This window comes from Chlamydotis macqueenii, chromosome 4 (assembly GCF_036417535.1).
Source record: "Chlamydotis macqueenii isolate bChlMac1 chromosome 4, bChlMac1.mat, whole genome shotgun sequence".
NCBI lineage: Eukaryota > Metazoa > Chordata > Aves > Otidiformes > Otididae > Chlamydotis > Chlamydotis macqueenii.
The window spans coordinates 15,090,152-15,195,495 of NC_141559.1; the positions used below are offsets into that span (position 1 = coordinate 15,090,152).

At 37.6% G+C, this 105,344-nt stretch overlaps 2 protein-coding genes across 4 annotated transcripts; one reads left to right on the forward strand and one right to left on the reverse strand.

Annotated features, from left to right (window-relative positions):
- Positions 1–48,191: 48,191 nt before the first annotated feature.
- ANAPC10 (anaphase promoting complex subunit 10) lies at positions 48,192–87,590 on the reverse strand. Of its 2 annotated transcripts, none has more exons than XM_086747884.1 (5): positions 87,274–87,590; positions 81,005–81,121; positions 79,374–79,464; positions 78,501–78,621; positions 48,192–48,576 (listed from the first exon to the last, which is right to left on the reverse strand). In XM_086747884.1, the coding sequence occupies exons 2-5, from the start codon at positions 81,117–81,119 to the stop codon at positions 48,346–48,348; spliced, it is 558 nt and encodes a 185-aa protein (XP_086604010.1). In that variant the 5' UTR covers positions 81,120–81,121; positions 87,274–87,590; the 3' UTR covers positions 48,192–48,345. The 2 variants fall into 2 exon arrangements, with proteins under 2 accessions (XP_086604010.1, XP_086604009.1); XM_086747883.1 differs by lacking the exon at positions 87,274–87,590 and adding an exon at positions 87,138–87,263.
- A 162-nt stretch (positions 87,591–87,752) lies between these two features.
- On the forward strand, positions 87,753–103,641 carry ABCE1 (ATP binding cassette subfamily E member 1). Of its 2 annotated transcripts, XM_086747882.1 has the most exons (19): positions 87,766–87,900; positions 90,040–90,122; positions 92,344–92,509; positions 92,826–92,911; positions 93,439–93,536; positions 93,934–94,051; positions 96,007–96,144; positions 96,310–96,379; positions 97,481–97,577; positions 98,542–98,631; positions 99,224–99,345; positions 100,029–100,250; positions 100,671–100,730; positions 100,815–100,873; positions 101,043–101,153; positions 101,252–101,394; positions 101,490–101,612; positions 102,772–102,883; positions 103,111–103,641. In XM_086747882.1, exons 3-19 carry the CDS (start codon positions 92,407–92,409, stop codon positions 103,156–103,158), a joined length of 1,800 nt encoding a protein of 599 aa, XP_086604008.1. In that variant the 5' UTR covers positions 87,766–87,900; positions 90,040–90,122; positions 92,344–92,406; the 3' UTR covers positions 103,159–103,641. The 2 variants fall into 2 exon arrangements, with proteins under 2 accessions (XP_086604007.1, XP_086604008.1); XM_086747881.1 differs by lacking the exon at positions 90,040–90,122 and having other exon boundaries at positions 87,753–87,900.
- The last annotated feature ends 1,703 nt before the right edge of the window (positions 103,642–105,344 follow it).

Consider the following 105,344-nt stretch of genomic DNA (forward strand, 5'->3'; position numbering starts at 1 on the left):
GCTCTCTGCAAATCATAACCAAGTTGGCTATTGCAGCAGCACAAAACTGATTGATTTTTACAGATTACTTGATTTCAGCAATTTTATCCAGCTACAAATGACAGCTTTTGAGTACGATGAACATAGTTCCTACACTACATCCAACCTGGGAACAAAAGACAGCTCTTCTTGGAAAAATAGGGTTTCGGTAACCTTTGTCCTATCTTCCGAAATTTCCAGGAAAGAATGCAGAGCAAGACCAGCTTTTGCATTTTCTTCTGACCATGGAGAAGTTACAAGGAGAAGGCTCCTCTTTTTAACTTCTCTTTCTTTTTTTTTTTTTTAATTGTTGCTGTTGTTATTATTATATTAAAATGTCTCCTATTTATCCCAGAGAAGAGTACTGCTAGTTCGTCCTGAGCTCCTCATCCATGGACAGAGTGAAAAAGACAAGATACAATACTAAGAAGACTGTGGAACTGGAAGCAGACAGGCTGATGGGAAAAGATTAGGACTCTGAAAAACGGCCAAGAGAATTTAAATGAAATGAAGGATTATAAAGAAGGAAGGATTGGTAGGATAATGAGCCCTGAGGAGAAAGTTAGGGATATGAACAATAACAGTCTTCCATGTATTTTGTTGCTGTGAATTATTTGTGAATATGATAAATGTAAATACATTTAATACCTATCTCTACCCAACCATCTTACAGATTTGCTTTGCTGCTATCAGTACTGGACATGGCATTGGGTAGCACCAGTAGCAGAACAGCAGTCAGGACCATTTGCAGTGGCAGTTTCCACCTCTGTGTTAAATTATGTACCACTCAAAGACTCTTTGTACACTACTGTTACAGCAGCAGCAACTGTGAGTCCCTTACCTAGTTCGCACAGAGCTATCCAGGCCCTTAGAGAAGCCCATCTATTCCGTCTTCTCAGAGTTGAAATCTTGGTAAAATATGATTCTTCAATTATTAGAATGTATGCCTTCATCTCGAAACTCTTTCCCTCCTACCATGCATGCTATCTTTACAAGAGAAATTACATAAGTAAACAGATATGAATACACTGGAATTAGTCTGCAGACGAATATTATACCTAAAATTTTAAATGTCTAATGAATTTACTGTATCTGTGCTCAGGGCTTTGAACTCTTCTCTGCAAATACTCTGGCATTTTACTTGCAGAAGTGGTTTAGAGAAAAAAAAAAACATTCCCAGAAACTGAATTATACATTTAATAAGAAACTAGATTCTCAGAATTGTATCCATTAGATTAGAAATTTCTCTTATTGGCTTTGTTATCTATCAGAACTAAGTTTGAATATGATATCAAGTACATACCACACCGATTTGTTGGTTGATTATCTTTAATTTAACTACATATCTCTTATGTAACTATATTAATTGAATTAAATGTATAAAAATATTAAATTACTCACTTCAACCACTGAGCTTCAGAATATCTTAAATCTTAAGAATTACTTTGAAACCATGCACAAATAGACAAAAAGATAATGTATATCAAATACAGTATCTCCTAATAAGAAATCACTCAGCAATGGCCAAGGTACTGTTGCAACTTCCCGAGTTACCATCCCATTCTTGCCCTAAGTTAACATTACATCCATTCTGGACCAGTTCCTGACCTGTAAGTTAAAATGGCAGAGTTCTTGCTTTTGCTAAGGTGTACCACTTGTGTGCAGTTATCTCACAACACGTTATGCAGAGCCATCTCAGTCTTTCACCAGAGTGCTTTCTATGACAGAAAAGGCATTTGGCAAAGATAGAAATATTTCTTGTTAGCTAAATATTTGAGAAAGCATTAATTGTGTAATAAAAGTACTCCAAAACTGACAGAGTATTCACCATCTTTTGACATATTCTTTTTTTTTTTTTTCAGCATTAGCCAGATTTATCACACTTCAAGACTAAGGATAAAATTTAAATTCTCTTGATGCCTAGCCAACAATTTCCATTAAACAACTGAACCTTGTAGACCTTGGTCTATACTAATGCTACATTCATTAAAAAACTCATTAGACCAAAGGAGAACAATAAATATGTGGTCAATGATCTCAGGTAAAGGTGGACCCAAACCCATTAATGAATTAGTTAATTAACCCCAGGCACTGTAGAAACTTGGATCCAGCATGAAAATAACTGGCAGAACAAATCTTTCGATTCAAAGATACATACTCATACTGTCCATCAGGAAAATATTAAACTGAAAATTTTGTCCATGAGAATGAAAACTATAGAAACTGTCTATAGCCTTAGTTGCAATGACCAGGAACCACTTATTCCATTTCATTAGGTTTTATTTGATAGCCTGGAGATTTTTTTAAGAAAATATGAGTCTGTTGCGCTTCAAATATTAACCTAATTTCCAATAAAATGATATCAGAAGCCTATGAAGTTCATATTAATTGCACATAAGGGTTTTTTTTAATTGTGCATAGACACTCATATCTATTAGAAGGGATTTAGTACAATTCCATTTATTTTAAATCAGCATTATCAAATGATACAGCAGGAATTTGAAAGTGTAGATATTACCATTTGAAGTCTCTTTAATATATTTAAAACATCAAGATTTATTTGAGTTTTTAAGACACTCATTGAATATCAAATTGCACATGTAAGAAATAATGCAAGAGTTATTCTGAGCCAAGCTTTACACTCAAAAGTTTTTATAGTAAAAGAAATCTACCTCTTGTATTCTTGTCTTATGTATTTCCACAGTCTTTATGCTTCCCCTGTAGCAAAAAGATATTCTGATTATTGTGTATTTATCATCAACTCTCTAAAAATAAAGCATTAGGCACTAACTCAGAATACAACAGATTACCGTAACAATTTATGCTAGTAGTCAGAAAGGGGATTCACTCTTGCTGCTCTCGAAGACCATAAATACTCTTCCTCTCTTAATGTGACTGCTGCCCCAGATCCCAGACGGAAAAAGACAAAACCTCTATGAATTCCAGGTCTCTTGCAATTGTGAGTGACAGAGCTGTGTCAAAATCTTTTCAAGGCTACAGTGTTTTCAGTATCGTTGGCCAACAATCCCAAATCTCAGCCACAGGCAGAAATTAAGATTTAAGTAATTACCTTTCAACAGCTACTACATCTATTGGACAGATGCTTTACTCAGATAAATTAATAGCAAGTCAACACTGCCTCCTGCACATAAACCCTACTGTTAATACCAGAAATAAACAATATTCCTCAAGAGTACGGCCATTAAGACTAGGCTGTCTCTCTTCTATTTCTCCTTTGCACTTGGGTACCTAAAAAGTTCTGGCTCAATTTTTATGTTCTAAAATTAAATAGTCACACTCATAACTTGTACCTCTATATCACCTTCCACCAAAAGTTTCAGATAACTTTGAAACGGCTAATTACTCTCTAATAATATAGTATTAGTCACATCTTTCAGAAAAGGAACAAAAAGGAAAGCTGGCACAACAAATTTGAAGCTGATTTTCAATGTTGACTATTCTAACCTCTCAAAACATACCATTTCTGTTACTGGAAGAATATGAATATAGATACTGAACAAAAACCTCTAAGTTTGAAAAAGATACACTAAAATGGTGCTAAATAGACCTAGAAAGAACATGATTGGCATTATCAAGTAACTTTTTCTTTCTCTGTGTTCTCTTAATCTTTACTCTGAACTCAAATCTGTATGAGCTTCCATGACTCACACAGAGATTTTGTGGGACAACTTCTCTTTATCTGAAAAGAATCAGGTTTTCTTTTCTGTAGAAGCCTGTCCCGCTCTGCTCTGTAAGATTCTGCAGAGCACAGCTGCAAGATTTATGGAAAAAGGTTTGAGATATTTATTCATCTGTGCTTGCACTCCTCACTACTCTTCACAATCAGTTTAATATGAAACCTCAGGTGAACCAGAAGGCTTTTCTAAACATCTGTGGAAGTTTGTCATACCTATGCCCACAAACTATTTACCTGTTGAGATATCCAAAAGCTGTCACGGTTTTAAAAAAGCTAGCTTCTACTGAAACAGAATACTTCTCTAAACAGAGTGGGAGGTTAACCAGTTTCATTCTATCTGCTTCCATTCTTTGATTTTATCTTTTAATATTAATATTCCTAAGACCACCCATCAGCTAACCTATTTAACAAAACTTACTCTCCGATTATCTGATCAACAATTGCAGTGAGGCATAACTTCCTAAAAAGATGCATATGTTTAAAGGTAATTATTTAATTACATTCTTATATCAGGGGTCATTATACGTGACTTTTTAAATCTCAAAACAATATAGTGGATATAAGTTCATGTTTAAGATGGTGTGACACTTTAGCACGGAGACTTGGTTCAACAAGATACTTAATACCAAATAGTTCTATTCAGACTAATTTGCAAATAGTAATCCCCAAATTTCTTACCTTTAGAGCTAATTTTTTTTAAATCCTCTCTAAAATTTGAAAATCTAACTTGAAATTATTAAAAAAGTAATTCCTATGCAATATACAAGATGTACTGAATTATCTAAACTGAAGGGGTGTGAGAGGACTATTTGTGGTGGACTTGGTAGTGTTAGGTTAATGGTTGAACTCGATGACCTTAGGGATCTTTTCCAACCTAAGTGATTCTATGATTCTACTTTTTAAAATTCCGAGGGCTAAAAAAGAAAAGAACAAGTGCTGTATTTCTTTATCTTACATTGCATATGCTATTTTTTTTCAAATACATTCCAAATGAAGGAAAGCTAAAATGGAGCATTGCTGATGTTGTATGGAGCCTCAGAAGATTTTAAAGAAAAGGGTGTTCACATTAAAAATCAGGTATTAAAATAGCTAATGTTTCCATTTGGATAGCGTACCACAGTCTAAAGCATACAAACACATTCTGAACGTATTACTGCTCTGAAAACATGGCCTCCATTGCACGAAAGGAAATACAGGATTTATAATGTTAACTCCAGAGCAAAATGTACAAATTTTAAAGCATACAAGGCATGCTATACATTGATTAAGGAAAAAATTTTCTATACAATGTTATTGATGTATTGCCACCACCATGTCAGCAAGTCTCCTAAAACGTGCCACCTAGTGGAGCTTATGAATTAATTCTACATTTTAGGAGCAGCCAGCTCTGTACCAGCACAGGTTTTGCCGTCTGGTAAAGCCTCCTGCTAACCTTGCAGCTCTTGTCTTGTCTTTGTACTTACCATTTCTCACACTGCACATCACCCGTTCTCCTTAGCCCAACCTGCAAACTTTGCTCTGCTTAGAATTAGAATTTAACGGAAAGACTTCTAAAATATCTAGTACTCATTTTTAAAAACATGTACCCTAACCCAAGACCAAAATTGGCTGAGCAGGTAAATGTGCAAACAGGTAAAATTAAACGCAGCACTTTCTCTGCTGTCTAGCTAGGAATGGAATCTGCAGAAGATGTTATTCCAATACAGATATTCCTGATTTCCGCCCCCCCCCAACCAGAAGTATACAATTGAGAAGATGCAAAAAGAGCTAAACAACAAGACAGACACACGCATAACTCATAAGCCTTAGAAAACAGCTGGGAAAATTAATCTGGAGACTGAAGAAGAGAGATGACACCAAGTAACATCGAATTTCAGCTATCTAGAAACTTAGAACTAGAACTTCTGAGTCTTAAAACTACTTTAACGTGCAATTTTCCAAAGGATTACTTTATTTAAAAAAAAAACAAAACCAAACAACAGCATTTCAGACAGCAGCACTAGCTAACTGCTCCTATAAATTTACATCACAAACCCAATCACCTTCACCTTTCATCAAAAACTATTTTATTTTTTCCTTGTATTTGAATATCAAAATATATGAATTATTTAAATCTTACATTATAATTTCAGAGTGGATTTTTTTTATAAAGTGTAATTGTATTAAGTTATAGGAATAGTCCAGCAGAGAAGGCACTATAGGAACAAACAAAAGTTACATGACTTCCAAAAAACGCAAGTTATAAGTTGTATACAATATTCAGTTAGAAGTATTAAGTTCTCATTTGTGACTCTCTCCTAGAAGCACACATGTAAGGCACATTCATAGATCCTACAAGACTCTGAAAGTTATTATGTGCCCTTACCTGTTTTTTAAGTGCAACAGAACTAAAGGGTGCTAAAAATAACTGATGGTGAGGTGTAATTTCACCGTATTTTCTTTCACATAAAATTTTCTGAGTTTAAGAATCTTTACTTTGCGCAGTGGAAGGTACAGTACACAATAAGCCTAAGAAATTTCAAATATAAAATACAGCTACATACTGAGATTCTCCAACAGCTGCACCAACACATTTTTAACAAGACAAGACCCATATAGACCCTAGAAGAATCACTTATACACCATTTTCCTCCTCTTCTTCAAAATTAGATGTAAGTAAAAGTAACAGCAAAGGAACACAACCTACCCTCCACAAAGCACTGCATGACACCATTTGGGACTCTAGTTCAGCACATTACTACTACAATTATGTCTTTTCAGAAGATGTGTAGGTATGTATAGTATGTGTAAATATGCATTCTCACATGCATCTATGCATTTACGTAAGTACAGACATTTGCTTTACCAGGCAGAGATTTATGGCAGCACACAGGTTTTTAACACAGATCCAAGACAGGCCCCGTCAGTGCTCTGTTAAACTCGTCTTGTTTATGCTTCCAGAAGTAGTAGTTTGTCCAGAGAAAACAGACGAGGTTTAATGGTAACAGGGAAAACCAGGCATTTGAGAAAACATCCATGTGTTAGGATCACAGGGATGGATATTAAGCATCTGCTGACGAAAATTAACGTAAGTTAGATTTTTATCATTTTGCCATCTATTCTCTGGTAAAGCCCAAACACGTCATTTGATTTGCAGCTGCATTATTCCAAACAAGGAGGAAAAAAAAATCCTTGCCACGCAGCCAGATAGTCTAAAAGACTCCATTGGGTAAAAAGCCAGGGAATACTTTCACACTCTGAAGTATAAAGAAAACCCCTGCAAAAGAAGGTTGGTTTTGTTTGGTGACCCTCCCTCAAGACACAGCATGTTCCAGGGAACAAAAATAGGCTATGTTTGTAATTTCTTGTAAAAAATAAACTCAGGTGTTTGTTTTTTTTTTTCCCTCCTGTCTTTAAAAGCCTATGCACTTTTGTTGCCAGGACCCTAACTTGTAGATTGAAAAAGTGAAATGCTTTCACCTTAGGCAGATGCAAATATGAATAAAGTATTCTACTATAGAATATGGCAACTGCAAAATTACCCAAGTAGTCTCATAAAGGTTAATTTCCTCCGCTTCCGGGGTGTCAAATGGCGATTTCCTCTTCTTATAAGAATATTCAGTGTTCTGATAAGTACAAGCAGATCCAGAGTATTGTGGAACTTCATGCATCTCATTTTTCTCCCAAGAGAAGTGACAAATTCCTCAAGTTTGTGAGAGTTGGAAAAGACTTCTAATCTAAAATGAAGAGTCAGTTTTAATGAGAATCACTAAATTAATCATCACATGGTGAATGGTTTCCTCATACGCATTTGCCCTGAGTTGTGCAGTACCGTCAATCCCCACAGTCAGCATGTGCATCGCTGTAACCATGGACCAGAGCATCCATCAGTAATTAATGGGGGATGAGCAAAGCAACTGGCAACAGTTAAAGCAAGTGTTCGCAAACCACTTTGAATGGGTCACTCTGCATTCTTTTACAATGAAGAGGGAAAGCTGTGATTGGCTCCATATGACTGGCAAAGGTGATGATAACATGACTTATGAGCAACCTGCCGAAAAAAGTATTTATCTAGCAATATATTACATGTACACAATCAAAGATGCTCCTCTAGAGGCACATCACATGGTAGTTAAACACACAGCTTAGTAAGGTGATTATAAAATCACCTCAATACTCATGTAAGGAAAGAACTTTTAGAGCCACAAGGCAATCGCAGATAGCAGAACTGTGAAGAAAGTAGTGGAGTTTACTCACTTGCCACCTTTGAAAACAAATCTCTATTAATCTCAGACCTCACAACCAGTGCAACATGCCAAACTAATTATGCAGGTATCACACTTAAAGAAAGTGACAGAACTTTCCAAGTCAAAAGGAACAATCATGTTCGCGTCCTGCTGCATGCCACATTACCACAAAGCTCTCCTCTTGCCTGCTTCTGATCTTTTCCAATCTATTGTAGTCTGGATTCTCTCTTACTAGTTGCACTTTTGGTTGTTTCCTCTTTCAAGTCAGTTTCCAGATGTTGTTGCTTACCCATTTTTTCCCCTGCCACACTGCATCCTTTCCCTGAACTTCTACACCATTCCCTTCTGTGTTTCCCCCCACTATTCAACTCAGAACATAAGTCAAGATTTTGAAACCTGTTGTAAATTACATTAATTGGCAGTTCTTTCCTGCAGCTGTGTGCATTTCTTAAGACCACATACTTACAGGGCTTGGTGGGGGGGTGTCTTTTTTACCTTCTTTGGTCAAATTTTATACTGAACCAAATTGCATCAGGTTCCAACACCAGCTGAAGAGTTATGGTGGTACCTTTCAGGGATCCTAGCAGGGTCAGGTTTATAATTATTTTGTACAGTATTCAAGTGGAAGATAGATCCACTGGAAACTTAAAAGGAAAACTTGTTTATGCATAACATGCTCGAATACTTCATGCTATCATGGGTAGCTCACCAATTACTTCCTACTTGCTAAATGCAAAAATATATTAATGAATAAAGAGCTTTAAAAATATGAGTCATGAGGTTGTCTGGAAAAAAAGTAAGGGTGCATGAGCACGGGCAGAGAGTTTTATTAGCCCTGCAGGAAAGTTTCTCTTTTCATTTAGAACCCATTCAACCTACATAGTTTAGAAAATAATTATTTAGAAAATAATTTAGATTACCTTAAAATTACAGTGTTAATTTCCACAGTTCCCTTTTTAATATGGCCTCATAAATTATAAACAAAATACTGAAAATAGTCAAAGAAAAAATAACTAAAACCTAGAAGTTAGACCACGGCATTGTAGCAGGCCAAAATAAAATCTCAAATCTGTCCAATATCTTCATGTTCTAACAAAATCTTTCAAGAAAAGATACTCTGTTTCATTATAGTTGCCCTACATAATCAGTAAGAAAGCAACTGGGAAGAGAAAATTAGAGGATAACACTTTTCAGCTTAGATATTATAGTGTCATTTTCCATTTAAAACTAGAAAAAAAAAATCCTAGCTTTGTTGGAAAATTATAAAGTGGCATCAAAAGATTTTAATTTATACATATACCTGAACCAGAAAGCTCAAATCACTGTGGCAGGATGTCTGTAACTAGTAAGGTTGACTGTAGAAGGCACGTTTACTCTGACCTCCAATTCATTTTCCCCAGTAAAGTTCACCAGTCTAAAATCTAGATTGCAAGTCCAAGAGACATCTATAGTCATGCAGGGAAACTAGAATTGCCTCCACGTGCTCTTTAAGTCCCACATATTTTCCAAGAATGCCTTCCCAGAGTAAAAAAGCAGCCTTCTCCTGTCCTATATCCCCAAACCTGAAATAGCTGAAGACAAGGAAGTAAAAGATACGGAGAAGCTAAGGGTCATACAGATAGAAGCAGAGAATAAACACCAGACACATCTGAGGTCCCAGTCCCAATGTAGCCTATGGTATTCAGTGATCAGTGACGCAAACAAAGCCTTGCCCTCTGTCCCTGCTTCCCTTCCCCTCCCCTGTGTCGTACTCTGGGTCTCTCCTATACACTTTCTTCTCCTTCATTCATCACCTTTCCTCTTCTGATCTCTTCCCTGAATTTCTTATTCTCCTAAACGTTTCAGAACATTTTTCATAGCATTTTTTAAATTTTCGCTCCTATCCCTCTCACCCACGTAACTGCAGATACATCATACCTCCCATGCCACCTTCCGTCAGTAGCTGGCTGAACAGCAGCACACGCTATGGCTGGCTCGGAGGTACAGATGTGCTGCCTGGCCAGTCAGTACGTGTTTGCTGACTGAACAACTGCTGGAACCAAATACAAATGACTGTTAAGCTCAAATAAATGCTTTTCCTTCAATGAGAGCACTAACAGTGGTCTCCATCCAGCCACCGATTTACATAAAGACTGTAGGAATATAGGCTCCTTCAAATCTCCAGCCGACTGCCAAATTGATTTTAAATTAATTAGTGTTTTTTAAAAAAAATCCCATTTGTTAAACTGTGGAAAATAGAAAAATATAGTATGTACAAATGGTTGTCTCCATGCATAGAAAAATATGTTTCATGTACACTCTGGCTGCACTTTGCACTCTCTTGGTCTTTCCTATACACTTGAAGGTAAACAGGCTAACAAGAAACTTTCTTTTCACGCCCGGTAGAAGAATGATGTCACTTACTCCAATTCTGACATCTCTTTGAGCTGTGAGACTCTATTGGCAACCTTTCATAACTTTTAAATGACAGTTTAGTTGAACACTACAACTCATCCAAAATAAAAATAAATTAATCTCAATTGTTTTCATCTGTTTTAACAACAGATTTTATTCACATTTCCTCCAAGAATAGATATTACAAAATTAGGCCAACCTATGAACTATCAAAATGCGTACATATGTCATTGATTTATATTTTCCTACACAGTTTTTCTTTCACTTGCTCTGTCACCAGGTTTCTAAAACAAAGTTCCTGAAAACAAGGAGCTTGGTCAGGGTCTTCAGTTTAAATTGATGAATGCTTGAATGCAATGAAGCTCCGCTATTTTACATCAGCAGATCTAAGAGATGTGCACAAAATATTGTGCTTTAAAAAGTAAAGTTGTTACAATGAAATCAATATGTAATAATACAGAAATGGTATGCATTTTTTAGGATTACATACAAAACCTTGACAAGCACAAGTTATCTGAGGCTTCTCATTGCCCCAACGTGGCCTTACAGTGATTTACCAGCCTGCTAGCCAATCTAGAACGAATCAGAGTGCTTCGGTTGCATCCAGTGTTCAAAAATGCTTGGGTTCAATTATAGTCAAATCAACTAATAAAATATAAATATTTTTATTTTTTAAAAGAACTTGCATTATTGATCAGACTGTGTGGTTTAAATTAGCCTTGGAATTTGGACAAACAAATAAGAAGCGTTTTACATAGCCAGCTGCACATCAAAAGTAATTTTGCAACACAAAAATTTTCTGGCCAGACCTGCCTTTCAGACAGTTATAGATCCCAGTGGAGGCATGGGAAGACCAGAGTTCAAATTCAGTTTACTATGGCAGTTCTCCCAGCTCTGAATCTTAGCCATGTGACTGGCAATGCTTACTGTCACCACAGGGGAGTCTTAAAAGGGAAAAGTGGTAGCTCCGACATTCACAGAAAAAGCAAATACTACCATACATAACTCTCATAAGAGCAGAATGTTTCTCACTACGATTTCAAGCTATTTCTCAGCATTGTGCAGGTATCTCATCGCTGCTTGAGAAAGATAGCAGGCATAGAATAAATACTATTACACAGGAAAGTGCATTTGTCAGCTCATCTGCCTCACTGACCGTACTCTGAGTAAGAGTAGGTACACCATGAGGAAAAGGTAAGAGATACTACAACTACGTCTGCATTAGCAAGCAGTGTGCTACAATAGAAGTGGGTCTACTGAAATAACTACGATTGAAGTACCTACTGAATCATAGAATCATAGAATGGTTAGGGTTGGAAGGGACCTTCAAAGGTCATCTAGTCCAACCCCCCTGCAAGGAGCAGGGACATCCCTGACTAGATCAGGTTGCTCAGAGCCTCATCCAGCCTGGCCTTGAACGTTTCCAGGGATGGGGCCTCCACCACCTTTCTGGGCAACCTGTTCCAGTGTTCTATAACTCGCATCGTAAAAAATTTTTTCCTAATTTCTAATCTAAATCTACCCCCCTCTATTTTAAAACCATTACCTCTCGTCCTATCGCAACAGGCCCTACTAAACAGCCTTTCCCCATCTTTCTTGTAGGCCCCCTTGAGGTACTGGAAGACCGCTATCAGGTCTCCCCGGAGCCTCCTCTTCTCCAGGATGAACAGCCCCAACTCTCTCAGCCTGTCCTCATAAGAGAGGTGCTCCAGCCCTTTTATCATCTTCATGGCCCTCGTCTGGACCTTCTCCAACTGGTCCGTGTCCTTCTTGTGTTGGGGGCTCCAGAACTGGACACAGTACTCCAGGTGGGGTCTCACCAGGGCAGAGTAGAGGGGGAGAATCACCTCCCTCGACCTGCTGGCCACGCTCCTCTTGATGCAGCCCAGGATGCGGTGAAGTAGCAGTTACGATACTGACAGCATCAAGGACCTCGCATCCCTGCACACATATGCCTTTTGAGGCTTTCTGTTTCAGAATTACTCTAGTTCGGGGTTGTGGATGGAACACCAGTAGAGTCTGGAGTGTATTAGGTGAAATCCTGGAGCACAAGTTTCTCTTGAAAGGAATCCAGGCTTTGTCCCCTGGGACTTCACTGTGCCAAAAACCAAAAATACAGCAAGTGGAGACTACTGTGAGCTTTGTTTCAAAAGCACACTTGTGATCTGAACTGTAATATACATGTACCTGAGGCTGAAAAGCATGAAAAAGTGTCCAGGGTAAACAAACCGGCACCTGTTATGATAATTCTCAAATCACAGATGTATATCGTCACAGCAACGTATCCATGCAATTAGTTGAATATTTCTGTGCCTATCTTAATGTCAATGCAATATCTGGCATTTGCTTGAATATGCGGCACTTTAAATTTTTTCAGTGAACTTTTCAAGTCCTTTTTTCCCAAATTCAACATTATTCAACCAGTTCTACCAATTGCTATTCTTTTGTATTTTTTACATTAGTTATAATTTAGGGAGACTTCTTTCTTCTGTTACCTTCTTTGAGTAAATTATTTATACTGTATTCAGCATCATGAACTTAAACATCCAGATTACATGTTTATATCAATACAATTGGAATATTGTTAACCAATCTGGAGTCAAGAAAAGGCAGCCCTAGCATTGCAACCTACCATTGGTCAGATTTACCCCTAGAATACATTTCTTACATACCTATACTCCAATAAGCAACCATAATACAGAGGTTAGCTTTAAAGAATTTTAAGGGACCTGTCAAAGACATAGTACCTCTCCATAACTGGGGAGTATCACAGATGAAGAGTGACAATAAATCTAAATTCAGGATACTGCCATTACACTGTGCTGGCTCTTTGTGAGATCAGCCAGTCTATACCAAATAGAGCAAGAGTGTCTAAATCTGACCAGTGCACAATAAAAGCCAAGATAACTATAAATGCTATTTCCATAGAAGCTTGTTGACAAATCAAAATACAGTATAATAATGCAAATCAGGTAGTGTGATTTGTGAGGAAAAACTGTGCAATTCCCTAGTTGATTTCTATTTCAATTTTTGAGAGAGCTAAGTATACAGCTTCCTATGCCAAAAACACACCAAAGATAAGCAGACTGACAAGATACTTATTTTGTAGCAGTGTTTGGGAGCAGTCACCAGTACCTGCCCAGTACTGACCCAAACAATCTCTGTTTAGATTCCTTGGTTTTACTTATTCATACAACTGGCAGTGATGACCTCTTCTCAGGTTTAGCACAATGCTGGTTAAGCATTTAATCTGAACCTCTGGCAAGCTAGTAAGCATAGCTAATCATAAATTGGAGGAACTGATGTATTCATGGGCTGACCCTGCAATAAGAAACAGCATATACAACCTCTTCTGTCACTTTTGAAACTCTACAAACTCTTAAATGCAAAATGATAAACTATAATAGAAGATTACTGTTAATGAACAGACAGATACTGCCCATCCAACAAAATATTGAGATCTTGTACAGGTCTTTTAATAGTCAAATTTATCTAGACACTTTAAAAACAAACAGAAATCATATTATCATACGGCAGCTAATTTGTACAGCATAGGAATAGACTTGGAAAACTCTCCCTGCAACACTCTTCAGCTTTGCAAATTTTTAATAATTCACCATCCTTCTCACCAACGATACAAATGCTATTGACACATCACCTTGTAAAAAAGTGTCTCTGACTCTGTATTGTAAAGTCACTGACAGCTATGACAATAAGGCTTTAGTATTTAAAGGTGGTTTCGCTATCAAGTGAAAAAAAGTGTTAAGCTGAAAAGAATGTTTCAAAAGTTTCAGAGAATCCAGGAATTTTTCATCATTAGGTCGCTCTTCACCTAGCCAGGCCATGGCTAGCTGGTGTGACAGTGACTCTCATAGAACCGATTGGTGGTTTAACAGTAACAAGCAGACAATTGACCATGTCAATTAAATTATTGCTGTAGTTGCCAGCATTTGTGAAAAAGCCAGCCAAGAGTTCAAAGACCACATAGGCATAAAAAAATCCCCAGAGATTATATTTCTTCAAATGACTTTTATAATATATTTTAAATCTACACTGCTGACGGCACTATAGGTTAAGAATATTTAAACTTGTTTCAACAAGCAGGACGAGAAACAATTCTGCTGAGGTATCAGCAAGCATGGTATTTGGTTAATTATCCTGCTTTTGACTAACCTAGCTAAGTGCCAAATATGGGGAACATTGTACAAACACTGCTATGTGTATTGAACCTGTTCTGTCTAATCACCATATTACAGGGCTGTCAGTCTGCTACGTGCAGAACCTGAATTCATACGAAAAATGATGGAAAAGCTGGTCTACACAAGATACGTGCACAGAATAAAATTATGAATTTTGGCAGGACATAATTGTAATTGCTGAGTCAAAACTGTAGTCTTATTTCTTAAAACAATTTAAGAGACATATTTCTGACATATAACTTAAACATAAAATCATAATTAGGCTATTGCTCCCTATGCACTACTGTCGCTTATTTTTAAAACCGTTGCAAATTTCTTTTCAAAGAGAAAAGTAGTGTGCCATTTTCACCCTTTAGATGGAGAAAGTTCACAAATTGTGAAGTTCTGAAAAAAAATTATACATATTTCGAATGTTTTTTCATCTACATGAAATTTTCAACAATCCCAAACTGTAAAAGTTAGAAGACAGTAGCTTCGTAAGCAAGTCTTCTTCAAGTGCTTCACAGCTCTAGCTATTTGGGTTCCATGCAGTACAAAATTTTATCTGTGGCGAGATTGTATTTCAGTGATACAGCTTGACAACTGGACTAGAAAAAGCTATAAAGATGAGAAGGTACGTTACAAGATCATAGTCCTCAGAAAGAATAGGACTATTACACTACTACAGGTAGTCACCCACCAATCTGATGGCAAAATAAAGCACTTCTATTATTTTTAACAAATTTAAAGAAATGTTCTGTTAAGGAAAATGTAACTAATTTTTTTTTTCCTTTCTTGTTAAGGTATTTTCTATGAAGAAAACATCACTGACAGAGAAATCAATTTTTTTCATTCAGAAGACATAAAAATAAAAGTAGGGCATTCTCCACATACTTTAAATTCCACTGTCAGTGGGCAAAATACAGCTTACATATAGTGTACTTAATATTCTTTCAGATTAGGGAAATCCCTACTTGGAGTCAACTCTTCATAGTTCAATTGCAACAGTCAAACCAAGCCTCCATGCGAGCAGACAGGCTCACCGAGTTATTCATAAATGAAGGAAAGACAAACTTGTTAAAAAGTTAACAAAGTTAAAAGGAGGAGAACATATTCTGATTCATTCCCCTGGTGGCACCACAGCCAAAGGGACTGCTGTCCTCATGGGGAGAGTGAAAAGACACCGGTTTTATAAAAGTCCAGAGGGCTAGAAGTGGATAACAACAAAAAGTGATGGCTTGAAGCCATCAGTACATTTCCTTCATTTACAAAAAGAACTTCAATATGTGCTTGAAATGCTTTGTTTTAATTTGTTAGCTGTTCTGCAAAGATCTCTTGATAATACAGAATGTTTCCACAATAAATGTTGGCCAGAACAAGTTTACTCTAGAGTTTTACTCTATCATTGAGCATTTACAAAATAAAATAAATTTAAATAAGGTTGGCCAAATTCAAACCACAAATCAGAAAACCACCGAGTAGGACCATGCTCCCTGCCAAAGCTTAATGTGACCTAATGGGAGAGCTGTAAGAGGTTAGAGTTGGTTTTTATGTAGCTTCATGTAATATTTGGCAAACCGAAGGGGCTGGGCCAGGACTCCTGATCCTTAAACAAACATTTGATGTAATTTTTTTCACTTTTTCATCATAATAATACTCTGCATTCTGCCCTCCTATGACCTCAGCCCCTTTTCCCCAGGGTGGGTCAGATTTAGAACCTCCTTCTTCGCTTACGAGTGCCATTTGAATCGGTCCCTTCCAGATGTGTTTCACCTCCACCCACAACAGGCCCTGCAGGTCCAGCAAAGTGCAGAGAGGGAAAAGGACCGCAGGGAGAAGGAGCCGTGCCCTGGCAGCACATCAGTTGGCTTGCAACTTCTCACTGAGTTTATTATTCATAGCACTGGTGGGAGGGCAGGGGGCAGGGTGACTCACACAACATCTTGTCTAAATTGAAAACCAATACCAATCCACACCCCCGCAAGCGAGCAGCAGAGCTGCGGTGGGTCACTGTGGTCAGTTTTGCTTCCAGTGGATGTCTGAGCCCCAGGGACTTGCTGCTCCAGGCTAAGCAGGTCACTCGCTATCATTAAAGCAAGAGAGAATGGCAAGTTTATCTTTCCCTCCAGTCCTTTCATTCAGAGAAGCTATATCCGCTGCCTGTTCTCTCAGAAAGAAGCTACATTAATGTTTGTGACAAAAGCGAGAGTCAATGTGAAGTCTCTCAAATTATTTAATTTGTATGAAACTTATAGAGAACCACATAAAAAACCCCAGCATTCCAATACAGTGCTACTCTAATAACATGTGAAATTAAATAACCACCTTACCAGCATTCATCCAACTGGAAAAAGGAATGTTATTTAGCCTGAACTCCACAATATTTCAAATGCAAGTAAACAAGAAAATTATGGTCCTAACTACAGACTGAAAGAGTAATGCAGTAAAGCAGAAATAAAGTGGTACTTTCGCTCAGGTACTGCTATAGAAAAAACAATAGTTTAACTGTATTGAATTCAATAGTATTTGCCTAACAAAGTAGGAGTTAAAATGCTGTTCCAATCATATTTTAAACTAAAAAGTCCAGTGTTTTTGCTCCCATCAGAGCAGCACTTTACTACCTCAAGACACACGTATATCTTGAATGGCAATTATATGACCTTTTAAGCTCGTCCCGCTGTCCTGGCTTTCTCTCACTGTTTAACAATTCTGTATAATCTTGTCTTCAGTGCGTCCCTCATGTTATTTCTGACGACCAAATACCCGATCTTGTCAGCACATCCTACCCTGAAGAGGGTTAAGAGCAAAGTAAAGAACTACACAACCCCAGCACCTGAAATAGGTGCTCGCAGCTCAATGGGGAACTGGGATGGGGATCCATCAGTGCTAGGCCAGGGCTGCCATGGAACTTACTTAGTTGAGGAGTGACAGGAAGTTCCTAGGACGCTCAAGGTTGCTTCAGTCACCTGGAGTGAAGCAAGAGCGATGAGGACAACAGGAAATGGCCCTGCCTATATGCTGCTGCAACTTCTACCTCCCAAGAACTTCTTCCTGCCTGGGATCCAACAGGGAGATGCTCCATGTTTCCTACTCAAGAGTGCCACAGTGGCCCCAAGTGGTAAACAAGGAAAACTTCAAGCAGAAACCTGCAAGTCTTCCTGCAGCAGAGCCAAATCCTAAATTAAAGGAATGTGTGACAAAGCTCCCAAAAGTGTGACACTTGGCAGCTCTCCCAGCTGCCTTCTACTACTTCCCTTCTATCCCCCAAAGTATCTGTGATGTGAGTAAGGGGCACTCTTAAGTAGCTGCTGGCCCTTCCCACTGCAACTGCTTGGAAGAGGACTCTTGGCTTCTTCAGGCATCACTGGCTTAAGGTAGAGAATGTGGCTCCTGGGCCCTCTGCCCAATTCCTATTCAGATGGTGAAAAGCAGCATAGGAGATGGCTGGCTCTTTCTGAATTGAGGAAAGCTTCTAATAAAATTAGGCTCCTTTCTTCACAAAGCTACACAGAAGAAAATAAAGTATCAGCCAAAAATCTCTGCCCTTGCTTTCCCTCAGCCCTTAAGTCAGTTGGAGTTAACTCCCACTGAACTATTATCAGCTAAGGACAGGGATATCTCACCTCCTTCACATCTGTTTCACAAACGAGAGTCTGCCCAGAGGTACTGGCTGTGCCTTCTCAACCTTCTTTCAGTACCTTCAATCCCGACACCTTGGAAGTAAGATATGTAGGCGTTAGCTGTTTTCCCTGTAGGTAGCACACTCGCTCTTCACCCAAGTCACAAAAGCCATAATTAGAGAAAAATCTCTCCCACCTGACCCTTGCCTATAAACTGTTTCCATCTGGGTAAAATTAAGTTAAAATTCTTTCTTCTCAGCTTAGATGGATATTTCTAATATTTCATTTCCAGAGGAGGGAAAAAACAGCAAATTACCGAAGTGTTTCATATTATATTACACTCTCCGTTGAACTGAACATCTCACTGACTCCTTTCCACCTAAGGATAACTGTGTTTTATCCACTAAGATTAAAAAAGTTTAAGTATATGCCATCTTTTACCCCAAAAGTTGAGCACCGTACAAATATGCAGGTATTCAATCAACACAGCTAGCTACAAACCAATGGAAAAAGCCTATTTACAAACGCAAAAGGCACCTCAGAGAGGAGCAGAATAAAAATGGAAAGATATCATACCTAAGTTATCAAAAGGATAATATAATTATTCAAAATATTATTTTAGTTGGCATAGATACACAATATTTATAAAATGTTTAAAATGTGTGGGCAGTGCTTTCATACTTTACTCATACCATGAGGGGCACAGGCACGTGATTATTGATCCAGAGGAAAAAGCAGCACTGTGTTATTTTACATTAACTTGCAGTTCCTTGGAACATCCCATCCTGCTACTGATCTGACATTACTCTGCTGAATTTGAGATATCTGACATAGGAAAAAGCACACCATAACAAATGGTAGCTCTTTACTTTGTGATTTTTTTATGGACCAGAACACAGAGCTTGGTCTAGGGATTTAGGTTCTTATCCCTACTCAGTCATTGTCTAATTGTATGAAATCAGCAAAGTCTGTTAATCCCTGTAGTAATTCCTACTAGTAAAAAAACTACCTTTTGTGACCTCTGAATGAAATGTAAGGTATTGTCATTGCTGAGGTGACCTGAGGAATTTACAAATAAGAAGAGCTATGTTAGGGAAACAACTTTTATTTTTCTAAACAACAGGCAGAAAGACAGATATTTATATAAAAGATACAGATCTATTGAGACCAAAATCCATTCTTTGAGTAGCCTGTTATTACAAAGACCATTCAGAAAGCCGTAGGCCAAAGTCAGATCATTTGTTTTACACGTCAGATGTCTTTGACATTTGGGCATTTCACAAATATAATTTAAATGTGTTTCAGTATGGAATTTTTAATTGCATCTTGTCAACATATTTTTAATAGAAGTTATCTTAACAGGGAAATGTACAGAATCTAGTTTAGTAAGGAAGGGAGTAATTTATCTGCTGGAAAGTCCATTGAAGAGTAACTATGTAAAACCACACATCTTTCCTTTTCTAGAATTTTGAGTCTCCATTTGGGTCTGAATGGCAGAAACTAAAGGTTTCTATTCCTACCTGCCATCCCTAAAGAAGTAATCATACAAAGAAATTGTACAGAATTTTCATATTCCTTACAGTTCTGTAAATGTAGCCACTTTCCATTTTCCTAAATTCAGAGACTTCACATAAAAGTTAAGGCTGCTATTTTCCAACAGTCTGTCTCCCACTTAGCGACACAAGTTCAATAGCAGCATAACTCTGCTGAAATACTCAAGCTCTATTTGCCTGCTTCTATATCTCAAGAGCCGTTCCTTTTCGAGAGGGATTTCAAAATGGAAAACTGGCCTTCTCAATCAAGAACTGACCATTGGCCCTCCATACAGTGTTCACAGCCTAGCAGAAAGCTGCCTCACTGGAACTAGAAATTGGAAACTGGAAAGAAGGAATCACTTTCCTTATGCATATATTTCTTTGCTTAGTATTCTTCGAAATACTTAGTTAAAAATTACCACCTGCTCATAAATTAAGTATATCTTTTTTACGCATAGGATTTTTTTTTTTCTTTCAGGACTTGCATTTCCTCCCTTTTATAAAAAAAAAAATTAAAATTTTTGAGGGGATGGGATACTGAGGAGTAATGCTCCAATATAAAGTGAAGACTACACCAGCCTGTACTCAGGTCTCTCATGAATTGGTGTTTAATGTTCAGTGCCCTCCAATGTAAACTTTACCAAATGGGTGAAAAGCAGCACATCAGCATACAGTAGAGATGCTTGCCAGGAATTCAGTTTGTTTCACAACCTTGAAAAACACCATAGCTGAGATTGCTACTTACCCCACAAATCACCTAGGCACAGTAACCCCAAAAGAGTATGAAAGCACTGGTTATCGTTACAGTCTGCTGTTCTATCACAGCACATGAAAGAAAGGGACAAAGACTAATTTTTTACAAGTGGACAGAACATTCAAATGTGCTCAAATATAGGGATTTTGTAGAACAAGATCAGAGAATTAAAACTGCTATTCTACAGATCCCAAACAAAAGTAGCTCAGCGACACAGTGGTACCGTAATCGCATTGGGGGCCCTGTCAGAAAATTATTGAATAGCTGAAGCATTAGGTATTTCAAAATTTATTATATTTTGTGACCAAACTGGCAAGTGCAGAGGGGTTGGGACTATATTACAGTGTAATAAAAACCTCATAAAACATTTAAACAAACTCACACATCTGCAGAGAGATGGGAGGTATTATGTAATGTAAGTCATTGCTAAAGTCACCTCTCACCCTACTAGCTGCTGCAGGAGCTATGTTCAGTATAAAGTGCCTCTGTGGTTTCTCACTCTTTCTCACTGACCCCCCACCCCCAATACACACACACTTTCATGCATGGGTGTTATTTACTTACAAAAGTGACACTCTGGTTTTGGGGGTGGTTGGGTGCTTTTTTTTTTTTTTTTTTTTTTTTTTAAAAAAGGTCAAAAATAAAAAAGGAACAAATTTGGAATTGTTTTCATTTCAAACAAACAAGTGTAGAGGCAAAGGAGATGCAAACTTCATTTTATCTTACTCCCCACAGTACGGAAGTCTTGGATACAGGTCTTTCCTTTAACTCATATCTAACAACTTCCAGAGGATTTAACTGGATTTAATAAAGAATATTCCGTGGACAAATTCTTGACCTACATCCCAGGCTGGCATTCCTATTGTGTTTGTTCTTAGAAAATTTAACAACAGCTCTACAGCATTCCTTTTGCAGATTGCCAGAAAGCTTATGTCTCAATTATATGCAAATGTAGATGATAATGTGTGAGGTAGGATCCACAATTTCACTTAAGGGACTACCTCAAAACCAGTCCAACAATCAACAATCCTCCATCCAAGCCACAAAAGACAATGAGAGATGAGTGCTTGGAATGTTTTAAAAAATTATGGTCGCCAAATTGTTTGAAGGCAGTCAGGAATGTATACTAAGGACTCATTACAGTTCCTCCCTGGCTGCTCTCTTCACTGCAGCACATTCAGATCAGCTCCCAGAAGGCTCTTGATGAAATATTAAATTACTGAGCTGGAAAAAACAAATATCTTCAAAGTTTCATTTCTTTCATTCTTGATTTCATACTGACCTACTCCGAGACATGACACAACATGGGACATGGAACACTCTGCAATGCAAAACAGCATAACCACCACCTTTCCTACTATTGAAAATATGGTTATTTTTGCCAGCTGGAAGCTGAGCAGAAGCTTTGTAAAACTCTGAAATCCTTTGTAGCCTGGTGGTTTATGTGAACAGATATTATCTTAGAATACTGAAAACTTCCATGCACTTTGTTGTTAATTCATTTCTTTTCTCTCTAGCTTTTATCTTCTAACTTAACAATCACATTTTCACTTATAAAGGTGCAGACCAACAGCACCAATAGCCCAAACTCTGTAAGTAGCACAGCCAGAACAAGATGCTGCTAGGAGAGGAGGAATAAGTGGCGTTACATACTTATTCCTCCTCTCCTAGCAGCATCTTGTTAGTAAGAGTTTCTAGCACAGGATAAAGAGAAGGGGGTAAATGCCTGAATAATTCTATGTGTAATCGTGATTTCTAGGCTGCTAACATGAAGAACAATTCAAACACAACAACCTCTTCCCACCTTTGCAAACTTTTTTCAGAACTATCATGAGATAAAACAAGCCATGTACTAAAAAAGCTGCAGAAGATATCCAAATAGCTTACCTATGTCTCTCCCAGCTACCAGATCAATTTGAATAATATATAACAGGATAAACTTACACAGTATCTATTGTTTACCAATGTACTGTAAAATCATTTTGTGATCATGGATTGAAGGAATCGTGAACGTTTTAATGACATTTTGAAAGAGACCTTGAAAGAGAAGTTCCAGCTTTATCAGTTTATCTAATGAAACCAGATCAGCTCTTCTTTCAGACTCTTCCTCTCAAATCCCCAAAGGTTTGTTCTTTGCAAAGTCAGGCGAGCTCTGTGCTTCACTGAACAGCTCTCCAGTTCACCATCTAGTGTAATGAAGACACCTGGATGCATAGTGTTTGAGTATGAGGGGCATTGACAACATCTTTTGGGAATTCTGACAGAAGACTTTTCAATGCCTGTGGTTGGTAAAGCAACTTCTCCTTCAGTGCTTTTCAAAGATCAATGTAAACTTCAAAATTACAGTATAAGAACACATAAAATAAGCTCCTGCTCTTACAATTTTGAGAGCCCAGCTGGACTCTGTAGGGAATGTGTTATCTCTGCTCAGTCCTTCAGGCAGATCATTGCCAGTACAACTCCCATGAGAATTTAAAATAGGTCTGGACTAGTAATAGCTTCACCAGTTTATAAAGGCATTCAAGGAACCAGTATGCTGGTTTGGAAGTACAAAAGCTTAGCAAGTACTGTTATCATCGTGCCTTCTTTTCCAATCACCTCTTGGTTCGGCTGCTAAGAGAGTGATTTAAGTCAATATTTTATGATTGTCTCTGAGCAGTCCAATAGTTCCAAATTAAGCTTCTGTCCAAGATGAAGGCTACATATACAAAAACAATATCTTTAAATGACCTTTGTTGACATTAAAAGACTTGCAATGTTAGCGATGAATTAGATACTTTCTAGGGTCTATGTCATTCTTTTGTACTGAATATTTTAAATACGTCATTGTTAGTCTTCTAATGTACGGAACAAAACAAGTCATATAGACATATACACACATTGATATATACAGCCCAGTACTCTACCTGAAAGCAATCATGGTGAATGTTTATGAAAAAAAAAAAATCAGGCAACCATAAGTGATACTTCTCTGGCACACTCTCCCACGTCTAGTCATGTGTGACTTGGAGAGTTTATGAGCTATTCATGTCATCCTCCTTCACTTTCTAAAGGACCATTAAAAACAATTTGCAGCTTGTATGCTACTTATAGTTCTACAGAACAACTTACAGTGATCAGTTAATGTCGTGGTTTTGTTTAGTGAGGGGGGGCCTAAGGTGGTACCTACCCCCTACCCCCTTAGGCCACTCCTCACTAAACAAAACCACGACACTTCCCTGACTGGAAATAGGAGATTTACAGTTCATTATTACACGCATAAAATCAAGGTCAACAGATAACACAATACAAAATTTCCCCTAGAATTAAATGGAGATCACTAATGTATTATGCTCCTGTAAATGAGAGAGGTTTGAATTAAATAAATACAAAACAATTATGAGAAGTATAGTCCAAAACTATTCACTCACAGCAACTTAATTTAAAATCTGATGTCAGCTGAGAAGTCTTATGTTAGCTTCAGTGTGAGACAGATCAGGCTGTAAAGATTTGGGTAGATGATGCACAACACAACTATTACATCTGAATTAACTCTATAGTAATGTATGTTCATGTTATCTCAAAGAATTGCTAACATTCGTAATAGACAACAATCACAGTGCTATCTGTGGATAAACTGTTGGTTTTTATTTCATTAAAATTCAGTCAAAGTAATTAGCCACTGACTTCCACTTTCTGCTGGAAAGGCCACTTTTTTTAAACTTACAGTGCAAGTTTAGTAACTTCTTCACATCCTGCATAAGTAAAATAGCATCTTTAGTAAAGTCTCTAATGGAACTGTTTATACATTTTTATAATGTAAAAAGAAGCTCCTTAGACAATTTTTTCTTTTTATTATCGTTCCATGTTTTATCCCACTTCCTGGCTCAGACCTGAATACTCAGTTTAAAAATCATTCTCACAAGATGCCAGTTAGAGTACACTTCAAAATGTTTGCAGGATTTTTTCTACCTGCTGTCAAGTACTACTTAGAGGCATATGCCCAGTCATCAGAGAGATGCATCAAATGCCATCAAAAATAAACTTGTTTTCAGCTCTAACTTAGCATTTGCTCAGGAGTGCAAAAGTACAAATAATTTTATGCTCAAGTATATTCTAAAATATTATTAACGCATGTTCATCAACACATGTGCTCGTTTTTCTAAGACATAATATCCATGAGTTGCATCTTAGAGCAATACATACTCCAATGTTTCATAGTAACGCAGTATACACTGTTACCGTTTGTGTATTGAAAAACGTATAAATAGCATTTGTAACACTAAACCTAGTCATGAAACACCCCCAGAGCTGCCAGAAAAAAAAAAACCTGAAAAGTAATGTGACATCAAAGATAAAAACGAATAGATAGATATTCAAGGAAAATACATCTTGCCTTAAAGGGTTTAATCTCCTTTAAGTAAGAGATTTTGCACCCTATTAAGACTGCAGAACTCCTAACTTCAGAGCATAGACTATGTATAAATTTCTTTCAAACTAAATAATATGAGCTACATATAAAAAATTAGTCAGCAACGTTTTTTGTTGTGCACTCAAGAGCAAAGAGAAACTATGCACAAATATTGATGTCTTACTATGAAAGTAAATGCCATTTACAAAACTATATTTTGCTACTTATAGAAATACAACAACCCAGATTAAAAGACATTTTACAGTATTATTGGAGGAAATAAACCACTGTTCTCAGTAAATGGTCTTGTTCACTGATGTGCAATAAGTAGCACAACAACGTATGACTGTTGTACCTGATCTCCACGGCTGCTGCAAATTATTGTAATTCAATGAAGCCACTTCAACAAATATAGTTATACCAGTGTAAACCTGGTATCAACAGTGAGAAGATTAGTCTAGCTTAATACTCCTTCAAGAATGGAGAATTTGATATTATCTAGATTAGTATACATAATACTAAGGTACATCTATGGATATATACAAGATAGAAGGGAGGACTGGAGTTAATGACCTAAAAGGTGTCTTCAATCCTGTATCTCTATCATTACAAAAAAAGAAAACCAGAGAGCCCATGACTATGATTGTCAAATGAAATTCTAAACTAATATTTAATAATGTTGGTTTGTTTGTGAGTTAGCAGTAATGACAAGCAATCGGAACAAAATTAATTATGAATTCTAATTTAGCACCTGTCCACTCAGTTGACAACCAGACACTTAGAAGGATTATACAAAAATATCTTTGAAATGATATTTAAAATGGAGAATGCTATTCCTCCACAGAGTATGGAAGAAGGATAAGTACCCCATAGAATAACATATTAGTCTATTAAATTTTACAACTTGAAAAAAAAGTGATAGAATATTAGATATTTCTACTAAAGTTGGGGGGTTTTAAAACCTCTTTCTGCCTTCTTATTTTTAAAGAGTAGAAACATTAAAAATTTTAGACTTAACGGCAGTATGTCAGCTTATATTAGTTGAGGACATGCTCTCTTGGGAGAAAATGAATTCTGGTAGCATCACTAGCTCAGTCTTCCCGTTTCAACAACTGGTCATTATTCCAATTAATCCAGATCCTAAATTCTGAACTGTTAGAGAACAGCTCTTCATACAACTGAAGAAAAGAAGCAAATCTAGTTTTAAATAGAAGGTATTCAATCTCACTCCACCTACCACCAGCAATTGGAGCTCTTTCGGCAGCTGGTGACCGCTGTGCCTGAATGCCACACCATCTCATTTTTCACCAGCAACAAATCTTACCAGAATTTGAGAAGAGGTGATTGTCCTGGTTTTATTTAGTGAGGGGGGGCTACGCTGGCAGCTTCTGCAAGAAGGTGCTAGAAGTTGTTTCCCCTTTGTCCAGTGGACTCGGCTGGGCCTAGGGTGGACCTGCTGCTGGCCAGGGCCGAGCCAATTCGTAGCAGAACGTTCCCTTACAACACCTCTGTGGTAGTGTATTTAAGAAGGGAAAAAAAAAAAACAGGAAAAAAAGAAAGGGAAAAAAAAAAAAAAGAGGAGAAGATGTGAAGAAGCTGAAGCGGGGGCAGAGAGGGGGAGGCACAAGCCTGGTGGGCCCTGTGGTCCCCACCCTCTGGCCTCCCGCTGGGCGGCCGACTGGGCCCGACTCAGCCTGGCTCGGCTGCAAGAAGTGGAGAGGAGAGGAGATGTGAAGAGAACCTGAGAGGCGTCTGCCTGAGCCAGTTGTGAAGAATTTTTCTGGTGAGAGCAACGGCTGCAGACGTTAAGGTCAGTGAAGAAGGAGGGGGAGGAGTAATGCGGCTGCAGGCCAAGATTCCCCTGCAGCCTGTGGTGAAGACCATGGTGGAGCAGGTTGTCCCCCTGCAGCCCATGGAGGCCCACGGAGGAGCAGAGATCCACCTGCAGCCCATGGAGGACCCCACACCAGGGCGGGTGGATGCCTGAAGGAGGTTGTGGCAGCCGTTCTGGAGGGACTGCACCCCGTGGAAAAACAACCCACACTGGAGCAGTTCATGAAGGACTGTCGCCCGTGGGTGGGACCCCACTCTGAAGCAGGGGAGGAATGTGAGGAGTTCTTCCTTTCGAGGAGGAAGGAGCGGTGTAAAGCAACATGTGATGACCTGACCATAACCCCCATTCCCTCTTTCGCCCTGTGCCGCTTGGGGAGAGGGGAAAGGGGTAGAGATAATGTTAAGCCCTGGAAGAGGGAGGGGTAGGGGGAAGTTCTCTTATTCTCTGTCTCATTATCCTGCTTTGATTTTAGAAACAAATGAATAGTTTTCCCCAAGTTGAGTCTGTTTTGCCCATAACAGTAACTTTAAGGATCTCTCCCTGTTCTTATCTCAGACCTCGAGCCTTTTTTTCTTATATTATCTCCCCCTGTTCTCTCAGAGGGTGGGGGGAGTGAGAGAGAGACTGCGTAATCTGGTCCCAATTGGGCCTGAACTACAACAGTGATGCAGGGGTCACTCTGGTACACACATAGGAGAATATCTGTTTAGTTTTTATACTTTTATAAAGTGTGCCAAAGCAGTGTCCAGCAGATTATCAGCAGGCCTAATGTCTACTGAGTATGTAAGCAAGTTAATATTTAAAAATTCTCCAGCTATTATTAATCTTACTCCTCTGCAAGATGAGAGTCTGAGTAGTGATTTGGAACACCTGTGTTGAAAGTAGGAATGAAAAAAGTCTACAACTACAGAAGTTCATCCAAACACCAGTTATGCTTAAAACTTTATTGATATTAAATAAATTTGTGAATGAATAAAATGTAAGTCTATGTTTTGAATTCTTCACTCATATCAATTAGACAAGGTAGTATTGACGCACCAAATTCTGTATGAGTGATGTAGCTATATCCTCACTGATTCAAGCATATAATCTTAGTGTGGGTTTTTTTAATTACTGAGAAACTTGTTCTATTTGTACAAAAAACAGCCAGGATAGATGATAGGTTGGCAAGTTCAAGCTTATTTAGCCCACATGATCCAAGAAAAAAACCTATCTGCATCAAAAACTCATGTAGCAAGGGACTTAAAAGACTTCTACTTGGTGATTAAATGGCTAACTGTATTCCCACTGCTCTTTAGAAGCATGAGAAATCCAGGAAAAGAGGGTGGAGTAAGCTGAAAAGAAGTTGTAAGATGCTCAAGAAGACTTTATGCCAATTCAAAAGAAAAATCAGCATTCTTTCCAAAAAAAAAAAAAAAAAAAAAAAAAAAAAGGGGAGCATAAGTGAAAGTCACAGTCTGTGCTTAATCCATTTGCGTGGGATTTCATATTGAGGAATGTATTGTTTACCTTTCAGGAGAAGCAGCCATCAGGAGATGCAGCCATCAGTACAGTAATCTCAGAAATATATGATCTCAGAAATATATGAACTCTATTAAAACACATTTTAATAGTGTGGCCTATAAATTACCACTCCAATTCACAGCACAGTTTTGTACAGAGCCACATTCTGATGGAGCTTTCCTTCTTCCCTTTTAACATATCTTTCTCCTACAAACAGGCTTGTGGGGACCATCCTCAGGATCCATCCTTGAGAAGGATCCTCTGTGTTTAGTCTTCTGCTTATTTATAGATGAGGTCTTACCTGCTGCTTTAGTAACATCACCTTTCCTCAGGGCTCTAACCCAAAAAAAGGTCAAGAAAATCCAAATTGTTCTCCCTTTCCCAGCTTACCAGAGCTTGCAAGATAACGACATTGAGCCTGAGTCACAATAAACATGAAAATACAACATCACAGAGCTTTTGAGAGAAACAGAGCTATATCACAGAAGGTACTCACTGAAACAGCTCCCAAAACTTTGTTATTTTGCCGCGCAGTGAAAACTACAGTCCCAAGATGGCTACCTCAGCTCCCTTGGCAATGTTTCGTGAGAGACAAGCGCTTCAGAAAAGAGTCCTTGAAGGGAGCATGTTGAGCTTGGAGCTGTGTAAGACTTGTCTACAGCAAATGCCTTGGAGATGGATATGCTTTTCTCCTGGAACTAGAGTATATTTACACAATGCTAACAGAATTCCGGCTAGGAAATCTCCACCACCACTATCTGCGCTGTGGTTTCCAGTTGGTGTGCAGGCAGAGCCAGCCCAGAGTCTGAGACAGTTGTGTAGATACGCTCTTAAACACCTAACTCTGGGCTACAGGAAGAAGGACTCCTTAAAAAGGACTCTGCCCTGGGGTTTGACCGGACAGTGGAATTCTATCTCCTTTTATCCTCACCCACCAGTAATGCATAAGGCAAGAGTTCACTAACTTTTCTGATCCAGAGTGATTTGAATCCTCATCTATCACTTGCATGGCAGGTCAGAGAGGATGCAAGAATGAGGAAAGCAAAAGAATAAAAATAGTCCATTGTTTTTTCATGTTAAACTGACCCACTGGAAGGAGACATTTATGAGGCTAGCACCGAGAAGAGAACGCTATTTTTCCCCATTCCTAGAGGCATGCCCAAGCAAGCAGACTAGAATATTTTCCTCTGCCCTTTTTCACAAACACACACCTGTGACTCATAATAAACACTAATTAAAATCAGATGTGGGTGATCCCATAGATATCCAGAGGAAATGAACCAGTGAAAATACAGGTCCTCTGGTTTTTTGATACAGCCAGATAACAGAGTGGGTGTTCTGGAGATCAAAAAAGCGTATTAGGAAACAGAAGATGGCTCTTAGATAGCATTTAAGCCTCTAAATTCACTTTGTGATCTAGGCCAAAGCTTTCACATAGATATGGGAATAACTTAAGTTCCTGGGGCTTTACAGGGCTCAGATCTGCCCAGTAAAAAATTGTTGCAGGTTTTCCGGTACATGTATCACTTGGAATTTTGCTCACTTAAACTACATTTCAAAAGACAGGGAAATTGATCCATTATTGTTATATCTACTTTATATAGCATTTCTTCCAAGTTCTAAATTATCACAGAATAAGAGAGAGCTTTAACTAAAGCATCTGAAGGGCCATCAGAAATCTAGCAAAACAGAGCACTTTTCTGGCATTCTTAGGTTCACCACCCATGCATGATAAGCACACTGAGACAAGATGCTTTGATCAACTGAGCAAAACTGATTTGCCGTTAACAGAAACTCTGTTTCTTCCTATCTTCTGAAGCCAAAAGAGCATTGTCTCCTCTTCTCAAAAAAGACTGTTGTAAACCATATGGTAATAGCCTGGTCTTCAGAGTATCTTACATTAAATATGTTAATATTGCTTTTCATACTACTTTTATAATTATTTATATTTTTGTATTGTATAAATTATTTTTATCTTGGCCTCTTATTTCCCATTTGTAACTTTCTATAAGTGATATATAGCTTCATATGCACTATGCACATTCATCTAAGGGAACAATAGGTGACTCACTCTTTTTCTATATCCAGACTAAAACTGATTAGGCATTTCATGTCAGGAAAGGAGTTGATATGGTGCAATTTACCACCATCAATCCCTTTTCTTAGTCAAAGTTTCCCATCATAGTCCCTTCCTCACCTTACATCAGGACCAGGGAGACAGCAGGTAAAAAAGACAGCAGACTTTGTTAGCTTTCTGCCACGTAGGAAATATTTTTCCCATGAAAACTCCTGCCCTTAAGTGTTCTTGGTATTGTCAGCTTCCTCAGCAGAACAGAGAATATAGCCTTTGGTTTTGGTACACATTGGTTTCTGCACATTTTGACAAGATTGTCCATAAATGTCAATGCTAAGCACCTATAATGTTCTGCGCATTCTATACTCTCTGAACGTTTTGACTTCAGAAAATCCGATGCCATTCTATAACCTGTACTCCTTATTTCCAGAGCAATAAAAAGACTCTTCTACTGAATAGCCATCTCTGCCACATGAAGTCTTGAGAGAAGGCTAGAAATTAGGTCTCTGATATGTCTACAATATATTAAATACAGATTAATGAGATTGATCTTAAAGTGAAATAATTGATGCACTTGCAACAGTCCTTTGAGACTGTTCTGACAAATACTATGTGCATTATTTAATGCTCATTTTAGTTGTACTACTGACTTCCATGAGACTGATTCTGCTAAACATGTATGAGTAACAAAAAGAGCAAACTATTATTTAGATCATTATGCCAAGACCACAAAACTTTAAGCAAAAGCTGAAGCACTCAGTATCACAAGGCCTTCTGCACAGTCCTGCAAAGTTATTCAGAAGAATGAGACACAAAATAATTGCACAAATCCTGAAACTGTAATTTGTAATTAGAAGTGAAGTTCTACAGAAAAAGGAGTCTGCTTGATTTCCCCAACCTATAAAAACAAGATAAAACAGTAAGTGTGTGTTTAGGGAAGATTAAAAAACAAAAGTCTGCTAGTTTCTTTATCAGTCACAAATTTACTTCAAGTTTTACTTTCTATTATTTTATATTACAATATAAATAACGCCCAAAATGCTATGTTTGGACACTTAATGAATAAACCACTGTAGAAAGCGCAGTTCATCATCAAATATAATTTTCATCATGCACATCTTTTGCATATCCGCCAGGACATCCTTTTATTATTATTTACACATAATTCTTTGAGAATGGTACAGCATGATATCATGTTGTCTGATCCACTCACAGAGTTACTAAAAATGTTTACATTACAGCAGCTTACAAAAAACCAAGTTTTGGTCCTAACCCTTTGAGTGGAAGTGTCCTCAAGCACACTATCACTGACAAAAACCTCTGATTTTGAAAGCTATGTTTTCAGTATTAGCGAAGTGTAGCCTAACAGTGCCTTTACTGTAGTCTTGCATGAAAGTAATCACTTTTCTGTACTTTTCCTATGACAAATTTATTTTTCCTATATGCTTTTATTGGCTGGTGCAGTTGGCATGGCTTGACTGACAATTAGCCAGAAAGATGTGAGTGTAGGGAGAACTCACAGCTCGCTCAGCTGTTGGCACAGTGGAAGGTAAGAGCATAGCAGAAGTGATGCATTCAAGCGCAGCCCTGTGAGTTAGTATTACCTGCCTGCCAGCTTGCGAACACTACTTGCAGTGCATGTAAATACAGATTATTCACACCCTTGTAAACTAAGACAAGGTGTTGGAAATGAATTGCATAGAAAAATGTAACAAAATGTTGTGAGCATTCATCAACTGTAGGAGCAAGAGAGCACTGTTACTTGATCCCAAAATATTAAGAGGTGAAGTAAGTCAATTTGCAAACTAAAATGCATCCTGAACCATGCTTAAAACAAAAACTTTTGTTATGGATGTTAATAGTACATCTAATGTCTTACTATGTATTGTTACCAGAATAGAATCATAGCCCTATTAGGACACCGATCTCATGTATTCATATCATTTGGGAGATCATTTTCAAATCATGATGCTATCACTGAGTCTTACGGAGAGCACCTTAATAATTCAATCTACCTACTCTGAAGGAAATACCAAAGTTGGTGGTACTGAAGAATAAATTCATATGACAACAACTCATCCTAAACCTCCAGAGTCCCAGTTCACTACTTGCTGGGCATTAGTGATTTGAAGGTGTCACTACCTACATTTTTCAGTTTTAAGATGACATTCAAAGAAATAGTGAATTTTCATTTATGTATATGAAGCAGAAATCACGAAATATTTCTCTACTAAACCAGTTCCTCTGCTTTCTAAACAAATCCCAGTTATGTACTTGCCTTCATAAAAGCAACTTAGAAAAACCTCTGGAGTACTGAAAACACACATTAAAGAATTATTCTCGTACTTTGTAAAAAAGAGGGGGAAATCCCATTGTCAGATGAAACAAAAAGTAGTTCTGAATCAAGGAAGTCGAATAAGAATACATCCATGATTTTTATGATTTAAGAAAACCCAGTAGATGTGAATGATACAGGGCCACATTATAGGAGATAGCACAAACGTACAAGCAAGATAAGCCAATTATCCAGTTTAGCAAATGCCCATAAAGTTTAAGTCTCTTTACTTCAGTGGAGCTCAGTAAGCTACAAAATCCAGGAAAAAAAGAAAAAACATATAGTAACCAGAAGATACAATTTAAGAAAAATTTATCTCACAAAATGCTAAAGTAGACATGGACAGAAGAATACATACATTAAGATCAAAAGCACTGTCTTTCTGGAATCAGTGATGGCAGAAACCAAGATGAATATGACTCTATCTGACTAGCCTAGGTTTAGCTGTAAGCAGCACTTATCAAAAACTGCACTTACTGTAGTACATTTAAGCTCCAGTAATGTATATGGCCAAAAAGGAATGGTACGGAGGAAAATAAAAGGATCTCCTGCAAATACAGTCAAGTAGATACCAAAGCTAGAAGTGGAAAAGCTTTAGAAACTACATTACTTGTGATATTTTTGAGAAGTGGGAAATGACAAGGAAATTCTGTGGCAAGGAGTTTATTTTAATGGAACAGCAGTAAAAGAAATGACACAGTGGAAGCATTTTGTGTGGTCCTGTTCATATTTTCACTGAATGGACAGAGTGCCGATTCCACCATAAGCTTTTATTAACAGCCAAATCTGACAAAATGTGATTTTAAGCTAAAATATATACATACATAAATTGTTTATTATTTAAATTTCAAAACAAGCATAGCATTCAGACTAAGAACTAAGCCCTTGCCAATTTTATAGAACATAACACTACAAAGGTTATATATCAGTCTAAACATTTTTTCAGTGTACTGTGATTAGAAAACAGTTAGGCTCTTTCCCCTCCCCTTTCTTAAACATACTCCCCCCTCAAAAGTTCGCTTTTTGAAGCTAGAGAAATGCAACGCTTAGTTCTCAAATCAAAATGTTTCTACTCTCAGTTGGCTTCACATTCTAAGTAAATTTTGCCAACAGCCACATGTTCAAGAACTTAAACCGCTGAAGAATGTACAAATGGCAGCATCAAGTAAAACCACAAGGTCCATTTAGTTCAACAACCTGTCCCCAACAGGAGCCTCTGGGAAGTATTTTCAAGCTCTTTTTGGTGCTTCTGAACAGCATCCCCTCCACATGTTTTTCTGTCTTTGACACTTTGAACGTAACAGCCCTTCCTTTTATCAGATTTGTTGTTCCCTGTAGTCACTTTGTTTCTCCAGGCTTTCCTTTCCCTTGTCCCTTCCTCCTTTTCCAAGCAAAAGTTGTTCGGCCTTGCTAGCGCTTGACACCATCCTGTTCCTAAAAATGAACAGGTACAGACCAATAACAGCAAGCAAACGCTTAGAGAAGATAAGCATGTAATGGTGTTTCACCCAGTACTACAGAAATCTCCATCAATTTATGGTCTCTGTCTTCTGTATTTCATAATCTTCAATAGATTTTTCTCCTATTAATTTGTTCAGTCATGTTTAGAAGCCATGTGAGCTTTAAATGTCTACAACCTGCTGCAGTCAGGAGCTACGCAGCTTAAATACAGCTTTGAGAACAATATTCTTTTATTTATTTTAAACTTCTCATCTGCTGACATAACTTGATATCCTCTTATTCTTGTACTGGAAAAGATATTGGGGGGAAAAAAATAAAATCAATCCCTCCTCACTCCATAGTATTCATGACTTTAATCAGTTAATTTGACAGTGCTGAGTTTTTAGCAGACTGCTTTTTAACAGGTGTGTGGAACAAGAATTACATTCAATGGAAAGATTGGCTTGAGGTAGCACTCCTCTCTCCCAACTCACCCACCCAGGTGGTAATACAAGCTAACATGAAATAGATGGGGAAAGACTTTCTATGCCTTAATTATCTTCCAGGGTGAACTGATCTCTCTTTTATTTATTTTTTTTCAAGCTGCTTTAGTTTTGATTTGAGTGCTCCAGGACCACCAGAGTGCAAAAAGAGTCTATATGATCAGATCTGTCTTTGTCAAGTACTTCCCTGCCATCAGCAGAGCTTTTGGGTTTAGAAGATTCAGAGTTTAGAAACTCCTCATAGCCCTAATGTGCAGTATTAAGTCTTGTGTTTGAAGGCCAGATAGATAAAGTATGTGAGGTTTGTACTTTGAGACAATAAAGATGGTTGGAACATCTGGCTGGCAAAGAGAACCTTGCATGACAGAAGAGACTGGCTTTTTAACAGTTTTGAGTAGATTGGGCAGGTCACAGCCATACACCAGGAATCAAGAACATCAATTAGCCCAAAAAGGCGTGCAGTAATAAAGGTAAGCCTGGGTTGAAACCCAGTGAAAAGCTGGGGAGCTAAGACCAAAGAAAGAAAAGTTTAATAATGACAGATCTTGAAAAATGAGAGTGTGAGTAAGTCTGGCTCACACAAGTAGTTAAGGAGAACTGGGAAGGAGGAGTGTACTTTGCTTCTTTTATTACCACACAGCCAGCACACTAGGGCAGCAGATTCACTGCATGGCACTACAGACAGTGGTAGGTTAAAACTCTCAGAGCTCGCTCTGTAACAGTGCTACTCTAGCACAAATCCCTGGTATAAACTATAAACAAGTATAAAAGAACAGAGATATTTCCAGTACAAATGCCCTTACAGACTATACCTATATAGAAAGCTACTTCAACTAGTCTGGGGAAGCAAATAAATTATTTTTAAAACTTTTCGACTCTATAAACCCCAAATAAAAATAAGTCATCTACTATACTGAAGCTTAGCTAGTTATTATAGAGAACAAATTTTAAACCAAATGGGAAGGTCCACACAAAGTGACAAAGCATATTGCCCAGACAACGATATTTGGTGAAACGTGGAACATTACCCAGGCTTAATTCCCTCACAAATCTCTTCTGAGTTTCTCAAAACTTAGCCAAATTGCAACTCTTTTAGTTGAAATTTCCCATACCAGCTGTCTGCCTCAGGCTGAATTTATTTCGGAAAACTCCAGCCAAAACTATTCAGCCATTTCAGAAAAATACTCTCACAATCTTTTATTTGGAAACTTTTAGCACTGTAATGCTTTACAGTAGTTTCTGAAATTAGATGAGGAAGGAGAATAGAAGATATACCTATAATCATTTATGAAAATCTGCCAAATTTTGGCCAAGCCTAAAAACGTGCACACCCCACAGAACAATCCTGAACATCATGTGGTGTGAAGCTACAGGGCAAAGTCAACCTTTTGCTGTAACAGCTGCTTCCAGGTATTGTATCCTTGGGCTAGGTCAACCATTATAACCAAAAGCAGAAACCTCTCTCCCCTGTGCTCTCAATAACCTCCTCACCTTGCTACTTCAGCAGGATGGGAAGAGAGCTGACAGGCAGAATACGTATTATGCAATACGTGGAGTGAGGGAGAAGCCAGAGAAACAGACTAAGTGAATGCAAGTTTTTGTCCCCAATATATGAATGACATTGGTTTTAATTAAGTTTGTTTTGGTTTTGTTCTTTTTTTTTTTTTTTTTTAAACAGGCCAACCCTTGAGTGGAACAGAATGAATAATGCAAGCAAACATCTGCCTTCAGCAACATCTGAGAATACCAAACACTTTAGAAAATCTGAACTAGGGGTTTCAGAGTAAATCCTCCAAGAAACAGACAATTAGTGATCACCTATGAAAACAATCAAGTGACTTTGCTAGTGTCATTGCGTCAGAAGCTAAAGATGGAGTCCAACTTTTCAAAACAGCAATCTGTCTTAAAAATCCATGTCCTCCCTTTCTGCAAGACTTCACCTCATTCACTCTATCCTTTTCAAATTTCCAGATGAGTCAGACGTAACAGACTCCTTTCACTATGATATTTTGATTCAATCCTAAAACAAGGTGGGGAAAAAAGAATACATAATTATATAAAGACTACATCATAATTTATGAGAACAAGAGAATTGCACAAACAATGAGGATAATCCTAATTTTCAACAACATAGATAAACTTAATTGTCATTGCAAGAAGGTGTGGTATATGTGCTTCCACTGAGGTTTACACAGCTACATACTAGAAAGATGTAGAATAACTTCAAGACTTAGTTGAGAAGCAACACAAAATAAGGACACTCTCCTGTTTTTTTAGTACATTCAAGGATAGAAAAATCAAACATAATGAAGGTATACACAACTCATATTGATAGATTAGCTAGCTCTGTTACAAGATTAACAGTAGCCCATAAGCATTTCCACAGACTAAGATTTTAGTTTAAATCTTTGCCCCTTTAAACTATCACTCACATTGGTAGTTTTCTAATGGAAAACGTACCTTTAGAAAGTGCTGTAATTCTCCACTGTCATCTGCCTAATAATAGGAAACAATATCTGCAATGGACAGAAGAGATAAAGCATAATATTTGAAATATTTAAGCCTACTCAATTAAAAGCATGAGAATAAGCTTTGATGCTGAATACAAGCTATCACAAGACCCTGGCCTAGCAGTAGGTATTATATTAAACATGACATTGGGTTTAAAGATTCAAAAAATTTCAAAAATAAAAAAAAATATAAAAAAAAATCACACCAAAAAATATGAGGATTAATTTAAATATGATTAAAGGATGAGATTGGGTGGGCTTATTTGTTCCTAACAGTAGAAATTCTCTTCAGAGATACATGGACCAAGATTAAAGATTCTACCCTGAAGCACTAGAATGAACACGTATTTATTTTACAACTGATTTTCAACGGCTGCAGGATAGCAACCTGAAGCAGTTGTATAGAAAAACAGACAAATAACACCTTTGTGAAAGAGTAGTAAAAGTTTATAGTTCACCTTTTACTTGAAATTTCTGATTAGTTTAAACAAAGTGCAAAAGACATTCTTAAAGGAAATGCACAAATGCAGAAAACAAGACAATTCCTTTCATGAGGTGTTTTCCAATTCAAATTGCTAGACATTACTTTTTCACAAGTTCACTGCTTGTCATGATAGTGACAGAGTGAATAGTGTTCTAGAGTGAATAAGAAACAGTTTTGCAGATTGCTTTCTCCTCTGCTGCTTCAGATTACAGATTATATGAAACTCCAGTACAAAAATATGGTAAATGAAACAGCCATTAGCTATTTCGTTTGGTCAATTCTGTAAGCTAGATATTGTTCCTCAGGCAATATACTTATTACTATCTTATACTCAAGAAACCTAAGTAATTCCTTTTGTGAAATATTCCTTTTAGTTTAGTAGCACCTTTAATTAGAAGGACATGATTTTTTCATTACAAATCCCATCTTACTTGAATTAATTAATTAGCTAAATTTATATTAGCTTTAATTTTTTTTTACTCAAATTATAAACATTATTTCTTTTGGAAGCTATTTCCCTTAATTAATAAAGAATAAATTAATGAAAACTAGAGAATTAAATTGTTCTTACTAGCTTGGTTTCAGTAACCAAAATCAATTCAAGGAATTGCATGAAATTGCATATAGTTCTCTCAAATGAGCTTTTTTTTACTGACGTGTAATATCAGGCTCTCTGCAGAGCCCAAACCCAGGGCTTTTCTTTCTCAACTTGCATTAGTTCAACTGCCAAACTTCAATTCAAACAAGCAGCAGTGAAAAGTTTAAGCCCTATTAATGTCAAAAACACACCTCCTGGCTCTATATGCAGCAACAGCAATAGATACATTCCCACCCTCACCTGTAAGCTAAGTCGCTCCTCACAACCCATCCCACCAGCAGTTACTGCCCTTTCAGGTACGCCAGTTACATGAGTGAATCATCCCATACCTTGGAGATCAATCCCTAACTCAATCAAAACCAAGTGATAGCTTCCAGCCTGCCAGTACCTAAAGGGGGCCTAGAAGAAAGCTGTGGAGGGACTTTTGGCAAGGGCACGTAGTGACAGGACAAGGGGTAACGGCTCTAAACTGAAAGAGTAGATGTAGAACAGATACAAGGAAGAAATTCTTCCCTCTGACAGCAGTGAGGCACTGGAACAGGTTGCTCAGAGAAGCTGTGGATGCCCCATCCCTGGAAGTGTTCAAGGCCAGGCTGGATGGGACTTTGAGCGACATGGTCTAGTGGAAGGTGACCCTGCTCCTTGCAGGGCGGTTTGAATGATCTTTAAGGTCCCTTCCAATCCAAACCATTTTATGACTCCATGATAGTTTATATACATTGTGTTTGTAAGTCAGCCTGTCTTGCCTGAGGGGGGCAGTGGGGGGAAATCACACTGTTAGCTCAGTTGCCAGATCTAAGTAATCACTGGGCTTTCCTGAAGATGGGGGAAGATAACCAGTCAACAGTGTGATGATGGTAGGCACCTTCAGTCAACACTAGAACTAAATCTATAGCCATAAACTGTCTCTAAAACGTTGCAGAGCTCTGATGCTCTCATCTTACAAAATGATGAGAGCTTCCAATGCTAAAAGATTTCAACAAATTACATATTCAATGCTACATTGCATGTGTCTGCAATTTACTCCTAAAGGAGTTTTGTATATTTAAAGAAGCATTTGAGAAAGAAATTAAAAAAAAAATGCTCCAGGTTGGCCTGTTTTTGTCTGCATAACTGGGAAGTCACTGATCCTATTTAATTTACTTGAATTAAAGTATTAAGTATCGGCATAACTGTTCCCTACTATAATTAAGAGTAGTAATTCACTTCAGTGGGATCAGAGTGCAGATATTTAATGCTTTCAGTGATCCCAAAGTTACTTTCCTCATTTCATATATAATTATGTCTGGATTATATCCTCTAGCAGCATCCAGTATTAGCATCATTTTCATTAATTGGGTTTTTTTTTTTTCTCCTCTTCCACTAAACTAAACCACGCTAATACTGTTGACTGCCTGCAAGAAATATTTATTCTCTGGTGCAAATGGAGAAACTGTCACAGGTAATTGTTAGGCTGACGTAAAACAGCTTGTTGAAATGTCAGCCTGGAACTACAGCAAATATGTCACGTGACGGATTACTTAAAATTTACTTCAATGAACAATGTTTAATGATGGTTTACACAGTTTTATAAAAGCACCTTAACACCTTTCTGATCTAAACCAGAACACTTAAGTATTCCAAACCAACAGCAGACCACCCAATACCTTTGCCTGGAAGCTTCAGCAATCCCGTCTTTGGAGGGCAGTGTGCATACTCTTAATACTATGAACAGTTTAATTGCATTTAGATTATCATCTCATGCTCCGGGAAAAACCTATTGCATTTAATTAATAAAGTAAAATAATGTAGTAATTAAATATTAAATAAACAGCTATTTTTGTGTATACATGCAAAGGAATGCAAAGCATTCTTGTAATCAATTGATCAGTGTTTAACAACCATTTACATATAACGACAAAATTTAGGAATAGGAGCCCAAAGGTTACCACTGATTAAACAAGTCACACTCTCAAAGCATAGCATTCTACTGCATGTTATAACCACATACTCTTCAGAGTCCCAAACCCGCGTTTCCCCCATATAGGCAAGCATGTGCTGATGTCAGTCTGGGGTCACTCCAGTGATCCCAAAGAACTCAGATGCATTCTGATTAAGCTACAAGGCTGGATGATAAATTGAAGAAAAATATCCACTAAAAATGACCTCCATAATTCATTCACATACCAAAACACAGTAACAGCAATGATAACCAACTATTCTTTCAGTTAGACCTGCCATAGCAATGAATGCTCATTTTTTGTACTACTAATCTAGATCCATCCTGAAAACTGGAGTTATAGGAAAACCCACTGGTCATTTTGAAACAAAGACACATATTTATGGTTGACAATGTCTAAAGCCCTCGGGATTTTCTGAGAAGTTCACTACGCTAGCTTCTGACTCTCCTTCTTTCTTCATAGGACACAATGTGATTCAACTGTAATTACTAGGTCCAGTCTTGTCACCCTGACTTACTGCAAGTGGCACTCTGCTCTGTAGCTAGCCCAAATTACTTCACAACGTGGAGGTATGAATTGCCTGAGCCCCTGTTTCACTTGCAGTTCTTGACTCAAGATAATTACAATTATTGCTAGCTATTGCTCTGTGAGAGCTGTGAATTTTTAAAGCAACGGCCTGCTGCCTAGAGACGCAGCTCACTTCGTAGCAGGTGAAGCGATGATTTGCCTTCCCAGTAACCAGTAGCTCTCCATGGTCCTTCCGCCTCTGCAGTCACTTCACTTATTATACACACGTTAAAGCAGTTTTGCTGATCAGTGCTGGTGATCAGGACATCTGCCTCTCTCTGTATAAACAGATTTCAAACCTAAGTTACATTTCAGTTACTTCCCTTAAATTATTATAACACAGGTGAAGAAAAACAAGTCTCAAGAGTACGACTCACTTCCATTCTTGATCTCTCATACTTCATTCATGTCAGATGAAGCCTTTGATTCTCAGAAAACTACCTACACGCCAACTGTTCAGTAAACACCTAGTCTGATAGTCTTCATGGTAGGTTATCAATAACTTGAGCTTGAATTCGAGCTCCAAGCATGCCACAGCTAGTAGCCTGCCTATTTGTGGAGACTAAGGCAACGATAGAATTAGGCAGCAAGTGATGCTTTAAGCAGGTCATTCATGTTTAAGTAACTGAGGGTCTGAGCGAGAGCCATCTGAAGTCTAATCTACAGAGTAACCATACCAAAAAAAAAAAAAGTCAATAGAAATCCAGTATTTTATGTTTACACCAAACTAAGCGTGGAAAATGGCATGTACACAGATCTTTTGAGCCAGCCTGCAAGCTACTATCGATCTCATGTCAAGCATCCCGTACAAAACCATAGAATCATAGAATAGTTTGGGTTGGAAGGGACCTTTAAAGGTCATCTAGTCCAACCCCCCCAGCAAGGAGCAGGGACATCTCCAACCAGATCAGGTTGCTCAGAGCAACCTGGCTCTGAATGTTTCCAGGGATGGGGCATCCACCACCTCTCTGAGCAACCTGTTCCAGTGTTCCATCACCCTCATCGTTAATTTTTTTTTCCTTATGCCCAGTCTGAATGTACTTCCTTCTATTTTAAAACCATTACCCCTCGTCATATCACAACAGGCCCTAATAAAGAGTTTCTCCTCATCTTTCCTAATAGCCCCCTTTAGGTACTGGAAGACTGCTGTAAGGTCTCCCTGGAGCCTTTTCTTCTCCAGAAGGTGGTAAGGTAAGTTTATCCCTCTTTAACTAAATAGTATGCTATGCCTTTTTAGTAAAATAAGAGCAAGCACCAAGGCAACAACTGAAGAACTTCAGTTGTGCACCTATAGACACAGTGTTGGCAAAGCATTTTCCCTACAGATTGAGCTAGAACAGCAAAACCCAAAACATAGTTTAAACTTTAAAATGGAATTACATACAGAAATTGCACTACTGCAAAATTTGTCTTTAAAACAGTATAATTATCTGAAAATCTGCTTCACAGTGAAAGAGAAGATAGATAAAGGAGATATGGCTTCAACTTCCATCTCTGCCAGAGATTCCCTATGCAAGCTTAAGCAAAACATAAATGTTTTGCTGTTCTTCATTTTAGAAACCAGGAGCAGCAAATACCGCTTTTCTCTCTCTCCTGCCATCTGCCTTTTTTGTTTACACTGTAGTACTGAGAAGACACACACACACAACTTAGTCAAAACACAGTTATTCCCAGTCATTTCAACAGGAGTTCCTCAAGATCCTGGTCACTCAGTTACCTCCCTATTCTTAATGTCTACAAAGAGAATTAAGCTAAGGTTTAATTTAAAGAAAAGCTTTTTCACTTATGCCAGGAATCAAATTTCTGTTCTGCGAGGCAGAAAGGCCTAGCGTGGTATCTTCCAAAAAAGGTTTAAAAACCCTAAATTGCTACTATTTGAAGTGATTATTCAGATCACTGCCAAGTCGTTATTTCTTAGAACAAACACATCTTCCATTTTGTCTCTCATTTTCAATATCACCTTAATCTTATACTACTCAATATTTATCGGATGTTTCTCATACAAGAGAAAAAGAGAAAGTCTACTTTGCAATGACGTCTTAGATGACAAAACAAAAGGCATGGAAAACACAAGCAATATTTGCTATATCATACAGCTAATCATAGCAATTCACATGTAATATACTAATAATATGTTATGGTTCCATTTTTATGGTACTCTATTTTTCCTTGCATCTATTTAGGATTATAAACTGCTGCCTGCTTGGACAATGAGGGACAATGCTCCAGCTACGGGGAGGGATGGGGGGGTGGAGGGGGTGGGGTTGGGGTAGAAAAAATCCACACTGCACAAGTTAAAACAAGATGAATCCTACCTTTCATTTCTCATCTACCCTATAATTCTGCTTTTGATACTGCAATTAAACATAAAAGTTGAGGCTATACTTTTATACCTTGCCTGAAGTTAGAAAACTGCCAACTCTTCAACCATGGTGCAACTTGCAATTCTCTTTTTAATATTAGCAAATGAAGAAAATGCAAGAAATGCAAAATGTAAAAGGTTGAGGTAAAGTCAAAATGAGAGAACACTACTAGTCAGATTACAGAAAAAATTTGAAAACCTAAGACTTAAAAGTAACTGTAATCTAATATGCAAAAGGACCTAACCCAATACTCTGCTGAAATTAATAAGCACTATTCCATCAACTTTTACAGAAAATAAGTAAATGAAGTCCTCATCCACTTACCAGAGTGTGTTTTCAAAAAAGTAAAGCAGGTTTAGAGACACTGTTCTGAGTCTTAACTTGGAATTTTTCTAGAATTCATTGTTAAACAAAAGAGAAAGTTCATGCCTTACTAGCTTTTATTAATATCTCTGTAGTTCTGTTCATTTTTCATGGTAGTCACAAGGGACTATAAATTATCAAGTATTTTAAGGCCACAATAGGCCATCACAGAATAAAGGTGGCCTCCTCGCTACCTTTCCTCTCCCTGATAGCGTTACTCTCAGCGTACAGCTCTGAAGAGTTCTATAATGCTTGATAAACAAACAGCTCTGAACAACTCTTGGTTCAGTTTCTTGGATAGTTGCTACTTGATAAACCAGCTGACTTTGATACTGCTACAGTAATAACACAAAATCATCCACTATGATCTTAGTCTCCAGCTGGTGAAGAGCACCAGTGTAAAGAAGGTATCTGTCTTTATAGACAAGCTTTGTAAAAACAAATTGGGAAATTACTTATGGGTCTGCTGGGGTAGGAGAAATCTTGTCATTTGGGGTAAAGGAAAACAGCCAAAGCCTCTGAAACATCTTTCACGCAGGGATGTACCCATAATACACTGCTCAGAGCACTGTTTTAGTAAAAAGTTACTCAGGAAGCACTTAACCTTTATTAGCCTAAAGTATTGGCAATTATGGAATACAAATATACATTCCCTCTCTAAAACCTTTAGATCAGACATGTCACCAATTTGAGTTAAATTCTAAAATTTTACTATCTTCAGTTAGCAGTCAGCTTGCTAAAAACAGTGGTAAGATTGTATGTTTCTATTCGACAAATAGCAAAAAAGTATTTTCTGAGTATATACCTTGCACATTTTTTTAAGTTTTATAAAATTCTCTTTTTTTTTCCATGGATCAAAATTATTTAAGATCAGTTGTCCTTGTAACCAGTATACCTTACTCTTTCATCATTGGAAAAGCAAGCCAAAATACTAACGTAAGCATCCTAAGGTTTAGGCACAGAGTTATAATTCTTAGCAAGCCACATTTGTGAATATCTGATTATTTTTAACTCACCACTTTGAAGAAGCAGTTTTATTTGATTATTCTTTTTAAAAGTATGCTTTAAGCTGGCAACAACCTGTCTGTTAGCATCCCCTGAAGTTAACATCTGTAAAATCACTTTGTAGGGTAAATAGGTCTGTTGTTGACTTTAGGCTTTTTAGAGATAGAGCTCTGTATTCATTTTACGGAGGAGCTGACAACTTGGGCATACTAACAACTACAGATTCACAGGACTTGTCTCCTTCCAAACAGCAGCCAAAGTGTGCATGAGGGGAAAAATAAACAAAATAGTTATGAATGTAAGATATTGTTAAAGGATGCAAAGGAAATTTCTTTTTCAGACTGAGCCGGAAATGACCATGAGAGACAAGTACATCGAGCTAAAATGTTATTCCCATTTTCGCTAAAAACCTGCAAATTCATGATCAACATCAAAATGGTTCTAGTATTTATATACTAGTCTAAGAATGTTTATTTTTGTGAATTTTCACTGCAAAGGTAACTCATTCTGGCACACATTAGCAGTTAACTGTAATTTACAGCACTTGTTGACACCTTTCAAAGAAGCATATGGCTAGGCAATACATAAGCTTTAACTAAATTAACATTACAAAAACTTTCTGTTCTCAAGCTTAGCCTTTGGAAAAAAATCTGTACGCTCAACAATTTTGGCGCTTAGGCAAATAAAATTGCTCTTTCAAGTGATAAGATCCCAGATAACTGTGTGTCTGAAAAAAAAAGAGCAAGAAAAAAAAAGTAGCAGCTAAACACAACTTATGCATAGTAACTTCCTGCAATAGATTAGCAGACCAGTTTGCTCATCCCAATTCAAATATCAAGCACTATATTAATACATAAAGGCAGTAACTTGCTTTATTTTCAGACACAATCTCCTAGGATCTCATCACTTAAAAATCGGCAGCTTTATGTGGCTAAGCACCAAAAATGTTAAAAACCAAACATAATTATACAGATGTTAAATACTAATGCAATGTATCTACAATTGTTATGAAACAGCATAGAAAAGATTTAAGCTGGATTTAGAATGGGCACTGCACTTGTTTTCAAGTAACACTGAATATCAAAGAGCAAGTCACAAACTGAGTAAGGAGTTTGCATTTTTATACTGTCTTTTGGGCACGGTCACATACTATTTCATCAGCAGCAGCTGAAGGAGTTACTAGTTGCACTCTCCCTTTTAATCTGCTCCCACTCTCACCATCATGACTCATTGTTCGCTTACACTGTCTTACCACAGATTACTTGATTCTACCCAGTACTAAGAATACACTTATTTTAAAGGGCCAATGAAGGACCAAGGATCTAATTGTTCCACAGATGCTGTTTAGTGAACAGCCATGGAAGCATCTGAAAAGGCTCAACCACGGAGATTACAATTTCTGGCAATAAAGTAGAAACAAAATATTGGGATGTGCATCTTCAGGCTGAATCCGCTGTCAATACAAGAATAAAGTGTAACTACAGCCTTAATCTTTAAAAAGCCTTATGCACTTTAACATCTACTAAAAGATTGCATTAAATTTAATTTGTAAGCACAGTTTCCCTCCCCAACAGTAAAGCTTAACATCATCCAGTTTAATGTAGGTATCCTAGGTTCTTAAACCCACTTAAACACCATCTGTCATTTCAGAGTAGCAACATAAGTAGTCAAGCTTAAGGTTTCAGTTTATTCAATTAGTGTCAGGAATAACAATTTCAGACTTTGGAGACAAATACTGGCACCTATACTGCATGGACATAGGAGCCCTGAAAAATCAATCAAAGCAGGAATAGCTCTCTAAAAATCCAAAAATTATGCCTACTGAGGCAGGCAGAAATAAGCAGAACAAGACTGTGCTCACAGGCCTGTTCCCAGTCTTGGACTATGTTTGTCATAGAGCAATATTACTTCGACTTCATTAGCATAAAGGTAACAGGTGCTGCTTTCAAATATGTAGCAATAACCTGGACACATTTAATTGTTTGTGCAACCCTTGAACTCCTACCTGAACCATTCTTGGGGATGGTTCATGCAGAATGTATTCATGTCCATTTCAAGGACTGGTCTTCTCTGAACTGATCAGAAAAGAAAAGCATACATTATTGAAGTATGTAATAAATAATGTAGAGTGACATGTAAGAGAAAAGAATACCTCAAAGTTTCTTTGACTCAAAATATTTTAAGTGTTACTGACCAGAGTTCAGAATTACCACAGAATTATCTGTGGTAGAATCATTAAGTAGGGAACAGTGGCTTGACAATTACAAAGCTAGAATGGATAACTGCAATCTTACTTTCTTGGAGAAAAGCGAGAAAACTGCATGCCTAATAATCTCCTTTCTTAAAAATCTATCAATAACTTACTAACAAAATAATTGGGTAAATGCAGGAGTTTTGTGGGGGCTTTTTGCTTTTTGGGTTTGTTGTCTGGGGGTTTTTTTGGACAGAAAAAATGAAGTGGTACACCAAAAGTACAACCTCTGCTTCAAATAAGTGAATAGGAATGTACAATTCCTCAACATTAGATCATAAAATCCACTGAACTTACAGACTTGGTGAAAAGCACGAGTTCCACCAGGTTCTGCTGAACAGGAATTCTGCTGTTGATATATTCTTTACATAGAAAAGTGATGTACCAGTAAGATCCTCCTGAAATGACTGAATCCACAACTAAACAGAGAACTCACCATTGTTTGATGAGCTTCCACTATTATTAGCCTTTCCTTGCTCACAATTAAGAAGTGTCAGAAGTTTTCTTTGGCTGAGATTAGTCTGGATTTACCATCAACTTTCATGATGCTAGAAGGAAGAACGGGTTTGATCAGTACTGAACATTTTAAAAGAAACTCTTGTACTTCAACAGCCTCTCTTTCTAAAATTACTTAATTTTTAAAAGGTGAAATAACTAGTAATTACATTATGAGACATTAGTAGAGGTGTTGAGTATTCTTACTTATATTAAGTAGATGAAGCATACATTTTCCTTGCAACGTTCTTTACTTTAAAACACATGTTAAAGAAATGCCATGCTATGAGTATGAGATTACCTTGTGTTATACACTTGAGTTCTTGGGACATTAGAAGGTGCATTGGACCTTCAGATTCATTCCTACTGTTATTTTATAATGTTGGAGCATTCCTAGCTCTCCTACTGTCTTGAATAGCTAACACATTTAGATAGGCTATACTTAGTATATCTATATTACTGTGTATATTCTATATTGAGTAATTTGGAAAGGTTCCGGTTTTTTCATCTCAGTGTCATTTTCATTGCATTATCAGTCACTGGAGTAGGCTTCCCAGGGAAGAGATCATGGCACCAAGCCTGTCAAGAGTTCAAGGAACACCTGGACAATGCTCTTAGTCATATGGTTTACTTTTATGTAGTCCTGCAAGGAACAGGGAGTTGGACTCAATGATGCTTATGGGTCCCTTCCAACTTGAGATATTCTATGACTCTATGATCTACTTCATAGTTACAAAGAAGTTTAAATCCATGCAATCATTAACCAGGAAAAAAATAAACACAGAAAAGGGTACAATGCATTAGCATAAGCAATGATGGGAAAATACTACTGATAATGTCTTTAAACCATGTTTGTTCAAGAAGAATGCTCTTTAAAAAGAGCAACTTTTCGGTAAAGGAATGAACAGTAACACTATAGGACAAACTGTTTCCATGCACGATCATTAGGGGAAGAAATCACCTGAAAAAAATCCTGTGTTATATCAAATCAGTTATTGACTCCCACTCACAAATACGTGCTTTTAAAGTGTCCTGGTTTTTTTCATCTCAGATAGTACAAGAGCACACAAAGACTCCAAGCAAAAGTAATGCAAAATTACAGACTACAACGTTTTGTGACACAAGATTATCTTTATTTCAAAATAATACAAAAGTATAAACACAAACGTATAAATTACAATGAAGTAAACCCCACTCTAAGTATTTGAATATTTAAGCAGTGATAACTGCCATCAAAAAATGCCTTTATTATTTCTCATTAAGAATTTCTACCTTATGGAGCGATACATCATGAAATCAATTGTCGTACATCTAGGAAATTTACCAATAGAGCTCTCTTCCACCGGAGTGTACACTTTTATTTGCCTCATGTGAGTGTCTCTTCCATTTTGGTGGTTAGCTAGAACAGCAATCTGAATCATAAAGGTGCGAATAGGCTTCTTATGAGTGTCTGTTAAAGGAACATGAATCCAGCCGCTTGGTTCCACTAATTCAAGTTGCTGCCAAAAACAAGACAAAAAAGCAAAACATTCAGAAATAGTTAACATACCTAATATAAATGATCACATATTAAACCTGTTTAACAGAGCAGAGTCTTGTAAATCAGATTTTAGTTACTTTTTCAAATGAATTTGAAATAGTACAGTTAAATACACAGAGCTAATTTACTGCTAGTGTAATTGGATATAAATTAATTTGGTTGACTACAGTCATGTTTGCTTTTGCCTTTCAGAATCTACCCTTCATTTTGCGCCTTAACCTTAAAATAAAAAATAATATTAAGAAAACAGACTTGACTATAAATTTAAGAAAGTCAAAGTAGTGCTATTTGGATCTTGTTACTGAAGTACACTGCTCAAAGACGAAAGAAAATATGCATCTTAAAGTTAAACTGTTTTATCTAGACACTCTGAATGAAAACATGCTAGAATGACTTACGTAGGAAACTAAATGCACACAAAGTTTGAGTTTTCAGAAATTCTTACATTATTAGAGGGACTGAGGAAGAGAAAGAGGAAGGTGACAGAGGGAAAAATACCGGGTAACTCACAGACTTCATCTCAGCTATGTGTCAAGACAGATGCCTGGCCAATTAATAATTGCTGCACAGCAATGCACAGAATCATATTCTAAGGTCCATTTTGACTTGGCTTTTATACAACAAACCAAGTCTAATATGATTATTGTTTTCTTTTTTAATTTTAATTCTACAGCAACCAATCTCAAAGCAAAGAATTGCATTTCATTAACTCTAAACCACATCACTGACACATCAGCATGCCGAAATCAAACTCGATGCTATGCAGAAATGTGGTAACAGCTTTTGTTTAAAGCTAGTTGCCCAACTTCAAAGCACAGCTCAAAACACATATGGAAGAGCACAAAAGTACACAGAAGTCTTTGCCGGGGGGGGGAACCAACCCCAAAACAGTTGTCCATGAGCAAGTGGATTTCACACTGCTAAGCAAATAAGACTGCTGTTCTTAGGAGCTCAGTTCCTCTAAGGAAGATCTATGCTTTGAGTTCCTCTAAGGAAGATCTATGCTTTGAGCAGCACAAAACTCCCATCTTTCTCCTGAAAATACCACATGACAGACATCCTGTCAAATGCCTTGCCTTTGCTGAAGCTTTCAAAAGACCCATCTGAGATCTGTTTCAGAGGCAGCAAACAACCTGAGGGAATGACCCAAGAAAGAAGTAACAAGAAAAAAGTTTGACGACAACTTTAAACTTAAAGAAACAACAACAAAAAAAAAAAACAAAACCAAAAAAACCTCTCACACCTCCACCTTAAAAAAAAAAAGAAAGGAAAAAAAAAACCTCACAACCCAAAACTCTCTATTGCTGCAGGCTCTCCACCAAATAATTTCCAAAGCATTAAATTCACTAAAACTTAGCGGCAAATCTTTTCACTCCAGAAGCTAGACACTTCCACAAACACACATTCACTTATCTGTTGTGACCCTGTCCCTTTCAAAAAACCCACCAAACCTCTTAGTGCATCAGGTAACTTCAGGTAAGGTTGGCTTTACAAAGTGATAAAAATTATGTACTGTTGAAGCGGCTTTACAAAGGGGAAGTAGTAGTCAATGGTTTGAGCAAGTATGCTTTCCATCTCCACAGTGAGCAGAAAGGATGAAGATTCCAGTAATATTTAATTCAACCAGTACAAAGGTAAAGTGGCTATGATTTAGAAGAATGAAAAGGCTAGTGCAAATTAAGCTTGCATCTTAATATTATTCTCATAGTTTACAGATTTTGACTGCTGATTCAAAGAGGAAAATGTAAGTTCCAGAGCTATGATATTGGGAGGAAAGGGAAAAAAAGAAGAAAACAGAGGAAAGGGGGGGGGGGGGGAGGAGAGAGAGAAGGGGGAGAGAGGGAGGGAGAGAGAAGGGGGAGAGAGGGAGGGAGAGAGAAGGGGGAGAGAGGGAGGGAGAGAGAAGGGGGAGAGAGGGAGGGAGAGAGAAGGGGGAGAGAGGGAGGGAGAGAGAAGGGGGAGAGAGGGAGGGAGAGAGAAGGGGGAGAGAGGGAGGGAGAGAGAAGGGGGAGAGAGGGAGGGAGAGAGAAGGGGGAGAGAGGGAGGGAGAGAGAAGGGGGAGAGAGGGAGGGAGAGAGAAGGGGGAGAGAGGGAGGGAGAGAGAAGGGGGAGAGAGGGAGGGAGAGAGAAGGGGGAAGAGGGAGAGAGAGAGAAGGGGGAAGAGGGAGAGAGAGAGAAGGGGGAAGAGGGAGAGAGAGAGAAGGGGGAAGAGGGAGAGAGAGAGAAGGGGGAAGAGGGAGAGAGAGAGAAGGGGGAAGAGGGAGAGAGAGAGAAGGGGGAAGAGGGAGAGAGAGAAGGGGGAAGAGGGAGAGAGAGAGAAGGGGAAGGGGGAAGGGGGAGAGAGAGAAGGGGGAAGGGGGAGAGAGAGAAGGGGGAAGAGGGAGAGAGAGAGAAGGGGGAAGAGGGAGAGAGAGAAGGGGGAAGAGGGAGAGAGAGAGAAGGGGAAGGGGGAAGGGGGAGAGAGAGAAGGGGGAAGGGGGAGAGAGAGAAGGGGGAAGGGGGAGAGAGAGAAGGGGGAAGGGGGAGAGAGAGAAGGGGGAAGGGGGAGAGAGAGAAGGGGGAAGGGGGAGAGAGAGAAGGGGGAAGGGGGAGAGAGAGAAGGGGGAAGGGGGAGAGAGAGAAGGGGGAAGGGGGAGAGAGAGAAGGGGGAAGGGGGAGAGAGAGAAGGGGGAAGGGGGAGAGAGAGAAGGGGGAAGGGGGAGAGAGAAGGGGGAAGGGGGAGAGAGAGAAGGGGGAAGGGGGAGAGAGAGAAGGGGGAAGGGGGAGAGAGAGAAGGGGAAGGGGGAGAGAGAGAAGGGGGAAGAGGGAGAGAGAGAAGGGGGAAGAGGGAGAGAGAGAAGGGGGAAGAGGGAGAGAGAGAGAGAAGGGGGAAGAGAGAGGGGGAGAGAGAAGGGGGAAGAGAGAGGGGGAGAGAGAAGGGGGAAGAGAGAGGGAGAGAGAGAAGGGGGAAGAGAGAGGGAGAGAGAGAAGGGGGAAGAGAGAGGGAGAGAGAGAAGGGGGAAGAGAGAGGGAGAGAGAGAAGGGGGAAGAGAGAGGGAGAGAGAGAAGGGGGAAGAGAGAGAAGGGGGAAGAGAGAGGGCGAGGAAAGCGGGGAAAAAAGAGGGGCGAGGAAAGGGGGGAAAAAAGAGGGGCGAGGAAAGGGGGGAAAAAAGAGGGGCGAGGAAAGGGGGGAAAAAAGAGGGGCGAGGAAAGGGGGGAAAAAAGAGGGGCGAGGAAAGGGGGGAAAAAAGAGGGGCGAGGAAAGGGGAGAAAAAAGAGGGGCGAGGAAAGGGGGGAAAAAAGAGGGGCGAGGAAAGGGGGGAAAAAAGAGGGGCGAGGAAAGAGGGGAAAAAAGGAGCGAGGAAAGGAAAAAAAGGAAGAAAAAAGAAGAAGAATAAAGGAGTGATACAATGACTCCACCTTCACAACCAAGAGAGCTACCAAGGGATTGGCAAAGTTGGACTATTGTACGAAAGGAAGTTGGATGCTTATTAAATCTACAGAGAAAAATCACACCTTTTATTTTAAGAGAATTGTTATTGTCATAAATGTAAGCACTGGAAAGTCAAGAGTTGCAAAGGTAATTTTACTAATGAAATAATACACTTGCATCTTATTACATAAATAAACTTTTGATTACATAGTTATCAATGCTTTGTTTCATCCTTGATCAATGAGAGGTGGTTGTATGCTTTATTTATAGCATGTTATTTCAGTCGCGCTACAAAGGCAAACAATTTCTTCACGACCCTTTCTAGAGAGGTGAGACAATTCCTACATCTGTGAAATAGGCAACTAAGGCATTAGGCTAATTAGATTAAAATATTCCCTACTTCCAGATGTCAAGTTTTACATACTTTGAAGCTGAGTTTTACTGTCTTTAGTAACATACAGTATTTTACAGGAGGTTTAGCTCCCACTGAGTTCACTGGTAGTTAATAAGTGTCTGCATTTCTGCAAATTGGTAAGAGTTCTCAACCCAGCCACTAGAACACACAGTATAAGCAGCCACCTAGGAACAGTTATTTGAGTGCATCATGGTGCAAAACCACCATGACTAAGCACAGATTGCACACAATTCATCAAGCAGCATTCAACTGTCTCAGCCACAAAGCCTTTTTTTAATTCCTGAAAGCTCTGCTTCACTTAGTCCACATGTTCCAACTTCTGTAACAGATGAATACACATGCTTTACTATACAAATCTTGGACTCATGCTCAGAATAGACCCCTTTCCCTATTCCAATCAAATAGTTATAAAGTATGTGACACTTGTGATGAAACAGAAGCTGCACTACAGCGTATTACGTGCAAGAGGTCTAAGTTAGACTTAAGCGTTTGAAAACGGTGACCTCCGGATCACATTTTTTGAGTCTTTTTTTTTTAAATTGATGCCTACATAGTTCAGTAAAATGATTTTTCAGTTAAAAAAAAAAACTTTGAGACCCACTCAACTACTGAAGTTCAAATACAACAAAACCCAAGGATGATTATCTGAACATCCACTAGAAAAGGAAGTAGTACTTTGCCAGTATGATATACACATTTTCTGTGACCAAAGGAACGGTACAAACGAGACACACATACATGCTCTTAAATTTTCCCTCACATCTGTCATGCTTTTTCAGATGAGTGACAGAGCTTCTTTTTCCAGAGGGCCCACGTCCTTCACCAGGGAGAAGGAGTAGGACATGGGAATAGGCGGTGGTGGTACAAGACAAAACACTGCCCACTCTTAGTTCAATGTCAGCACCCAGATCCAGCCATTACAATCCCTAGCAGAAGTGGGATGAAATATGCAGCTCTACTCTGCCTGGAGCATTCCCAGTGTGAACAGAATCTAAAGGAAACTTACTGTGAAGTTTTAAGAAATTCCTATTAAGCCCATGCAAATGGCAATCTTTCAAAGGCTTGTAAACCGGTCTGGAAATTTGGGTGGATTTTTACAGGGAGGCAAAAGGCACATCCTCAACACAAAGGCTGAATTATTGCCAAATTTCAAACCCTTGCTTCAGAGCTTGGGGGCACTGGAGCATCAAAGGAGGACACCAGAATATTCTCACACAAGCAAAACAGCATACTTTTCACTAGCCTTATTCTTGGAACAGAACTGCTTTGGCTGAAACTTTAAAAAATTAAAAAACCTAAAAAAATTCAACCCAAAGCAGACATCTGGCATGGAAAAATCTGTCTGAACTGAACTTTGGCAAAAGTTACAAAGTAACTAAGAGTTAAGCCTCAAAATGGAAAGGGTCACGCAACCTTAAATACAGGTGGCACTAGCAGCTCTACCTATAGTGAATATTATACTTCAAATCCATTTCAGTTGACTTTGCTGTCAACCCTGTTCTTTAAAAGCACTAGCCACTGTATATACATACATATATATTTATTTATATATATATATACATACATATATATATGTGTGTGTGTGTCTGTCTGTGTGTGTTTCATCCCAACTCTACAGCATAAACCCATTATGAGAAAATATCAGATTAAATTTTCTCCTGTATTTTTCCCTCCTATGTAGGTCATTAAGAATCAGTCACAGTTAATTGGCTTCCAGGAAAGTTTTAAAAATCAGCTATATTATTAATTACCTGAGTGAAATTAAAAATTGGAAGTTTCTTTTCGCTATGTGTTTTACCAGAAAAGGTTTAAAAAAGGGAAACAAAGAAAAGAATCAACACAAGTTCAATATTACTAACTCAGTTCCTGCAGCTCTAGACTAATCTTACATACAATGTATTAAAAGCCTAGAGCTTTTTTTTTCTCTTTCTAAATTTGCTTCTAATGCTATGAATTTTGTGACAACTGGTAAACAAGAGCATGAAAATAAAAATAAAGGAACAAAGAGAAAAATTGAAATTGAAAAATCACTCACCTGTCCTTTGCTGCAGTTACATACTCTTATCTATCTCTTCTCCTGCTTTCTCTCCATTGCTTTCTTATTTTTCCTGTCCTCTGCGTGCTACACTTTTACCTATGGACATATACTCTCACTCCATGTTATTTTGAAAGCCAAAGTAGAAATAATGTTCTCAATGAAAATCTCCTCCCCAGCCAATGTAATAGCTGTTTCTTCACTTTATTGTATAGCCCAGAGGTTCTACAGAATTCCATACACATTTGGCAAAGCTTCTATTGCAACTAATGGGTGTTCTACCATAGAGAATGCAAATCACACAACAAAGTAAAAATAAAAATAATTAAAGAAAAAAAAAATCAAGGTCAAAGCAACTTGAAGCTACACTTCAGAAAGACGACTGAACACAAGACCGGAGCTTTTAAGAGGAAGCTTGTTCTACACTGGATTGAGGGCCTCCTTATAGGCTAGGAATTTATTTATCCAAAGAAGGCTTTTCTATTGTACTTAATCCTACTTAAACTGAATATTGACCTCTTCACCATACTCAGTGATATTCTGTTTAAGTTCTGTGGTGTCTTCAAAATGGCATATAACTCCAACTGCTACTTCTACTAGGCTTATAAACCCAAAGTTGCTCACTGTGTTTACAATAGGCTAACATCCTTGAAACAATACATGATTTTTGTTGCCCTAAGAAGATATCTTTTTTTAAGATATAGAAAGGAAAAAAAACACTGTAAGTAGTTTCATATTCAGGGTCATTACAAACACATACCAGAATGTATGCTAGACAAAGCTCCCAGATTTCAAGGGAGTAATTTTTTTCTGTGCATATATAGGAAGAAAAAGTAGCCTGTTTTCTTCTCCTGGAGAAAAAAAATCCTCTTCTGCACACATGTACCGACAGAAATCTGAGAATTACTGCTGCCATCACAGCTTCAGCATGATACAACACGATTCCGAGACGCTGGTACCTCATCACATTTCCATTTAATGATCTGTACTACTGATCCAAATGGTAACACACATTTCTAGCGGCTGCCTCTAAAACAGGCTGTGAAACTAAACAGCATTTGATTTTACTCCTTCTACTTTTATCATAAAACTGTTAAAGCTGCTTCTTTTTATTTTAATGCCTTAGTCACCTGTGAAATGAAAAGTAGTGGCTAGTGTCTTCTTCACAAATACAATTTCGCCTATGTGCTTTGGTAGTTCTTACCATATCATTATATATATATATAAAAAAAAAAAACCTTAAGCTTTTCAAAGCAAATGTTCTCAATAAATAATGTATTCTTTGAAACAGAATAAGACTATAAAACCACGTTTCAGAGGAAACAAATGCTATTTTCAGAAATGAAGTATTTATCAATACATAGGCCTTCTCGGAGTTGAGTGATCAAATACGGGAAAGGCTTCTCCCCGTTTAGCCGTTGTTTTTTTACAGCTATCCAAATATGTTTTCACAACAACTGGCAAGGAGAAAGAATGCTGGCTAAATTTCCAAATTTCTTTTTCCATAACTGCCATGTCCTACCATATAGCTACCAAAATTCAGAATCAGTAGACTTCTGCATAATTCCAAGTATTGGAACTGTCAACACAAGTAGCAGAGCTTGGCCTTCAGCCATCACTTCACTTAGGAAGGAAGAGAACCAGTTAATAGCAGGGATGCACCAGTTCCAGCAGAAAAATGAAGGGTGTCCAAAAGAAACTTTGCAAGTTCCAAGTGAGTCAAAGGAGGGACACCACATTAGCAGCTCAACAAGAAACACAGAAACACGGTCAAAGGACCCACTGTGAAAAGCACACTTCTTTGCTCTAACGAAGCAACGACCACCTAAGGAGGAGGCTCTGTGGTCTTAATCAATCACCTCCTTAAATGGTCAAGAAATCTAACTTCAGTCCATTAGGTAAGAGAAGTTTTCCATTCTTCTAAATAGCAGTTCCTGAAGAGTCTAGAGGAGCACAGTCCATCCTTCAGGAAGATTCAACTACGGATTTAGGCAGACAGGACACTAGTTGCAGAATAAGCTGTATTAAGCAGGGAAACCTGCAAATATTAAAAATTCCTATCATATATAAGCTTTTTCTTCAAATGAGCCGAAAGAAATAACTTTCGGGAAGACTGGGAAGGTTGAAAAAGAGTAAGGTCAAAAAGATCTTTGCAAAAAGTTCTACAGAACCTCCTTCTTCAGACTATTCTGCTCCAGATTAACAGAGTAAAAATTAACTAATGCCCAGGTGTTAGAAAGTTGTATCTAATCAAAACAAAGACACAAGCCAACCTAGAAAAAGTAAGTAAAGTTTACGGATGTAAGTCACAGAATATATATTTGAGCCTAGAAGTAGCACGAAAGTCAATTAGACCACAGAAATGCTGAAAATATACTAGAGAAGTGCTCAATCAGCTCAACATAACAGAGAAACACTATGAAAAGTAACAAAATACATTAGGCCAAATTTTCACACATGCACTAAATTTTATATAATTTTGCACAGATCAGTTTTCAACACATCTTGTTGTGTTTCTCTCTGTATCATTTGTACGCATATACATAAACAAATGCATCAGGTGTGCCAATTGAGATTATGCAATTAAGCTGTTTGTCAGTGACAGTGCATATATGTCTAAAATCACCCATAGCTTGTCTTCATTTCACTCATTTCTGAACCGTTGAATGAAGTAGTAAGAAGTCTTGCAAAAATTAAATATTCTTTAGAAAACACTCTATAAAGGGACACTTCTGCTTTATTATGTCAAGGAAAAGAAGCTCATCATCATCTTGAAGATCTTTGACTGGGAACTCCTGGTAAAAGGTAGGCATTTAAAAAATGGAGTTAGAGCCTCTGATGCTCTGATCAGCTAAGACAATGTTATCCCACTAGGAGGATCTCATCCTTTAAAATATGATCACACAAGTTTTAAATATATTTGACAAGTTGTTAAAGAGCAACAGATTGAGGTGCAAAAAGGATTCAAACCACAGAATGTTTTTTTTTAAAAAAAAAAAAACAATAGTTGGTAAACAGTATAAAATCATTAAATTGGAGGCTAGTGTAATGCTTGGAACTAAAAATACAGTGCTTGGAACTAAAAATATAATGCTTCTACATAAGTAGCACTGAAAACTTAACTTTCAGGTAGTTCTTACAAATAAGACATACAACTGGGTGGATGGAGATCTGCAGAGAGATCACTGATACAATGCAAAAAACCAAAACAACAACAACAACAACAACAAAAAAAACCCACAAAACCAAACAACCACTCCCAAAAAAAAGTATTGACCTGAGTACCAGTATGAGTTTGTCATGGCTATCCAACAGGAACTGTGATACAGAATTACCAGTGGGACACCTCAGGGACACAAAAAAAAACTTTGAAGAACTGGAATTCCTCAAAACAGTGTCATGTATAAGTCCTATATTGCCTAGTGGTTCCCCACATTAAAAAAACCCAAACAAACAAAAAAACCAACCAAACAAACAAAAAAAACACCCAACTACAATTTTGATCCATTCGCCTTTCCTTATGATTTAACACTGAAATTCCTATGGTTTCTTAAAACAATGCAGGTCAAATCATAGCAGCTGAACTACACCACCTCCAAGAATCACTGTACTGTAAGTAAATAGGTACCCTACAAAAATGCACTGATAGTGTGGGTAACCAGCAAACCACATCCTCCATGCATAGTGGGCCAAGGATTAGCATCTATGATGCTCAAATAGAGCATCTTATACTGCCTTCCCAAATTCCATGTTTGGACTACATAAGCAGCACAACACATGTTGGACAATGTCTGTGGGTTTTATCCCATTGCCACTTTGTACATCACAAAAACAGGTATGTTTCTGAAGTAAGCAGATGATGTCAATTGCGCTATGATGTAATATAAATTTCATTTAGCAGAAGTGATTGATCAGCCAACTCATGAAATGGTCTCATTGACTGGTCCATTTTTATATTCTTTAGAATTAAGTGTCCTGATTAGAATTTCCCCATATGGTAAAAGGCAAGGAACCTGGAAGGAATTTGATTTGATTCTGCTGATAAAACAATGCAGTCTCTTCCCAGATGTACTTCATTGGTTCAGACAGAATTTCAACACCGCAACAGGAATAAACTTAGGAAGAATACAGCAGGAAATTTGATTCAGGAGAGTAACGTTTTGCATTATTATTGCCTCCACAGTTTGTCTTTGAAATCTGAAATCAGATGAGGAGCATGTAAGAGGACAACAATTAAGTCTTAGACATGAAGGGAATCTCTGGTTAGTAAGCATGCACATAAAACTACCATCAAATAGGAGAAAACGGGGTACAATTGCACATGTTACGGAACACCACACATTTTATGATGTGGACTCAGAGGAAAAACAGTTGTTTCAAAATTATCAAGTGATAAAGAATCGTAAGTACTGATGTCTGCAAAAGGGTCAAAGCTGTGCTGAACTGCCCATGTAAAAAACTCCCGACAGACGAAGTCTCTTTGGTAGAAGCCCCACAGGTTGATAGATGGTCTGGAGACGTGGAGGGGCCCCTGTCCGTGGTACTTAAGCAACCACCACCCTCCCACTACCGCATCTGCTCCCAGTACTCACCGGTAACACTCGTATGATCAGGTACACCCAGACTGAGGGACAAATCAGTAGTCTGTCAAGTGCGCTGTTACTGTGGATTTATCAGCCAAAACAGTCTTATTCAATTATACTTTCAGAAAATATTTTCTGCGTAACTCTGGGTGGCAGAAAAGGAGCAAGCAAGAGGAAAGAAAAAAAAAGAAAAAAAAAAAACCTGACAACAATCTTTGAATACTTCATCCTGTAGAATTTGGTCAAAACCAACTTTTCATTCTAGAAACTGTATCTGCAGAAAACTATTAGGAATTTGTCACAGATTGTTTGCTAGGAAAGTCTCTCTGGAAAGAAAGGACCACTATTTTCACATTAGTTGTGCCATATACTTTTTTTTTAATATGTTCTGTGAGGGATGATGCATAGGCAAATCAAAATTCATTACACAAATGTGCATCTCAAGTTGTATATAACGTTTCAGAGGAGACCAAAAACGTTAATAAGGCTTGGACAGTTTGCTCTTAAGTCCCATATCTTTAAAGTCTTTTTTTTTGTTGTTGTTGTTGAGTGAGGTTACTTGGACTTTTCCATAATAGAGTTTATGCTTGACACATACATAAATTAAATCTCATTAGAGAAGATGATGCAGCCATCCTATCTGCTAGAACTTAAGAAAAACACAACAATTTTCTCCCTGTCCCTCGGGAAAGCGCAGTGATCAAAAATCAGCAGATATAGAGTGACAACACAGTCAGTCTAGCATGGAGTTTCACATGTGCATGTAAGAAATAAGGCCTAAAACGTCAAAGCAAACTTTCAACCCACAGCAGGAAGTCATCTAAGTTTAGTTTGGTTGCAGCTAAAACAGATTCCATCTTAACAGGAACACATTGCTCCAGAAGAAATACGTTCTCCAACTGAAATCAGCCATAGCAGCTGTGAAATTTTGGATCTCTGGTTTAATAAAAAATTGTTTTCATAATTCATTTAAGGATCAGTCAAGACTGGAGCAAGGGAAGGCAAACATTTCCTAAGCTCATTAGCATTCTTCTGCTAGGATCTACATCTCATTAACCAGCTGTCACAATAGACAGGAATGCCATGCCTTTGCAGGTGCACTGCTATTCAACTGAGAAGACTCCTGGTATCAGGGGAAATCCTTCAGACCTACAGGGACTTGGCTCCAATGTGAACCTCAGTTACTTCCCTTGAGCTTGGCAGATAGTACGTTGAAGCTGAAAAAACAACAACAAAAAATTCTTGATCTTATGCTTCAGAGTGGTGCCCTGGCTGACAGTGTCAAAAATAGGTAACACAGCCCAAAACAAACTTTCTGCTTCAGTTTCCCTGCCCCTAGTACTGAAGTCCTTTAAAGTCTAAGTTGCAGACATACTTGCAGACATTTAGGAACAGACTGCATCTGGACAGTCTGGTCCTAAAAATGAACAGTAGAAAATCTATGGTTTGCTGCAAGTCTTTAAACTTTCCAAAATTTCAGCATGCTGAAAGAGGGATGAGGGATTTTTTTTTTTTTTAAAAACAGGGTACCATCCAACTAAAATTATCAGTAGCTCAGAGTATTATAGATGCAGATGGTAGAAATAGTACATTACAAAAAAAAAAACAAAAACAAAAACACAAAAAATTACTACAAAATACATAGCCAACATTGTACATCTCGAAAGAAGTCCAAACCTCATTTAGTTAAATCAACCATTTTGTACCTTTTGGGTAAAAGCTTATCTCACTGTAATGTGTTTTCATTTTATGTACAAGTAACTAACGACGAGGCCTCATATATGCAAGGTAACAGGTAAGTATCTCACTGAGTAGGAGTATCAGTTGCTCACCATCTGCTAGACAACTCATTTTTGGTATGCTGTGTGATGATAGAGAATAGAACCGGAATATTCTCTAACAACTACATGTTTAAAGGATCAATTGTTATAAAAATGGAACAAATAAAAGTATAGACATGGCAAATGTGTTTCATAGACTTGTTTCTTTAAAAACTCTTCCAGTAACTTTTATCTGATCAGAAGACAGACAACAACTAGGGAGACTGCTTTATTTTAAAATAATACTAACATTTTTTAAAAGCATCAAATATTACAAAACAAAAAACCCCATGATTTCCCAGATTCATTCCAACAAATGACACTACCTGCATTCAAACTTTCTAGTCACAACACAAAATACGAAATAGTGACAGAACTATTTAAAAAAACGTCTGGTTAAGTATGTGGACTAAGGCTTTCCTAACAAAGGAAACAGGGCACAAAGTTCTTAAAAATGACTTAAGAGGACACATTACTAGCTCTTTTATTTAAATTATTATCTTAGTTGTGAATTTGAATTCCTTCCTCCACCTCCAAAAAATGCTGAAAAGCCCAAAGATCTAAAACTTTAGTCCCTCTTCAAAGCAGCATCCAACCAAAATAAGGACATCATCTAAAATTTCCAGGTGAGTCAGGTTCCTCTCGGGGAATAGAGTAGCACTTCAACCATCTACTGAAGAGAGGTAGGGGAAACTAGGAAGTAGGATAGCAGAAAGTGAAAGAGCAGACAGCTAAACAAAGACAACAGAACACAGATTGTACAAGAGCAGTGGAACACGCTATGGCAAAGAAGTCTGAAAATATATTCAAAAAGCCTCTGAAGTTCACGTGAATTTACATTACAAATAGGACTGCTGACCAAAGAACAGGACAAGATGTTAATAACGGCAGCTGTCTTTTGTGGAAGGTAATAGAACACCACTGAATTCTACAAGAAAGGAGAGAATAAGCAGAATTTCCTGTAAGCAAAGAAACAAGTGCTTTAAAATAAAATCATACAATATTTACTTGCTAAGTTATGGCCTTATATAAGATGACTTTAAGACAAATAGAATTAAGACATCAGAAACCAGGAGATAGAAGAGCATAAAGGAACAGGTCCTATCAATTTTTTCCCAACCAGAACTGCTGGGTACAAGCAGAAGCAATATAAGTGAACTGTATGGATGCACTGCACAAATTTATTGCAAACGGAAGTTAAGTGATTGAAAACACTACTGGGAAATAACTAATCTTACAAAGGTGCAGACGTTTACAAAACGGATGAAAGCTGTACTCCTGATGTCTGCAGTTCCCATTTGTTCTAACACCTATAATGGAATTATATTATGTTTGTGTGAAAGTGCAAAAAAAAAAAAAATTAGCCCATAATTTACCTTCAAAATTGTTTAGCTGTATCCAGGAAATATGTCTAGACATAGCTACAGTTAAATTATACAAAGAAAGTATGTGAAAAAAATCAGATTATGCAATGAATATTAAAGATTGAAGTGTCTGAAAACTAGCCACGCTGAGTTAATCCTATATCAAATAATCTTGAATAACTTAGCGGAGATAACCTAGTGATTACACTTCATGCTTTGTACTGTGCATTCCAGAGAATGCTGGAAAAAATTAATATGGGGAATGAATAAATGTAAGAAAATGGGAATATCATGAGATTTTTTAAAAAATTTTTTAAAAAGGTCAACAGCAGTAGTAGCATACAGCTGCTAGCTCTCAAGCACCCTTTATAGGTGAGGGGAAGAAAGTACATCTGCAACAAAAGAAAAACATGCCCCTCTTTGAAAATGGCTCTGAGGAAGCAGAGAATGAAAGGGCATTTCCTCTCCTAAAATTAAAGGCCCTAAACCTATGTAAATAATCCCCAAATCCTGCAGAAGTACAGTATACAAACAAGTAAAACATTTTTGCATCTGGATGACTTTGTGGGTGCAGATACTCAGTAAAGGCAAGTGGGGCAACACCTGATAAACTGTAACATTACCCAAGTGCGTTACAGCATGCCAGATTCCAATAAGCAAATGCAGGGTAACATTTCACAGGACCCTGAGCAAATGCAATGCTCAACTCACGGAATACTTATTCACTAGAAACAAATGCAGGAGACTGTTGTGAAAACTATTTGTGTAGATTTAAAATGCAATGCAATGTGTCATCTGAGAAAGATCCTAAATTCATAAACATGTCTCACTGGAAACATATTTTAGTACGAATGAAACTTAAAAGAGAAGAAATAGGAGTATATCTGTTAGAGGTTCAGTTGGGTAGTTTTATATGAGCCAGAATATACTTTCATAAATTTGCAAAGCTGGAATCAGGACTGTTGCCCAATGGAAGTATTTAATTTTACATCTACACACTACTGGAAAAAGTGCAGTAGAGTTTTTGCCTTTTGCTTGTGCTTTCTTACAAATCAATCTGTAAGTGTGTACAGAAAAATGCAAGGCTATCTTTCATTGTTTAATGTGGAGGTCAGGCTCTGGACTCTGCTTCTCTCAATCTAGATCAATTCTATTTCTTGACTTCTTTCTAGGAGTCAAAGATTCCTCAAGTTACTATTCGCTCAAAGAATGTACAGTTGGAAAAGATATCAGATGGAGCTATAAAGTGTTGGGCTAATGCCTACCTTACTGCAACAGCATGTCTACTACAAACAGCAGTCCGCAATAGTCTTAATGCTACATTCAACAGATGTAAGAATATCAGATCTTCAGCATAAACTGTACAAGAATCGCACTAAAACTACATTGTGTACTCTCCCGAAGAATGACGGGGCAGTGGAAAAAAACAAAACACAAGAATGACATAATAGAAAACTTGCTTACCAATAGGCCTACTAAGTCCTAAATCTAGAGCTACTGTTGGATATCATTTTACTGCTTAGAGATGTGAAGTCAGTAACAAGCTGATGGAACTTGACTACAAACGTATGTGACTAACTGTATATCCTAAGGTCCTGTGGGTATATATGCTCCTCTGCTTAATTTCATTCTGCTATGCAAGTATCATATCTTTATCTCCTCATGACAGACAGTATAAATAAAAAGAAGAAAGTCTAAAAATTCCACAATAGAAGTTCTTACCCCAGCAGTGCTGGATTTACCCAAAGCCAATTTATGAAAACCTCTCCATTAAACATGGTGACTGCCATAATCACAACAGAGACCTGCTCAAACGGACAGAAGCCTACTAGAACATTTTACTAAATGACTTCTGATACGGAACTGCAACTCTTTTTGCCACAATGGAAAAACAAAATATTATTTGATTTAACCTTACTAATTATCCTCAGTAACATAATCTTGCTAAAAAGTAACAAATAAATCTCAATATATGAGAAACAAATTAGTATTTTCTGCATTTGCTAGTAGAAATTATCAAAAAAAAACCTGAATTTGACCTCTGACAGATACAGAGCAGGAAAAAAAAAAAACAAAACCATCAAACAAACAAAAAAAAAAACCCACAAAAAACAAAACCAACCAACCAAAAATAAAAAATGAGCATAACAAGTATTAGAGGCTAGACTTCATGGTTCACCCAGAGACTGTGACTGAGAATAGCATTTATTAAAAGCCTCAATAAAAATTATATTTGTTAACATTCCTTTAACATGAGACATAAAACATTTCAGAATTCATTCTGAAATAAAATACGAGTGTGAGATAAACTAGTTTAGGAATTGGACGAAGAAGGCTAGAGAGCACAGGCCCTCAAGCCAGATACATATGCTACATTATTACTCTCCTTCCACCCTCTCCTGTGTGTTCCTGCAGAAAATGGGAAAATCATGGGAAAGGTTTTTCTGATTCAAATGCATTATCTCAGTTATCTTATGGCAGAATAGGACAGAGAAAAGTCCTTAGAAAGAAATAAATCATACTTCAGATCTAGAGAAACATTTCCATGCACTACTTGAGATAAAGAACAGGATAAAACCACATTTGATTTCCTTCCCCGTCTCCTGAAAACTTATCAAAGAAAACCATATAGACACTGTCTAGCAGTTCTCATCAAAGCTCCTAGCAGACAGGTGATGGCTAAAAGAACATTTCATCAAAGGAACAAGACCTAACTCTAAAAAGGATTGTCATGATGATAGCTCTGAAGAAACGGAATTTTTCTTCAAGAACTCTGTATTTGTTCTAGATTTGGCAGGCAGCATTTTATACTCAACCTTAAGGATTGCTCTTAAGTTGTCATGTGAACAGCATTCCTTTCTGTACCTACTTTCTTAATAACACTGTGAATAATCTCAGTTTTCCACTAAAATGTTAAGATTCAGAAATAAAAAAAAGCAACTATTTCAATGATAAAAACTCCCTCATACACCTACATAAAATACATTTGTTCATCTACTTTTACCTGAAGAAAAAGGCTGTCTTTTCATTTTTAGAGATACAGAATAATATATTCTTACTGCTGTTTATACATGCTAACACTAGCGGTGAATTTATGGAAATCTTTGGTTGTTTGTTTTGGTGCTGGCCTGACATAAAGCACGGCACATCCAATACATTTTATGGATTTGTTTTGGGGTAACCTTACTTAGTATCAGCACCTGATAACTTTGCCACAAGGCAGTACCTACTACAAACAGTTACATCTCATTGAATTTGTACAGATGCAAATAAAGATACTTACCACATTGAAGCCACACGTAGGTCAGAAAATAGAAACTGGTGGATCAATTGGCTCCTAATTTCTTCTACACTGGGGCCACCTCCTCCCCCCATCCCATTGATAAATTGTTAAACAAGTGGTTAAGATAGTTACAGGATGCTCCCAGCTGCTGTTGCCTACGAGACTTTTTTAAAGTGAAACAGAAAATAAGGTGTGGTGCACACCAGTTGACCAGCACCAGTTGAGGTGATAGCACAAGACTTCCTTAGTTTTTAGGTATCCTAGAAAGTTCCCATTCCTTTTATATCTTATTTTCTTATGCTTAACCCAAATTAAATGTCAACTGCTAGCTTTCCTCTTTGAAAGATTTTAATACTGTGCTACTAGTAGCACCAAGAGGGATCAGAATCAATCTTTGATTCGACCTTTCTGCATGTATTTAGCACTTCTCGTTGTTTGAAATTATCCACTACTCCCTCTAAGGATTACTTTCCACAATTAAGTCTGTGAAGACAATCAGGTAAATCAAAGCTGATTATTTATAATTCACTGACTTTATCCTCCCAATCCTGATCCACAGTTTGTGGAAAAAAAAAAATAGCTCAAATGCCACTGCAAGATATTTCCAATTGGCTAGCAACCTCTCCAGAAAGAATAAAGCAAGAGTGAGTGTTAAATGTCTTAATATTATCTTGACAAAGAAGAACTCGATTTTAAATCTTTAAAGGAAGATGCTGGCATTCTTCTGGACTCCCACAATGTTCTTCTACATATAAGATCCAAAACTAGAGCAGATAACTTTGGATTTCTCAGGTCTGGGGAACTTCAAGGATAGGAAGGAACATGGTTGCAGAATGTGGTAGCAGGGAAGAAAAAGAAGAGGAGATAGCTAAACAGCTCCTTATTTAACAAATTCCATAGAGTGTGCAGGGCCCTTTACTACAGAAAAACATGATTTCCCTTTCAAATATAGGTCTGCTGATATCAGAAAGCACTTCTCCAAGATCTCCTCCCTAGTGTGCTGCTCCCTAGAGATTAAAGATGAGTCCCTTGTTCCAGACATTTTCTTCAATGGTACCTACCTTCTTGCTCTGCTAAATAACTGGTAAAGTCAGGTGTCTGGATGCCTCCCAGAACGCTCATAATTCCCCTCCACACTTCCCTAAAAGCCAATAAATGATATAGCAGACAAACAAAGAAAGTAAAGATTTCCAGCTTTCTTCCTTAGCTCAAACCTTGAAGCCTTATGTGACCAGGAGCGTCTTCAAACATTCAAGAAAAAAAACCTAACAGACAATCCACACAGCAATTTCCCCTTGGGGACACACAAAATTAAAATTGTTACCAGAAGCTTCCCTTCAAGTCTTTACAAGCAAGGAAAACGAAAAGAGATGCATGATGTTGTTACAGCAATTAACACTGTATGGAAATTCTGAGTACAGGCATTCCTCTTGTCAACGATCAAAAAAATCCAATTCTGAGCCCAAACAATCTGTTGATCTAATTTCTGCAATGAATTGTAGCACATTTATTCACACGAAGTTATAAAAACCGTAATATAAACTCGTAAGTAATTTGCTGTTTAACTTAGAAGACCACATCTGGGTGGAAAACCATTATGCTTTAATCTGAAAAAGAAATTAAGATAACCTATACCCAGGAACTAGCCTATTACCATATTTATAACAGTAAAAAGGAAAGACATACACTTTTGCAATTACTTCACTGAAGGAAAAAGACACACATGTATGTAGTTCTGTGGTCATATGACATTATCTTAACCACTGTTGAAGGGGGCAGAAACCAATAAAAGAAAAAACAAAACAAAAACAAAAAACCTCACAAGTGAAGTCAGTCTAATTTTTTTTAGATAGATAACCAAAAGCATAATTTCTCTACTGGCAAGTGCATACTGACATCATTAGCCACTGGTAATTATACTAGTAGAAGGACTTTAGCAGTGCTCATCCAGTCAGATAAATAGATAATTATCTTGAGCATCAAGGTAAACTATCAGACTTTACCTAGCTTGAACCTTATAATCTAGTTTAGAATCACTTCCTTTTCTCTTTAACTTTTATGAATCTAGCAAAAGACTAGAAACTGTAATCATCTGTCCCTGCGTTAAACAGTTTGCCTACTAGGGTATGCAACAACATGCTCCAGTACAGAGAGATTAAAAACAAATGAGAAAACAGATGTTGCTACACACTACAGTTTTCAAGTGAATAGTATTACACATGTTTTATAAACTACAGTTAAAATGAATTGTGAGCAACTGAGGGGGGATATCTGATTGGGCACTGTGAAGACATTCTAGATGAGCCTGCAAGCTGAAACCGAGCATAAGCTGTAAGGCTGGATGCACTTGTACTGTTTTAAAATGTCAACTAGACAACATGCTTGCATTAAAAAGGGAGAGGGGGCATGGCGAGGGGAGAGGAAGGGAAGGAGTTAAAATACTGAAGCAGGGAAACCAAGTAGTCTCTTCTGTCATGCTATCATCTCTGCCTTCACCTACCCACCTTACTCCTCACTCCCATGTTCAGTCTTCAAATAGAATGCTTAAACGAAGGAAAAAGGATAGAGCTCTTTCTTGATATGGTTATGTCGCCAAAAGGAAATCTCTGCTTGCTTCTCTTACTTGTGAAGCATTAATTATTATCTGCAAGAAGTATCTACTGAGCCTACATCAGTAAACTGTAATTAGAAATCCCTACAAACTTTGAAAACCATTGACCAACAAATATCCCAGTGCACTCTCCAAACACAGAACCTTTATTCCAACAGGAACTTTCAGTAAAAAAATGATGTGTGAACAGCAGACACTGATGTTCACACAAGCATACTGCATACAACCCAGCAGGCGAGTTTTCTGTTTTTTCTGGATTATGCCCTGGAGGTGCTGGCACAATGGAATTTCAATACCATAATTGCTTATTTCTCTGTGTGCCAGCCTCTGAAATAACAGGTAAAAAGAAAAAAAAATACATAAAACAAACATTCTCTTTTTTAAAAAAATTACAGGAATCACAAAATAAAATGTTTTTAATTCTCTAGTTCAAACGATTTAATTTATAACCATGACACAAATAGAGAAGAAGCACAAAAGAAGAGAAAATACAGAAATAACATAACGTTCCCAAGGTTCAGTTTACAAGGACCTCACACAAAGTTTTTTTTTTGCAACTCTTACTAGAAACAGTATTATTTGCTAAAAATGCAGTAGCTGCCAAAAGCTATGATCCATCTAAAGCAAACATGTTTAAGATGGAAATAGAGTGTTAATGCTGAAGAAAGACAGAATTGAGTATACAAGTTTTCTTTTAAAAGTGTTGAAGCAACTGCAGTACAGTGTTAAGTTTGTTTTTCATCTTTCTGAGCAAAAATTGATCGCATTTGCAGATAAGCACCTAAATTAGAGAGAAGTACATTAAGACAATAACAGAAGTATTCAAATTTCAAACTTTCTAATTAAACCTCTTTTTCCTGCAGAAGGTTATTGGGAATTCAACACTAGCCTTGGTTCACATGATAGAACAATGGGAAAATTTTCCGAATGGTTGAACGCTAACCCTGACAAGTGTGGAGAGCCAACTACAATACATTATATGGTAGCATAACCTGCCACCCACGTTGCTGAGAGAACAGCTTTCAAACACATGCACCGAGCTGTAAAACCACAAAATCCCTTATTACACATTGTCCCTTACTTAAGGTGAAATACACTATCCCCCGCCTGTTACAAATCTTGGTGCTTTTTTTAAACCTTCATCTCCAAAGTTTATTTAGCAGTTAACTAGACTCTTTTTCAGACTTTTTTTTTCCAAATGACATTTTTCCTGTTTTGTTTTCTAACCAAAATAAAAGCATGTTTTTATAGTACATAGTGAAGCCTGTTATGTCTTTCACTGTTGCTTTTTTTTTTTTTTAAATACTACTTCCACCTGTGTGACATTATCCAACTTTTTAAAAGGAAATGACTGATATATGACTAATCCATTTGTGAAGACTTATTTCGGGAGTGAAATATTTCCCTTTTTTTAATAAGAAGATACATGACTCATCACTGGTAAAGTAAGAAACTGTTCCATCATGCTTTTGATTGGAAGATCAGATATTCTGTTCTTTACTGTGATTCTTTTCCATTGTTACGTAATTTAAATACATTTTAAAAGATAAACTGCCACAGTATGTGTGGTTATAGACACTGGCATTCATGTAAGTCAACCACTGCTGGAGAATGACAAACATACTCCACCCTCATTACAACATGCTGTGCTTACTAGCCAAACATCTTGGCCTTTTCTGAAAAGGGTACGTTATAATAAAAGGAGACCAATGAAACAAATAACACAAAGGGACCTGAAATATGGTAAAATTAATAGCAATTGTTAGAAAACGTAACTCTGAATACGGAAAGTGAACTACTTAATGATTTTAGGAACGCATATAACCTCACACTGCGAAAAAAAAAGATCACTGAAAAATAGTAGTACATAAAACTTTCTTAGTTAATGATTCCCCCCTTCTTCCCCCGCATCGCACATGTCTGCTGCTTGAATCACTGCATTCCAAGATAGTTAGAGGATATACACAGTTTCTTCAGGGGTTTTCAGTTGCAACTTTGCTGGCAACGGGAATTTTATTTGCAAGTGTTTCTATTCTACTGACAAGGTCAATTAGTCCAACAAACTATTGGTTGTTCTGTCTGATAGCTCAGTGTATTTATTCAAGCAAGCACTTTTATAACCCACAATTGAATGCAGACAGTTACCCTTGTAAACACGGCTGTCCACAGGGATTTTCACTACATTTTGGGCATGTAAAAGAAAAACATACTTTTCTTCCCTCAGCCTGATAGCACATAAGTTTGATTACAACTCGAATTTCAGGGAGCGAAGGGCGGGGGGGGGGGGGGGGGGAGCTACTGTTTTAAATATATATATGATCTATTGTACCTAAATATACATATTTGGACCAACTCCTAGGAGCTTAAGAACACAGACATTTGACTGATCTCTCTAGGAGCTCCAAAAATTTGGTAATGCTATGAAAGACAGACAGACCAGCATCTCTGCTCTATCCAGACATTAAAAACGAAAAAAAAGCCGTGGTTTAAAAGAAACAAAGAGATGGTATATGTAGCACTAAGGGTTAAATGCTACATAAAATGCTTTCACAAAAGCCAGAAGCACAAGGGGGTGGGGGGAGGAAGTGAAAATCAGCTGCATAAGTTGGTAGAGTTTAAGGACTACTCCACAGCTCTAGCTGGATTTTTTGTAGGTCAGCGGTACAGCCATGCCACTGACAAAATGTGCAAAGAGGACCCTAGTCCCACAGAACTTCTATTAACACATACCTGTACTCCCCTTCACCCTTCCTACAAAATCTTTTTGCAAAGATTCTTCATTTTCACTAATTTGGAATGGTAAAGGGGCTAGTCTATTAGTACACTGCTCTTCATTATTCAAGTCTTCACTGATCAAATCCTTCGGGGATATTAAGAAGGTAATAAACTATCATGGAAAACCAGCAATCTTTCATGGCTCTACTCTACCACTTCAGGTATTATACAGATATTACAAAAACTGAAAAGCCTACCAAAACCATCTGGGAAGTCTGTAGTACAGGAGACAATCACAGATATAATCAATAAGGAAATATAGATTCCATAAAACAATCAACTTTGTATACCTCTGTGTTTTTCACTCAGTATATTAAATCTCTAATGGCTATTTAACCAGTATTAAAGCACCATTGAAAACTAATAGCTTTGAAAAATGTTACCAAGAAAAGTCAAGTCAATAGAACAAATTGATGAACAAATGGGAACAATAGGTTTTAAGGACTGGAAGGGGGAGTGCTTTATTTTGGCTTAAATGAAGAAGGAACTTTATGTTGCTTTACCTTGGTTTTGTGGGGTTTTCTTAAGATAAATGTAAATTATACCAGTGCAAACCAGGGAATTCTAGACAGAACTAATTCATTCGAACAAAAGTGTCCAGCACTCACAATCTGGTACCAATGAACAACACAATTACAAGATTGAATCAGTCAGATATAAACTGAAATACTAATATAAAAAGTTCAAGTATGTGGTGCTCTCCTTCTACACACAGAGCACTACCTGCAACCTGCTCCTGTATGCCAGAGAAAGGACTGGAATTTGTTTGTAGTATTCTAATTAGAATACACTAGTAGAGGCTTGCATTAAAGCCTATGAAAAATTCCCCCATCATATTAGAGGACAGCTTCCCTGCATTGACACATTGACATCATGTTTTTTAACTGAAATTTTTAGCCATCTATACCAAAAAAGATTTTTACAGAAGTAAAATATATAATAAACAAGCTTTTTAAGAAATCTCTTCAAGTCCTCCTACTAAAACTTCATGCACAGAAAAGAGATGAAACTATGTAACCAAACACTTGCTACAAAACAGGTATTATACAGCATAACACAAATGAGTAATGTCAAATTGATTAGTAAGTTATCTTGCCTTTTCTCAATGGCAATGAAGAGAGAAGCTCTTTCACTTTTACATGAAAAAAAAAAAAAAAATCAATCATACACATTGTCCAATTCCTTTTCCATGGTGGAACTCAGATCAAATAATCGTGAAAAAGGTTATAATTCCAGCAAGGCTTTCACATATATGTAAAATTTTGTGCTTCGATCAGTTCGTAGCCTCTATATACTTGAGTTCCCTTGAGGAAAGCTCTGTACTTCATCAAGTTCCTGCCTTCCATGGAGCTGTGGCCACTTTTTTTATACATGGCTTTTTCTCTGCTTCAGAAGGTAAAGTCAGACTGACAGTATCAAAAATACAGGGCCTCTTTAGTGTACCCTTGCCTAATTGACTCCCTCTGCGGTTCCTTCATAGAATTGTTTTTGAATGCTGGGATACAAAACAAGAAAAAAGTGTCTTTCTACATGCAACACATGCCACAGCATAAAAACAATGTTTAGTTTTCCGCTTTTTTTCTCTAAGATCCAACATAAGAGATGTTTATTTCTCTTAAACTACCATTTCAGAGCAAGGTAACGTAACAATGTTTAACAATTTTATGATGTGTGGACCAAAATAATCTTGCATTCTTCAGAATTCTTCTAGATCTAATGCAGATCTTGCTATTTGCACACACACACCTCATATACACAAAGGCTATTTCAATAACTGCATTTCTCATTATTGCATAGTAAGCTCCATTCCAAGGTATTACTACTCCAGGGTATAAAAAGCAGGAAAACTGCAATCTTGTTCACCCTTTCCACAGTTTGAAGCATATATTAGTTGATTTCCATAAGCACAGGAATGATAAGCAGGTCATGTCATCTACCGCAATGATGACATTGGCAGGGAACAGTGATGTTTTGTCATTAAATTAGCCTTTCTTTTGTAAAGAGGCGTGCATGTGAACATCCCAGTTGGTGACTCTCAAAATATCCTCTCTGCTGAAAGGTGGAAATATGTAGTATCAACCACATCAAACGGAAAGAACCCTACTTCCTAAACTTGAACCTTCCCCTTGACATCAATCACAAGGTTCAATAACTAACCAACACCAGTGGATCATTCTACTCCCCTGCTTTGCAGATTTCCAGTGCTGGTAAATTTCAGATGTAAGGAACAGGTACTGTCTGCATCCCAATTAATTAAATCCATACCGAAGTAGCATAACAGCAAGATAACAATCAAAATGAACAAGCTGATGCGACGACCTCATCTGCAGAGCATTCTAGAGACACACAACAAAGACTATAGTTTGAAATTCTATAAAACTAAAGCTTAGTCTTTTCTTAGCATCAGATGTAGTTTGCAGAAAGCAGACTGAATATTTTTAACTGATATTCTGAACCCAATGAATAATTAGGGTTCAGAAATGCATCTTTTCTTATATGGAAGATAGACCACAGAGGAATGGTTTCTAACCCAAAGTATTTGAAGCCTAGTCAGGAATCTAAATAAGGCAATAACTCAGTACTCCATCTTCAGAGGAAAACAGTTTAAAATGCACCTTAGCAATGTCTGATCAGAAACTCAGAAGCAGTACATTTTCTTGATTCATTAGCTTGCAACAGTCCTATGACATCTCCTTGTTTCTCAGTATCTAAGCTGATTTCACATACAGAAAACAGGTTGAGATTGCTAGCTGTTGGATTTCAGAAAATGTCTAGAAAAGTCCAGCCTCTGCCCTACTATCACTGGACACTGCAGGAGTAAAGAGATTAAAATAGGGTCAGACTTCCTTAACCACCTCTCAGAAAAGCTCCCCAGTTTAAGCGTTCCTCTGGCTGATAACCCCCTGCGCTAGTGCAGAATCTCTTAAATCAGTAAAGAAGTGGCCTTGTCCGTGGTGCTCGGTCACAACACCACACCACCGGGGAGCCTGCTGTCCTCGCAACAGCTCCGGAGCACCTGGTTACAAAACGCCAAGACCAAAGGGGCTAGAAAACAAACTGAAAACAAAATAGACAGGAATTCAACAAAAAGAAAACAGAAGTTGAAACAAAGGACTCACACTGTTGCCAGCAAAGACCTATTAAGATAACAGGGCTTTCACCTGAGTCTTCAGTCACCTTCAGAACCAAGTCCTGTTGAAAAGGTGAGGTAGGCTTTTGTTCCAGGCAGGAAACAAATAGCAACTGAGCGAAAGCATGCATCTTCCAGAGCAATGTTTAATACTTAGTATCATTCCTTGATGCAAAGGCTACTACATAGGACCACCAGTAACAAAGTGTCTTTTTCCTACACAAGGGCCACCCATGGCTGCCCAGTGACAGGCACTGCGTGCCTATGAAGGTTGTTAACCAGGAAGTTACCTTGTTCCAGCAGCACTGCTTCAGACTCTTGGCTTCTGAAAGAAGCAAAGAGCAAACACCTTCCTTACCTAGCTTACACAAAGCCACAATATAATCTGTTTGCAGATTTGCCCTACTGCATAGAAAGCATATTCACTGACAGTGGCTTCCTGTACCCCCTCCAACCGAGTATGGGGGTTGGACTAGATGACCTTTGAAGGTCCCTTCCAACCCTAGCCATTCTATGATTCTGTGATTCTATTTCTGATCATTTCCTTTTAGGTCTGAACACTAATACATCTTCTCTGCCATGTGGATTATTACTACCCTTAAGCAATTTGAAAAGCAAAGTACACATAACAATGTCATGCACTAGCAATGGTTTGGTCCTATCACAAGGCTTGGCAGTTTCTCTGAACTACACAAACAACTAAATGAAAAACATGTCCTACTCCAAATCAAAAATCAAGGAAAAGTCAAAAATGTGTGCTGGAAGAACTAACTCCTACTGGAATAGGAAGCAAATTATACCTGTATCTTACCTAGCCATGATATGTATGCCACATTCTGTTACTGAGTCCTCTACAAGGCACAGCAGAATAGAAGACTTTGTCTCTTTCAGGAGGGGGTTCTGCCTCTTAAAGCAACTTTAATTTTGAGATTAAACACCAATGGCTTCTCAGATATGAACTAATGCAAGAAGTGAGCTACTGTTTTCAGAAAGTCTGACCCACACCTTCCCAGAGTGTCTTTTATATCCAAAGATGTAGAACTGGCTAATACAAGAGTTTACAGGTGCCTTGCTTTGCTGTGTAAAGTCCCTGCATTATAGGCTGACAGCAGAAGCCATTGAAACTACTAGGTGAATATAACCTGAAATCTTACATACATGTAGCATCGTAACACTTAATCTTTTTACGGCAAGATGAACTGCCGATGACCTAAATGTCTTGGAGAGGTACAAAGGCAACAAGCAGGTAAGCATTATTAGAAGAGATCAGAGATGTCTTGTATTGTAGCCAACATTTCACTCATGTGCTTTGTGGTGGGTTATTTTCATATTGTGAGAAAGTGTAATAACATAAATCACATACTGAAGGGTCTGGATGCTGTTCCAAAAATGCCTCTTTAGGCTATCTTGTCCATCCAGACTGCACCATTATGTGGGAGAACTCTGAGACTGGAAATGAGAAAATATTTGCTCTCCAAGCTTAGCTGTGATAAAAAGGCACTTAAGTCAGAGGAGGTGGCTTACTGCATACACCTTAACCCTAGCTGAGCAAGGGAATAATACTGCCAGATTATGATGGCTGTTCTCACCCATAGGATGTGGTATAAATGACTTGTTTCTCAGAGGGGGAAAAAAAAAAAAAAATTCAGAAAATAATTTCATCTTAGGTTCCAAAAAGGACATGCCTACATACTAGACCACAAACTAAAGCTAATCTTTTATTAGTGATAAAACCTAGCCTAACAGCACACTGCATTGTTTTGAAAATTAGACCATTAGGAAGAAAGCACTTGGAGGCATCACAGGACTTTCATTAGACACCATGAGCTGGGCAAGCATCCATGGAAAAATATAAAATGATTTAGCTGGATTTTCCACCCAGTTAATCAGTCCTGAAGCTAATGGAATCATTGTATAATTAAGCAGATTTCTCTGAAAAGCTCATAACTGTTCACATTGCTTTAATAACCTGCCTGTGTGTCAGGGAAGCTGAAGAAAAGAGAAGGCTTCAAGACTGAAGGAAAATTTAAGAAACACATTCTGAGTATCAAACAGTTTAGAACATATGGAAATTGATATCAACATGTAACAGTACAGTGGCGACAAAGTTAGTCACCAGTATTTTAAGGCACTGAAGTACTGTACCTCATTAGTAAGCAGCTTGACCATATTTTCATCTTGGTTTTGAAGTAAAAAAGCATATGAGCATGTGGTATGCATAAAAATTACTGCTCTCATGTAACATATTACAATCTACTAATATACTACAACAGAGACTAGTAACTTGTTTCATTTAGAAGTGCCTTCTTTAAGTAAATACATTATGTATAGAAGCCTGCATTTAGCAAGAAAAAAGGTAAAGAAACATTGCCTGAGAAACTGCGGAAGACTAATACGCTTATTATACATTTTATTGTTTCTATACATCTTTAATAACACATATACCCTCAAAAGTGAAAGTTTACCACTGTATAAGAAACTTACGTTATTGTAGTTATATGTATAATGTACTAAACATTATTATAAAAGGGTAATTATTCGGTTATTGGAGGAGCAGACCATAAGCACAAAATCAAACTGCTATTTAAGGACAACAATGACATCTAGTGGACACTCGGAAAACAGACCCGTAGCCTACCAAGGAAAATATCCAGCTGCTGTTACTTTTACACAACGTGCAACTCCCAAATCACCACAATGCAATTAAGATTAAGGCAGAATTTGCAGCTGATGGAAGTCAAAGTAATGTGATGTGATGATTCATTTCTTTCAAAAGAACATTTAATTTTTAAAAAATAGTCAAGATCATTCCATTTAAGATTTAGAATAAAAGTATAATTCAAATCTTGAGAGAACATCACAAATTACGGAAAGGGTATCGATAGATAGATAGCACCAACATAATAGAGGCATACGTGTTTACTACACTTTCTATTCCTACTACATCTCCAACCTTCTGCTTCTAAGTTGCTCCTGTTGGTAACTTAAACCTGAAAAAAAAAACAATTAAAATCCCAAAAGCAAAATTCAAACCATTATTTAGCACCTTCCTTATCTCATCATTCTGATCTGTCTGTTATTTTAACACCTGCCATATAAGAAAGGCAGGTTAAACCTTCCCAATATATCAGCCAGTAGCTGCTGAACTCCAGAGAAGAGGAATCTGAAATATGAGGCTACCGTAACTCAAAATTAGCAAAAATACCTGCTCATGAGTAAACTCATTAGTTTACAAGGTGGACTTCTACAAAGATCATGGATTATTTCAAATCTGCCTTTACTATTTACCAAAAGTCTAGCAAAAATAAGCAGTTAAAGCAACTCAAATCTGATCTCAATTGTTCAATCAAATAAACTTCTTCTGGCTATAAGTGTCACCACAAAAAAATAACGGTTTTGACAACTACACTTTTGTAAATAAAAACATTAACAAAACACTACAAATCTATGTCCCATTCAAAGTCTTCAGCATCAAATGTCATATCTACAGAAATGGAAATTGGATTTTGCATCATCTTTTTAAAAGCAAAAATATTGCACCCCTTCCAAAATTTCTACATCTCAGTACAAAAAAAAGCACCGCAAAAGCTTAGAAACTATACTCAAAAGCAAAACATTATTTATTAATGTAAATTACAATCAGATGTGTTAGACTTACAACTTAAACTGGTATCTTGCTTGCTTTATGTATGATTTTGGAAAAGCTGGTGTTGCAATTCCCCTAGCTCTCATCATCATTAGTGGCTAGTCAGCTATTAGCAAATATGTAACAGATTCTCATTTACATGAGGATCCTCTAACCAGTAGAACACAAAGAAACCTTTGCGTAACTGATGATCAGGCCTTGTGTCCCGATTTCTTTTTTGCCAGGGTCTCAAAGTGAACTTTCAATCAGATGCTACCAGTTAATAAGAGTACATGTAGCCTCCCAAAAATGAAATCCGGACTCCAAAGATATTTATGTACCATACACAGCCATAACTAAAACCTGTCATTTTAAATTCTGATTTCTAGTGAGATTCAATAGCTGAGCAACCCATTCACGAAAACTTGAATTCATGCCTTTTTTTTTTTAAAAGTCTAAAAATGCAACTATTTAAGAGCTAAGTCTCCCTTTTGATGTACGTAATGCATAGGGCTTGCAGGTATTTTAAGGAGATCAAAGCTTAACCAATTCTAAACAGCCCTGCTCTGGAAAATTCCACTCTTTATTCCATTACAGGATCTATATATCAAGTCTGGTATAACCATGTTGGTAACGGAGCCTGATAAAAACAGAAACCAGTCTAATAAATTCACAAGATAAAAAATAAAAGTAAACATAAAAATAAACCCAGTCACTTTCCCCCTCCAAGCACAATGCCATATTTTACCTCCAAAGACAATTTTACTACATCAGATGTCCTAATGAGAGAGGATTATTTTAAGACAGAAAGCAAAGCATCATTGACCTACCCGGATTTCCTGGAGATTATGAAAATTATTTCCTACTCTGACAGAGATTTTGCTCGGAGTGTAACTTTCATCAGATTTGTAGTCTGCATAAATACATAATGTCTTCACTGTTGTTTTTCTTCTGCAAGAAGCAACAAAAGTTATGTAAGCATGGTGAAGAAAAATATTAAGGATGAGTTTACTGCTAGTTTGTAATAACCAAGAACTTAATACAAGTGTGTCTACTGATTTATAAGAACCTCACTGTTAAAGCAACTAGGTGTTTTTCCACATTAAGTTAAGCACATAGAGTTGATTTTCACTGTTCTCTTTTGTCTGCCTTCAGAAGTGTCAGTATTCCAAAAAATACAAAAAAAGGCCAAGATGTCAAACAAGCACTTGTACGTGATGAAGCATATGCTTAGCTCACCAAATACAGGCTCTATTACTATACCAGACTTCTCCAGAAATAAAATTTCAGAAGGTGACAAACATCTAACCTCATCTTAAGAGTCTGGTCAAAGAAAAAGGACTGAAAACATCCTACACACAGAATAGGAAAAGGTTTCTCCAATAATCATTTGTTAAGTCATACAGGACTACTTCAAAAACCTACCCTTCAAATTACACTCAGACAGAAAAACAGGACAAAAATGTGACACTGTTACAAATTACATACTATTCAACATTCCTTTTTGTTGCTTATTTAGACATTTAGTAACCATAACATTTGGAAATCTAATTTTTATAAATGCTATCTAATTGGCTTCTTACCAGTTGGGTAACAGGATTAACCCAGGAGTCTTTGCACTTCAAAAATTCCTACCTTGGTGAACAGTAATCAATACAAAGTTATACAAAACACCCTAACCCATCCAGAGTAATTTTTAATACCTAAACTGGATGTTCACCAAATGAGGCTGTGATCCATCTGACTGCCAGTAAGTTTCTAGATTATCATCTCGTAACTGATCCACTCCAAATCCTAAGAAAAAGAAAATGCGATAGTCTTGAGTACCCCATTTCCATAATGCAGACATCACAGACATAACTTTCCTTCAGCTGTTACAAACTAAAGTATGTATCCTAAGTTATAACATAAGGAAGTATTTCTAGATATCCAAGTTGTGTCTATGTGATGCAAAACTGAAACAGGGAAATCTGTCAATCAAAGCTCAGTACTTTCTTATCTCCTACTGAAGTCTGTAGGGTTTGAAACTATTTACCATATCCTGGAATTTCAAATAGTTAAGTAGTAATTCATACTAACTGCAAGAACAGTACTTCAATGGTTACGCTTTTCCACCTATTCTATAATATAGCTGCTGAACTAAAGGAAAGCCATTAGCAGAGATCACTCATTTATTATAAAACTTTAGCTAAATATTTTATTTTCAAGTAGTCTCCTGAAACATTTTTACTTTTTCAAGTTAGTAGCTAGAATAAGCAATAGATGCCAAAAACAGTATTCCTGAAAGTTAATGCTGCCACATTTAAAGAGACAACTCCAAATCTTAATTTTTCCATTCCCTCATTATCTACCCTTTTACTAGTCACACCCTTTTATTGGTTGCCCACGCTAGCTGCAATTTCAATTCAGCAGTTGAAGTTTAATCTGCAATAAAATATTATCTTCACTCGGTTTGAAGTAACTAAACCATATGATATTTTTCTCCAAGTAAGATACTACGATATCAGAGTAAGGACATTCAGGCTGAGCACAATATTGTGACATAAAGGGATCATTGATTCTAGGCTGCAGCAAGATAACAGATCCATTCGGAACAGAGGTTTCTGAAATAGTAACTCAGCCATCTCAAACAAAAAGAACACAGATTTTAAGGTATTTTGAGCAGGTATAAGTTATCTTTAACTGCACCTCAGGACCATTTATGATAGTTTCATTTTACTTGCAGGATTTCAGGAAGCTACACTATAATGGCTGAATCCACACAAAGTTTGGACAGAACACTTACAACGCCCAGCTGCAGGATTTTTCTAAGTTAAAAACCAAAGATACCTAGCCCCATCCCTGGAAACATTCAAGGCCAGGCTGGATGAGGCTCTGAGCAACCTGATCCAGTCGGGGATGTCCCTGCTCCTTGCAGGGGGGTTGGACTAGATGACCTTTGAAGGTCCCTTCCAACCCTAACCATTCTATGATTCTATGAAAATGACAAAGCATAGACACAATCACACAGTGCTGGGTGTGTTTTTGCTCACACGGCTAAGTCTGTTCAGTGTGTAAGTAAAAAGACCAACTTAGTATAAAATCAGTAAAAGATCTGTTTTGTTAAAATGAGATATTTCTTCATTGTAGTATTTCTGACATAGCTATAACTTTCATATTGCATCAAATACGTATCAGGCCAAAATTATTTGTAGCGGCTACCCATACAGCTTACACTACAGCAGTTTTACTGCTACACTCTGTATCTACGTCTTCTTATCAAAACATAAAGTAATATACATTCTAAGAAGAAAAATATACATTCAGCTTTTTACACCATTTGTTGTAATTTTACCTGGCTTACAGGATGAAAGTGACCAAACTGCTTGTGAGCCTATTTCTCTAACAGTACCAGTCCTCTCTAACTGCTTTGGATCAGCACCGGGTGGTGTCTTGTTTGGGGTAGTCATTTCTAGTAAAATAAAACAAGTGAGTTAGTCGATACATTCTTAGCTTGATGGGAAAGTTAAAGGGTTGTGTTTGTTCATACAGATGCTTTGATTATTTGGCCTCACACTTATGTAACAGTCTACAGAATGTGGTTTATACATATATACATACACTTATATGTATACATTTTTGCATGTCTGCAGAAACTTTTGTTTATATACATAATAAAATTATATATGTAAAGTAAAAAATAAATATATATTTAAATAAAAGGTTCCACATACACGTAAATTTTGTGTCCTTAAAAATTCAATACATACTTGGAACATTCATAAGATATATTTTACTTGTATCATTCTAACTCACACATACCGAGTTAGTCAGGGTTTCAGGATTTGTTTTTTTCACAGGTTAGTTTGTTTTTAAGAAATTAAAACAGACCCTGTCGATTTAAAGGCTACAACTTAATTTCCCTCCCCCACATACACTTAAGAGTTTTATCAATCTGCAAGTTCAGAAGCCTATTCAAGAGCTAGAGCAAGCCCATCCTCCTCGAGATACTTCTGCCTAAAAATATGAAATGAGAGTTTAAACAGACCATACAGTCTCTAATTTGGTAGGGATTGGTTATTGCCACATTTATCCATGGTCCATTTCCTTAACTTCACAGCCTCATCTGGAATCATTAACCTGGGACTTGCGCTGCTAGGTAATCCCCTTCAGTGCCAACACCTAGACTACTACCATATATACTGCAACATAATCATGTTGGGTTTCCTATAGTATAGAGCACCTTACTACTCCCTAGCAAGCAAGTTAAAAGACTTTTCTGGGGAAAAATAAAAAATAAAAAAGAAAACCACAAACCTCCAAACAAACAAACAAACTAAAACTCCAAAGAAACATAAGTTCCTTGCATGGAACTACATGAAAGCTTAAAATTAAACATAAAACACTCAAGAGTCAGGAAATTGGGTTGACTTCTAATCCTTCTCTTACATACATGACATAGTGTTGTTCTCTGCTAATCTCAGAAAAAGTCTTCCAGTACCTCGCCTAGACAGCAAACGGGGCGGTGAACTAGGCTGGTATCCGCAGGATCCGGACCTTACCCACAGAAGTGATACAAGGTAGCGACAAGATTTTCTACGTAAAAGCAACTCTGCAGCTAAAACTCTTTGTCAGACACAGAAAATCTGAATTGCTGTCCACACCACTTTCTATAGGCCCTTGGCTATTTTTTTTTTTTTCCATTTTGCAAACACAGACTTGAGACAGACTTCTAGGGGTTTTTTACTGCTTTCTCATATACAAGACTGCAGCCCTGACTATCACCAAAAAATCTGAAGAAATGATTACATGTGCAGTAAAATCTAAGTACTGACAACAGCAAGGCCAGAAACAGAAAGCTTTGCTCAAACATCATTCTCAGACAAGTGCGTTGCACACTACACAGCTAATCTTACAGATAGCAAATATATTCTCATATAATTCACAGCTACACTAATCCTAATGCCGTGTGATTAAAAAATTCATGCAATAAGATGTTTTAAATTCTTGCCCATACAGAAAAGGTTTTTTTCAAAACAAATATCAAGCTATTAAAAAAATTAAACAGGTAACCCATTTAGCCATTCCTATAACAAGAACCTAGCAAACAAATCTTCCCTAGTCACTGTATTTAAATATTGAATTATCCTCCTTAAAACTTTTATCAGGTATTTACAATAGTTCAATAAAAAACAGCTGTGTTTTAAAGAGCCTGTCTACACCATAAAGCTGTGTATCTGCAGCATAGATTTTAGACTAGAAGAGAAAATAAATAACTTACTCTAGTGGCTACCTAATACAACTCTAAATTTACTGATAGCAATTTCAATAAAACATGATGTCACAAATATTCTAGTCTTCTAAGTGTTTAAAACAGTATTGGAAAAAAAATACAAAACGCTTAGTTCACCGCTACCTGAAAATCAAACATTTTCACAGAATTGGATTGGTGGAAGGGACCTTCAAAAATCACCTACTGAGCTCAAATCACCTAGTAGTCCAAACTCTGCGCTGTTTTGTTACTTTTGTGACAACGAATCAACTAAGAGAGGTTGAGTTGCATTCATTTTAATTCTCAGATCTATACAGTAACTAATAATGTTGTTGTTCTCATCTCTAAAAGTACACATAGAAAAATTCAACTTCAAAAATCAAAGCTAAATTATTCATTGGATACAAAACATCTCTTGAATATCATAATCAGCAAGCCTTCACACTTCTTTATTATTTTGACTTCAAGAGAAAATCAACAAAAAACTCCAAATTCGACACTCACATCTTCATTCCCAGAAATAGCTATTGTCAGATCAACGAAAAACCCTACCTTAAGACATAAGGAGTATGCAAACATCCCATCAAAATCCACCAAAATAAGGTGAATCACAGAAGTTACATTGTACACTCAGATTACCCCAGAAAATTCATTACACATGCTTTTTAGAAAAATTACTAGAATTTTAACATACAAAGACTCCCTTAAGACAATGATGTTGAGATTGCATGCAGGGTGGTTTTAAACAACTTATCACTGACAAGATTTGTATTGCACTGGTTCACAAAAGAGGGGTTCTGAAATACACAGCAAGAAACGCCATCCAAGTTTCCTACTGTCTTAAACTGAGCTTGTTTCCTTCTATTTAATAGGCAAAGCTACTCAAGATCCAGATTTCAGCTCCAAACCATTGCTGGCAAATAAGCCAACCAAAAATCGTGCATTTGCAATGTGAAAGACTGAAAATCTTCAAGATTTGAACTCATGAGTTGAACTAATCAAGTCAGTTTTTCATTACAATTTCTGTTTAACCAGCTTAGTAACAATATATTCTGGATAGCTTTGCTGAAGCTTCCCACTACTCTAAGCAGAAAACTGACAGAAGTACTAAGGAAAAATAATACAACAACAGGTCAGCTCACCCAAGTAACGCTTTTGGACATTTTACTAGCAGAAATACAAGTATCTCATTTTGGACAAGACACAAATACTTAACATTAAAAGTAATTTAAGTCACCAAATAAAAATGAAACAAAACATTTTCTTAACCCAAGAAGATAATGGAATTAGAATTTTTTTTTCTTAATTTTTTCAGGCTGTGTAAAAACAAGTATTCTGTCTAGAAGCTCTTCTCCTTGACATGTGCTGAAAAATGGAAAGACACACTGAATCTATGGAAGTATTGTCTGGAAACATCTCCACTTTTCCAAGTCAGTTATTCCGAAAGATCATTAATAGGCTGCTGTTTCCTCATTAACAACATTAATACATTAATGTCTTAATGACATGATCAACATCACACTTCCATTTTGCCACTTTCTACTATATGGTATTAACATCCTTTGATCAAAACAAGATGCTGGCCAAGCTTTTTTTTTTCCCCTCATCCTTGAATTCTTTATATCTCAGCATCTTCAGCATTCTTGCTCTTTTCCAGAGAACATCCCTGTGAAGTGGCAGCCATTAAAGATATTTTAACAAACATACAGTTTATAAACAGAGTGAAGTAGATTAAAACGGTTCAACAGCCTACATTTCACAATCAAAACAGACAGGTCATTTTCAGTATACCAGTGGAAGACACTTCTAAAAGGTGCATACTTGAAAGCAAACCCTTCACTAAGCACACACATACTCTTCCGCAACACACCGAAGAGGAGATAGAAAAGGATACGTCATGGTCCTTTCCTAAAAATCCAGGCTCAAGGAAACTTTTGCAGATTCCAAAGCAGTCTTCTCCAACTAAAATTTCTAATTCATGGTGTTAGTACACATAGAACTGTTTAAACACACACGTGTAAGGACCTTTGAGAAACCAGACTGTCCTCAACAGATGGCTGTCCAGCCATTTACTTCTCCAACAAAAGAGATTTCACAATCTTTGTGGACAGCTAGCTTCACTGTTTTGTCAACTTAAAAGCCAAACGTTTTGCTTTAACATCCAACCCAAGTACTACCTTCTAAAAACAAGCATGATTTCTTCTCTTGTTCTCTCAAGACTCGTTAATCACTAACCTTCATGTAACAACCTTTTATAGATGAGGGAGCACTCACCAAGTCCACTCTTAGTTTCCTCTTTTCTAGCGTGCCTATGCCTTTCCAAGTTTCCCTCACAAACCAAGTTTTATAAACCTAATATTCTTGCAGAGTCAAGAGATCTACATACAACGGTTAAAAAAAAAAGCCATACCATTTTAGCTAATGCCCTTACTCAACAGAGGACACTCATCATTTTGCTTGTCTTACATTTAATCACATCTGTTAACATGCCAGAATATCATTTGTCTAGTTGAAAGGATATCATATTAATGATTAATATTTAACTTACTATGCGCTACAGTGCTCAAATGCTTTTTTGGAATACTGTTTGCTGTTCAGTATTACCCTTTCCACTAATTATGCCTTTGATTTTTCCTTCCTGGGTTCTCTTCCTCCCTCAGGTCTGTTAACCGAGCTTAATTACACTAATTTCCAATCTGCTATCAACCTTCTCAAAATCATTTTGAACTTGGACCCCGAGCTGTACAGTGTTTGCAATTCCTCCACCTTGGCAACATACCCATTTTTTTTTTCACCATTACAAAAACCAGTGAAAATACATTCAAAACAGAACTCCCTAGGAGGACACTTTGTGACATCCCTGTTTAAAAGTAACTTATTTACGAGTCAGCTTCAAAAGCAATTTTTCAACCAGCTGTACAACTTCTCACAAAAATTATTTTTAGGTGACATTTCAGTAGTTTGTTTTTAAAACCAACCCAGACAATGGCAGAAACCCTGTAAAACTCAAGACAAACCACTTATATTCCTTCCTCATAACTGCATTGGCTACTGAAAAAAAAAAAAAAGTTTAACCCAGACCGTTCTTACAAAACCAACTAGCCCATTTTCTGTTTGCACATTATTTTTAATTGTCTTCTACTTACTGACAAATTCTCTTCCCAAACAATCTCCTCAGGATCTTTCAGGGGATCAGAGCTCAGCAAAGCTCAGCTAGCTTTGCCTTTTTTTTTTTTTAATTATTCTGATTGAATTCCCATCATGTAACTTCATTCAGTTTTACCAACTATCTGACTACAACTTTCCCAGCAAAATCGAACAAAAGCTGCACTGACTACTCCAGCATTTTTCAACACCCATGATTTATAAGACTGTTTTTCCTGTTGTTCCTAGCAGAAAGGGATTTCATACCTTAGATTTTCTGATTTTCGTACTTGCAGTATTCTTTTTACCTGACAATTTCTTTTCCCTGCTCTCATTTTCCTCGGATGGACCCTTTTGGTTTAAGGCCTTTAAAGATCTCAAGATAGATCCAGAAACTAGTCTCTCGCTACGCCTCCTATTTTTTATTCAGATTGAAGATTAAACAGTGAACATTCAAATTAATAACGTTTAATTAATATTTAATAATGATGCTCAGTAACGACCTATTTCAACAACTAGCTCACCTGCACATTTGATCCCTCTGATTATTCTCTCAACACTATTTTAAACACCTATTATTTTCACTCTGTCTTCAGTACATTGCTTCAAGCCTCTTAGTGAAAATGTTAAGTCTTTCATTGTCACAAACAGAAACATATTTCATTAAAAATAAGGTAATTACAGCAACTACACAAGATAATTACATTAGCAATTTTTATACATGTGTCCCAAATCAATCTAAATAAATACATTTTTCTAAAATGTATTTCGATACAAGCCCAGGCTTCCAAAATCACTGATTAAGGACATAAGCCGTTCTTTAAAGGATGCTACCAGCTCTTTACAAATGCTCACATTAGGTGAAAGCAGTCTTTATAAAACACAGTAGCCAGAGAATAAAGCCAGTCTGACAAATGCTTTCACTCAGGCCTCCTTGATAGCCCCTCCCCTCACTTCTTTGCAGATCTTCTAATTACGATTTTAAGTATAATTACTTAGTTTTACAGTATTGCATTGCGTCCCCCAGGCCTACAAAATACTTCAATATCGGAAATAAAGCACCAACACCTACTCACGAAACGCATCGCCTGCGCTTAAGCACCCGTTCATGCTCCCCTCTCCCAGCTGAGGGGCGGGGGGAGGTCACCACAAACACGCAAGGAACCCGGTGCCCCCCTCGTCCTCCCAGCACGGAGCAGCGTCCCCACCTGCTCCCGGGAGCCGCTGCAGCCGGTCAGGGGCGCCGAGGGGGCGGGCGAAGGGGGAGCAGGGCCGGCTCCCGCCGCGCGCACGCGCAGAGCCCCGCGCGAGCCCAGTTTAAAAGACAACGGTGGGAATTGCGGGGGGGGGGGGAAAGGGGGTGCAGCCCGCCCCGGAGCTCGATGCGCGCTGGGGTTCCCCTCAGCCGGTGCGGGCCGTCACGGCCCGGTGTTCCCCTTCACCGAGTTGTCCCAGGGCTGAGGGCGGGGAGCCGGCACAGCGGACACACCTCGCCGCCTGACGCGCCTCTGCGGCGGCGGCGGCGTAACCCGGAGATGGCGTCACCAACCGTCGCGTCCTCAGGGCGCCCACTGGCACCACCCCGCCTCTCTCCGTGCCGGGCGGCGCCGCTCTCTCTCTGAATGGACGCGCTTGCTCTATGGTTGAGCCTCCCTTCCTTCCCCTCCTCTCTATGGTGCGCGCCCAGGCCCCTCCCAGCGGGGGCGGCGGCCATCTTGGCCGGGTGGCGGCGGCGGGAGCACGTTGCGTGCCGGGCCCGCCGGAGAGGGGACGCGGTTCCCCGCTGCGACCCGGCCGGGGGGCGGGCGCGCCTCGCTCTCTGCCCCTGTCTCCCGGTAAGCGGCCTAATGACGGGGCGGGTGAAGGGATGCCGGCGTTCTTGCACGGGGTGGGGGCAGGGAAGGAGCCCCCTCCTGCTGCCCGGAGCCGCCGCCGGTTTCTGTGCTGCCGGCCCTGCCCCCGCTGCGGGGCTCGGCCTCGGGGGCGGCCACCTCCTCCCGCGGCGCCGGGGCCTGGAGCTCGCCCCTAGTCACTACGGGAGCGGGGCCGGCCGACGGCTTCTCGCCGGGGCCTCAAGGCCGGCTGCTCCCGGCCTGGCCCGGCCGGTGGGCCGGCTGCACGGCAGCGCCGAGCCGCCCTGAAGTCGTTGTGGCCCTGGCTCAAAGGGAGCCGGGCCTAACGCTCCATTGATTCAGGGCCTTGTTCCCGGCGTGGGCACTGCCCGGGCAGACCGATGGGCCCGTGTGGGGCGGGAGGTCGACCCTTCCTTGGCTGGCTCTGCTCGCACATGAAGCTCATCGTCGTCTCTGGCGGGCATCTGCCAGTGCTTTGCTTTTCTGTCAGCTGTCCGGTGCCGTGCAGCGGGGTGAGGAGAAAACGTTTCCTTCTACTGCTGGATTCAGCCGCAGTAATCGCTTTGGTGTGGGCAGGCTGGTCAGGCTCCTTGCGTTGGGATGGCCAGGGTCTGGGGAAGGGAAAGCCGGTATTTTTCTCCTGGAAAAGCAGGAGACTTACTCTGCTGGAGGAAAAAAAAAAAACAACAACCCATGGTTTGCCTTATTTTGGGGAAAGTTAATACCAGTGTGCGTGCTTGTGTGGTGAGGAGATCAAGACTTCTTGCAGGATTGACAAGGTGATAGGATAAGGCTAGTTTTTACAAGGTATGCATAAAACAAAAGGAAAACTCAGCAGGGCTTTTCTTTAGGACCGTGGTAGTGTTTCTTCTCTGGAATGCGTTTAGTTATTTCTCCTGCAAGTTTTTGTGACGGTTTTCAAGTTCTAATTTAATTCTCTCTACTATGGTTTCCTAAACCCTTAATCCTGAACAAGTGGTCGTGAAATACTTCTGTAGTTTTCATGTGGTAGATTGCGAATTTACGGGTTTCTTCTCATGCGTTTCTCTTCATGTTAAAAGGAAGCATTAAAGGTTGAGTGATAATTAATACTGTTCAGCACCAGCTAAACACACCCGCTCGTTATGCTGTGTCAGTACATTTGACCATATGCTTTTCATGTTAACATTGTATTTATTTTCATATTCATGTTGTGCCTTATGAGTAATATAATGAGTTAAATACAGCAGGAAGACTTGGGACTTGTTTAAACTACTTCTTGTACATTGTCTCAGTTTCTAAAACAAATGTCAAAACCTTAGTAGAATTTGTTTGTTCTTGTAGCACTTACTATTATTTCTGCTTTGACACTTACAAATCTAGTGATCTCCCATATGCAGTTTGAAAATCTCTTCTTTGTATTTAATTTAAATTTTCTTTGGGTATTCTAGTTCTTAATGTTCTTGTTATGGAGTGACTGTATAGATTGAGGGATAATTCTTGAGGTTTATTATTTTCAGAAAAAGGTGGAAATGCTACTCATCCTCACTTCTTTCCACAATGTTTATCTTTGAGGTCTGATGCAATGTAATTTAATAAAATGTTAACTGTTTTTCTGCAGAGTAAATTAAATGTGGCTTAGTTCTGAACACAGATCTTGCCTTGACATCATTTAATTGAATTGTCTCTAGTTGTGTTTTAGTCTCCTTTAACTTTTTAAAAAATGTTTCTTTTTTTAAGTCTGAATAATTCAATACAATTACGAATCCTTCTTGGTCGTAGTTTACTTGATTTAGTGAATTCTAATATAATTGTGAAAGAAATAAATATTCTTAGTGCAAGTACGTTGCATTTCTTCTACAGATTGTACATTCCTGATGCCTTTTGTGACAGGTAGCAGGATCTGCTTACATGTTTTTGTGGGGTTTATTTGGGGTTTATTTCTTTTTTTTCTTTTTTTTTTGGCCAGCAGTTACTCCTCTCATTCTTTCACCTGTGTCGTCAGTCCATCACTCTGGAAACACTTTCTGTTGTTGCCCCATCATACTTCACTAATTCAAAGCAACACTTTACTCTTGTAGTTAGTAACAATGTAATGTTTTCATACTTCATTTTTTGTTCTGTTCTTTTTTATTTGGAAAGGAGAAATACAGACATGAACTCAGATGCTTCTGAATACCAGTTTCTCCTGCCCTTAAACTGCTGACTATACTTAGCAATTACTGGTATGCTGTGTTGTGGCGTATGCATACTGTGTGTGTTGCTGACCTGTGTTCAGTGTATTGAGAGTTCTGCTGTCTGCACCTTGAAATCAGGTGATCCTGTTCGATCTCTTAAGTTAAATGCCACCAAAGTAACTGCATATAAATATGTAATTTGAGTTCAGTCTAGTTTTGGACAGTGTTGCTTAATTTGCTCTAAACTGTCAGTTCTAGGTAGAAATCAGTATTTTATTTTGTGGACAGTTATCACTGTAGCCATCAGGACAGTCCTGGAAATACTGCAGAAGTGACAGAAGTCACAAATATTTTTGTCCTGAAAATGGTTTAAGATCACTACAGAGTTTTGGATAAACTGACAGTTCCATCATGTAGATGGGAGCAGAGAGGCACAAGTTTCTGTGCCAGTTCATTAGTTTTGTTCCCTCCCCAACAAGTACTTTATAAATGCTTCGTGTACTTGCTTCTGTGGCCCCTTCAAAACTCTTCACCACAAATAAGCGTTTTCCCATGCAAATTAAGGAGAAAAAACAATCTTGAGCTGTTTTATTACTTACTAACCAGGGTCTGATTCAACAGTGAGTAGTAGTGTAAACTTCAGTCTCATTATTGTGCCAAGTCTAGGTGGAAAGCTTGCTGATGTAGGTGGCAAAACATAATTGTTTTGAGCCATATTTTACTTGGTCTTTTTGAGCAAACCCCACCCCATTCTCTTGCTTTCATGCTTTAAGCTGAATACCAGACTGGAAGAGTGGATGGCTGAGGGGAGAATTTGTCCAGTCTGCTATCTGTACTGCTCAGGCAGTCAGGCAGTAACCTCGACGAGAGGTTTGGGAGGCTGGATAGGGGAGGCAAGCTCCTGAAGTACAGCAGCTTTGTCTTCTAGTACTTGCTTTTGCAACCCATAGAAAGAGTTTACGTGCCAGTTAGAGCCAAGATAACTAGCAGGGAAAGCCCTGCCCGTAAGGTAGGCAGTGTGGTCTGTTTGCTCAGGGTGCTCAGCCACACAGGCATCGCTGGAGAAAGGACTGACCCAGATTAGACACTTCCCTTGGGAAACCGGAGTGAGTGATTAGCTCCTAAATGCTCTGTACACTGCGAACTACAAGACTCTTATGGAAAGCACTGGGATATATTACCAAACAATGTATCTGTATTTGAAGCACTGACAAAATCCGGTATCTATCTCCTAGAAAGTTACCCTGACTCAAATATCCTTATAGTTTTTAAGAATAAGACTTTCTTATTTTCTTATATAAGGAAAATGTATTAAAGTGAGAGTTGCAAACCCGTTATTCCATGCCTGTTGGCCTGGTCTATGGATGTAATTGCAATGTTCATCCCTATTTTCTCAGTCTGGTCTGACGATACAGAACTGTAAAATCACTTGTAATTTTTTTTTTTTTTTTTTGATATTCAGTCATTTGTTTGAAAACATCAACTATGTTATTAGGACTTTTTGCCTTAGGAAATGTTAAAAGATTAAGAAAAAAATCAAAATAGTAAAAGTAGAAACTGCCACAGTAAGGTTGGCGGCATGACTAATAATTACAGTAATTTATACCTGATTAAGAATATCTTTAGACATTAATTTAAAAATACTTTGGAAATTGAAAAGGGGAATAAGACTACTGCTTTTAAAAGGAACAATTTAAAATATTCATAACTACGATAATAGTGGGTTTGAAGACACAGTAACATCTTCGTTTTCTGATCTTTACTCCCTATTAGATGGCAGTCTCTTCCTTTCTTTTGTATTACAGTAGTATCTGTAGGGTTCCTTCCAACTGAAGTTCACACGTGGGTTTAGGAAAGGATGGAGTTTTAATGTGATAAATGTGCCATGCATCTATTTTATTCTTGCCTCTTTCAGGAGCTTGGAAGTCACAACCTTTCTTCATGTAATAGCTGTATGTAGTAAATAGTCTCTAAACCACTGCATGGTACTTTAGTTTGGTGGAGCAAAGATGAGCTGGACATCCAACAGAAAGTACTTTCTTTAATAAGAAATGTTGGAATCCTTTTCTTGTAAGGAAGTGCACGTGCGGACTGTCTGGAAACTTGTTTGCCATTTTGCTTAAAAGAGGGAAAAATCAAATTATTTTACTTTTTTCATCTCTGAACTCTGCTAGTAATAACTTTAGATATGTATGCTCTTCTTTGTGCTGTCAGTAAATATGTTTTCTTTCTGATGTGTTGGTTTGGTTTTTTTTTTCCCTCCCTAAAGATTTGGAAGACTCCCCACTACTCCTCATAATTGGTGTGTGTGTTTAACCCCAAATTGTGCATTATGGCAGACAAATTAACAAGAATTGCTATTGTCAACCATGACAAGTGTAAGCCAAAGAAATGCCGACAAGAATGCAAGAAGAGTTGTCCTGTTGTTCGAATGGGTAAGAGATGTAATTTAATAAAGTATTTAAGTAACTGGAGAGGTTTTGTATAATGTTCTACTAGAAGGAACTAGTTCTTTATAAGTGCTAGGTTTTTGTTTATCATTCATGCTTGGTTTCATGAAGCCTTTAGAAGTATCACTGAAAGGATGAACGGTTCATAGTAATAATAATGCTACTTTTCAGGTCTTTGGATGATCTGAAGCTTCAGTGAATGTTCATTTGTTACATGTTTCTCTGCAGAATTTCATAGTACTGGCAAGAATTCTGATTGATAAGAAACTTTCTTGAGTTAATCTTATTCTTTTTTCACCAGGAAAACTTTGCATAGAAGTCACATCACAGAACAAAATAGCATGGATCTCAGAAACACTTTGTATTGGTTGTGGTATTTGCATCAAGGTAAAAGTTAGGCTGCTTTATTTAAACTGATAAAACTTCCTTATTATGTTATAATACTTAATAATGCATACTGTAACTTCAAAAAGCAATTTTGTTTGCCTGAATAATCAGGCCTTGCTCACTGTTATTGTTTGCAGAAAGCGACATACTGTGTCAGTTTACTGAACTGTTTCGGTTGCAGAGTGTGTGCTTTAATTTCTTTTTTGTGGCTTCGGTTTTGTTTGGTTTTGTTTATGGCTGTAGGCATCTAGCAGTAGAAAGATCTTTTTGTAGAAGAGCTAGGGAATATATGCAGTGTGCCTTATCGGGGTTGGTTGTAGACTGACAGTCTAAATTGCTAACTATTTAATTTGAAAAATGTGGTATAGAACTTCCTTGGAAAATTGACTATGTAACTGAAAGAGAAGTAATTTGGTAAAACTTCTAAAAATATTTTAAGTGCACAGCTGGGTGCAGTGCAGAACATAACATTTTGTTAATAAGTTGTTTGTGTGCACTAGTAATCTATAAATTTGTTTCAATTACAGAAATGTCCTTTTGGAGCCTTGTCAATTGTTAACTTACCTAGCAACCTGGAGAAAGAAACAACACACAGATATTGTGCCAATGCCTTCAAACTTCACAGGTATTTTATTTTTCAATGTAAAAGACAAAAAAAAAAAAAAGAACACCAAGTGTTTTTTATAGTCTAAACATAGTGCATATTGAAGTGTTCTTGGTTAATGCCTCAGTAGCTTACTTTTTGAATGTTACTTACTGTTGTTAAAATGTATTACAATGAAATAAAACTTTAGTGCTCGTTTTACAGAGCTCCTGCTTAAAGAACAGACTGCTCTTAAATCTTTCTTGTGATCTTCTATTTTTAAGGAATAATGATTTAATTTGAATTGTATATTGGCAAGTTAACCAAGTAGGCTGAAATAATCAGAATGTCTGAAAACAGGTTGTGACACTTCCTTTACCACCAAATATTGGTGTCTGATGACTTTAATATAATCCCATGTTATCCATGTTGTGTACAGGTTGCCTATCCCTCGTCCAGGTGAAGTACTGGGATTGGTTGGAACCAATGGTATTGGAAAATCAACTGCCTTGAAAATTTTAGCAGGAAAACAGAAGCCAAATCTTGGAAAATATGATGTATGTATCAGCAATAAAATAGCATTATAGATAGCTGTGGCTGTATTTTTTCATTGAATTTTCGTATCTGTGAACACAGCAGGATTTGTGAGGACGTTGGCACTTTGCCTGTTAAAGGCCAGTGACCTGCTCCACAGAGAAACAGTAGCAGAAGGATGTTAATAAATAGATTTTTTTTTTTTTTTTGCAAATTCTGTGTATCTTTCAAGAAAGATAAGGATACTAATTGTAACTCATTAAAAATAAGTATCAGAGGTAGGTTTATGTCTTCGTCACACTTAGGGTTTTGGGTTTCTTGTTTTTGTTTGTTTGGTTTGGTTTGGTTTTTTTATACTAGTCTTTAAAAATGTCAGGTTTTTTTCCCCTGCATAATGTAGCTGTTCCCCATCAAGGGATTTAGGTAGCTCAAGTTTTGGAGCTTCTTCTAAGTTCAATATTGGTTTTATCTGAACAGCTCTAGTGTCTGTGAGCACTTACCACGTATCCTTGTGATCTCCTAGGCTTTTTTATCTTTGATTCTTTTGAAGATGATCATAAATTGTTGTTCAAGATGTTTCCCACTGTACACTTTAATATTGAATTCTGAAAATCCTTAGTTTCTTTGTCTTGCTAGATTTTGATATCTCTCTTTTTTTTTTTTTTTTTTTTTTTTCAGAAGCAGACTTAGAACAGCTTGTAATCTACTCGTAATCGTGGGAGATCATAATCTGTTTTCCTATATATTTACACTAAGTCAAACTGCAGCCACTAAGCAAAATAATTTGCAGGGGCTTTTTTACCTAGCACTACTGCAAAGAGTAATATTACTAGAGAAAAGACATAAGTGTTGTGACTCTTATCAGACAATATTTCAGTTATTATCTTCTCACCTCAAATTACATGGTGACAATTGAATTCTGATACTTTTTTTTTGTCCTTAAAGAAGGACTTGTAGGAACAAGTATATTCAAACTTTCTTTACCTGATAGAGTAACTTTTTAATAAATTATTCCTTTCATGGCTGCCACTTAAAACAGCGAAGAAGTAATAATTTCCCAGCTACATTTTCCATTCTCTTTCAAGTTTGGTTTATATTATTTTATGGACTTTTAGTTTTGCAATTTCTGCAATACTACCACCTGAAACTTTTGACTTTCTGAATGTGTACTTAATTGAATTACCATGCTTCCAAAAACAGACTTTCCTGTGAAGAGCCAAATCATTATGACCACAGAACATGTGGTATAAATTGAATCTTCCATGTTGCTTCTGCTCTAAAACTTAGGAAACATTTCCTCTGTGTATTTGCTTGGTTTGGAAATACGGCTGTGTTGCTCTGTTTCTGTACTGTTTACCTAAAATAATTAACTCGGCACCATTCAGAGCAGTACACTGTGTAAAGCAAAAGTCCCGACTTGTACAGTTTTTCCTGGGTGATTGCTTTAAATAGTTCCTTTTTTTTCTGGTCATTTTTTTGTTTGTCTTCTCTTTCTGTTTCTCTGGAAATGTTCGGTAGAAGCAGAGAAAATGATCAAATTTGAGTCTTTTGTATAAGTTGATTTTTATCAGCCCAACTCTTTTCCTTTGGATTAGCTGGATCTGATAGCTAATAAGTGCAGTTACATTAATCCATGCTTTTGTTTACCGCATTAAGTAGTTTCACTCGTAGCTTTTTAACTGTCTAAGGACAGTTTTGCATGTCCTAGGTGCAAATTTTAAATGCTTTTTCTTGAAAGAAAAAAAAAAATAAAATCTGAACTTCTGCCCTCCATTTTGCAATTTTATAATTTTTCTATATTTTTAATGGAAATTTTGCAGAGGAAAAATAACAACTTGGTAACTAGCTTTTATCCAGGCTTTCTTTAAAATATTGCAAGCATATTCTACTTGCTGTATTGATTAGAATTTTAAAATCAGATTTTTTAAAATTATGTCTTTAGAATGGTATAAGTAAATGCAGGCTTTAATTTTGTTAGGATCCACCTGACTGGCAAGAAATTTTGACTTATTTCCGAGGATCTGAATTACAAAATTATTTTACCAAGATCCTGGAAGATGACCTGAAAGCTATCATTAAACCCCAGTATGTGGACCAGATACCTAAAGCTGCAAAGGTGAGGAATTTCATGAGCTGGGAGAAAGCTGGGAGTTTCTCCTGTAATACTTCTCTTGTGTTTAAAGATTTTTATTTAGCACCATAATTCCATGTCAAAAATCCACTACTGTCTGAAATTTTTAATGTTGAAATAATGTGAGGTTTTTTGTTATTTATCATGTAGGGAACAGTGGGATCAATTCTGGATAGGAAGGATGAAACTAAGACACAAACTGTTGTATGTCAGCAGCTTGGTAAGTAGTTTTGTAAAGTCAAACTCCAAAGCATTTGAGAAATTCATTTTTACTGAAAAAAAAAAAGTTACTACTGATGTGATAGTAGATTTAAATCATACCAATTAAAAAAAAAAAGTAAAGATGCTTCAGTTTAAAGCCTAGAGCTTGGTGTAATCGTATCTGAACCAATGCAAATAACACTTTCTAGTGGCAAAGACAAACTAATTGATAAATGCTAGTTAACAGAATCTAATGCAGTTTCTGTTTCATGGTAGAAAGTGTTTATTTTTAAATTCGGAAAAATTCCACTTGCCATCTGCTGCTCTTGCTTGCTTACAATTCTCTGGCAAAGTCTCAGTATCCCCTCTTGTGAGAGCCAGAGCATGCAGAAAATATTACCCAAGTACAGAAAAGGAGTCCCCCCCCTAAACAAACCTGTGTATAGCTAATTGTAATGGGAGTAGTACTGACTTCTGGGAAGAATGCAATTAATAAGAACAACATCTGCATAGTCCAGCTCTGGTAACTTTTTGTAGGTGTTTTGAATTAAGTTGTTATTAAATTTACGTGTTGGTAAATTAACAACAGAGTTCTTTTTGATACATCTGGGTGGTAAAGATGGGGCTGCATTGGGCCACCAAGAGTGTGGTCTTTGAGTCCCACTTCTTAGTGAAGCAGTATATTCTTGAAATTTGCTGTTCATAAAGCTGATGAGAAAATATTGGCTGTAACATCTGGGGGACTTGATTTTCCTGAAAATCAGGGCTCTTCAGCCAGGTCTAACAAGAAACACTTATAAAACTGGTACAGTTTCTTTTTAGGGCTGGAAATCTTTACAAAGTATCTGGTGGAAAAACAAATAGAAGTTTAGTCCTTCTGCCTGATAAAAAGCAGCCGTACAAGTTAATCAGCTAATGCTGCAGAGCAGCCATACCTTGCTGTGACTTAAAAATAACATTATGATGCTTCTATATAAACTGGACACTTATTTTACTTCTTTCTGTTTTTTTTTTTCCTCTGTGTAGGATGTCTGCTGTGATTAGACATGTTTCTATAGGTAATAAAAGTATGAATTGTTGTGCTGGTTAAACATATCTAAAATTAACCGCTTATTTGCAGACTTAACCCATCTGAAAGAAAGAAATGTTGAGGACCTTTCAGGAGGAGAACTTCAGAGATTTGCTTGTGCAGTTGTTTGCATTCAGAAGGCTGATATGTATGTCCAATTTACTTCTGTTACACATTGCTTCTAATAATCTGTCTCAGAATATGGTCCTCTAATTTACATTTATTGTTAGAAATAATAGTTTTGTTTGAAATATTTAAACAAAAATTTTTTTAAAAATTTTCTTACCAACTCAGCAGCCAAAATCCATATTTACTCCATATATAATCTGTAGGGGTTTTTATACTTGAGGTCATCTGCCTGGAAGTAGCTCATTTCCAAGGTCAATGTTAAATTTCAGTATCACAACTTTATAATCCTTCCCTCATCCCACGTAAATGTATCCTGTTTGACAGCATATCTCACTTAGCCTCTCTGAATAAGAAATGGACAGATGCTTCCTCACCTCTGGGAGCTTGTGTCCCTCTTGAACCAGTAAATTATTGTTTAGTTTATGCTGTTTCCTGACTCCTTGGGACCGAAAAAGCAAGATCAGAAAAATTATGGGGTTTGGGTCTTTTTATTTTGTTCTGATTTTTTAAACTTGTTTGTTTGGATTGTGGGTTTTTTGTTTGGCTGCTATTTTTTCCGGTTGGTGTGGGTTTTGAGTGGGTTTTCTTGTGTGTTTTATTGTTTTGGTTTTCTCTTTTGGAAGATGTCCTTCTTCCAGTCTTCTAAAGTATTTTTGCACTTCTCAGTTCACGTTAAATCTAAGCTAAATTGGAACTGAGTGCATGGGATTCCTAACTGATTGCTGGTTTCTCGTAACATTTGATGACTTTGTCAGAACTTTTGCCAAAGTACTACTTAACTTGAAGCGTTTAACAATTTAACGTGATAGTTGTCAGAGATTCAAGGCAGGTGTCAGTACATAATTATAATTTTTTCTCTCTTTCTCATTTAAATAATGATAAGTTTTTATTTCTATGTATTTAATGGTTGCAATGTTAGTATTAAGTTTGAATATTTAGAAAGCTTGCACTCACAAAGACTTCCTTCTTTCTTTTGGGGCTAGCTTCATGTTTGATGAACCTTCTAGCTACCTAGATGTCAAGCAGCGCTTGAAGGCTGCCATTACTATTCGATCCCTAATAAACCCTGACAGGTAAATGCAAACTTGAAATGTTTTGCTAGACTATAATAAGAGGTGGCTGTTTACAGAGGGAAGAACCATCCAGTCCATCGCCCTAGAATTGCTGACTTCTCAGTATGGTACACTGCTGGATGTATATGCTAAGTCAGTAACATTCTATTCCTTTGCATCTTGGAAACTTATTTCCTATAGTTTCTCTACTATTCAGCATTTTGTAATAAGAATGTGAAAATATAGGTGGTTATTTTTCATGTGAATATTGCTGTTCTGTCCCCATCTCACAGAATTATGTTCTTTTCTTAAAATGTGTGAAGTATTTTTCACTCCAATCAATCAATATCCTTCCACTTTACATAAAGTTAAGCTGCCAGTTTACACTGAAGATGGACTTTCAGCTTCTCATTCACAATGTCTGTTCATTGGACAGTTTTTTAAAAAAATGCTTATCTGAGATTTCAACTCTGTCTTTACTTAGTATAAAGCTAAGAAACCATCTTAAATGAAAATAATGTTAGCTTTTGCTTATCTCTAGCAAGACTAGAGTGAGAAAGAAAAAATGTTATGTATTGAAGTATAAAAGCATCTCTCTGGCTCTCCTTTTCAGGTACATCATTGTTGTAGAGCATGATCTAAGCGTGTTAGATTATCTTTCTGACTTTATCTGCTGCCTGTATGGTGTGCCAAGTGCTTATGGTGTTGTTACTATGCCTTTCAGTGTAAGAGAAGGTAATTCTTGCCATATTTCTCTTTTTACACATAGCAAAAAATGCTATGGAATAAAAAAAAAAAAGTACCAAAATGCTAGTTGTCTATTATGTGAACATGTCTTTTGCCTACTGTAGTTTAGTAATGAAAAACCTGCTGTTCTATTTTGTGCAGAGTTTCTGTTTTACAGGATCCTAAATTTAGAACTCAACCCAAAAGTCTTAACTATGAAATGCCCTTTGTCTCTTGCTATGGACATAATTTTGATACTTGCATGTGTTTATAGAAACAGTGGAGTTACTCAAAAGACCCTATAAATAGTAGAGAAAGGGCAGGAGACAGTTTACACAGTACAGAGGTATGTAGTGTTCAACTGAATCAACCACATGTAGCACTGAGACTCAGTAATAACTGTTCTTGTGAGAATGGGTCGAACAGCTGTAATTTCTTTAAACCCTATACACAATACCAGGCTTTCAAGAAGAGCTTCTATAGCCTTTCTGTAATTTTAGTAAGATTTTTCATTAGTCAATTTGCATAATGTACACACTTTGAAATAGGAGGTTTTGTTGCCTCTTTTAAGATGCCATTTAAAATCCAATGTTCTCCTTGTCTGATTGGAATTTACAGCCAAGAAGTGAAATTTATCTTGTCTTGCTTTGTTATAGACTGTTGTTAATAATCTTTTTTTCCTCCCTTCATAGGCATAAACATTTTCTTAGATGGCTACGTTCCAACAGAAAATCTAAGGTTTCGAGATGCATCCCTGGTATTTAAAGTGGCTGAGACAGCTAATGAAGAAGAGGTTAAAAAGATGTGTATGTACAAATATCCAGGAATGAAAAAAAAGATGGGAGAATTTGAACTATCCATAGTAGCTGGAGAATTCACGGATTCTGAAATTATGGTGATGTTAGGGGAAAATGGTAAGTGCAATTCTTGTTGGAAACTCCATCTACAGCCCTAAATATGCTCCTAAAGCCCTTTTTCAGTCTGGGAGCCCAGCTTCAAAATGACTGGTTTTGAGTCAGGCTGAACTGCTTCTTTCTTAGTGAAGATGTCACATCATGAGCTTGCTCTCTCAATCCTGGGAACTTGAAGTTACTGAATGTTAATGATGCCTTTGTGTTTGTCTCTTGCCCCATTTTAAGAACTTAGACTGGCAGGATGATGAGCTGTGAGCTTAGCCACAAGTCTAGACTGTTGTAGCTTTTAGATATCTCTTCCGTTTGAAAAAGCTAGTAATAGCAGGTGCTGCTTGCTGGAAGTTAATACAGGAATTCTCAAAGCAGTCTGATTTTAAAATGTAAAGTTCAAAGTAATATGTAACTTCCATTTTCTTTTAGGAACTGGCAAAACTACATTTATCCGAATGCTTGCAGGAAGACTTACGCCTGATGAAGGAGGTAGCGCTTAATACCTTAGCTGAAACCTATTTTGAAGTTACTGGAAAGGCTTTTGTTTTCATTATAAATGTTATCTTTTTATAGGTGAGGTCCCGGTTCTAAACGTCAGCTACAAACCACAGAAGATCAGTCCTAAATCTACAGTACGTTTAAGCCTCATTTATTAAGTATTGTTTGCTACAAAAAGCATGTTCATAGTACACAGGTAGAACTTCCTTATACCTGGAACAAAAAAGCTCTATTAATTCTATTTCTTCTTATTTTCTTGTGTTGTGGTGCATAAAACTGAGTGGCAACATTTCTCTTTAATAGGGAAGCGTCCGTCAGCTACTGCATGAGAAGATCAGAGATGCCTATACACACCCCCAGTTTGTAACTGATGTAATGAAACCTCTTCAAATAGAAAACATCATTGACCAGGAGGTACTAATTGCCTGAGACAACATCCTAACTTTTCTTCTTTAATTCTCTGCCTGTACCTGAACTAAATACGGCCTTATTCTTCCCCCCTGCCCCAATAGGTTCAGACATTGTCTGGTGGTGAGTTGCAGCGCGTTGCATTAGCTCTTTGTCTTGGTAAACCTGCAGATGTCTACCTAATTGACGAACCTTCAGCATATCTGGACTCTGAGCAACGTCTGATGGCTGCTAGAGTCATTAAACGGTAAAGTATACACGATGGGAAAAATAAGTGAAATTTTCTGTAGTTATTTACAATAAGTTTACATTCAGCATGTTCTTTTTTTATCTCTATTTCAGTTTCATTCTCCATGCTAAGAAAACAGCTTTTGTGGTAGAACATGACTTTATCATGGCTACATATCTTGCTGATCGTGTGATTGTTTTTGATGGTATTCCTTCCAAGAACACACTTGCAAACAGGTAAGAGGCGGCTTGTTTGGATTAGTAAACAAGAGAAGAGAACAATATAGAAACAAACTGTTAATCAGAAGCATCAACAATAGGAGGTGAACGATCCCTGTCTATAGAAACTTAAGCTCCATTTCTAGTTATCAAAGAGTGTCCTGAGAGTTCTGGCTTTTGTTTTGAAGCAAGGAAGAGAAGATGGGATTGACTCGTACTTAGAGGCTACACAGAATTGGGGCAGAGTTGGAGAATGTAATGAAGCCCTCAAAAACTAGACGAGCTCTTGGCTTAAACTAGCCTTCAGCAACTGCACACCAATTAAATTACAATCAGAGGAGAATGAGTAAGTGACATTGTGAGAAATAAAAAAAAGGGCCAACTGTAAACTGAGTGTGCTTATGGAAATAACTTTCAGCTGTATTAAAAGAAAGCAGTGTACTTAAGGGTACCTGTGTGCAAATACTGTGAAGTGCAAGGCTTGACAGCAACATACAGTGTACACTATCTATGATTTTTACTCTTTCAAAGCTGTCCCTTTTGATAAGTCTGCTTTATTGCTGTAAATAATTTCATGTAAATTAGAGACTTTTTGAGGAGCAGCTCTATTAAAAATCAGGCTGTTAGAACAGTGTAGTTACCAAGTACTTAATGTGAGCCACATGAAGTAAACACATTAGTCTAGCACTATGTTTACTGTGTTTGCAGCATGCTGCTAGCCTGGTTTTGATGGTATTCTTTCTAAGAGCACTTTTTTATTTTTCTTTTTTTTTAAATCATGATCACACAATTGATTCTCAGCATCAGTATATGCTATGAACTTTGTTGTATCTCACTAGTGGTGCAACTCTGTTTTTTTTTTGTTTTGTTTTGTTTTTCTCTGAATGTAAATAAGTAAGTGTGCCAGCAGGCACATGTGTTAGATACAAAGTAAAAAGAATGTAGATGTAGCAGTCTGAAGACTTTGTAGCACCATGCTGAGATACCGCTGAAAGAGGAGGGTGGCAGTTATGACCTCTTGTCAGAGACATGATTTGACTAAAAAGGTGGCACATCCTTGTATACCAAATACAGCTCATGTTTGTGTTACCAGATCTGAATGAGCTCAAAGCTGCCTGTAATCTGCAAAGTACAGAACTTCTGAACATTTAACTGGGATGTTCTTCTCTCTTAACAGTCCGCAGACTCTTTTGGCTGGAATGAATAAGTTTTTATCTCAACTTGAAATCACTTTTAGAAGAGACCCCAACAATTACAGACCAAGAATAAACAAACTCAATTCAATCAAGGTAAGAGAGAAGCCTTTACAGTAAAGAAGCCATGACTGTTTAAAGTAAAGCTAGGTTTTAAAATAAGGAACAAAATGAAGACTAACCTCATACTCTTGCTGTGCTGGAAAACAGCATGTAAGAGTATAATAAGGAAAGTAGTTCAGATAAGTGTCTTCTATTTCAGCTATGTTCAAGTCTACCAAAGACTACTTCAAGTAACACTGACCTTTTTTTCTCTTCCCAAGGATGTGGAACAAAAGAAGAGTGGAAACTACTTTTTCCTGGATGACTAAATATTGAATCTGAGCGTCTTTATAACTGGGATATAGAAATGCACATTGGAATCTAAACATTTGTGGATGAGAAGGCTCAATCAGGTTTTAGAACACTTCATCTTTTGGAGCTTAACATCTCTTGCTGCTTGTAACATCTGAGACCAGTAGCAGTGTAAATCCTAGTCTGAGTAAAACTGCCACTTTCTATATTTTGGTGACACAGCCCTATTTTCAGTGTAATAATTTCAAAATAGACCACCTCAAAATTCTGCAATTGAGTCTTCTGATTTTTGAAAATTTAAGGGAAGTTTTTAATTCAGTATATCCTACTTGCGTACCAAGTACTGACTGCACTTCATTTTAAAAATCTTTGAAGCTGTTTCCTGTGTAAGAAAGAGCAAAGCTTACCAAGAATGTCAGGCTACAAAAGAAACAGCTGTTTTAAAAAGGTTGAATCTCTCTGGATGAGGGTTTCATAAATAAATAACCTCCTAACTTATAGCTCTTCTGGGACACTGTGCAAAAATTCTTGAATTACTCAAAGCGTGTGTATTTATATGAAGTTGTCATGCACACCTTTTCTTATACTATAGAAAAGAACACACAGAAGATGGAGTACAAACAATATAAAGAAAGATATCTACACCTTTTTTTAGTCATCTGTTCATCCTTTCAGACTAGTTACAGACTAATCAGTTAAATAAAGTCTTAAAGAAAATATCAAAATCCTTTCCCTCTTCTTTAAATGAAACCCATGTAGCAAAGAAAGGTTGATGGGTGTTTTTTCCAACTCCTTTCTCCACCTGTAAGTACTGCCACTCACCATCTTTCTGTGGAAAGATATAAGTTTTTACAAAGGTAAGATGCAATTACTTTTGCCTAAAGCAACAGCTTTGATCCTTACTACAAACAAAAATTAAAGTAAATAAAAAATAGCTTGTCAGAAATCAGTTTCCATATAAAGTAATGTCCTTCAGGGAGACAGGGGGAAAAGCTGCCTGTATTTAAGGATTCCAGCTAAATTGTATAAGGTACTTTTACACGTCTGTGAAACTTTCAGCTATGTATCTTAAAACTAAGGAAGGGTATTTCAATGCAACAGTTGTCTGTTCTGCCTTCATTGGCATGTGAAAAATGTTACGAAAGATAAAAGAAAAAATGGCTTTATTTACCGCTTTGCCTTGTAAGTTACAGAAGGCAGTGGTTTGGGGGTTTTTTTTTTTTTTTTTTTTTTAAGCCATTATGCATGTTAGTAACTTGAATATTTTATAACCTTGGCAGTATCAGGAGTAATAAATGCTCTACCTTGCTATAACTAACTGACAACAGAAATTCATCTGTATTATGGCAGCAGCAGTGCTCCATTAAGAAGCACAGGTAATGAATACAGCCTTACGCTGCCATCACCACACATTTAGACAAAAACTTCCCAAGGCTAACTAAAACTTCCAGGTAAGTCATGGAGATGAGTACAAATCCCTTTGGACTTGGATTCTGCATCTTCTGTTCATCTTAATTAGGGCAAGGTAAAGATGTGCTTTTCAATTATCTGAAGCTGTATATCTATCTCAGTTCATTATATGCTACATACTACACATAGCCCCCTGCTAACCAGTGCAATCCTGCAACCTCAACCATCTTGCCTCAGGTAAAGGGTTTGGCCAATTGATCTACATGTTTTTCATTAAAAACGGGAAACCATTCTTTATCAACAGCAAACGTGGAGAAAATACTACATCTGCACATTTCAGTCCTTGACTGTCTTAGAGGAGTGAGGCAGGGTATAGGCTCAGCTTAAATACTTTAAGTCAATTTAAAAACAAAATTCTAAAAGCACAACCCTACCAGTTACTGCCAGACCTATGTTTTCCATTGTTTCCCAAGAAGTTTCTGTAGACAGCATGATGCCTTTTGTTCTTGCAACAAAGCTCACAATTACTCACAAGTCTGCTCTAGTACTGAATGATTATCTCAGTGACTGCTGGACAGATTTGGGCTACAACTGGAGCTGAGTTGAGTTACACTTCAGAACCTCCCAGGGAAGATGTCAAAAAGAACCTTTTAAAGTATTTATAAGTAGCAGAAATAAACAGAGGCCCACAACAGTATCAACTCTTAAAGCCCTCAGTGGTTTTTCAGCTTGAGAGCTAAGCAAGCAAAGCTCACCTCTTTCACAATCCTGAATACATTTCTGAATAGAGAAG

Excerpts from the sequence above, each read along its gene's own strand:
- ANAPC10 (XM_086747883.1), bottom strand. Across the intron at positions 79,465-81,004 it reads ACTTTCATCCTGTAAGCCAG|GATTTGGAGTGGATCAGTTA; the intron begins GTAAAATTACAA and ends TCTTTTTCTTAG. Across the intron at positions 78,622-79,373 it reads TTGGTGAACATCCAGTTTAG|AAGAAAAACAACAGTGAAGA; the intron begins GTATTAAAAATT and ends TGCTTCTTGCAG.
- ABCE1 (XM_086747881.1), top strand. The coding sequence starts at position 92,407 with ATGGCAGACAAATTAACAAGAATTGCTATTGTCAACCATGACAAGTGT. Across the intron at positions 93,537-93,933 it reads AATGCCTTCAAACTTCACAG|GTTGCCTATCCCTCGTCCAG; the intron begins GTATTTTATTTT and ends TGTTGTGTACAG. Across the intron at positions 101,395-101,489 it reads GCTGCTAGAGTCATTAAACG|TTTCATTCTCCATGCTAAGA; the intron begins GTAAAGTATACA and ends TCTCTATTTCAG.